We start from the raw sequence: 139,482 nt of genomic DNA, 5'->3' as shown, positions 1-139,482 counted from the left end.
ATAAGCTCTTAGAGTGAACTGTATACTAAATACCCAAGAAGTATCTGAACCACAACATATTTCTGTAAAATTTGCTGCCATTTGCAACAAAGTTTAACCAACTGAACTTAAAATATGGCTTCCTAAATCATACTTCAAATATAGCTTCCCAAATCATATTTCAAGTTACACTTGAAATAAACAGAACTGAAGGTTACTAAAAACACACATCCTAAGAACATTGCCAGAGTCTGTGCCACAGAGCCAGCGATTCAAAACCACTGATCACACCCAGCACCATCTTTACCACAAGCAAAGACATTCTACATCCGGCTTTCAGACCCATCACAAATCAAAAAGGAGCTTCCGGCTAGGACTGTGGCCTCGCGGTAGAGCGCTCGCCTAGCATGCATGAAGCCCTGGGTTCCATTCCTCAGCACCACAGACACAGAAAAGGCCGAAAGAGGCGCTGTGGCTCAAGTGGTAGAGTGCTATCTTTGAGCAAAAGAAGCTCAGGGACAGCGCCCAGGCCCTGAGTTCAAGCTCTAGGACTGGCAAAAAAAAAAGAAGCTCCCCCAGTGACCACATCCTGCACATGAGCAACAGGGAAGACCAAAGCAGACTTCTCTCGTCACCACTCCAGCTTCAGCTAGTATAACTGTAAGACCTATATATAACCAAAAGGAAAATCACTCCTTTCACAATGAGAAACACTTCAGAAACTAAAGAAAAATTAACTCAGAAGACAGGTTTTCCCATCAGCCCATGCGGCCGTCCCCACCTGGGTAAGAGCCTGCCCCCTGACCCTGACTCACCTCCACGTTGCCACCTTCGGCTTCAGGAAGGTGAGCCCAAGACGCTGCACAAGCTTCACGCCCAGCTTCCGCAGCCGGGTCTGGCTGCACTCGGGGAGTCTGCATCTGTCAAGGCACTGGAGCACAGTGCTGGCTGCAAACAAGAGCGTGTGACTCAGCAGAGACCAAACTCACCCCGTATCCAATACAACCAAGTCCACAGGCAGGTGATGGCTAAGAAATACTGAGCACCAGAGCCCTGACCTACAAAACCCCCTTTTTCCAGGGTTTCTATCAAAAGCAGGATGGTAGAACCCACTGAGTCACTCAGCACAATGCAGGAACGGTGACAATGACAGAAAAGGAGGCTGGGCCCAGGTGGGGAGTATGGTGGAAAGGTCTCACATAGGCAGCAGCCTGTCAGGACCCTGTGCTACACAGGCCAGTCAGACCTGGGAGTAGCCAAGGCCAAGAGAGCACAAGGACGGCATTCTATGGACAGCCATAAAGGCCCAGGACAGAAACATAGGCCTAGCTCTCAGAAATGGGCTTGAGGTAAAACAGACCGTACAAGGGAGAGGAGGACACAGAGAAGTCAGGATGGAACCAACAGAGCAGATGAGAGGACAGGGACCCGGTGGCAGGGGAAAAAGGAGGCGGAGCACAGAAGGAGGGAGGGAGGACTAGAGGTTAATGGGGATGGGAGGGGAGAGGAGGTGGCAGGAGGGGACGGGGAGACAGGGAGTAAAGTCAACGGGGAAGTGGCCGCTACAGGACCCCAGCAGGCCAGTGGCAACTGTGAACAAGACACAGCAATAAGGCGCTAAGAGCCTGGATCTCCAGTACAGAAACGTCAGCAATTTCCTGTATTTCAAATAACTAATAAAGTTTGCCAAAAGTCCCACTTACCAAGACACACAAAACAAAAAAACCTAAGGGCTATGAGAGCATCTAAATACACCAAATTAGATTCCTACACTACGGATCAATGTTCAGGGACCATATGCAGAACATACTGACATCATACCAGAAAACTGACATCACTAATTCACCTTACCATAAGGTAGACAGTCTTCACGTTTTCCATGCTTAAATATTTGAGCCTGAAAAAGAAGGTGAACATCAAAATGTTATAAATACAAATGTACAGTTTTTTTTTTGTTTTTTTTTTTTTTTTTTATTTATAAAGGTGCTCATATGTTATATACCATATATGTGATCAGCAGCATGGGGATATTTAGTAGTGGTTCAACCAGATGAGTGGGAGTTCTTTGTTTCTTAAGTCCTGTTAGTTTTGTCATATCACCTAACATTTTGGATTCATCATCCACTTATCAGGGAGTTTTAAAAAAAATAAACTATCACGCCAGGCACTGCTGGCTCACGCCTGTCATGCTAGCTACTCAGGACGCTGAGATCTGAGGATCGCCGTTCAAAGCCAGCCCGGGCAGAAAAGTCTGTGAAACTCTTATCTCCAATAAACCACTAGAAAACCAGAAGTGGTGCTATGGCTCAAGTGGTAGAGCGCTAGCCTTGAGCTGAAGAGCTGAGGGACAGCGCCCAGACCCAGAGTTCAAGCCCCACAACCAACAAAAAATAAACTATCACAACAGCTTATTGCATCCTATAGAATTTACTGTGAACACACATCTCCTAACAGCAAGAGGACTACTAGAGATTGGAGAAGGAACTTTCCCACAAGTCCCTTAGAACAAGGGTACAACTGATGGAGTCAAACCCTCTGAGGGAAATCTGCTCCAAACATGCAGTGTGTAGACTGAGCTAGGCATCAAGGAGGAAGCAAGAGAGCCTCAGAGAGGTCCGAGTTATCTGTGCAAAAGTAAAAATGCCAAGGACTAAACTACCCACACAACAAACAGCAAGGAGACAAAGGACTCCTTCCTCAAGAGCACTAGTCAACACGGAAGAACATCTGTCCCACCCTCACAAGCACAAGCAACAAGCACAGGCCGCAGTCTCTGACAGGGTCGCCCTCCCTGAAACCACAGCTGTTTGCGCATGTGCACCACTCACTGCTCTGCAAGAACCTGCTGGCTACCACCAAAGAGTGTCCCAGTCTCACTGGGACACTGGCTCTCACTGGGACAGTGACTCCAGTGGACACTGATTCTCACTGGGTAACTGCAACACTGGGTCTTGCTGGCACACTGGCTCTCACTGGGTCACTGGGTCTCACTGGACACCAATTCTTACTTTCTGAGTTCTCAGTTGGGAAATTTATTTCCAGTTTGATGCCTGGTAGACAAGCGTAATTCTGAGTCTCCAAAACACTTAACCAAAAATTCCTAAGACTTAGTTCATCTACAAAACAGCAAATACATTTTTCCTCTGGGGGACAGTAACTTGAAGCAGAAAAGTCCTTAAGAGCCAGGCGCTGGTGGTTCACGCCTATAATCCTAGCTACTCAGGAGGCTGCAATCTGAGGATCTCGGTTCAAAGCCAGCCCGGGCAGGGAAGTCTGTGAGACTTCTTTTTTTTTTTTTTTTTTTTTTTTTGTCGGTCGTGGGGCTTGAACTCTGGGCCTGGGCGCTATCCCTCAGCTCTTCAGCTCAAGGCAAGCGCTCTACCACTTGAGCTATAGCGCCACTTCCGGTTTTCTGGTGGTTTATTGGAGATAGGAGTCTCACGGTCTCTTCTGCCCGGGTTGGCTTTGAACCGCGATCCTCAGATCTCAGCCTCCTGAGTAGCTAGGATTACAGGCGTGAGCCACCAGCGCCCGGCTGTCTGTGAGACTCTTATCTCCAATAAACCACAAGAAAACCGGAAGTGGCGCTGTAGCTCAAGTGGTAGAGCACTCACCTTGAGCTGAAGAGCTGAGGGACAGTGCTCAGGCCCAGAGTTCAGGCCCCATGACTGACAAAAAGAAAAAAGAAAAAGAAAGAAACAAAGAAACGGAAGAAAGAAAGAAACAAAGAAAGAAAGGAAGGAAGGAAGGAAGGTCCTTAAGATTCCATTATCGAAATAATCATCAAAAAGCTGTGCTGGAGGCACAACTTAAATGGTAATTCACCAGCCAAGCAAGCTAGCTGAGCAAGTAAGCCTCAGTACAACACAAAAATAATTACTAAGCCGGGCGCCAGTGGCTCACGCCTGTAATCCTAGCTACTCAGGAGGCTGACATCTGAGGATCGAGGTTCAAAACCAGCCCGGACAGGAAAGTCCGTGAGACTCTTATCTCCAATAAACCACTCAGAAAACGGGAAGTGGCGCTGTGGCTCAAGCAGTAGAGTGTTCACCTTGAGTTGAAGAGCACAGGGACAGTGCCCAGGCCCAGAGTTCAAGCCCCATGACTGACAAAAAAAAAAAAAGATAGAGTGGAGAAAATTTTGAAAAACAATCTGGCCAGCTAAGAAAAAGTTTAAAGCTGTGAACAAGAAAGACACAGTGGGGGCTGGGAAGGTGGCTCAGTGGCAGAGTGCTTGCCTTGCATTCATGAAGCCCTGGGTTCAGTAACTCAGTACCACGTAAGCAGTAAAAGCCGGAAGTGGCGCTGTGGCTTAAGTGACAGAGCGCTAGCCTTGAGCTGAAGAGCTGAGGGACAGTGCCCAGGCCGAGTTCAGGCCCCACAACTTGTTTCCCCCCCCAAAAAAAGGACACAGTGGCTAAAGTAATTAGTGTCATTTATATACTTAGTGCCATTATACTTAGAGGAGGAGTCCAATGGTGTCATAAGTTCTTCAAAAAACTAACAAGCCACTTAATAAAATGAATGCTAGGAAGATGAAACATTCTAAGGGAGAGGGCAAAAGCCAAGGGAAGAAGACACTAATGGAGGAAGAAAGGGTGCGCAAACATAGTCATTATATTCATTGTACATTGTGTAAAAATGGAACTACATAGCTTGGGGGTAGGGATGAGATGGGGAAAGGCAAAGGAAAACAATGCAAGGGTGGCACTGATCTCATAATCTGACTTCTGGAATCAAAACCCCTTTATACAACTATAATTTAAAAATGTATTTTTGCCAGGCACCGGTGGCTCATGCCTATAATCCTAGCTACTCAGGAGGCTGAGATCTGAGGACTGTGGTTCAAAGCCAGCCAGGGCAGGAAAGTCTATGAGCCTCTTATCTCCAGCTAACCGCCAGAAAACCAGCATTGTGGCTCCAGTGGTAGAGGGAGCACTAGCCTTGAGGTGAGAAGCTCAAGAACAGTGCCCATGGAAGTGGCGCTGTGGCTCCAATGGTAGCACTCGCCTTGAGCTGAAGAGCTGAGGGACAGCGCCCAGGCCCAGAGTTCAAGCCCCACAACCAACAAAAAACAAAACAAAGCACAGTCTCTCACTTTGCCAGGCGCCAGTGGCTCGTGCCTGTAATCCTAGCTACTGAGGAGGCTGAGATCTGAGGATCACGGTTCAAAGCCAGCCCAGGCAAAAAAGTCCGTGAGACTCTTATCTCCAATTAACCCAGCCTTGAGCTGAATTGCTGAGGGACAGCACCTAAGTCCAGAGTTCAAGCCCCAGGACTGGGGGGAAAAAAGTATAAGCTTATTTGTAAGATTCTCCTTTGAGAGCCTTAGGGAGTATCCCGCTCACACAGGGCCACCTAGGGCAGCACTTTCCTAGGTTCAGCTACCTTGCACTCCAATGTAGCAATAGTCCAAGAGAGCCAAGCACTTGTAAAGATGATGGCAGAACTTAGATCATCCTAAGAGTTGTGGGGACATGGAAGCATTCAAATGAAGACCAGGAACCTAGGCGAAGTGTGGCAGTCAGGACCCCTACAGCCAGCCCGAGTCGGGCAATGTAAGAAGATGCAGTGAAGACCCCAGGATGCTGAAAAAGTCAGGACTGAGAAACACCTATCCAGGAAAAATGCAGGCAGAGAGGAACTAGTCTGAGAGAGGTCACGTGGGTTACAGAAGGCAAAACCACTGGGTGGAGCTTCCCAAGCCCTTGGCGATCAGAGCAGGCCAACTCATGTCCTGGATTCCAGATTTCATATGTGTCTTGCTTTGGTCTTATTCCTCCTTTTCTTCCCTTTGGGAATAGGAATATTTCATCTGTGTCTTGGTATATTAGAGGCAGGATCTCATAGCGAGGAGTTTTTCTTTAGAAGAGATTTTGAATTTGGACTTTTGAACAATGTTGGAACTGTTAAAATGTTAAAATGAGTGTATTTCCATTCTGAGATGCCCTTAAGCCTTTGGGACAGGAGGTAAACGCCGCAGCTGAATATGAAATGTCCCCCAGGCTCACATTTAATGAAATGTCCCCCAGGCTCACATTTACAACCTCTGGTCCTCAGCATTTGGTACATTTTGAGAACTGAGGCTTGGCTAGAGGGAATACGACAGTGGAGGTGGGTCCTTAGGCTTGGCTAGAGGGAATACGACAGTGGAGGTGGGTCCTTAGGCTTGGCTAGAGGGAATACGACAGTGGAGGTGGGTCCTTAGGAGTATCTTGTCCTTGGCCCTTTCCTGCCTCACTGTTTCTGAGAACGTAAACTGCTCTCCCGCCCCCCAAGATGGACCGAATGCTCTCATACTCTAAGCTAAAATATGTCTTCCTTCTTCAAGTTGTCTCTGTCAGGTATTTGGCCACAATGACATTAGATGTAACTATGTCAGAGGCCAAGTGCTCAAGGATCACTGCAAAGCTGGAGGTGGCAGGAGTGGTGTGAAGGGAGCTAAATCAGCAAGCATGGGGCTAGCAAACTAACAGAAGAGACTAACCAAAGCTGGGCGCCGGTGGCTCACACCTGTCATCCCAGCTACTCAGGAAGCTGAGATCTGAGGATCACGGTTCAAAGCCAGCCTGGGCAGAAAAGTCCGTGAGACTCTGATCTCCAATAAACCACTAGAAAACCAGAAGTGGCACTGTGGCTCAAGTGGTAGAGCGCTCGCCTTGAACTGAAGAGCCTAGGGACAGCGCCCAGGACCAGAGTTCAGGCCCCAGGACCAACAAAAAAAAAAAGCAGAAGAAACTGACCAGCATGACAAAGAGGCGGGTCATGGCGGGGAGGGGGGAGGGGAACACCCTCAAACCGGCACCATGTAGGCCCTCTCTGGAAGGAAGGTCACATTGGGAAAAACTAATCTTTTAATTGGGACAGAATAAAAAAATGTCACTTTAGCCAGGCACCAGTGGCTTACACCTGTAATCCTAGCTACTCAAGAAGCTGAGATCCGAGGATCTCAGTTCAAAGCCAACCTAGGCAGTAAAGTCACTGAGACTCTTATCTCCAGCAAACTACTAAAAAGAAGCCAGGGGCTGGGAAGGTGGCTCAGTGGTAGAGTGCTTGCCTTGCATGCATGAGGCCCTGGATTCCATTCCTCAGCACCACATAAGCAGAAAAAGCCAGAAGTGGCGCTGTGGCTCAAGTGGTAGGGCGCTAGCCTTGAGCTGAAGAGCTGAGGGACAGCGCCCAGACCCAAAGTTCAGGTCCCATGACCAACACAAAAATAAATAAATAAAAAATGACAAGAAGCCAGAAGTGGAACAAGTAATACAGCATTAGCCATGAACAGGGATACGGACAGCACCTAGGCCCTGAGTTAAAGCCTAGGATGAGCACCAAAAAAAGCCTTTCTAGAGGCTGGGAATATGGCAGACCCTGAATGCATGCCTAGTATACACAAAGATCCTGGTTTGAGCTCCAATACCTCCAAAAAGAAATTAAAAAAAAAAAAGGAGGTATGAACTAGTGACAGACTGTGTGACCTAGGTTCATCCCAAGAATTGTGAAATAAAATTTAAAACTAAGTAGAAAAGTGAGCAAACTTCCTCGTACTCAGCCCAACTGCTAGACAGAGGAGGCAGAACCAGCCAGCCTTGTAGCCACTCAGGCTACTACTGCCTCCCCTAGTCTGTGAAGACAGGACGATGGAAATGCCTACGTCACAGAGCCACTCTGATACCTGACACATGCCTCCTCTGCTTCCACTTTTAAATATATTCACCAGAGACCAGAACACAGAATCTCTCTCTCTCTCTCTCTCTCTCTCTCTCTCTCTCTCTCTCTCTCTCTCTCTCTCTCTCTCTCTCTCTCTCTCACTCTCTCTCTCTGGGTCATAAGGCTGAAACTCTGGGCCTGGGCGCTGTCCCTCAGCTCTTCAGCTCAAGGCTAGCGCTCTACCACTTAAGCCACAGTGCCATTTCCGGTTTCCTGGTGGTTAGCTGAAGATAGGAGTCTCGTGCACAGACTTTCCTGCCTGGGCTCGCTTTGAACCTCAATCCTCAGATCTCAGCCCCCTGAGTAGTTAGGGTAGGCCCCTGGCTTTTGTTTTTTTTGGGGGGGCGGGGATACTGGGGTTTTAACTCAGGACCTGACAGTCCCTGAGCTTCTTTTGCTCAAGGCTAGCATTCTACACCACTTGAGCCACAGTATCGGGGCTTCATGCATGCTAGACAAGCACTCTATCACTGAGCCACATTCCCAGCCCTACCAAGTCAACTTGGACATACTCTTTTTTTGTTCAAGAACTATGCTTCACTAGAGTTGGTCTATGTGAAATACAAATTAAAAGTTAACTTACTTTATATAAATTCAAACATAACCAATACATTTATTTTACAAGTGTTATCTATTTAAAGTGCAAATACCTCTTGAGCAGAAATACTGGGATATTCACATTAGGGTCAGAAAACACCAAAACCCACACAGTTCTCGAACCACTAGGATAAGGAAGTCCACATTATGAGTGAGGAGAAGCTAATTATTCTTGAAGAATGCAAGAGAAAAGGACACCCTGGCCACGGCTACCTCCTCCAGGTGCTAGATGTCCCACTGAGGTAAAGCTGGGACACAGGCTGTTGGAATGTCGGCCTGGGAGGCAGTGACAGGCACCCAGGCATCTTGAAAGGGGAAAAGATGGGTGTGATCATACAGGTGCTAAGCCAGGCCATGCTGGTAATGCCCACTTCCTGATTAGCAGGTTACTCTTGCAAATAGACAGTTCAAATGGCAACCACAAAGTTACCCTAATCAGCACATTTCCTAGCACTCCTGCAGAGTCCCGCCCCTACCCTAGCAGGTTTCCAGCTTCAGCCACGTAAGTGGCTCCCAAGCCCTTGCACCCTCAAGCCAGGATCTCTGGGTCACTGGCTCTCCAGATGTTACGCCAACAGGATCAGCTGCCACACCATGAGAAACAAGCCGGCTATGATCGAAGTCCCAGCTAGCCCTGCCTTGGAGGTGGCTACCACGTGACATTCCACCAGGACTCAGTATCAGAGGGGCACAGCCATTCCCATACCTGGCTCTCTAAGGACCTGCAGAATCCCAGGCACAGGTCATTCATGGCACAGGCTTTGGAGTGGGTTGTTCCATGAAAAGAAGAAAACCCTCCTAAGGAAGCAGGGGAAGCAATGGAATTTCACCTAGTAGACAAGCAATACTAGGACATCTTCTGGGACAAAAGCAAGACAATTAGGGCCAGCTTGATAAACACTACCCTGACAGCAATGTGGAAAACATAGGGAAGGAGATGAAAATTGAAAATAAAAGTTGTAGGAAAGCCAAGCACTGTGGCTCACACCTATATTCCAGTTTGAAGCCAGCCCAGACAGTAAAGTCCATGAGACTTTTATCTCCAATAAACCACTCAGAAAAACTACTCAGAAGTAGCACTGTGTCTCAAGTGGTAGAGCACTAGCCTTAAGAGAAAAAAAAGAAAAGAAAAAAAGCCCAGGGACAGTGCCCAGGCCCTGAGTTCAAGCCCCAGGACTGGCATCCAAAGACTAGGTGGGGAGGGCGAGACAACAGCACTCTAGTCTTCTAGTCTTATTCACTAAATAAAAGAATTTGAGCTGGGCACCAGGGGCTCATGCCTGTAATCCTAACTTTTTAAGAGGCTGAGATCTGAGGGTCATGTTCAAAGCCAGACTGAGCGGGAAAGTTCCTAAGACTCTTATTTCCAATTAACCACCAGAAATCTGGAAGTGGCACTGTGGCTCAAAGTAGTAGAGCACTAGCCTTGAGAAGAAAACATCAGAGACAGTGCCCAGGCTCTTGAGTTCAAGTCCCACAACCACCAAAAAAAAAAAAATCTAAATAAAAGATTATAATTCAGGTAGTGGCAAGTTGTCAGGAGAACATTTCTTAAAACTGGTCACTGGTGCCCTGGCACAGTACACTTGTAACAGTCTCCGCACTGTGGGGACACCAGCCCCTACAGACCTGCATGTGTGCGTGCATCATGTGTACGTGCATGTATCCGTGTACCCATGCATGCATGCATGCACGCGCCCGCCCTCCCCCACACATACACACTGGCAGCAGAGTCCAGCTGCCCACCACTGCCCAGAGTAAGGGAATCCAACACTGCATAGCTTCATGGTAGAGAACTGCTCTGGAAGTTTCCAGCTGCATCCCCAAGAGGACAGGGTGCACACTCTCAGCACAGTCATCCCTCGCTGTATCACAGTTCACTTATTGTGGCTTCATAAGGCACACTTTTTAAATATGCAAATAGTCCTCCCTCACCTATCGCAGGTGTTACATGCCAAAGACCCTCACTGGGGGTGCAAACATGCCAAGCAGCCATAAGTGAACCACAGTATAGTAAGGGAGGACTATCCAACACTGCTACCTCACAGATTCTCCCTGTTGCAGGGGTCTCTGGAACGTAACCCTGCTAGGTAAGGGATCACTGTATATTCTCAGTATACTCTCTGACATGCAGAGAAAGTCATAAAGTTAGTGATTCTCTATGAAGGAGCCAGGAGAAAAGAGGGGCAATCAATAGGACAAGGACTTTGTGTATTCCTGTCTTCTCACATAAAGTAAAGAATCGTCCCACACTCAGGAGGCTGAGGGGAGAATGGCAAGTTCCAGGCCCACCCAGGCTACAATGCAATGCAAGGACCACCCACCAATCCCTCAGTGCCTGTCAGTGCATGTGCCAGAGAGCAGTGAAACCCCAGACTAATCAAGCAGAAGATGCTCATCGTTAGGTTGTCTTAAGAATGCATAGCGAGGGGCTGGGGGTTTAGCCCAGCGGAAGGGCGCCCGCCTGGCGCGCGCAAGGCCCTGGGTTCGGTTCTCAGCCCTGGGGAAAAAAAAAAAAAAAAAAAGAATGCATAGTGAGCCATAAAATGGGAGGTGCACTGATTTTCATGGAAGCATTAAAGCAGGAACCAACCTAGCCACCTGCTGAAAAGCACAGGCTACACCAAAGCAATTACACCACCAACAGTTTAGAGAAAATCACCACTCAGGGGAAGCAACCACAAGGTCTGCTTCTGTTGTTCTAGAAACTAGCACAAGGCAAGATATAAACAAAAGAGTTTCTTAGTAATCACCCTAAACCACCACACCTTTAGATTGCTACCCGCCCAAGCTGGCTTTTCTGCGCTGTGCAAATCAGCTTCCCCTCCCCAGGGCATGCTCTCTAAACCTGGCAAATCATAGGCTGTCAGCCACTCAGGAGCAAGTTCACCCTGCTGCCAAGCAAGAGGTGCTGGTTTGAGGTTCCCTGAAGGCACTCCCAAACCCAGGCCAAGAAAAGCAACTCCACCCCAGGCCCCTGGAGAAAGGTCCCGCACTCCCGGCCCAGGAGTGACTCACTGGCAGTGCGAAGCCTCTTAGTCCACCTGTCCTCCCCTTGTAGGTAGGCACTGGCCACCCCTAGCGCAGACCCACAGAGGTTCTACAACAGCAGCTCATCCACGGAAAGCCCTGTTCTGGACTCTCAGAAAGACCTTACCATACCTATGCCAACCCACAGCAAGAACAAGACATAAGGCAAGCAAGGCTTGCCTGCGTGTCCCAGAGGAAAGCAGCAGTCCCACCCCACCAAGACAGGCTCAGCAACAGCACTCATCGGCATGGTACACACGAGGGACACGGTTACGCAGAAAAAAATCAACACCCACACGGCCAACTCCAGGCCAGCTCCACCCAAAACACAATGGGTTCTCGCCAGGCCAGGGAGCTCCTCGTGTTGGTGAGGCCAAAGCCTCACGCTGCCATCTCAGAATGAAGTACTGCACACAGGCCCTCATGCTTGCCTGCAAGGCCTCTCCCCACAGCACTATAGGAAAGAACTTCCTCTCACAACTGGGAGCCCAGGAGATCACAACTCGCAGCACATCTACTGGCTTGCAAAATTAAGCATCTGGAAGGGCCCACAACCCTAAGCTGAAGCTGGGCAGGGAGTGTGACAGCACAGGGGTGGAGACACCACGCTGCCCTCAGGACCACCTCAGGAAGTCGGAGCCAGAGACATCACCTACCAAGAGACAGAAGGAAAGGAATCTCCAGAAATGTGAAACTTAAGCCAGCGCTGGTGGCCTGTAATCCTAGCTACTCAGGAGACTAAGATCTGAGGATCAGTTCAAAGCCAGCCCACGCACAAATGTTCATAACTCTTATCTCCAATAAACCACTCAGGAAACCGGAAGTGGCGCTGTGGCTCAAACGGTTGAGAGCTAGCCTTGAGCTGAAGAACTGAGGGACAGCACCCAGGCCCAGAGTTCAAGACCCAAGACCAACCAAAACAACAAACACAAAACAAAAGAAGTGAAACTTAATTGCTGAAGTTATCAATGGCTGGGATAAGTGGGTAAATGATTAGAATCAGCAAAGTCTTGCCGGGTGCCAGTGGCTCACACCTGAAATCCCAGCTACTCAGGAGGTTGAGATCTAAGGACTGCAATTTGAAGTCAGCTCAGGCCGAGAAGTTGCCATGAGACTCACATCCAATTAACCACTCAAAACCAAGAAGTGGAGCTGTAGTTCAAAATGGTGGAGCACTAGCCTTGAGCAAAAGAGGTCAGGGATAGCATCCAGGCCCTGAGGTCAAGCCCACAACCAACAACAACAAAAATAATCAGTAAGATCCCACAATGAAAAATGTATTTTTCTTCCCCAGCTGGGGCTGAGACTCACTAATACTGTGCTTGCCTAGTTGCACAAGACCCTGGGTTTAATCCCCAGCACTGCAAAACTGAATGAATACATACATATATACAAATACACATATACATATGCTAGGTAAGGGCCCCAACTAGAATCGACTATTAACAGCAACAAAATCATATGAAATGAGGTCCAAGACCTGGAAGGAAAACCCACCAGCAGAAAAGACTCTGGGCAACAGGGCAAGGAGAGGGCCAGCCCCGGGGGCACAGCGTTCCAGCCCTTCTCAAGTGTACCGGTGTGATTAATACAGTTCAGTTTCAAATGATTTTTAGGTATAAATAACCATTTCCCAATCACCTGACGTATGCCCAGAACACTGGTGGTCTCTTCCCACCCACCAGGACCCTGAGCAGGGGTCGGAGACACACTCCGCTCAGAAATGGATCCTCTACCTGTGCCTGCAGAGCCAGGCACTGGGACATGGAGGGGAAAGCAGGCAGGCTGGCTCTGGCCCTGAAACCTGACTATGAGAACACACAGATACAAGCCCTGTGTGGAACTAGAGAAAGGAGGTACCCACAGCAAGAAAAAAGTGAGCGGGGAAGGGCTGAAGCCATGCAACACTACGATACACTGAGAAGCACCAGGGCTCCCAGAGACCCAACAACCATGTAGAACATGCCTCACGGAAACCCACAAGCCCTAGTCTGAATAGCCATACTTCTGCTGTGACATGAGACAGCAAAAGTAGCTGGGATGAGCCGGGCGCCGGCGGCCCACGCCTGTCATCCTAACTATTCAGGAGGCTGAGATCTGAGGATCGTGGTTCAAAGCCAGCCCGGGCAGGAACATCTGTGAGACTCTTGTCTCCAATAAACCACTAGAAAACCGGAAGTGGTGCTATGGCTCAAGCAGTAGAGTGCTTGCCTTGAGCTGAAGAGCACAGGGACAGCGCCCAAGCCCAGAGTTCAAGCCCCGTGACCGACAAAAAGAAAAAAAAGGTAGCTGGGATATAGGATATACCTGGCAGAACCTAGCATTCCACAGTGGAGCCCTGCACCACCTACCAGAAGGAACTGGTCAGACACATGGCTCAGCACACAGACCTGTAGCTCACAGACCTGTGAGAGGAGCTGACTTTCAGAACAAAGTATCAGCTACCCCAAGTTCTTCAAGAAAGAACAGAGAACAATTCCCAGGAGCCAGTTCCCAGGCAATTCTATGATACAGTGAGCAAGCAGCCAAAGGGCTGCCAATGAACCAACTACTGCTAAAGACCAGCTTCTCTGATGAGTGTACCAGTCACAGCTGTACAGGTGCTCACAGGTCCCTCAGCAGTGCTCCTGATGGACAGGAGCGTGAAGACAGTTGCCAGTCACAGAGCATCCCCATCCCCCTGGTATTTAGGTTGCCAGCCCCCTGGCCTTGCTCACAGGGGCAGGAAGAACCCCTGCCTGTCTTTCCTGAGCCAATGCCTCAGCATATTCTCTCTGTGGCTCTTTTCCACTCCTTGTCCCTGGATGGTCAGCCCAGGCAGGTCCAGGGAACCTGCCTGATGACCACAGACGAAGGAGCAGAGGGCCACCCTGGCAGACAAGTGCCATGGACCCAACAGGCGAGGAGGGCATGCAGCTGAGGGGTAGATCCACTGCTCCAGAGTGGGCCGGCTCCCTGTCCGGTCCAGAGAAGGGTTAGGCAGAGGGGACAGGCAAGGGCAGAGTGGAACAAGGAGCCAGGCTGCAGGAGACGGCCTGCAGGGGAGGAGGAAGACGACTCTGTGAGGCTGACAGGCTCTGGTCAGGACAGGGGACCTGAGAGCCAATCCACCAGACAGTGGCATACAAGCACCTCAGTCACACTGCTGGACCCAGGTACAGGTGGCTGAGAGGAACAATTATGGGAATTATCATGGGTTTGGAGGTGTCCTGGTGGACCCACCCAGTCCACAGAACACGGACAGAGATCAAGAAACAAAGGCCAAAGAAGAATTAGGGATGAGAGGTCAACAGCAAAGACAAAGGGGTGTGTGTAAGAGTGTGGGCAGCCACCCATCACACACCAATGAACCAGGATGGGCAAGGGAGAGGGAGGGCAGCGCAGGGCTGTGGCTCCTGGCCACGTGCAGAAGCCACGGAACAGGGCCAGTAGGGAACACTGGCCACCACAGCCAGCAGCGCCACCGCGTCCCACACCGGCAGGCAGGATGAGGAGGAGGAAGCCTGACCTGCCGGGCACCAGGGGCTCACACCTGTGATCCTAGCTACTCACGAGGCTGTGATCTGAGGACTAAGGTTCCAAGCCAGACCCCGCAGGAAAATCTGAGACTAATATCTCCAACTAATAGCCAAAAAAAAATAAAAAATGAAAGTGGCCAGGCACCAGTGGTTCACACCTGTGATCCAAACTCCAAACTACTCAAGAGGCTGAGATCTGAGGATTGCAGTTCGAAGCCAGACCAGGCAGGAAAAGTCTATAAGACACTTACCTCCAATTAATCACAGAAAAGGCCAGAAGTGGTGCTGTGGCTCAAGTGGTAGAATGCTAGCCTTGTGGAAAAGGAGCCCAGGGACAGTGCCTAAGCCCAGAGTTCAAGACCTAGGACTAGCCAAAAAAAAAAAGGGGGAAAAAGCCAGAAATGGAGCTATGGCTCAAAGTGGTAGAGCACTAGCCTTGGGCACAAAAAAGCTCAAGGACAGAGCCCAGGCCCTGAGTTCAAGACCCAGGACTAACACACATAAAAAATAATACAGTAGGGCTGGGAAGGTGGCTCAGTAGTAGAGCGCTTGCCTTGCATGCATGAGGCCCTGGGTTCCATTCCTCAGCATCACATTAGCAAAAAGAAAAAGAGCCGAAAGTGGCGCTGTGGCTCAAGTGGTAGAGCGCTAGCCTTGAGCTGAAGAGCTGAAGGACAGCGCCCAGACCCAGAGTTCAGGCCCACGACCGGACCCAAAAGAAAAAAAAAAATATACAGTAATTCAATTCATTCCAAGTATAGGACCCATGCTCCAGAGTGTGGCACCACACTCTCCTACAAGACTCACACCCACATAAAATGCTGTGACATGAAGTGCAATAGCTAGGTAACGTCTACTGAAAGCCATGAACAGTCTGAAAAGGTCTAACTCACGAACCCATGTCCTCTGAACCTGTATACAGGACAACCAGTAAGCAACACAAGGCCTGATGTTCCTGTCCTGTTTTCTCTGCCCCAAAGCCTGCCTGAGCACTGTGACTGAAAGTACAACCTGTCCTGGACTCATGAGCCCAGAGTGTCTTGATACAGCAGGGAGCAATCTCCCCAGGAGCCTACAAGAGAACGATGCTGGGCTTGGATGCTCTTTATCTGAAGAGGACTACAGGCTCTAATTGGCCTCCACATATCTCTGAGGCAAGAGACGTTTGTCACTTCTTTTCCAGATGGAGCAAGGCACCTCACCTGCACCTAGGTCACTGGGACAGATGAAATACAGGCACGGGCGAAGCACACCCAGAGTCCACGGCCAGGGCCCCCAGTAGCCAGCCTCCCTAAGGCAAGCAGATGAAGTGTACAACACTGACCACCAGTCCCTCCTCCCTGCCCAAACTAGGGACCCCAGTGTCCTTTAACCAACACACAAGAAACAAGGAAGCCTGTACCTATCTCCTGCAGGTAGCACACAGCAGACAGGTGGGCCTCTCCTGGTACAGGGGTAAGTGCTACCGGGGGATTTCTCAGGAGCAAACCTAGAGCCCTCTATATGCTCTACTACTGAGCTACATCTCTAGAAATGATTCTGTCTTTTAACAGACTAATGCGCTGGGAAGGTGGCTCAGTGCTAGAGCGCTTGCCTTCCATGCATGAGGCCCTGGGTTCGATTCCTCTGCACCACATAAGCAGAAAAAGCTGGAAGTGGTGCTGTGGCTTAAGTTGAGGAGTGCTAGCCTTGAGCTAAAGAGCTGAGGAACAGCGCCCAGGCCCAGAGTTCAGGCCCCACGACCAACCAATAAAAACAAAAACAAAACAACAACAAAAAAAAACAGACTAATCCTTTTCTCAATGACAAACAAATACATGAGCACATACATGAGCAACCCCACTATGAAGAGAGATGTGGTCCATTCAGGTAGCCTTCATTGCTAGCAGTCTGCCTTCAGAAGCCCAAGTGCCTGTCTCTTCCCACTCACCAGAGAGAACAAAGAAAAATCATGTTAGGACTGGGTATGTGGCTTAGTGGTAGAGCTTGCCTAGAATCCATGAATTCCTGAGTTCAATTCCTCAGTACCACATAAAACAGAAAAAACTGGAAGTGGTGCTGTGGCTCAAGTGTTAAGAGTGCTAGCCTTGAGCAAAAGAAGCTATGGGACAGTGCCGAGGCCTTGAGTTCAAGCCCCAGGTCTGGCAAATAGGAAGAAAGGGAAAAAAAGGAGGAGGAGGAGGAGGAGGAGGAAGAGGAGGAGGAGGAGGAGGAGGAGGAAGAGGAGGAGGAGGAGGAGGAGGAGGAGGAGGAAGAGGAGGAGGAGGAGGAGGAGGAGGAGGAGGAGGAAGAGGAGGAGGAGGAGGAGGAGGAGGAGGAGGAGGAGGAGGAGGAGGAGGAGGAGGAGGAGGAGGTAGAAGAGGAGGAGGAAGAGGAGGAGGAGGAGGAGGAGGAGGAGGAGGAGGAAGAGGAGGAGGAGGAGGAGGAGGAGGAGGAGGAAGAGGAGGAGGAGGAGGAGGAGGAGGAGGAGGAGGAGGAGGAGGAGGAGGAGGAGGAGGAGGTAGAAGAGGAAGAGGGAGGGAGGGAGGAAGGAAGGATCGATCGTATTAGGCTGGAATCATAGGAGCCATCAAGTGAGCAGAATGAGAAAACTCACTCAAACGACAATTTTTATTTTTAGTAATTGTTTTCCTTCCTTGAATCTCCTCAATTTGCATTTAAACCTAATGCCCAAAATGGGGCTGAACAAAAGGGTGTTGTACAAAACAAGGTAAAGAGCACCACGGGGACACCAGTAAGGTAGAGTTGCCAAGCACTTGTTTCCCTCCCAGAGGAGCCAAGAGGCCGGTGCTTCAAGGGAAATAAAACCAACCCTAGTTTCGATGGGACTTGTTCAGGGTTCACCTGTTTCGCCTAACCCACACTAATGAACAGGTGGATAAAAACGGAGCCAACTGCATCAAAGGAGACATGCAATCCTGAAGCACAATACACCTGCAAGTTTCATCATGCACAGGATACCCAACCCTCTGCCTTCAGGTCTAACAAGCCCATGGTGAAACCCGCTCCACCTCTGAGCACTCAGCACTTCCTCTTGCCCTGGAGCCTCCACCAGTCTCAACAGACCCTTCAACAGAGAAGGGGAAGCACATGCTGACTCTGGAAAGACTCAGGCTTTCTACAAGCAGCAGGACCTTCACCTTCAGAAGGTGCTGGACGGGATTTGCCCACACTAGGAGCCATAGGAGGTCGGCCGCCAAAGCTGTTGCTCCACAGCAGTTTCATTCATCTACTTCCCAGGATTTCAGCTGTCTGCGTCAGACAATTGCTCACCATAGCTCAGGGCAAATCTCTCCAGATAGAACCGAGGTGCTGTTGCTAAACTGCCTCAGTGTTCTGTCCCAAACCCGCTCCTCTGTCAACACAGGCCAGGCTGGGGGACAAGCCCCTGGAACTTTCTTATACCTCGGGAGAAAGGAAAAAAGAAAACTTCTCTCCTCTTGATGTGGAATTTGGAGATATGCAAATAAAAAGCACCCCCCCCCCACTATCTGACTGGTTTAACTCCACTATACTGTGAGCAAGGACAAACAGGAAGCTTGCCTGTTCTTGGGTGTCAGCACAATCTGTCTCTGTGCACCCCTCACAGGAGAAGGCAGAAACAGAAAACAGAGGACCAAAAAGGGGAAAAACAGCTGGGCACTGGACACTGCCCAAGCAAGAAGGTCCATGAGAGTCTTACCTCCAATTAAACACCCAAAAAAGCTGGAAGTAGAGCTGTGGCTAAGTGGTGGAGTGTCAGCCTGGGCTCAGAGACAGAGTCTAGGCCCTGAGTTCAAGCCCCAAGACTGGCACCAAAAAGGGGGGGGAGGGCGTCCCTGAAAAAGAAGCTGTGGGCAGAACTAGAAGGAAAGTGACCACCACAACCTCTACAAGCCAGGAAGGACTGCAAGGCTCGAGGACACATTCAAAAGCACCAGCTAGGATCATTTCAGTCCTCCAAGGTGACCTGAACACGGCAGGCCACAACAGTCTCGCCTGGGTGAGCAATGCGCTGACTGTGCCAGCCCAGAGGGGGGTAGAGCTGGGGGGAAAACTCCGAGGCCAGACTAACGCCTGTAGAAAACCCTAGAAGCCCCACAAGAAGGCCGAATGTGGTAGAACAGGCCTGAAATCTAAGCACCCAGGAGGGCGAGGTAGGTTGATGGTGAGTTTAAGGCCAGCAAAAGTCCACAGCAAGACCCTGCTAAAAAAACAAAATGTTGTCATGGCAAAGGTGGTCTAAAACAATGAATCACCTGAGGTCAACCAAGCCTGTCCCCACTCCCAGCCACCCCACCAGGCAGCAACCACATTCTGAAGAGCCACTGGGACCAACAGGCTCAGGTTACACTTTTGTCTTCTCCATTGTTCTCTTAAGACTTTTCAAGAAGACTCCTGCAAAACTTTAAGGACCCGCTTATCCCCATACCTTCAATTAAACACCACCCTTACCAGAATAACCCAAACCCTAAATGCACACTCCCTCAGGCCCACCTCAGTGGGCACCATGACCTCCACGGCAGCCGCCAGCCACCCCGTATCCCTCCCCTGGAGCAGCTCACTGAAAGTCACTACAAATTCCTCCTGAAGCACCCCACAGGCCACGGAACAAGAACCTTCCGGGTCACGGCTGTGCATTTGTACTTGAGAAGCCCCACATTTTATTGATGTGGCAGGTATGCAGCCATATTATTTTTAAAGACTTCAGAAACAAATATTGTTTTTGAAAACAGCCTTGGGCTGAGAATATGGCTTGGTGGTAGAGTGCTTGCCCAGCAGGCATGAGACCCTGGGTTCGAGTCCTCAGTAACACACACACACACACACACACACACACAGACAGACACACACACACACACACACACACACACACACACACACGCCTGTGTCAGTGACTCATGCTACTTAAGTGGCAGAAAAACGCCTAAGACTCCTTTCTTAAAAGGAGCTGGATACAATAGTGTACCTGTTTACGAAGGGAGAGACACTATCTCAAAAGGAACCAGCAAAAACCAGAGTAGAGGTATGACTGAAAGGTAGAAGTACGCACTAGCAAGAGCAAGGACCGGAATTCAAATTCCAATATTGGGGGGAACAGAGGGGACAACTATTGTAGGCATAATCCAGTAACAGAGGGCTTGCCTAGCACACAGGGCCCTGGTCTGATTCCCGGCACCAAGCAAAAAAAAAAAGAAAAAAGAAAGAAAGAAAGAAAAAGGAAAGTATGAACTGGGGGGAGTGGAAAAACTTAGCGCTACTATCTACTGTTTGAGCTTTAGTACCATAAAAACTAAAAAATAGATGAATACATCAATACTGTTAAATGCCCAAGGGAACTGAAAATACAAGCTTAAACCAAAACTTGTGCGTAAAAGCTTCTATCAGGGGCTGGGAAGGTGGCTCAGTGGTAGAGTGCTTGTCTGAGGCCCTGGGTTCAATTCTTCAGCACCACATAAGCAAAAAGAAAAAAAACTAGAAGTGGCGCGGTAGCTCAAGTGGTAGAGCGCTAGCCTTGAGCGAAGAGTTCAGGCCCCACGACTGGACCAAAAAAAAAAAAAAAAAAAAGCTCCTATCAATGTTAATCACAATAGCCAAAAGCACCCAGAAAATGAAATATTATCTGACCATAAACAGAAGCAGAGCACCGACACACGCCACATGGTGGGCCAACCCTAAGACCACTCAGTCAAAAAAGCCAGATAGGAGAGGCCACACCCTGCAGTCTCCAGGCATGAAATGTCTAGAACAGACAACTCCACGGACCAGCACGGGTAGTAGCCTCGGGGGCTGTGGAGAGCTTCATGGTACACGGGGTGATGGAGGGAGGAAACAAGGGTTGCAAAGCCTTGTAAACATGTAAAATGACTAAACTTTTCACATGAAGAGGCAAAATGTTCCTGGCATATAAATAAACATCTTCATGTGAATCACATCTTCATTTGTTTATTTCTTTACTTTTTATGAAGCTGGGGATGGATCCCAGCAGCTCCCTAACTCATAGTTTGCTCTTGTTTTTTGTTTGGTGCTAGGGATCAAACTCAAGGCCTTGCTGTGTTAAAAGGGACACAGAAAAAAGGAGGCATTTCCCACGTTTCTTTCTTACATGTTTGGAATGACAGTTCCCTGAGGACAAGAGTGATATGGGTTAAGAAGAAACTGCACTCAAACATTCCTCTCTCCGTGGCCCTGACACTCAAGGGCCTGATGGTGCTACCGGGATCCAGCAAGCCACGCTACCCAGAAGCCTGTCCACCCCGAGTGACCATTACAGCACTGGCCTGCTCTCCATCCAGCCCTCATGTGCCCTCTACCCCGCATCAGCCCACATCACCATCTGCATGGTGAGGCAGGTGGGCAGGCACAGACACCTGCATTCACACAGGCCCCACAAGGCCCTGCTCTCCTAAGTGAGCTGTCAGCATCCTCAGCCTCCGAGACAAGGACAAGAATAAATCTCAACCACTGCGATCAAAGAGGAGCAGGACCAGGTGCTAACTCTGCAGCCCACATCCCCAAAGACCCTGTCCACACTTTCCAAAAAGAAGGCTGGTTCTGGAGCCCAGGCCCCAGGAGGCCCTCTCCACTCTCAAGGATGCTAACCAGGGAGATTCCTAGCAACAGCTGCCCAGGCCACACCTCTTCTGTGGAATTCACACTAGATATTTTCTCCTCGTCAGCACTACAAGGCCACACAACAAACAAGCAAAGCAAAAGATCAGCAAGAGGCAGGGCATGAGGCGCCTTGTAGGTGCCAAGATCTGTGTTTAAACAATGATGCTAAAGGGCTGGGAAGGTGGCTCAGTGGTAGAGTGCTTGCCTTGCATGCCTGAGGCCCTGGGTTCCATTCCTCAGCACCACATAAGCAAAAAAAGTAAAAAGCCGGAAGTGGCACTGTGGCTCAAGTGGTAGAGCGCTAGCCTTGAGCTGAAGAGCTGAGGGACAGCGCCCAGGCCCACAGTTCAGGCCCCACGACCGGAATCAAAAAAAAAAAAAAAAAAACAATGATGCTAAAAAGACCGAAACCCACTCATCTGAGCAAAATCAGAGCTCAAACCCTAACTTCAAAGCCCTCCTTCACTAGGGCTGTAACAAAATTAAGCAGGAAGAAACTGAAGGCCTGCACCTCCATGGGCAACACCGCCCTCTGGTGGCAGTCTGAGAATCCATAGCTTTCATTTTTGCAGAAGTCTAGCTCAAGGTCACACAGCAGTGGGAAAAACTATACTGCCCCAAGAAGCAGATGATTCCCACCATGCTCCAGTCACTTCAGCAGAGAATTCCAAATCCCTACATTCTGGGTCCAGTGCAAGTGCTGATCCTGGCTTCCCCACACCCTGTCCCTGCACGTTACCACGTTACCAGAGCCTGCAGCGTCCCATCGGTGGCAATGATGCCATCAGCAGTCTGGAAGGAGTGGGCCAAGGTGCACAGGCTCCAGTCCAGGAAGCTAGCCATCTTCCTCTCTCTGACATCAGGACGTGTGATAAACCTGCCAAAGAGAACAAAATCACAAGCTCAACAAGCCTCTACCACCAAAAATGCATCATGTCCAACTGCCCACCCGCCCCGCCTGGGCCCTAGGCATGCTCTAAATTGTGCTGTCACTCTGTAGCAGGTGGGCAGCCCCTACGCAGGCTCCTTCACAGCTCCTCTTTCTCCAGAAGACCAAGTCCTGCCCACGGTCCCAGCAGCTAATTCTCCATCAGAATCTCTCAGACACACACAGGCCTCACTGCCCTGCCTCCTCCTATCTGGTCCCCAACTCATCTCCCATCCTCCTAGGTCACCACAGCTGAGAAGGGCCTATAAACTATCCCCCTCCACCTCAGGACACACCCCAGCAACCCGGCCCAGAACCAACGCTAGCCCAAAGACCTGTCTCAGGGCAACCACCACAAGCCCCTTTCCTTTCCCTCTCCCAGCCCTGTATCCTCCCACCCAACACTCATCCTCCAGCCCCTAAACCAGACCCCGGGCACTCCTCACTCTTCCAGCAGCCCCCATGCCAGTGCCCCCTCTGTGGCGCAGTGACTCAAGCCTGACTTTACCACTCGGAGAACAAAGCCCCATCTTTCCAAGGCTGATACTGAAACAGCAAGCCACAGAAGGACAGAAGGAAACAGCAGGAGAAAGTGCTGTGCCCCCACACCCAGCACAGGCACAGTGATAACCCAGAGGGGCCTACAATGGAGAGTTGGGCAAGAAGAGCCATCGCTATATGCAGTGGGAAACTGCTGTCCCCAGAAGCAACAAGAGCATGGCCCGGGGCGGGAAGGAGCTAAGAGGGTGCTAAGAACACAAAGAAGCAAGGTCAGTCAGGTAGCACAGGTGGCCAGGGCAGGCAAGCTGAGCCAGGCAGCAGGTCTGACCAGTGTCCTCACTACACTTCCAGGACACTCAACTAGAAGGGAGATGTGGAGATGCCGACACACTGACTGTGGTAATTCCTCTTCAATGGTGGGGTCATCTCCAGAGAAGCGTTCAACGTGGAGACTCCACATGCAATACACACTGGAGAGCTCCACGGTGCCCCATGCAGTGTGCGAGGACTGGAGCCACCAGTCCATGACGCTGGCTCTCCTCGAGCTCTAGCCATCTCCACTGGGACCTAAGCGTAAGTCACCCCTCCGCCGGTCCTCCTCCCCATCCTGTGTCTGACCTGATCAGCTGGCCTGCGCTAGAGCTGCCTCCATACTGGCTTGGTGACAAGTCGCCTCACGCATTACTGTGGTCTATTTCTTAGCAGAGCACAGTGAGCAGACATAGACAGCTGGCATTCCTCATCCCGTGAGCCCGCCTCCATCACATATGTGTATATGCATAGCCAAACAGGGTGGCAAATGCCTAGAATCCTAGAATTTGGAAGACTTAACACAAGAGGATCAAAATGACAAGCCAGGACCACACAGTGAGCTTGAGGTTAGCCTGGGCTACATAGCAAGACTCAGTTTCAAAACTGAATAAAGCCATATTTTTTCTACACAAATTTTGTAAGGCTGCATTGTATCTAAACATTTTAGCAACTATATAACACTATCAAAAGTTACAGGAAGCCGGTCGCCAGTGGCTCATGCCTATAATCCTAGCTACTCAGGAAGCTGAGATCTGAGGATCATGGTTCAAAGCCAGTCTGGGCAGGAAAGTCCCTGAGACTCTTGTCTCCAATAAACCACAAGAAAACCGGAAGTGGCGCTGTGGCTCAAGGGGTAGAGCGCTCGCCTTGAGCTGAAGAGTGCAAGGACAGTGCTCAAGCCCAGAGTTCAAGCCCCACAACCAACAAAAAGAAAAAAAGAAAGAAAAAAAAGAAACAAGTGCAGTTCCGAAGCCTCAGGCAGAACATGATATTCAAAGCAGGCGCCAGAGGGGGAAGCAGCATCAGAAGTGACCCCACACGGTAGGTAAACACCCTGCACGTCCCCCAACAAGACAACAAACGGACACAGGAGACAAGCAGAGACCACACTGGTAACACTCTAAGGCTCAGAAATTCCCACAGAGATCTGGCCTCTCCTGGATTTCCAGGTGGAAACCAACCCAATGAGCGAAACACTCATCTGGGCAGCAGCTGTCTCTTTTAACACTTTCTCATCTCGGCACTAGATGGCGTTGAAGCCTGTCTCAGCAATGACCAGCCCAAGGCTGGAAAAAATATGTTGTAGACTCCTCTCCTTGGAAGAGACTACATGTGGTAGCATACGCCTGGCATCCCAGCTATGGCAGGAAGATCAGGCAAAAAGGGAGATCCTACCTCAAAATAACAAGTGCAAATAGGGGCTGGAGTCATGGCTCAGCAGAAGTGCCTGCCAAGCAAGCTCAAGGCCCAGAGTTCAGTATTGCCAAAAAAAAAAAAAAAGAAGAGTAACAATTCACAATTCACAATGCACACATTATTTTATACAAATGATATGCTAAGGAAAAAAAAAGGAAAGAACTAGGAAAAATAAAAACAAAACTAGCCAGGCACAGGTGGGGCTCACGCCTGTCATCCTAGCTACTCAAGAGACTGAGATCTGAGGACCACAGTTCAAAGCCAGCCTGGGCAAAAAAGTTCATGAGACTCTTAGTGGTGCTATGGCACCAATAAGGCTAGCCTTGGGCACAAAGACGCTCAGGGATAGCACCAGGCCCTGAGTTCAAGCCCCAGGACAGGCAAAAAAGATAAGATACATACCACCTTTTACTTGACAAAGTTGGTAAACATTTATGAGGTCCCACTCAACTGGTAAATAAGGGAAACAGGGCCCTTCAGCTTATTCAATCTTTGTAATAATTGAATCTCAAACCCATATAATTCTTCACTCCACAAGTAGGAATTCATCCCAAGGAGCTTTATGTGGAATATTCAAGACAGTAGTGTTTATTCTTAATAGCCACACTATGGAAAGTGTAATCCTAACTACTCAGGAGGAGATCTGAGGACTGAGGTTCTAAGGTAGCACCAGCAGTAAAGTCCATGAGAATCTTATCTCCAATTAACCACCAGAAAACAGGAAGTGGTCGGGTGCAGGTGGCTCACACCTGTAATCCTAGCTACCCAGGAGGCTGAGATCTGAGGATCACGGTTCAAAGCCAGCCCAGGCAGGAAAGTCCGTGAGACTGTGATCTCCAATAAACCAGTAGAAAACCGGAAGTATTGCTGTGGCTCAAGCCCCATGACTGACAAAAAATAAAAAAGTAAATAAATGGACTTGTTTAAAAAAATATTTTACAAATAATTGATACCAATTTAAAAAATAATTTTAGCCAGGCACTGAAGAGCTGAGGGACTGCGCCCAGACCCAGAGTTCAAGGTATACAACTGGAAAAATAAAATAATAATAATAATTTTAAAAGAAGAATGCTAATCTTACTAACCAATTGAGAAAGGTAGCCATCTTTGTATGCTACCCACAGAGCACTGATATCCGATGCCACATCAGAAGATGGAGCTGAGTTCTAGGCCCACAGGAGTGCAGCCATCTGACCCCCAGTCAGGTGACCGATGCAGGCAGCTATAGGCAGGGTATGGGAGCACATGTGGGTCTCATGCTCCAAACACAGGCTTCCTGTTACACTTGAATCTGACATGTTCCCAAACTCCTGCGTTCGTCTGTGTGTGTGCAGGCGCATTCAGGCTAGACCTGAGGGGGACTCACGTGCTCACTTGGTTTTTTCACCCTAGACTGTCACTGTACCACTACAGCCATAGCTCCACTTTCAGCTTTTCTTTTTTGGCTCGATCATAGGGCCTGAACTCTGGGCCTGGGCGCTGTCCCTGAGCTTCTTTTGGCTCAAGACTAGTGCTCTACCACTTGAGCCACAGCGCCACTTCCAGCTTTTTATGTGGTGCTGAGGAATCAAACCCAGGGCCTCATGCATGCGAGGCAAGCACTATACCACTAAGCCACCTTCCCAGCCCCACTTCTAGCCTTTTTTTTAGTCAGTCATAGGGCTTGAACTCTGGGCTTGGGCACTGTCCCTATGCTCTTCAGCTCAAGGCCAGTGCTCTACTGCTTGGGCCACAGCACCACTTCCAGTTTTCTAGTGGTTTATTGGATAAGAGTCTCACAGACTTTCCTGCCCAGGCTGGCTTTGAACCGTGATCCTCAGATCTCAGCCTCCTGAGAGTAACTAGAATTACAGGCGTGAGCCACCAGGGCCCAGCTCACATCCAGCTTTTTGATGGTTAGTTGCAAAGAAGAGTTTCCCAGAGTTTTCTGCCCTGACTGGCTTCAAACTATAATCTTCAGATCTCAGACTTCTGAGTAGCTAGGATTATAGTTGTAAGCCAAAAGTGGCCAGCTTACATGCTAAATTAAGGCTGAGTTGTCAGCTGACAGGCTTGTGGGAAGTGACTGGTTCTGGTTTTACAATCAGATGGCATTGTTGGCGGCAGTGCAGGGCCTCGTGGAGGCAGGTCATTCATTGGGTGTTCCCTGGGAAAGTTATGTCTTGTTCTTGGCCCTTCCTGTTCCCATTTCCTGGCCACCATGAGGTAAGCCGCTCGGCTCAAGCTTTCCTGTCCACCCTGTGGTTCTGCCTCATCACCAGTCCCAAAACAATGGAACCAACCACGTGAAGCCTCTGAAACAGCAAACCAAAATAAACTTCTCCTCTTCTAAGCCGATTTTACCTTCAAGTGCTTTGCCACAATGACAAGAAGTGACTACCACACCTTTACAATGACAGCAAACCTGTAATTTTCTGGTTCATAATAAAGCAGAGAGCAGCCTCCACTGGTAGGTTTCTTTTTCTTTTTCTTGGTGGTGGTGGTGGTGGTGGTGGTGGGGCTTAAACTCAGGGCCTGGGTGCTGACCCTGAGCCTCTGTGCTCAACGCAGTTCTCCACCACAACGCCACTTCCAGTTTTTGAGTGAGATGAGTCTCAGGGGAACTTTTCTGCCCAGGCTGGCTTCGAATCTCCATCCTCAGATCTCAGCCTCCTAAGTAGCTAAGATTACAGGCCTGAGCCACCGGTGCCCATCAGCCAGTGAGTTTCTACCTCCCAGGTGAGGGGCCCAGAAGAAGCAGCCTCATCCGTTCCAGGCATCAAAGTGCACCTGGCTCTCACATCTCAGGCCCGTCCTCACGGCTGGACCATGCATTCCAGAGCACATGACTTCCGACTGCTCTAAAAAAGCAAGCATCTCTTACCCTTGCAGAGATGGTCATAGAAAGACACAGCTGTACCCAAGCTGTTCTCACCTCAGGCAAGGTGCCAACTATTTTCCCGGTCAGAACAACCACAAACCATTATGACTTTCACCAACACAGCAGCAGAAAAAACTGTCAAAGCTTCTAACTCATTTCATCATGCAAGTATTTAAAACAATAGCATTGTTGTGACTGGGAAGGTGGCTCAGTGGTAGAGTGCTTATCTTGTATGCATGAGGCCCTGGGTTCGATTCCTCACAACCACGTAAGCAGAAAAAGCTGGAAGTGGTGCTGTGGCTCTAGTGGTAGAATGCTAGCCTTGAGCTGAAGAGCTGAGGGACAGCGCCCAGGCCCAGAGTTCAGACCCCACGACCGAAAAAAAAAAAAAAAATAGCATTCCCAATTTAACAAAACGGGTGTTTCACAAAACACGCATCTTTGTCACCTTTTAGAATCTCCCAGGCAGGCTGTGTTGACCAGCATCTTCCCCTCTCCACGCTTTCACATTTTCCCCTGTACAGGAAGGCCTGGTTTCCCTTTTTTCCCCTTTATTTTTCAATGCTGCAATAAGACTGAGGGCCTTGTACATATTAGGTGACTGTGCCACTGCCAAGCTACATCTCACTGTGTGTGTGTGTGAGAGACTGAGACTGAGAGACAGACAGACAGACAGACACTGGGCCTCAAACTCAGCATCGACACTTTATGTTCAGCGGCAGGCACCCGACCATCTGAGTCATACCTGTAACCCCTACACCCCCTTCCTGGGGCTTGAACTAAGGGCCTGACTGTTGTACCACAGTCTGTTTTTTCCTTAACACTAGTGGTCTACCCCTCGGCCACAACTTGACTTCAGGCTTTTGGCTGTGAGACTTTCCTGACCAGGGTTACTTCAAACTATAATCCTTAGATCCTTACATCTCAGCCTCTGAAATCTGAGTAAGTACGCTTACTAGTCCCTGGCTTTGACGATATTTGACAGAACCTGGGTGCATTCATGATCTCCACAGACCACAGCATGAACTACTTCTAAAGGAACTTGCAAACTGCCACCACTCCTCTGTGAAGGCCAAATCACACCATGGAGAACCCTGGCTGCTCCTGATCTAGATCAACCCTTCTGTCCGAAAGCCTTTTGGGTGACTCCACAAGCCCCAAACCAGCACTGGGGATGATCACTTCAAGCTGAAGTGTCTTTTGTGTCCAACTAGCCCTGCATGCTCCTCCAGAAACGGTAAAAGGATCTGAGGAGCAAAAACCTCTTGGACCTTTATCTGAGAATTAGCAGATATACCCAAAACACAAAATATGACAGGCCTTCTTGAACACCAATCACATATCAGCCAACAGCCCAGGGCAGCCAGCAGGACTTACTTAGAAACAAGGACAGCAGCTGCGTCTCGTGCCTTGTCGCTGACAACCAAGTAGGACTGCAAGAATTCAACAGGTTAAACTCGACAGGTCAATTCAGCATTCTTGCTTCTCATTATTTTCTAGGTTTCCTACAACATGCAGTATTCATGCAAAGCTGACAACTGAGTATAAAATGAATCCTTATTTTCTATCATTGTCCCTAAAGCTTCTTATAGATCACTGTTATACTTGACAGAATATTGCAATATCTACAAAGAAAAAAGACCTGCTAATTCATTCTTAACTCTACATGAATTATCGTAATTTCAAATAAAGTGAAATTTTACATCACTGAAAATAATATGGAAATGAAATACATAAATACCCACAGTTTACCTAATTGAGCTCTAATTTCAAGACAACATAGGCATGAGAGAGGACACAATTAGCAGCTAATTATCTGTGCAGTCATATTTACCTCTGCAATTTGCAGAATACGGTCCATTATGGGCATTCGTGTTTCCCCCGGTTGAGTAAGAAGGTTCCCGTCAAGACGTGAAAAATCAAAAGGAATCAGGCAGGTCACAGAGAGCCACAGTAACAGCATATATCGGGTTTCCCATGTCTAAGAAGTTAAATCAGTTAAAATGATTTCCATACAAAAGAGCTTACTAAAGCACTCACTAAGTAGCTCATGACTATAATCTTAGCTACTCTGGAGGTGGAGATCATTAATACTGTGGTTTGAGGGCAGCCTAGGCAAAAAAAGATTTTAAGACCCTATCTCAACCAATAGCTGGGCTCAGAGGTGTATGACCCGTTATGCAGAGGCCAAAATCACAAAGATCACAGTTCTAGACCAACTCGGGCAAAAAAAATTAACAAACTCCATCTCAACAGAAAAGACTGGGCATGACCAGGCACTAGTAAACTAAACTAATTAGTACTAATCTAGCTAGTACTCCATACTAAATAAACAAACTACATTTGGTAGTCCTGTTTAAAACAAAAGGTAAAACTCTCTGTGGGCACCAGTAACTTTCACCTATAATCCTAGTTACTCAGGAGGGTACTGAGGATCTAGTTCAAAGCCAGCCTGAGCAAGAAAGTCCATGAGACTCTTCAATAAACTATCAAAAACCTGGAAGTAGAGCGGTGGTAGAGTACTAGCCTTGAGCAAAAAGCCTCAAGGACAGCACTCTGGCTCTGAGTTCAAGCCCCAGGACTGGCACACACATGCATACACAAACACGCACAGGCATGCACACACGCGCACACACACACACACATGGCAGAGTGGCATGAACCTGTCATCTTTGCTATGGTCAGAAGCATAAATTAGGAGGACCAAGCTCCACACCAGCTCATTTGGGGAAAAAAAAAAAAAAAGAGCTATTCAAGTGGCTGAGTGCCTACCTAGCAAGCCTGAGGCTCCCAAGTTTAAAAGCAAACAGAGCTAGGGATGATAGTACAGACATGTAACTCCAATACTCCAGATGCTAAAGCAAGGAAGCATGAGTTCAAGGCCAGCTGGGCTACAAAGCAAAATCCTCTGAAGGGAAAAAAAAAAGAAGCCAGGCACCAGTGGCTCATGCCTGTAATTCTAGCTGCTCAGGAGGCTGAGACCTAAGGGACCCAGTTCAAAGCCAGCCCTGGAGGCAAAATCCGCGAAACTCTTATCTGCAATAAACCACCAGAAAACCATAAGTGGCACTGCGGCTCAAGTGGTAGCACGCTGGCCTTGAAGCTGAAGAGCTGAGGGACAGTGCCCAGGCCCAAAGGTCAAGCCCCATGACAAGAAAGAAAAAAAGGGGGGGGGGGGTTACAAAGCACCAAGATAAAACAGGAAGAGGCTAGAGAACAGAGCGGCCTGCAAGGAGCAGAACCAGAAGGATTTGGGGTGACACTCACCTCATGATCTTTAGGGTTCTGATCTGTGAACATATCTAACACAGACTGTACATCAGCTACTTCATGAGGAAATAAACGAAGAAATATTTTATATCCTCGAACCTACCAAATAAAATTAAAATTTGTATTAGGATGGGCGCCAGTGGCTCATATCTATAATCCTAGCTAAAGGAAGAGGAAAGAGAAGAGGAAAAAGAAAGAAGAACAAAGAAGGGAGAAGGGAGAAGGGTAATAAAGAAGAAAGGAAAGTGGGAAGGGGAGGAGAGAGGAAGGAATAAGAAGGGGGACAGAAAAGGGAAAAGAAAATACAGGGGAGTAAAATTATCTCTTTCCTCTCACCAACGAGATCCACCCAAGGATCAGAAAGAATTCTGTCACATTACTGTAATACAACTTGGTAAAGACCAAAGAAACAAGAAACTATCTTTCTTCCTGTTTATTCATTAAATATGGTTTGCTCCAAAATGACTGATAAACTTTATTGTGCTCATCAGAAATACAGACAGGCTGCAGCGAAGCCAAAACTTCTTCTACCTTGTTTGTAGACTATCCTCTGGACCCAGGAACCTCAGAGGTGTTCCTGTTCACACTTCTGAAGAACACCCGGTTTCTTTCGTCAGACAAGAACTTGTTCTTGGTACGCTAAATGGTGTACCCCAAGCACTACAAATCCCCCCACTGCCCAGTACACAACATCATCTGAGGCCTACCGAGAAGGCAGACAGAGCACCAACCTGAGACCTGAAGCTGCATGCAGTGCAGCTGATTTCTAGAAACTCATCTGCATGCTAAAGTGGGAGAAGCACCAAGCTTTTCTCCTTTTTCCTTGAGAAAACCTTTAGGTTCTATCTGAAGGAGTCTCCCCTCCCCATCCCCCAACTCCAGCACTAACTCCTCAATAAATGTTCAAAAGAGAGAATAAAACCTATAATGTCTGAGAACCATACTTCCTAAGAATTAACATTTTAGAGGGTAACTTCTGGGCCAAGACGTAAAGAAAGTGTCTGTCACTGTATAACTGCTACACAAATGTTACCTTGGTGATGATGTAAAGAAACTTAAACGCCAGGTGTTTGAGGGAAGTTGGAGAAGTCTTATCTTGTACTATGTCCAACAGCAAGTTCATCATCCACTCTACAGAAAAAGAGATCAAACATTGGCTATAAAGTTAAGCATCAATATAGTGAAACAAAATACCAAAATAAAGAAGGTTTTATTGAGAGCATATGAATGGGCCAACTTAGTAAGCCTGTATAACCAAGTACCAATAGCACAAAAGGTCAAAAGATGCTCCCTTTGGTATTTCTAAAGGGTCTGCACCTCATACAACATTCATTCCCATTTCGAAAATGGAAAAAATAAAAATTGATGTATTTTATACAACACATCTGGCTTGAATGTGTGTGTTAAAAGGAAAAAAAACAAAGAATGGAGAGAGGAGTCACAGAGGGCTCAGAAATGTCTCCTACCCTGGTTTAGAACCGAGCACAAAGAAAGGGGTCATGTAGGGTCATGAGTGTCTGTCCAAAGGGAGGCCACAGTCAGCGATCCCCTGCTGAAAGAGGTGCCATGTTCAGAGTTCAGTGCAGGGAGAGCAGTCACACAGCATGAGCCCAGTATGGGAGGAAGGGTCATTCTACTATCTACTATCCACAAAGCCAGGTTTAGAGCACAGCACCCAGAAGGGGGTCCGCTCTGGCAGTTCTGAGTTCTGCTGGCTGAACTCAGCCACCACAAACTAAGAGGAGCAGAAAGGGGTTCAAAACTAGTGCTCACGCCTATAATCCTAGTTACTTAGGAGGCTGAGAGCTGAGCATCACGGTTCAAATCCAGCCCAGGCAAGGAAGGTCCATAAGACTCTTATCTCCTATTAACCACCAGAAAACCGAAGTGGCGCTGTGGCTCAAGTGGTAGAGCGCTAGCCTTGAGCTGAAGAGCTGAGGGACAGCGCCCAGGCCCAGAGTTCAGGCCCCACAACCGGACCAAAAAAAAAAACAAAGCCTAGAAAGTTTAGACCCAATCAGCCCGTTACTCACCTGCCTGTCAAACTTCAGCATCCTCTAAAAATTGTCATATAACCTGGTGATATGGCCAGTATAATGCACAAAAGACACTCAAAATTACTAAACAAGTACTATCTAAAAGTACTGCAACCCCAAAAGAGGGTACCCCCACAAAAAATGTTGTTTTGATACACCAAGCAATCACCATCGTAAGAAAACCTGCCGCTGGGTGCCAGTGGCTCACGCCTGTCATCCTAGCCACTCAGGAGGCTGAGATCTGAGGATCATGGTTCAAAGCCAGCCTGGGCAGGAAACTCCATGAAACTCTTATCTCCAATTAACCAACAGAAAACCGGAAGTGGCGCTGTGGCTCAAGTGGTAGAGTGCTAACCTTGAGCTGAAGAGCTGAGGGACAGTGTTCAGGCCCAGAGTTCAAGCCCCGTGACTGACAAAAAAAAAGAAAGAAAAAAGAAAACCTACCAATTTTCTGACAGTTGATTTCAGAACAAGTACCACTACAGAGATTAGAAAACATCTAATAACAAAAAGACTGATTCATTATGAACTCTCAACAATCCTGTAAAAACATACAATTACAGGGCTGAGAAGGTAGCTCAGTGGTAGAGCGATTGCCTTGCATGCATGAGGCCCTGGGTTCAATTCCTCAGCACCACATAAGCAAAAAGAAAAAAGCCAGAAGTGGCGCTGTGGCTCAAGTGGTAGAGCGCTAGCCTTGAGCTGAAGAGCTGAGGGACAGCGCCCAGGCCCAGAGTTCAGGTCCCATGACCGGACCCAAAAAAAAAACAAAAAAACAAACAAACAAAAACCATACAATTACAGAGTTTCAAAATAGCACCTCAGAGTACTGAAAGAGTGTGATTCCAGAGGTGGGAACAAAAACAGATCAGTAAGACTGTCATAAACAGCACTATCAACCCCCTTACTCAAGCAACAACAGCTATAGGTCACAGAGTTCAACCCCCAGGACTGCCAGGAGTAGTCAAAAAAGTAAAAGGTTGCTGGGCGCCGGCGCTCACGCCTGTCATCCTAGCTTCTCAGGAGGCTGAGATCTGAGGATTGCGACTCAAAGTCAGCCTGGGCAGGGACGTCCGTGAGACTCTTCTCTAATTAACAACCAAATGCTAGAAGTGGAGCTGTGGCTCAAGTGGTAGAGCCTTAAGCAGAAGCAGCTCAGTTCAAGCCCCACAACTGACAAAAATAAGTAATTACAATTATATATATGTATATATATCATAAAGCAGTAAAACAAAAATGACTACAAAAAGGAACATCTAAAGATACTAATGAAACAGAAGTCTCAAAACGCGGTTAATATATTTTAGAATTGAACACAAATTTAAAATATATTTCAAACAGCAGGAGCCACAATATCCAATGCAGAAAAAATTAAAGTCTAAGCATACTACCAAAGGGAAATACAAAAGGTAACACAGCCAGTTTTGACAATCCAAATATTGTTGAAACATCACAGGTAGCACATGCTGTTCCTTACACTGAAAGGCAAAAGCAAGGCAATGTGGGACCAGCAGCTGTGACCATCATTCCCATCTTCTAAAGAATCCATTTCCCAGAAGATGATGAGCTGTAAAAATTGCTCAGCACTGTGGGTAGCACACAGTGAGCATCCCATTCTGTGCTCCATTACAGAGAGGTCCCGGCAATAAAGGCAGTGAAACAGCCCCTTCGCCTCTTGAACAGTGACTATGTCTGTCCCATGAGGACTACCAGGAACCCAAGATCCACTAGACGAGGCCTGGGGCACCTGCTGCCTTGCACCCTCCACCCAGACAGACATCGGTCAGTCAGTCACTCCCTACAACCAGCCCTTCCCAAGACCCCATCTTCTGTGTGGCGAAGCATAAAGAGTCTGCAAGGGAACCGAACCCCTCAGAGCATGCAGCCACACAGTAGGGTCTAGAGAAGGCCAAGGAATCATGCAGCATTCCGCACCAGCAGTCAAGAGTATACCTTCAGGCAATCAAATAATAGACTCTAAAGAATACCAAGGCAGGACTGGGAGGGTGGCTCAGTGGTAGAGCGCTTGCCTTGCATGCCTGAGGCCCTGGGTTCGATTCCTCAGCAACACATAAGCAGGAAAAAAAAAAAAGCTGGAAGTGGTGCTGTGGCTCAAGTGATAGAGCCCTCGCCTTGAGCTGAAGGGCTGAGGGACAGCACCCAGGCCCAGAGTTCAGGCCCCACAACTGGACCCAAAAAAAAATTTTTTTAATAAATAAATAAATAAAATAAAAAAATACCAAGGCAAGGATCAGAGTTCTGAGAAAGTAAACACAGTTACTTAAGTAAACTCAAAAAATTTTGTATGTGAAAAACAAGGCATTACAAACAGGAAAAAGAAAAAGCTAAGGACCCTTGGGGTCACCCCAGACATCTAACATCTAACTCACCAGTAAGAGAAGACAGAAGTAGAGCAATGATCAAAATCGCAGCAGAAGCAAAGGCCCCTGTGCTGAAGGATGAAGTCTTCAGCCCAAAGTTGCCCAACTGAAATCCAACATGAAAAGACAGGCCTAGAGAAAGTAGCATCCTCATGCAGTCTCAGTGCTAGAGTCACAAGAGTCAGCAATGTGGATGGAGAAGAGTATCCACCAAGTTGGAAAATGAGCTTGTTCTGCCTCAAGTGAGTTCAGAAGGCTCACCTGCACATCCTGTCACCACAGACAGAGACACTCAGCAGCCATGCCTGGTGACGCACACTTACAATGCCAGCTACTTAGAAAGCAGAGGAAAGAGGATCAAAGGTTCAAGGTCAGACCAAGCAAAATACAAGCAAGACAAAACAAGCTAGGACCAGGCACTGGTGGCTCACGCCTGTCATCCTAGCTACTCAGGAGGCTGAGATCTGAGAATCGCGGTTCAAAGCCAGCCCGGGCAGGAAAGTCCGTTGAGACTCTTATCTCCAATTAAATGCAAAAAAAAGAAGTGGAGCTGTGGCTCAGACATCAGCCTTGAGCAAAAAAGCTCATTCAAGCTAAAGCCCTAAATTCAAGCCCCAGTACCACCAGCGCACATGTGCGCACAAACATGCACACATGCACACACGTGTGCACACACACACACCCTAAGTGCCAGCTTTGAGGAAAACATACAAGACAGGCATAGTGGCACATGACTGTGGTCCCAGATACTTGGAAGGTAGAAGCAGGAAGATCATAGTCCAAGACCAGCCAGGGCAAAAGGCTGAGAGAATCTATCTAAAAAGAAGAAAACCTAAAAAGCTGGGCATTAGTGGCCCATGCCTGTAATCCTAGCTACTTAAAAGGCTGAAACCTGAGGATGGACGTTCAGAGCCCCATACTCTGAAAGACACGCAGGCTGACTATCTTACAAGTGGGAAGATACCAAAGATGCCAAAGAACTATGCTTGCTGCCCCTCACTTTACAGGTCAGGACACACAGGTATGTAACACGCTGTAAGGCAAGTGTGCTGCCCCACATTGGAACGGTGAGCCCACGAAGAATGCATGTGACCCCTCATCTTACAGGTGGAAACACACAGGTATACATATACACCTTGCAAGGCATGCATGCTGCACCCCACTGTAAAGGTGACGGCACAGGTGCTGCATACCTTCTCCCAGGTAGACGCAGAGGTCTGAAAGCCTGTGAGGCACGTTGTGCTATCCCTCATTCCACAGGTGAGACCACCAAGCACAAAGGAAGCGACCCATCCCAAGCAGAGTAGCTCAATGCATGAGTACTGGAGCTAAGGAGTGACCCTACCTCCCCATCCCAAGCCCAATGTCAAAGGCCTATGTTAAGAAAATAAAAAACAGGGGCTGGGAAGGTGGCTCAGTGGTAGAGTGCTTGCCTTGCATGCATGAGGCCCTGGGTTCAATTCCTTAGTACCACATAAGCAGAAAAAGCCAGAAGTGGCGCTGTGGCTCAAGTGGTAGAGTTCTCGCCAGGCCAAGAGTTCAGGGCCCACGACTGACAAAAAAACAAAAACAAAAAAAATTTTTTTTTTAAGGAAAAGAAAAAATAATAATTTTAAAAAAAGAAGCCTGTGGGTTTTTTTGTTTTTGTTTTGTTGGTGGTGGTCAGGGGACTTGAACTCTGGGCCTGGGTGCTGTCCCTCAGCTCTTCAGCTCAAGGCAAGCACTCTACCACTTGAGCCACAACACCACTTCCAGTTTTCTGGTGGTTTATTGGAGATAAAGAGTTTCAAGGACTTTCCTGCCCGGGCTGGCTTTGAACCACGATCCTCAGATCTCAGCCTCCTGAGTAGCTAGGATGACAGGCGTGAGCCACCAGCACCCACTGTTCTGTTCTGTTTTTTTTTTTTTTGTCGGTCATGGGGCTTGAACTCTGGGCTTGGGCGCTGTCCCTGCACTCTTCAGCTCAAGGCCAGCATTCTAGCACTTGAGCCACAGCACCACTTCCAGTTTTCTAGTGGTTTATTGGGAGATAAGAGTCTCATGGACTTTTCTACCCAGGCTGGCTTTGAACAGTGATCCTCAGATCTCAGCCTCCTCAGTAGCTAGGATTACAGGCGTGAGCTACTGGCACTCGGGTTGTTGTTTTCTTTTGTTTGTGGGCGCTGTCCTTGCGCTCTTCAGCTCAAGGTAAGTGCTCTACTGCTTGAGCCACAGAGCCACTTCCGGTTTTCTAGTGATTCATTGGAGGTAAGAGTCTCATGGACTTTTCCTACCTGGGCTTTGAACCGAGATTTTCAGATCTCAGCCTCCTGAGTAGCTAGATTACAGGCCTGAGCCACCGGTGCCGGCTCCTCTGAGCTTTTTGATTCCTCCTCTGAGTTTTTTGATTCCTCCTCTGAGCTTTTTGATTCGAGGCTAGCATTCTACCACTTGAACCCAGCTCCACTTCCGGGCTTTTGGGTAGTTAATTGGATATTGCAATGCTCAGATATCAGCCGAGAGTAGCTAAGAATACAGGTGTAAGCCACAGATATCCTGCTTGTATCTTTTTCTTATTTTGGTGCCAGTACTGGGGTTTGAACTCAGGGCTGTCCATGAGCTCTTTTTTTTTTTTTGGTCAGTTGAGGGGCCTGAACTCTGGGCCTGGGCGCTGTCTTTCAGCTCTTCAGCTGTAGACTAGCGCTCTACCACTTGAGCCTCAGCCCCACTTCCAGCTTTTTCTTCTTATGTGGTGCTGAGGAATCGAACCCAGGGCCTCATGCATGCAAGACAAACACTCTACCACTGAGCCACCTTCCCAGCCCCTGTCCATGAGCTCTTTTGCTCAAGGCAAGTGCTCTACCACTTGAGCTCCATTTCTAGCCTTTTGGTAGTTAATGAGAGATAAGAGTCTGATGAGCAGGGGCACCAGTGGCTCACACCTATAATCCTAACTACTCAGGAGGCTGAGATCTGAGGACCACTGTTCAAAGCCAAGCCAGCCTGGGGGAAGGAAAGTCCCTGAGACTCTAATCTCCAAAAAAACCACTAGAAAACAGGAAGTAGTGCTGTCGCTCAAGCACAGCACTTGCCTTGAGCTGAAGAGTTGAGGGATAGCACCCAAGCCCAGAGTTCAAGACCCAGGACCAACGACAACAACAAAAAAAAAGTCTCATGGACCTTCCTGCCCAGAGACCTGAAATCCTCAGATCTTAGCCCCCAGAATAGCTAGGATTTCAGGCATGAGCCACCAGCGCCTGGCTCTGCTGTGTAGATGCTGTGTAGTGCTTGAGAGGCTGAGGAAGGAGGACAGCAGGCTCAAGGTCAGCCTGGGCTGACCTTGACAGAAAGACCCTGTCTCAACAATGAAATGAGAAAGAAAACAATGTAATCACATGAAATAAAGGAAGCAGTGAAGTCAAGTCCCAATATCTCCATCTATGAAAGAAAGAAGATAGAACTTCCTCAGGTGCTGGGAGGGCAGAACGAGCCCGTGTGACAATCACCAGAAAGACAACCTGTACCTGGCCATAACAGATCTAAGGGGGCTGAAAAGGTGGCTCAGTGGTAGAGCGCTTGCCTCGCATGCATGAGGCCGAGTTCAATTCCTCAGCACCACATAAGCAGAAAAAGTTAGAAGTGGTGCTGTGATCTAGCCTTGAGCTGAAGAGCTGAGGGGACAGCGCCCAGGCCCAGAATTCAAGTCCCACAACTGAAAAAAAGAAAAAGGAAAAGGGGGTGGGGGGAGAGGCTGGTAGAGCGCTTGCCTTGCATGTATGAGGAACTTGATTCCTCAGCACCACATAAATAGAAAAAAAAAAAAGCCAAAACTGGCACTGGCTTAAGTGGTAGAGCGCTAGCCTTGAGGAAGAGCTGAGGGACAGCGCCCAGGCACAGAGTTTAGACCCCACCATTGACCAAAAAAAAAAAAAAAAAAAAAAAAAAGTTCCTTAAATGGCAGCAAAGGAAATGCCTATTAGATATATCTGCTAACAGCCTTGAGTATATCTGAACCCCAGCCACTGTCACAGAACCACAGAATGAACTCGCCAGCAATTAAGGCACAGCACTGAGGACACTTCATCTTGACACTTGGCTAGCAATGGACAATGAGAACCAGGATCATGCACAAGGTCTTTGCCATCTGTAAGGGAACCATCAAAGTTACCAGCTTCAGTGCTTACCAAGGTGTGGGTCCAACAGGTGAGGCTGCTCTTGGTACTTATCCATAATCACTAAAAGGAAAATAACATGAAAATGAACTATCAGTCAGCCAGGAATCCATGTGAGCCTTAGAAACCCTACAGTTGTCCCCCAGCATCTTCCGAGGGCAGCTCCCTGTCTTCCCAGCCCTCGGGCTGCCAGGAGCATGCCCGCTGGCAGGTACCCCAAGGCCGCTGGGGAAGCGGACTCACCCTGCTCCAAGCCTTCAGGGGACACGCGGCTAGATCTCTTGCTCCTCACTTACTCTGTACACTCTCCTGGGAGCTCGGAACCCTCCCTTCTCACTCTTCCTTTTACTAACTCCACAGGTTCCTCCCTTCTCACTCTTCCTTTTACTAACTCCACAGGTTCCTCCCTTCTCACTCTTCCTTTTACTAACTCCACAGGTTCCTCCCTTCTCACTCTTCCTTTTACTAACTCCACAGGTTCCTCCCTTCTCACTCTTCCTTTTACTAACTCCACAGGTTCCTCCCTTCTCACTCTTCCTTTTACTAACTCCACAGGTTCCTCTCCTTGTTTGATGACCCTCACCCCTGCAACTCAAATCCGCAACACACATCACCATCACCACGTTCTGTTTCTCATTCTGGAGCTTGAGCTCAGGGCTTCAAGCTCACCCAGTCCAGCATTTTGCTGACTAATTAGAAATAATAAAAGTCTGGTAGTTTAGTCTGCCTCAGCCGGCTTTGAACCTTGATCCTCACAGCCTCCTGAGTAGCTAAGATTACAGGGTTGAGCCACAGGCACTCTCCTGCTACCTGCTCTCTACCCCTACCGGCAGCTTCTATCCAACTCCCTCTTTGCCTGTGCAGTACTCACCTGCCATACCTCTAATGTCTAACCAACACTGACTGCCTCCCAGGAACAGGAAAACAGACTTTCACTGTTCCCTGGATATTCACTGTACCTCAGAACAATTCTGGAATGAGATATTGTTGCCACAAACCCAAATTTACAACTGAAGAAACCAAGACTCAGTCATCAAGTAAATAGCCCTGTGAAATGGGTTCAAAACCAAGGCCTGCAACACCAAAGCCTACATGCTTTCCCCGAAGCCCGCCACTCTGAACCTTCCAAAATCAGTCGTTCCAACCAAGCAAAATTACAGAGATTTCTTAAGCTATACAGTTTCACAAAAATGGCCATAATTAATTATCAAAAACCTTTGGGAATCATCCATCATAAATGACTGCAAAGGTCTAAATGTAGAGGACACGCTGGGACGGCCCACTCTCTGGTCCTGCCTACAGCCCTGCTCCTCACTGACTTCCCAGAGTCCGGATAGAGTCCCCAAGGGCCCTACTCCTGGGCCCAACACCAACTGCTCCCTTCCCCCTCTGCAGGCTGCTTCTGTGGCTGTGGAAGTGGTGTGTGTTCTCTATGCCTGTGTTTTCCTCATGTCCACACACAGCAGTCCATACACACACACGGCAGCCCACATGCAGCCATACACAGAGCACTGCACACACACGTAGGCGGACACACAACAGTCCACACACAGCCATCCATACACACAGCAGTACACACACGAAGTGCACACACACCAGTCTACACACAGCAGTCCACACACATGGCAATGTGTGCACAGAGTCCACACACACAAGGCAGTCCGCACACACACGCACACACACAGGACAATGCACATACTCACAGGGGTCTACACACAGTGGTACAGTGGTACATACATGATGCACACATTCATGGCAGTACACACATACTGGTGCACACACATACAGCAGTACATACAAAAACACAGTGGTCCACACATACGAAGGGTGGTCCTCACACATTCTCAGTGGTATACACAAGGCAATGCACACTCGAGGCAACCCACACACAGCAATGTGCACACAGCGACCCAAATACACTCATGGCAGTCCACTCATACATGTACACTATGTACACACAGAGGTCCAAACACATGTAGGATGGAGGTTGGTCATCACAGTACTCCACACACACACAGTGCTATGCACAGTAGTACACACACGCAGGGTGCTCACACATGCAGGGTGCTCACACACGCAGGGTCCTCACACGCAGGGTGCTCACACACGCAGGGCGCTCACACGCAGGGCGCTCACACGCAGGGTCCTCACACACGCAGGGTCCTCACACACGCAGGGTGCTCACACACGCAGGGCGCTCACACGCAGGGCGCTCACACGCAGGGCGCTCACACGCAGGGTCCTCACACACGCAGGGTCCTCACACGCAGGGTGCTCACACACGCAGGGCACTCACACGCAGGGCGCTCACATGCAGGGTGCTCACACACGCAGGGTCCTCACACACGCAGGGTACTCACACGCAGGGTCCTCACACACACAGGGTGTTCACACACGCAGGGCGCTCACACGCAGGGCACTCACACGCAGGGTCCTCACACACGCAGGGTCCTCACACACGCAGGGCGCTCACACGCAGGGCGCTCACACGCAGGGCGCTCACACGCAGGGTGCTCACACACGCAGGGTCCTCACACACGCAGGGCGCTCACACGCAGGGCGCTCACACGCAGGTTGTTCACACACGCAGGGTCCTCACACACGCAGGGCGCTCACACGCAGGGCGCTCACACACGCAGGGCCCTCACACACGCAGGGTCCTCACACACACAGGGTCCTCACACACGCAGGGCGCTCACACACGCAGGTTGTTCACACACGCAGGGTCCTCACACACGCAGGTTGTTCACACACGCAGGGTCCTCACACACGCAGGATGCTCACACACACAGGGTGCTCACACACGCAGGGCGCTCACACACAGGGCGCTCACACACGCAGGGTCCTCACACACGCAGGTTGTTCACACACGCAGGGTCCTCACACACGCAGGGTGCTCACACACGCAGAGCGCTCACACACGCAGGGTGCTCACACACGCAGGGCGCTCACACACGCAGGGCGCTCACACACGCAGGGCGCTCACACGCAGGGCGCTCACACGCAGGGTCCTCACACACGCAGGTTGTTCACACACGCAAGGTCCTCACACACGCAGGGTCCTCACACACGCAGGTTGTTCACACACGCAAGGTCCTCACACACGCAGGGCCCTCACACACGCAGGGTCCTCACACACGCAGGGTGCTCACACGCAGGGTCCTCACACACTCAGGGTGCTCACACACGCAGGGTCCTCACACACACAGGGTGCTCACACACGCAGGGTCCTCACACACGCAAGGTGCTCACACACGCAGGGCGCTCACACGCAGGGTCCTCACACGCAGGGTGTTCACACACGCAGGGTCCTCACACACGCAGGGTCCTCACACACGCAGGGCGCTCACACACGCAGGGCGCTCACACACGCAGGGTGCTCACACACGCAGGGCGCTCACACACGCAGGGCACTCACACACGCGGGGCACTCACACACGCAGGGTCCTCACACACGCAGGGTGCTCACACACGCAGGGTGTTCACACGCAGGGTGCTCACACGCAGGGCGCTCACACACGCAGGGTGCTCACACAAGCAGGGCGCTCACACGCAGGGTGTTCACACACGCAGGGTGTTCACACACGCAGGGTCCTCACACACGCAGGGTGCTCACATGCAGGGTGCTCACACACGCAGGGTGTTCACACACGCAGGGTCCTCACACACGCAGGGTCCTCACACACGCAGGGTGCTCACACACGCAGGGTGCTCACACACACAGGGTGCTCACACACGCAGGGTGTTCACACACGCAGGGTCCTCACACACACAGGGTGCTCACACGCAGGGTGCTCACACACGCAGGGCGCTCACACAAGCAGGGCGCTCACATACGCAGGGTGTTCACACACGCAGGGTCCTCACACACGCAGGGCGCTCACACACGCAGGGTCCTCACACACGCAGGGTGCTCACACGCAGGGCCCTCACACGCAGGGTCCTCACACACGCAGGGTGCTCACACACACAGGGTGTTCACACACGCAGGGTCCTCACACACGCAGGGTGCTCACGCAGGGCGCTCACACACGCAGGGTGCTCACACACGCAGGGTCCTCACACACGCAAGGCATTCATGCAAGGTGCTCACACACGCAGGGCGCTCACACGCAGGGTGCTCACGCGCAGGGCGCTCACACACGCAGGGCGCTCACACACGCAGGGTGCTCACACACGCAGGGCGCTCACACACGCAGGGCGCTCACACACGCAGGGCGCTCACGCGCAGGGCGCTCACACACGCAGGGCGCTCACACACGCAGGGCGCTCACACACTCAGGGTGCTCACACACGCAGGGTCCTCACACACGCAGGGCGCTCACACACGCAGGGTCCTCACACACGCAGGGTGCTCACACACGCAGGGCGCTCACACGCAGGGTCCTCACACGCAGGGTGTTCACACACGCAGGGTCCTCACACACGCAGGGTCCTCACACACGCAGGGCGCTCACACACGCAGGGCGCTCACACACGCAGGGCGCTCACACGCAGGGCGCTCACACACGCAGGGCGCTCACACACGCAGGGCGCTCACACACAGGGCGCTCACACACACACGCGGCGGTCCCAAGACCCTGGGCACAGGAGGTAACCCGGCCTTCCACAGTCCCGCCGCCCTGCATCCCCAGCAGCCCGCCCCGCAGCCCGCCCCGCAGCCCGCCCATCCCTGCATCCTGTCCCCCGCAGCCTGCCCCGCCCGCAGCCCGCCCCGCCCGGCCCCGCCGCCGCCCCGCCCGGCCCCGCCGCCCCGCAGCCCGCCCCGCCCCACCGCCGCCCCGCAGCCCGCCCCGCCGCCGCCCGCACCGCGGAACTGCTGCTGCGCCACCTCCCGCAGCACGAGCTCGCCGTGCAGCTCCCGCAGGCGGCCCAGCAGCGCGCGGACCTCCCCGCTCTCGCCGAAGGCTTCCAGGGAGGCGCCGCGGCCGGGCGCGTCCTCCTCCTCCTCCGCCGCCGCCGCCGCCGCCTCCGCGGCGCCCGGGGTCGGCGCCTCGCCGAGGGCCATTGCGGAGCGCGGGCCGCTCGGGGAGGCCGGCGCCGGCGAGCTCCGCGCCGCGGCTGCAGAGAAGCGCGCCAGCCGCTGCCGGCCCCGCCCCGCGACCTCCGACCCCGCTGCAGGGCGTGCCGAGCGCCCGGAGAGCACGCGCGGAGCGGCGAAGCGACGCAGCGCGCTCAGAACGCATGCGCACGCCTTCCCGCGGCCCGGGGAAAGCGGAGCCGCCTCCTGGCAGGCCCCACCCGGAACCCGCGGAGCCAGGGCCGACGCGAGCGCGCAGGCGCCGGCCGCGCGGGGTGATGAGGCAGGCGGGCGGGACGGGGGGGTGGGGGCGTGGCTGTGAGGTGAGGGGCGAGGCGGAGGGCGGGGCCGCGAGGTGAGGCGCGGGTGGGCGTGGCTGGGTGGGCGTGGCTGGGTGGGCGGGGTCGGAGCGGCGGGGGCGGGGCCCGCCGGGTCTCGGCGCGCCGGCAGCCGGGCGGAGCCGCTCTGACCGCCGGGGCTGAGCTCGGGAAGTCGGGGCGGGAAGCTGGGCCGGGCCTTTCAGCGCTGACAGTCCTGAACGCCCAAAAGGCCGGAAACGGTGGGGGGAGGCTGGCCTTGAGCACAAAAGCTCCGGGACCGCGCCCGGCGTTCGCGCCCAGGACCCGCACCGGAAATGGCAACGCCAGTGGTAGTAATGGGGTGTAGGCGCCCCGCCCCGGACGCCCCGCCCCCGAGCGCCCCGCCCCCGGACGCCCCGCCCTCCCGTGGTCGGCCCGGACGCCCCGCCCCCGGACGCCCCGCCCTCCCGCGGTCGGCGCGGCGCACACTCGGCTGCGGTCCGAGCCCGCGCGGGCTCACTTTATTATTAGGAGGGGAAGGGGCGCGCCCCCCGCCCCGCCCGCCGCGTCCCCCTCCCCCAGCCCCCCGCCCCCCGCCCCGCCCGCCCCCCGCCCGCCGCGTCCCGCGCGGCCCCGCTACCCCAGCAGCTCCCGCATGGCGCCCAGGGCCGCGGCCCGGTACGCGCGCCCGAAGTGGTTCCAGTGGTTGAGGTAGTTGAAGAGCCGGTAGAGCCGCAGCCGCCCCTCGAAGCCCGGGGCCCGGGGCACCTTGCGGTGGTAGGCGGCGAAGAAGGACGCGGGGAAGCCCCCGAAGGCGGACGCGGTGGCCAGGTCGAGCTCGGAGTGGCCGTAGAAGGACGCGGGGTCGTAGAGCAGCGGCCCCGCGCCGTCCTCCGCCGCGTTCCCCGCCCACAGGTCTCCGTGCAGCAGCGCGGGCTCCACCGCCAGCCCGCGGAACAGGTCCGGGACCCGCACCTGCCGGGCGCGGGCCGTGGGCGCGGGCCGGACGACGCTCGAGTCGCCGGGGCCACGCGGCCCGGAGCCGCGGCTCCCCGCAGGCCGAGCCCCGGAGCCGCGGCTCCCCGCAGGCCGAGCCCCGGAGCCGCGGTTCCCCGCAGGCCGAGCCCCGGAGCCGCGGTTCCCCGCAGGCCGAGCCCCGGAGCCGCGGTTCCCCGCAGGCCGAGGCCCCCGAGCCCCGGAGCCGCGGTTCCCCGCAGGCCGAGCCCCGGAGCCGCGGCTCCCCGCAGGCCGAGCCCCGGAGCCGCGGTTCCCCGCAGGCCGAGCCCCGGAGCCGCGGCTCCCCGCAGGCCGAGCCCCGGAGCCGCGGTTCCCCGCAGGCCGAGCCCCCCGAGCCCCGGAGCCGCGGCTCCCCGCAGGCCGAGCCCCGGAGCCGCGGTTCCCCGCAGGCCGAGCCCCGGAGCCGCGGCTCCCCGCAGGCCGAGCCCCGGAGCCGCGGCTCCCCGCAGGCCGAGCCCCCCCGGAGCCGCGGTTCCCCGCAGGCCGAGCCCCGGAGCCGCGGTTCCCCGCAGGCCGAGCCCCGGAGCCGCGGCTCCCCGCAGGCCGAGCCCCGGAGCCGCGGTTCCCCGCAGGCCGAGCCCCGGAGCCGCGGTTCCCCGCAGGCCGAGCCCCGGAGCCGCGGCTCCCCGCAGGCCGAGCCCCGGAGCCGCGGCTCCCCGCAGGCCGAGCTCCCCGAGCCCCGGAGCCGCGGTTCCCCGCAGGCCGAGCCCCGGAGCCGCGGTTCCCCGCAGGCCGAGCTCCCCGAGCCCCGGAGCCGCGGCTCCCCGCAGGCCGAGCCCCCCGGAGCCGCGGCTCCCCGCAGGCCGAGCTCCCCGAGCCCCGGAGCCGCGGCTCCCCGCAGGCCGAGCCCCCCGGAGCCGCGGTTCCCCGCAGGCCGAGCCCCGGAGCCGCGGTTCCCCGCAGGCCGAGCCCCGGAGCCGCGGCTCCCCGCAGGCCGAGGCCAGGTTGCTTTCTGCTGGCTGCCGCGCTGTGGAGCTCGGCCTCCCTGACACGCTCACCGGACTGACACACGCGGCCCGTGTGTCTGGCCCTGTCCGAGGGTCATTTTGAAAGCTAGGTGGCGGGACCCGCGTGAGACCCAAGTACTCACCCCACAGTACCTGAGAGGGACTGGGACTGGCGGGGCAAAGGGGGACACGGACTCCCCATCATGGGACCAACAGCAGTGAGGACCACCGCTCGGTGGCCAGAGACCCGGGCACATGAGGAAAGCAAGTCTCAGGCTGAATGCCCGGAGACCTGAGCGGGAAACGCGCCCTCAGGAGCCAAGGTCACCTCCACTTCAGCGCAGTCTCCCCTGACGGCTCTTGGGGGACTGTGCTCACCTGTAGCCTGGACCAGAGCTCTCGAGCCTCTCTGTCACCATAGTCTTTCTCAATGAGGTCCAGTTGCGCTTGCAGCCGGTGCTGCGTGAAAAAGCTGGGCCAGTCATCCTGCCAGTCATTCACCTGAAAAACAAGAGGCCAGTACTGCAACTCAGAGCAACAGGGCAGTTACACCTAGAATCTGCCCAAGCACCAGAGCAGTCATTAAAAGAATATAGCAAGTAGGTGTGCGCTGGTGGCTCACGCTGTCATCCCAGCTACTCAGGAGGCTGAGATCTGAGGATCACAGTTCAAAACCAACCAGGCAGGAAAGTCCATGAGACTTATCTCCAATAAACCACCAGAAAACCAGAAGTGGCGCTGTAGCTCAAGAGATAGAGCGCTCGCCTTGAGCTAAGAGCTGAGCAACAGTGCCCAGGCCCAGAGTTCAAGCCCCACGACCGACAAAGCGAAATGAGCAAAAGTTCTTGAGTTCAAGCTCTGATATGAAATTTTTAAAAATTCATCCAGAAGAAGGTAGGGCAAAGGAAACAAAGAACAGACAACAAATAAATAGTAAAGTGACAGACTCAAACCCCAATAGATCAATAAACACACCCATAATGAAATACAACAGGCATTAACAGATGGCTAAAGCAAAAACCAACAGTAAGTTGCATGCAGATGTGTATTTCATATGCAAAAAAAAAAGGGCTGGGAAGGTGGCTCAGTGGTATGGTAGAGTGCTTGCCTTGCATGCATGTGGCCCTGGGTTCGATTCCTCAGCACCACATAAGCAGATAAAGCCAGAAGTGGTACTGTGGCTCAGTGGTAGAGCACTAATCTTGAGCAAAAAAGCTCAAGGACAGTACCCAGACCCTGAGTTTAAGCCCCAAGACCAGCACGCACGTGAAACATATTAATGAATTAAAAAGGAAAATCAATATGCTAAGACCTGGTTTTATAAGATTAGTAAAACTGAGAAACTTCTAGTCAGACTGATCAGATGAAAAAGAAGACAAGAACAAAAGAAGACAAGACATGCTGGTGGCTCACACCTGTCATCCTAGCTACTCAGGAAGCTGAGATCTGAGAATCTCAGTTTAAAGCCAGCCTGGGCAGGAAAGTCTGTGAGACTCGTATTTCCAGTTAACCTCCACAAAACCAGAAATCGTTCTGTGGCTCAAAGTGCTAGCCATGAGATAAAGAGCTCAGGAACCGCGCCCAGGCCCTGAGTTCAAGCCCTACAACTGAATAATAATACTTCGAAAGGTCCTGGAAGATGAGCTGTCCTCCCCTGTTCCATTCTCTCAGATGCACACAGCACATGACATTTGCACCACTGTTCTGTCTGCCTGAAATACTGGAACTGGGGTACTAGAACACTACTCCCCAGATACCACCATTCCCCTCCCCCTCCCAGCTCCACCAGGGAGCCTCTCCACACAGATGTCACAGCCTACCCTCTGCCTTCACAAGTCAGGCGGTTGATCTGATGCCTGGGGACACACAAGGGGTCAGGTAGCAGCCCTGGGCCTCCGGAAGGGGATGTCTTCACCCAGGCACTCACCTGAGGGATGAAGCCGCAGAAGGTGACGGTGTGGAAGCCGAACTTGCTCACATATTGGGGCTCAGCACCCTCAGCTCTGTGGCCTGTAAACAGAGGTCCTAGCCTCAGGGAGCTGATCGTCCTTTTCTGAAGTCTCCATTTTCTTTTCCAGTTTTCTACAGAGCGGTTCCTGACAGCCTGGCTGTACATGCTAGAACGTGGGTAGTTAGTTGGAGAGCACATTACGCATGCGGGTGAGTAGCCAGCATACAGACTTGCTCGGACTCTGCAGTCCACTGAACAAACCGCAAGGCTGGGCATGGAAGGGGCTACATACCAATTCTACTGACTTACCAGCTTCGTAAGAACTCTTGTTTAATAATCCTATCTTTCATAATGCAGGATAAAGTGTGATGACATTCGACCCAACCTATTACCACAATACCTGTGGCTCACGACCATAATCCCAGCTTCTCAGGGAGGCTGTGATCTGAGGATCACAGTCCAATGCCAGCCTGGCAGGAAAGTTGTAAGCCTCTTATCTCTAATTAGCCACCAAAGAAAGCTAGAAGTGGGGCTGTGGTTCCAGTGTTAGGGCAGTGTTAGGCCCAGACCCTGAGTTCAAGCCCCAGGACTAGCACAAGGGAAAAAAAGGCGGGGCGCCACGGGCACTGGTCTAGGGTAGTCAGCGTGGCATAGAAAGGGTGACAGGAACAGACGGCACGCACCCACGGTGTTCTCCCTCTGCTGCAGCTTCTCCCTGAGCTTCTGGTTAAAAAGGTGTAAATCTGCTATCTGGTCCCCAAGTTTTGATGCCTGGCTAAAGAAAGAAGAAATATAGCCAATTAAAATAGCAAGTGGTAGTCCCAGCCAGTGTGTTTCATTCTGAAGTGTTTTATTTTTTTTTTTTTTTGCAGGATCTACAAATAATTTTATTGAAATTGAACAAATAACAACAGTCTTCCTATGCTGGGGGTCACCCACCCCAAGCCATTTCCCATTCTGAAGTGTTTTAAAAGCCACTCTCTACTACAAAAGTAAAAAGTGAGTGCTAAGTATGACCCATCCTTCCCCCCAAAAGTAGCATGAAGTCAGGAAAGGGAGCCGGGCATGAGAACTACTGCAGCCATCCAACGGGCACAGAAGAAATGCCAGGCACAGAGCTTCCAAGAGTGAGTGAAGTGAAGCCTTAGCTGCCACTTCTGCAGGAACAAACAAAGTAAAGGGAAAGTACTGCAATGACAGCTACCTGCTAAGACTCAAGCAGTCAGCACTCCTTGCTTATGGAATTATGAGGGACTGGAAGCCTTGAGCTTGCATTTCCAATATTTTGCACATGGATATGTAGGACCCTCATAATTAGAAAAGGAAATTAAGACCGTAGCTAATAGACCAGCCTGGTTCAGCCCTAATTGAGCTGGCATTTTGTACACTCGGAAGTACAAAGCAAGGGCTGGGACATAGCTCAGTGGCAAAGTGCTTGCTTAGCCAGGGCAGCATCCTGGGGTTTGACCCCAGTACCAAAAAAAAAAAAAAAAAAAAGACAAAAAAGAAGTACAGTTAAAAAAAAAAAAACCCAGGACTGGGAAGGTGGCTCAGTGGTAAAGCGCTTGCCTTGCATGCGTGGGGCCCTGGGTTCGAGTCCTCAGCACCACATAAGCAGAAAAACACAGAAGTGTCACTGTGGCTCAAGTGATAGAGCGCTAGCCTTGAGCTGAAGAGCTGAGGGACAGCGCCCAGGCCCAGAGTTCAGGCCCCAACAACCACAAAAGTACAAAGCAAGGAATAAGCTCTGTTTGTTTAATATAGCCTTATCACAGCCAAACTACTCTTTCCTTTAAAAAAAATACAGCAGAAATAAAAATAAACACCCTTATCTCCACTTAGCAGGAACTCTGAGCCACGCTCCTGGCTCAGGTGGCCCTGAGACCCTTGTCTTCAGTTAACCAGAACTGAACGAAGGCTGAGCACCAGCCCTGAGCAAAAAACTTGAGAGCTAGGCTGGGCAGGGCGGCTTGCACCTGGCTTCTCAACAGTTCTGGAGGCTGAGATCTGAGGATCATAGTTGAAAGCTAGCTTGGGCAGGAAAGCCCTTGGGACTCTTATCTCCAATAACAAAAACAGAAGCGGTGCTGTGGCTCAAGTGGTAGAGCACTAGACTTGAGCAAAAACGCTCAGGGACAGCACCCAGGCCCTGAGTTCAAGCCCAAGGACTGGCACGTGTGCACACACACACACACACACACGAAATCTGGTAATTGTGCTGAGTTATGCAGGCAGTGCATCTGAAGCTGCTCCTGTCTGTTTCTCTGTGTGTCTGTCTGTCTGTCTCTGTTCTCTGTGGTCTCTCTCTTGCACCTGTGTCTCTGCAGCCAGGTTTCCCTGTCTTTTTCTGGCTGCATGTATGTGTCTGTGTGTGTGTGCGCACGCGCGCATGTGTGCGTGCATGCATGGGGGGGTCCCGCTCTCCCACACTCACCTGCCCAACCTCTTCATCTTCAAATACTCCATGACAAAGGCTGCCCCACCTCCCGGCAGGTCGATCACCTTCCTGGGCTGTGGTACCCGCACCAGGCCTGTGCTGTGGAGGGCCTCCAGGCTTGCCCTCTCCCCCTCAAACATCTTCCGGGCCTGTGGCCAAGCAGTTCGATGAGCCTTGCCGGCAGAGTCTGCAAGCTCCAACTCCAGCAGAAGCCTCTGCCTGCCGGGCTGCGCCGCTCATGGCCCTTGACATAAGGTAGCTACAAGAATCACAACCCCAGAGCTCTTCCGTTACTGAAAGCGCAAACGGCACTACCACTCAGGTGGTGAAAGGAAAGAAGCCCCTTCCTGAGGCTAAGCCGGAGGGTTGAGGGGTCTGGCCTGCAGAGAGGAGGGCGGCGGGTTCCTGGGGCCTGGGATGCAGGGAGGCAGGGTGGGCTGCGGCTGGGCCGTCCTCCAGGGCCTCCAGGCAGCCACAGGCACCACCACGGCTGGGCCTGAGGCACTGAAGGAGACACATCCAGCTCACCCCAGGCCCTATTGTTTCTAGAACATCACCCTAAACATCCCAGTGTTACATCAGACGAATTCTTCCCTGCTGTTTGCCATGCAGTGAAAAATAGGCACTTTTTAAACAGAGTACTAGAGCTGCAACACGACCTTCGCACCCCACACGCGTGCCCATGCACACACACTGGGGAGTGAACTCGGGCCTGTGTGCGCACGCAAGCCCTCTACCACCGAGCGCCACCCTCACACACACGTGTGCACACACACTGGGGAGTGAACTCGGGCCTGTGTGTGTGAGCGAGCCCTCTACCACCGAGCGCCACCCTCATACACACACATGTGTGCACACACACTGGGGAGTGAACTCGGCTTGTATGCGCACACAAGCCCTCTACCAGCGAGTGCCACCCTCACACACATACATGTGCACACACACTGGGGAGTGAACTCAGCCTGTGTGTGTGAGCAAGCCCTCTACCACCGAGCGCCACCCTCACACACACACGTGTGCACACACACTGGGGAGTGAACTCGGGCCTGTGTGTGTGAGCGAGCCCTCTACCACCGAGCGCCACCCTCACACACACACGTGTGCACACACACTGGGGAGTGAACTCGGCCTGTGTGCACATGCAGGCCCTCTACCAGCGAGTGCCACCCTCACACACACACACACGTGTGCACACACGCGGGACTGAACTCAGCCTGTGTGTGTGAGCACTGAGTGCACCCTCAACCCAAGCCTCCCCGCAAGACTCCGTGTGTGTAAAGCGCAGGTGGAAGAAGGCCAAGCTCGGAGCGGAGTCAGAGCACTGTCTGCGGCCAGGGAGGGGGGAAAGGGCTCCACCCCACCCGCCGCCCTCCCTCCCCGCGCCGCCCCTCCTCCCTCCCCCCCTCCCCGCACCTGCGGCCTGCGGTTGACCTTGACGAACACGGGCCCCGCGTCAGTGTCGTAGGCCTGACCCTCGCTGATCTCCCCGGGCCCGGGGCTCCCGAAGGCCCGCAGCCGGGCGGTGCGCAGCTCGGCGCGCAGCAGCTGCTCCATGGGCCGGGCGGGGACCGAGAAGCGGGGACCGGGCGGCGGGGACCGAGAAGCAGGGACCGAGCGGCCGGCGGACGGACTGCGCAGCCTGGGGGGACGGGGACGGCCGGGCTCGCGGAGCCTGCGCGGGAGGTGGAGGGGGGGAGGTGGATCGGGGCGGGGATCAGTGCGGTGGGGGGGGAGGCGGATCGGGGCGGGGATCAGTTGGGGGGGAGGCGGATCGGGGCGGGGATCAGTTGGGGGGGAGTGCGGGGAGTGCGGAGGGGGGCAGTACGGGGGCGGGGCGGGCCGGCGCACCCCAATGTGGAGCTTGGTGGGTGCAGGGGGGCTGTGCGGGGGGCGGGGCGGCCCCGCCCGCGCGGGCTTGGGATCTGGGGGCTGAGATAACGCGAGGGCGGGCGGCCCAGACAGCGCGCCCTGCACAGCCCTGCACCCACCGAGCTCACCAGTGCACGCCTCCGAGCACACACCCGTGCACACACCGTGCACGCCTCCTCCGAGCACACACCCGTGCACGCCTCCGAGCACACACCCGTGCACACACCCGCGCACACCGCCCTGCACACGCCCGTGCACGCCTCTGAGCACATCTCCGTGCACACACCCGCCGGCGCACGCCGCCCACCCGCGCACACAAGAGTGTGTGCATGCTCTGGTGCACACCGGCCTGTCTACCTGAAGTGGTGTAATGCGGCTTGGGCAGCGGGAGGAGGCCGTCCCCAGCGCCCCCGTGGGAGGAGGCCGTCCCCAGCGCCCCCGTGGGAGGAGGCCGTCCCCAGCGTCCCCAGCGCCCCCCGTGGGAGGAGGCCGTCCCCAGCGCCCCCCCCCCCCGTGGGAGGAGGCCGTCCCCAGCACCCCCAGCGCCCCCGTGGGAGGAGGCCGTCCCCAGCGTCCCCCCCCGTGGGAGGAGGCCGTCCCCAGCGCCCCCCCCGTGGGAGGAGGCCGTCCCCAGCGCCCCCGTGGGAGGAGGCCGTCCCCAGCGCCCCCCCCCGTGGGAGGAGGCCGTCCCCAGCGTCCCCAGCGTCCCCGTGGGAGGAGGCCGTCCCCAGCGTCCCCAGCGTCCCCCCCCCGTGGGAGGAGGCCGTCCCCAGCGCCCCCCCCCCGTGGGAGGAGGCCGTCCCCAGCACCCCCGTGGGAGGAGGCCGTCCCCAGTCCCCCCGTGGGAGGAGGCCGTCCCCAGCGCCCCCCCCCGTGGGAGGAGGCCGTCCCCAGCGTCCCCAGCGCCCCCCGTGGGAGGAGGCCGTCCCCAGCGCCCCCAGGCCCCCCATCGCAGCTGTCTCTCCAGCCAGCTTGAGCTGTCACTCGGGGCAGGCCCACCGGAGCCCGGAAGGTGACAGAGGTGAGAGAAAAGCTTTGTGCGCAGGCAGGCGCTCCTGCTGGTGATCAAGTCCCCCAACACAAGGCCACAGTGAGAGCCCCTATCTGAAAAACAAACTACAAGCACAAAGGACTGGAAGCAAGGCTCGCGAGGTCGGGGATTTGCCTAGCAAAACAGGCCCTGAGCTCAATTCCTAGCACCACATACAGACAGAAAACATCTTTCCGATTCAGTCTCCATCCCAGGCGGAGCCAGGCCTGCGCTCTCAGGACACAGGCCGGTGCTTGGCCACGCCAGCCCGGAGCAGGGCCTCCACATGGCCGGGGCTAGGAAGGGGACCTGCGGCTCTGTTCCTCCTTAGACACCCACCAGAAACATCCTCTCTGTGAAGCAGACACCCACTGCAAAGCCGAGGTCTAGTGGTCAGATGGACATTTCTGTGAGGTTTTAATGCGGTGCTCGCCTCCTGCAGGGACAGCCGCCGGCCTAGGGGAGGTGTGGGCACTGGGCACTGGCTATCCCTGTGGAGTGTCAGCCTGCCCTAACTCAAAACTGGCCCAGGGCTGAGTTCCTGGCAGGAGGGACGGACCTGGGCAAGCAGGAGATACCCCTGTGGCCCAGGCATCCCCAAGAATGAAAGTCAGGTTTCCAGAGCAAGCAAACAGCCAGGGTTCAGGAGAACCAGCAGACACAAAAGGCTTTTCTGACCTGGCTTGAAGCCAAGCACTACTATTTTCATCTCCTCTAACGGGGCGATTCTCCAAAGCCGTGCCAAGGAAGGGACCTGTTGGGAGAGGGGGTAAGGCTGATACAGAAGCCAGAGAGGATGGCTGTCTGTGAAGAGGGCACCTGTCACCTGCCACTCTCCTCTTCCAGGCCTGGCCTGCCTTTACACCTTGCTATACAGTGCTCAGGACAGGCGACTCCGGTCCCTGGCGCCTGACTGACAGTTGGTTTGTCAGGGATTCCGCAGCTCCATTGCTCACCAGCTCATTTTGCTGCTGACACAGTTGAGACAGAGGCTGCTAGCTGGTGACACGAGCTAGCAGCTGGCTGAGCTATTCAGGGTCAAAGCCTGATTCCATAGCACCCTTGAATTTTTCTTCATCGTTTATGACCATCTGTGATTGATTACACAGGAAGGTACAGAGCCTGGCAGGCCCTTGGGTTTCAGTAGGAGAGGCATGAATTGAAGAATAGGAAAGCCTTTATTTTGGAGCTAACAAGAACTGTTTAAGATTCAGGGTCAGGGCAGTTATGTGATAATTTATTAAAATAGCAAGGTGAATTTTATGTTGTATGAATTGTAACATTATTTGTGTCCAATGTGTGCCTGTCTGAGGCTTGAATTTGAATTCAGCCAGATTGCTTTCCCTGAGCATTATTTTTTTTTTTTGGTCCACCGTGGGGCTTGAACTCTGGGCCTGGGTGCTGTCCCTCAGCTCTTCAGCTCAAGGCTAGCACTTTACCACGTGAGCCACAGCTCCACTTCCAGTTTTCTGAGTGGTTCATTGGAGATAAGAGTCTCTTGGACTTTCCTGCCTGGGCTGGCTTTGAACCGCAATCCTCATATCTCATCCTCCTGAATAGCTAGGATTACAAGCATGAGCCACCGGTGCCTAGCTTGAGCTTTTGTGCTCAAGGGTCAAGGCTACCACTTGAGTCACAGCTCTAGTTTCAGCTTTGTGTGTGTATATATATGGTTAATTGGACAAAGGAGTCTCAGCTCAGGCTGGGAATGTGGCTTAGTGGTAGAATGCTTGCCTAGCGGCATGAAGCCCTGGGTTCGATTCCTCAGTACAACATAAACGGAAAAAGCCAGAAGTGGCACTGTGGCTCAAGTGGTAAAGTGCTAGCATTGAGCAAAAGCAGCTAAGAGACAGTGCCCAGACCCTGAGATCAAGCCCCAGGATTGGCAAAAAAAAAAAGTCTCAGACCGGGCCTTGGTGGCTTATGCCTATAATCCTAGCTACTCAGGAGGCTGAGATCTGAGGACTGTGGTTCAAAGCCAGCCCGGGCAGGACAGGAAAGTCTGTGAGACTCTTTTTTTGTGTGTGTCTGGTCGTGGGGCCTGAACTCTGGGCCTGGGCGCTGTCCCTCAGCTTTTCAGCTCAAGGCTAGTGCTCTACCACTTGAGCCACAGCGCCACTTCTGGCTTTTTTGCTTATGTGGTGCTGGGAATCGAACCCAGGGCCTCAGGCATGCAAGGCAAGCGCTCTACCACTGAGCCAACTTCCCAGCCCCAGTCTGTGAGACTCTTATCTCCAATAAACCACCTAAAAACTAGAAGTGGCGTTGTGGCTCAAGCGGTAGAGCACTCGCCTTGAGCTGAAGAGGTGAGGGACAGTGCTCAAGCCCAGAGTTCAAGCCCCATGACCAACTAAAAAAAGTCTGAGCTCAGGATGACTTCAAACCATGATTCTCAGAACTCAGCCTCCTGAGTAGCTAGTATTATAGGTGTGAGCCACCAGCACCCAGTCCTAAGTTCAAGCCCCAGAACTGGCACAAAGGGGGAGGGGGTTAGGGATGTAGAAATGCCTAGCATAGGTGAAGCCCTAGGTTCAACCCCCAGTACAAAAGAAAGACAAAAAAATTATGCCTCCAAATAAAACCTTCCTTGGGGCTGGGAAGGTGGCTCAGTGGTAGAGCGCTTGCCTCACATGCATGAGGCCCTGGGTTCAATTCCTCAGTACCACAAAAGCAGGAGAAAAAATAACCTACTTTTTGCAGCTCAGCCAGTCTAGAACATCATATGCTGCCATGTTGAGAGGCGTGTCCGCAGGCAACATGGACAGGTCTTCATGGAATGGAGCCACACACAGGTCTCAAAGTTAACACATTTACTTTATTATTTATTTTGTCAGTCGTGGGGCCTGAACTCTGGGTCTGGGCGCTGTCCCTCAGCTCTTCAGCTCAAGGCTAGCGCTCTACCACTTGAGCTACAGCACCACTTCCAGCTTTTTCTGCTTATGTGGTGCTGAGGAATTGAACCCAGGGCCTCATGCATGCAAGGCAAGCACTCTACCACTGAGCCACCTTCCCAGCCTAAACTTAAAGAATTTAGTGAGCCGGGCGCTGGTGGCTCACGCCTGCAATCCTAGCTACTCAGGAGGCTGAGATCTGAGGATCGCGGTTCAAAGCCAGCCCGAGCAGGAGAGACCGTGAGACTCCTATCTCCAATAAACCACAGGAAAACCGGAAGTGGCGCTGTAGCTCAAGTGGTAGAGCGCTCGCCTTGAGCTGAAGAGCTGAGGGACAGCGCCCAGGCCCAGAGTTCAAGCCCCACGACCGACAAAAAAAAAAAAAAAAGAATTTAGTGAGCTGGGTGTAAATGGCTCAAACTTATTTCAGATAATCCTAGCTAATTAGGAGGCTGAGTTCTGAAGATCAAGTTCAAGGTCAGTCTGTGCAGAAACAAATCTAAGAGACTTAATTCCAATTTTTAAAAAAAGCTATAACTGGAAACATGGATCAAGTGGTAGAGAGCTAGCCACAAACAAAAAAGTTGATAGTGTCAGGCCTTGAGTACCAGCCCCAGTGATGATACAAATACACACACAAACCTAGAGGAATGGCTCAAATGCTAGTGCTTACTTAACAGGACCATACCTTGGAGTTCAACACCCCATACTGCAAAAAGAAAATACTTTTAAGTAATTGCAATAAATGACAAAGTTTAAAAAGCTGGCAAGCTCTACAGCTGCATGCCAGTAGCTCACACCTGAAATCCTAGCCACTCGAAGCCAGCCCGGAAAGAAGTCCATCTCCAATTATCTCAAAGTGGTAGAGCACTAGCCTTGAGAAAAAAAAAAATCTCAAGACAGCGCTCAGACCCTGAGTTCAAGCCCCATGACGGACGAAATAAAACCTACCTCAGTATGTGTTCATCAGCTAAGGGCTGTGTCAGTGTGGACGGTGCTCTGTTCATCATCTGAGGGCTGTGTCAGTGTGGATGGTGCTCTGTTCATCAGCTGAGGGCTGTGTCAGTGTGGATGGTGCTCTGTTCATCAGCTGAGGGCTGTGTCAGTGTGGACGGTGCTCTGTTCATCAGCTGAGGGCTGTGTCAGTGTTGACAGGGCTGTTCATCAGCTGAGGGCTGTGTCAGTGTGGACGGTGCTCTGTTCATCAGCTGAGGGCTGTGTCAGTGTGGATGGTGCTCTATTCATCAGCTGAGGGCTGTGTCAGTGTGGATGGTGCTCTGTTCATCAGCTGAGGGCTGTGTCAGTGTGGACGGTGCTCTGTTCATCAGCTGAGGGCTATGTCAGGGTTGACAGGGCTGTTCATCAGCTAAGGGCTGTGTCGGTGTGGACGGTGCTCTGTTCATCAGCTGAGGGCTGTGTCAGTGTTGACAGGGCTGTTCATCAGCTGAGGGCTGTGTCAGTGTGGACGGTGCTCTCATTACACTCACTGAGGTCATCTCCTGAGCCTCAGTTCAGCCACCCTGTTGGGTGTTTTCCTTGTTATCAATGAGAACCACTTTGGCCTCCACTCTGATCCACATACTGCTGTGCTGACAGATACATGGTTATCCATTTCCCCAGGGTCAGAGCACGAAAGCTAAAACCTTGGTTACATGGTCCAGGCATGACTAGGTCTGAACTCGATTCCTAACTTCTTCCATGTCTTCTCTCTCCTCCAACTAAAGCTGCTCAGTAGCATTAGTCTGACTTCTGCTGAGGGGCCTGATCTGTCATACATAAACAAGAAAAAAGTCCAGGAACTGCTGGCTCATGCCTGTAATCCTAGCTACTCAGGAGGCTGAGATCTGAGGATCACAGTTCAAAGACAGCCAAGGCAGGAAAGTCCATGAGACTCTTATCTCCAATGAGCCACCAGAAAACAGCCCCCAAGCTAAGTTCAGGCCCCCACAACTGACAAAAACCACAAACAAAAACCAAGTTGTATCTATGTACTATGTATCTACGTACTACAGAATTTCTGAGTAAACAGCTAAAATGTTTAGTGAGGGGCTGGGAAAGTGGCTCAGTGGTAGAGTGCTTGCCTTGCATGCATGAGGCCCTGGGTTTGATTCCTCAGCACCACAAAATAGAAAAAGCTGGGAGTGGCGCTGTGGCTCAAGTGGTAGAGCACTGGCCTTGAGCTGAAGAGCTGAGGGACAGACCCCAGGCCCAGAGTTCAGGCCCCACAACCAAACAAAAAATAAATATAAATAAGTAATAAAATGTTGAATTGCTAAATGGGAAGCATAGGTATATTTATCAATGAAATCACTGAGAGTTTAATAAAGTTTTTGGACAAAGTGATTTAGTAGCAGCAAGGTCACTCATGAAATTTCTTATTCTTTTAATACTAAAGGATAGAAAACAAAACTATTTCCATGCTCATTTTGTAGTTTTAAAGGAATGCCTGACAATTTATTAAGCTTTAGTGAGCATGCAAGTTGGGGCAATACAGAAATAACGCAAGGCTCTTATTCATCCGATTTACCCAAAGGCTTGCAGCGCGGTCAGTTTCCCACCCTGCCTGCAGAAGCCTGAGGAAGTGATGGACAGACAAGGAATGTGCTTGACTGTGGAGCTGACCATTACTCACAACTTCTAGTAAGACAGTTCCACATGGACTTGTCTTAATGCTTTATGAAGCTCCAGAGCCACCCAGAGATGACGCTGGACTGAGGGGCAGGAAGTGGGTGGGTCCTGGCTACTTTCCTGTACACTGGACGCCCACACCGTCACTCGGCTCTCTACCTTTGAAGCAGAGCATGGACAGTGTGGCCTTAAGCAGCCAAGAACCTAACAAGGTGAACCACATCAGGGCCTTGTGGCCTTTCTTCAGATTCACACGCTTTCTGGTCCTGCCCAGACTGGTCCCAGTGTGGAGGACCTGGCTCTGAGGCGCGGCACACTCGAGACCCCTCGTCCAGAGGAAAGGCAGCTCATTTGATGAGATTCCGCATGATGTTTAGGGAGGACCCTCTATACCCCGATCCAAAATGGTTCCAGTGGTTCAGGTAGTGAAAGAGCTGATACAACTTCAGGCGCTTCTCAAATCCAGGGGCCTTGGGAATTTTGCTGTGATAGGCAGAGTAGAAGGAGCCACTGAAGCCACCGAACATGCCAGCTATAGCCAGCTCATATTCTGAGTGGCCGTAGAAAGAAGCTGGGTCAAAAATGATGGGCCCAGAAGAATCTTCTGCTACATTCCCTCCCCAGAGGTCTCCATGAAGCAAGGCCGGCGTGATCTCCAGATCACGGAACAGGTCAGGGATCTTCAGCTGCAGGGAGAAGGCAGAGACTTAGCAAAGCCACGGATGCACGCAGAGATGGAGATGTTCTAAGCACGGCTCAGACACGCCTAGCTTAGGAGGGGTTAGGGGACACTGACAGCACCCCGTTTCCTGTTCAGAGCCAGGCTCAGAGGAGCGGTCAGCCTTGGTACCTCGTTACACTGAGCCACGTGAGGCGTGTACTGGACTGGGCCGCAGCAGGAGCGCACCTCACCTGCAGAGCAGACCAGAGCTCCAGGGCCTCCCGGTCCCCAGACCCCTTCTCCACCATATCCAGCTGGGGCTGAATGCGCTGCCGAGCATAGAACACAACCCAGTCCTTCTGCCAGTCATTCACCTGCACAAGTGACAACAAAGGACAGAGTTCATCAGGAAAAGCTAGCTCCAAGGAAGCTCGAATCCCTGCAAGCCTCCCAAAGTGGAAAGATGCCAGGAGCAGAGAGGTGAGGAGGGCCAGGCACCCGGGCTTCAGGCCGGCTGAGGTCAGGACCCCTCCCAGGAGCAGTGGGAGGCAGAGCCCAGGCAGGATCTGCTCTGGGGCCAAGACTGAGAGTGTAAGGTCCGCTCCTGGATGGCCAGCAGACTCCACCCTCCTCGCAGCAAAGTCTCCACCCAGTACCTGCGTTACCTAGGCAACTGGGATACCTGGAAGAGGTCACATCTGCATCCGCTGAGGTCACATCTGAATTTGATGTGGCCACACCTTTCCCCGCCCATACCCTACATAAGGCCTAACCCAGGCCCAGACGCTCTCTTGCTCTTGCTCTTGCTGCTCTTTTCTTGCTCTCTCTGTTCTATTCTAGCTCACTCTCTGTTCTTTTCTTGCTCTCTCTTTCCCAGCCACGTGGAGTGCCAACCTTGCCTGGTCCCAGCAGGTCTACCCCTTACCTGAATACCACGTGAGTGCTACTGTTCTTACCCCTCTCTCTGCTCTTTTCTCTCTCTTTCCTCTCTTCCCAGCTCTCTCTCATTCCCAGGCCTTTCCCAGCCACGTGGAGTGCCAACCTTGCCTGGTCTACTGAATAAACCTACCCCTTATCTGAATACCACGTGCGTGCTGGTGCGGTTCTTACTCGCCTACCTCTTTTTAAAAACCTAACAGAGAGCACCGGCACATTTCCTCTCAATTATCCTCCTTCTGGGACACAGTAACAGAGCTGACAGACTGCCCTACCCGTGGCTCAGGTCTACCTCATGGCCCTGTCCAGAGAAGAATCTTGAGAAGAGCCATACAGAACCTTGTTCCAGAAGATCCCTAGAAAGGCTGCCCAGAGCATGAGCACTGACCATGCACAGGGAAGGCAAGAGCAGAGATGCCCACAGAACAGGTCTGCCCCGCCTACTCCGGTGGAGTCTGCTTAGCATGGGAAACCTGCTTTCAGACCTGAGAATGGGGCTTCACAGAGACCTAGCTCTGAGTATTGGGACTTCACCAAAGTCTACCTCAGAGAATGGGGCTTCAAAGAGACCTAGCTCTGAGAATGGGACTTCACCGAAGTCTACCTCAGAGAATGCGGCTTCAAAGAGGCCTACCTCCTGGAAAGGCTGGCAAGCCCCTGGGAAAGATGGGTTTCTGTCCCTGCTTTTCTTTTCTTCACTGTATAGGAGTGCCTATTAATCTTTTACTGTTCCTGCTGCTCATTGTACTTACTCATTCTCAACGTTCCCTTATTCAAGGCTCTTTCTTAAGAGTGTTGATGACTCCAACATCTGATGAGTGTCTTAAAAATATGACTAACTCACCAGAGTTAAGTGCTACCCTGAAAGCCCCTCTTATGGAGGCTAGTAGACAAGTCGTAAGTAAATATAAAAGTATTGGGGATTTCACGATGTCACTTCAGCAGAAGGAATTGTAAGAGATTTACAAGAAGCTGTAGGCGTGGCTAGAACAGAAAGAATGTATGGGGGCCGGGAAGGTGGCTCAGTGGTAGAGCGCTTGCCTTGCATGCATGAAGCCCTGGGTTCCATTCCTCAGCACCACATAAGCAAAAAGAAAAAAGCCAGAAGTGGTGCTGTGGCTCAAGTGGTAGAGCGCTAGCCTTGAGCTGAAGAGCTGAGGGACAGCGCCCAGGCCCAGAGTTCAGGCCCCACGACCGGACCCAAAAAAAAAATAAAATTAAATTAAAAAAAAAAAAAAGAATGTATGGCAATTGCTGGGAGAACTACTTAGAAAGAACTTCCTGTTACTCTCTTTCATTTACTAAGAGACTTGCTATATCTAGGCCACCTAGGTGCTTACAATTAAAGAAGGAACAAGAAAGATCCTAATGGGACAGTTAAGGCCTCTATAGAAAAAAGTAGTGGCTAATTGGTGATAAACATTGAAACCCATTGTATTCCTTAGAGATAAGCCGGAAACAAGTGCCTATCAGGCGACCAGCTGGTGACCACCCAAGAATGAAGCCCTGCAGCAAGATTGTGTAACCTTTTGCCCTTTCTCATGGAGACTTTTGCTATAAAAGCTTGTTATCCTCTGCATTGAATCGCACTCAGCATCCACTCCTCTTGTGTGTGAGCTGTCTGTCTGCCATCTCCCCACCTATTCCAGTTCCTCCACTAGGTGTCCTCCGTTGTCCGACAGAGCCGGTCCACGGCACAGGACGTGACCCCAGAGGACGCACGACCCCACACACAAGCGTGTGTGTGCACACGGGCAGTGCTGCTGACGTGCCCGGAAGCGGACAGGACCAGAAGGCACTACTTAGGACCCAAAGCAGGTTTACAGATAACCCCCTATGACATGTGCCTGCCAGGAACCCCTAGAACTTTCCTCAATTCCTCAGCAACCCCGCCCAAGGAGCCACCTCTGCCTACCCTCTGAAAGCACTGTCCCACCCACCCCACAGCAAGCAGAACTCCCATCAAAGCCAACCTTAAAACCGTAATAAGCCTGCTTGGTGTTGGTGGCTCACGCCTGTCATCCTAGCTACCTAGGAGGCTGAGATCTAAGGATCGCGGTTCAAAGCCAGCCCGGGCAGGAGAGACCGTGAGACTCCTATCTCCAATAAAACCACCAGAAAACCGGAAGTGGTGCTGTGGCTCAAGTGGTAGAGCTCTAGCCTTGAGCAAAAAAGCTCAGGGACAGTGCCCAGACCCTGGCATGAAAAAACCCCAAACCATCCCAGAAACAATCTTGCATCACTGCTGAAATGGTCTGCCAGAGGGACTAGGCCAGGACTCCATACTAAAACACTCAGGTGTTCAAGTTCTTATATACAGTGGTATCTAGAATTTGCATAGAACTCATTAATCATCTCTGGTTATGATACTTAATAATATAGCTTATTAAGCACCTGCTATACTGCACTGTTTAAGAATAATGACAAGGGCTGGGAAGGTGGCTCAGTGGTAGAGTGCTTGCTTTGCATTCATGAGGCCCTGGGTTTGATTCCTCAGCACCACATAAGCAGAAAAAGCCAGAAATGGCGCTGTGGCTCAAGTGGTAGAGCTGAAGAGCTGAGAGACAGTGCCCAGGCCTAGAGTTCAAGACCCACGACCAAAAAAAAAAAAAAACAAAAAGCTACGACATACAGTATTGCACAGGAATAGGAAAGGGTACTTTCTTTCTCACCTGAGGAAGATAGCCACAGCATGTCACCACATCAAACCCAAACTGGTCCACAAAGAGTTGGTCCACCTGCTCTCCTCCTTTCCCTGCCATACAAAAAGAAAAGGGAAAGATCACAGTTAGTTTCCTTGTGCCAGGAGACCCTGGGCTCCCATTCATGGAGCACAGAGATGCACCAAAGCCTGACCTCAGCTGGGAGGTGGAGAGGACACCTTATGTCCTACCCAGAGACAAAAAAAGGCCTTGGTCTCCACTAACTCTCTGGTTACTCAGAACAGAAACTCCTTGGGCAGACTTAACAACCAAAGACGCCAGCTCTCAGAGCAGACAACAGTGTACTGAGGAGAAAAAAAAAGAAAAGATGACTTTTCTTTAGAGAAGAAAAAACAATCGACCCTCTTAATCCATCAAGAAAGAACAGTTCTTGGTAGTGACATGGCCTACAAAGTGGATATTAGCTTGGAAATGGTTTCAATCCTATGTAGTTGCTCAAACTCAGACAATCCCAGCACTAGACTCCATGCAGTCTGGAAGTGTGCTGGGGCCTCTCAGTCTGCCCTCACAGGGACAGGGCCCGGCAGCCTCACGGGCCAGCATCAGCAGCTCAGTCCAGCAGAGTCAGCACAGAGAGACCTGTGGATTACCAACTGTCAGAGATGAAAACAGTGGAAAATTCCCACAGTATAACAACACACTAAACTCTAGCTAGGTCAGACTTGAGGGCTGACTTTGCAAATCTCAGGAATGGAACTAGAGGTGTGGCTCAAGTGGTAGAACGCCAGCTGTGAGCAAACCCAGTCTCAAGAATGACACGTACTTAGAATACACAGTGCTTAAAAGGACTCACTTTGTACAGAAAGCCAGAAAACCTCCAGTCTCTCTGCAGAGAGAGAGGGAAAAGCAAGGGTAATACTATGAAAGTTCCAAGTCCAACAGTGACTTCCTGTCTTCCAAGTACAGTTAACACATCAGCCACATCCATGGTGCTCACTGAACTGCTCTAGGATATTCTGGCATCATTACAGATCTGACTATCAGATCACCAAACACGTGGCTGTGTGTCCTCCTCCAGGGGGTCTCCTACAATCCATCCAGCCCTTACCCACAGTGCTAGCCTCCTTCAGGAGTCTCTCTCCACGCTTCTTGTTCTCGAGGTGTAGATCTGCAAGCTGGGTTCCAAGTTTAGCAGCATGACTATAAAACCAAAACACAACAGATGACACCCAAAAGGCAGAGCCACTTCTATACGAAAGGGCTCAAGGAACACAAAGCTTGTGAACATTTTAAGGACAGTCCGTTTTTAATCAAGAGGGGATGAAGGGCGCAGATGATCTGACACACCTTTCTCCAGCCTTAACTGAATTTGCACCCCACCCTCCCTCACCGTGTTTGGAGATCCCTCTCTTCTGCCTTTGGCTATCAGTGAATCACACTGCCCGTTCTGCAGAACCGTTATATATGGAGTCTCAGTGACATTCTTCAAAAGCCCAACTGAGTGCTGATGGCTCATACCTACAATCTCAGTGTCCCGAGAGCAAGAATCATGGTTCAGACCCAACACAGGCAGGAAAGTCTTTGAGACTCATCTCTAATTAACCACCAGAAAGCAGAAGTGGAGCTGTGGCTCAAGTAGTACAGCACTAGCCTTGAGCAAAAAAAAAAATTCAGGGGCAGTGCCCAGGCCCTGAGTTCAAGCCCCAGGACCAGTACACACACAAAAATAATAATAATTGTGCTCCCAAGTACAAGCTTCAGGAACAAAGGAGCCACAGGAACCACACAGAGGAAAAAGTCTTTGCCCTTAACCAGAGGAGATTCGTCAAAACACACCTGCTCAGAGACCGCATGTCCAAATGCTCCATCACCAGCACACTCCCTCCTCCCGGGGCATCCAGAACTCGGATGGGCCTGGGCACCTTCACGGTGCCTGTCTTCAGAATGGCGGCCAAGCTTGCCATCTCCCCTTCAAACATTCTTCTGGCCTGTCAGAAAGGTGCCAGAGGCCGGGGCTGGGGCTGGGCCTGGGCCGGGGCCTGGAGTCCGTCCTCCCCTCCACAGGGCAGTCAGAAAGGTGCCAGAGGCCGGGGCTGGGCCTGGGGCCCGTCCTCCCCTCCACAGGGCAGTCAGAAAGGTGCCAGAGGCCGGGGCTGGGCCTGGGCCGGGGCCTGGGGCCCGTCCTCCCCTCCAGGATAACCGAAGGGGCGGGCCCTTTCTATCCCGCCAGGCGCTGTCTCCCGCAAGGCGGCCAGCGGGAAGGCTCCTCTCGGGGTAGTCAGGGAACCGCACCCAACTGCCCGCGAAGGCCGCCTGCGCGCACCGCGGTCCAGGGTCCTGATCTCGGGCCCTGACCCCGGGCCTGACCCCGACCCCGACCCCAAGCCTGACCCCCGGGCCCTGACCCCGGCCCTGACCCCAAGCCTGATCCTGGGCCCTGACCCCTGCCCAGCCCTGACCCCAAGCTTGACCCCGGGCCCTGACCCCGACCCCAGGCCTGACCCCGACCCCGACCCCAAGCCTGATCCCCCGGCCCTGACCCCAAGCCTGATCCCGGGCCCTGACCCCTGCCCAGCCCTGACTCCGACCCCAGGCCTGACCCCGGCCCTGACCCCAAGCCTGATCCCGGGCCCTGACCCCTGCCCAGCCCTGACCCCAAGCTTGACCCCGGGCCCTGACCCCGACCCCAGGCCTGACCCCGACCCCGACCCCAGCCCTGACCTGAGCGGAGCTGGCCCCGGCCCCGCCCCTACCTCGGCCTTGGAGTTCATCTTCACGAACACCCGTCCTCGGTCGGTGTCGTAACTCTGGCCCTGGTTGATGCACCCGCCTCCCGAGTGCCCCGTGGCCCTGACCGAGCCGCAGCCCAGCTCCCGCCGCAGCAGCTCCTCCATGTTCCCGCGGGGCCGCGCGCCGCCTCGCACGGGCGGCAGACGCGGCTGGGCGGGGCCGACGCAGGCTCGGACGGAGATTGGGCGGTGATCGGGAAGGGGCGTGACCTTGCTGCGGAGATCACCGCGGGGATTGGGCGAGGGGCGCCCCGCCCGCCGCGGGCCCGCTCGGGGATTGGGTGGCGTGTGGGGCGGGGAGAAGGGCGGGGCGCGAGCTGGAGGCCCGGAGCTCAGCCCCCGCCCTCCCCCGTTCCCGTCCCCCTCCCCCCTCCGCCCTCCCTCTTCTCTCCCCCCACTGATCACCGGCCCCGCGGCGGCCCACCCGAGCTGCTCTGCAGGCTGAGACCTGGGGATCACAGTCCGAAGCCAGCCGGGGCAGGAAACTCCGTGAGACTCTCATCTCCAAAGCGGTGGTTCAAGTGGTAGAGCGCTCGCTTCAGCAGAGCTGGGGACAGCGCCCAGGCCCTGAGTGTGCACACGCGCGCACACACGCACACGCGCACACACACGCACATACACACACGCACATACGCACACGCACATACACACACACACACGCACATACGCACACGCACATACACATACGCACACATACGCAATGCACGCACACGCACATACGCACACGCACATACACATACACACACGCACATACGCACACGCACATGCACATACACACACGCGCGCACACACATATGCACACACATACGCAATGCACGCACACGCACACGCGCACACACACGCACATACACATACGCACACACACACGCACGCACATACGCACACACATACGCACACACACACGCACATACACACACGCGCACACACACATACGCACACACACATACGCACATGCGCACACACACGCACACCCGGACGGGGAGAAGGATGAAGGGTATTTATAGACATACAACCACCCGAAGATGATAGAGTACCAACTTCAGAAAGGCAGGCAAGCGCTGATATGCGTCACTGAAACTCAGTCAGCCCAGAGGTTTGTTCTGTACCGGTGGTGAGGCTTGAACTCGGGCCGCTCCCTTAGCATGTCTGGTTCCTGGGTGAAACTCCACCACCGGAGCCACTCCTAAACATGAGTTGTGCTGGCTCATCAAGAGCCTTGGACTTGTCTGCTCCAGCTCGCTCAGAGCCTCGCCCAGGTCACAGCCTTTTGCACATAATACTCTACCTGTGTTGCTTGACTTCTTACAAGTAACAAGTTCCACTTCAGAAACTTCCTGGGGAAGAGAAGGCAGCTGCTGCCCTTCTGGGAGACGGTGGGATCAGGAGTCTACCCCAGCCAAATTTTCAGTACTCCAAGTGTGCAAAACATAACCATAATGCTCCTCAGGCCAGTATTTGGGGTAAATATCCCGTAGTTAGGCTCCATGAGTTCCCTCCAGTTGTCTGTGTTCTGGCTGAAAATCTCAGAGGCCTTGACTAAGGTTTGAGCTGGCAGGTTTGAGCTACGTGGGGCCATGAAGATTCGATGCCCTGATCATGTGTTGGGTTTCGGTCCCCACCAGAAAGCACACGCCCTTTCCCCTGCCTGATGGAGGATGAACGCAGCACTGTTAAGTGCTCCTTAAATGGCCTGGTGTCTACACTTCTTCCTTTGTAATCCCAGCTGACTCCTCACTGCACTTGTGGCTACTCCAGCCCCAGGGATAGTGGGGCAAAACAATCCTAGAGAATGACCATTCATTCCTGTTCTGGCTTCTGAACAACAGCGCCATGTCCCCATCACATCCACCCAGTCCCAGCATCCTGCTTGCTTCCTGCTGTTCAAGCGTGGTCCTCAGATCTCAGCCTCCTGAGTAGTTAGGATTACAGGTGTGAGCCACTGTCGCCTGGCTTCAGTGATCTTGATCACTGAGAGGAACACACACTCACATTTCTGCTGTCCTGGTGTTTGTCATCCCAGTAGCTGGCACCCAGCACCGGGCCTTCCTTCCCCGAGGAGCTGAGAGAAGTGAGCACCCTGCCTTGGTCCAGGGGAAGACAGCACAAAGGGGTGGAGACCATCATTAGGGGCAGCCTGGTCTGCCCCGCCTACTCCGGTGGAGTCTGCTTAGCATGGGAAACCAGCTTTCAGACCTGAGAATGGGGCTTCACAGAGACCTAGCTCTGAGTATTGGGACTTCACCAAAGTCTACCTCAGAGAATGGGGCTTCAAAGAGACCTAGCTCTGAGAATGGGACTTCACCGAAGTCTACCTCAGAGAATGCGGCTTCAAAGAGGCCTACCTCCTGGAAAGGCTGGCAAGCCCCTGGGAAAGATGTGTTTCTGTCCCTGCTTTTCTTTTCTTCACTGTATAGGAGTGCCTATTAATCTTTTACTGTTTCTGCTGCTCATTGTACTTACTTATGCTCAACGTTCCCTTATTCAAAGCTCTTTCTTAAGAGTGTTGACGACTCCAACATCTGATGAGTGTCTTAAAAATATGACTAACTCACCAGAGTTAAGTGCTACCCTGAAAGCCCCTCTTATGGAGGCTAGTAGACAAGTCATAAGTAAATATAAAAGTATTGGGGGTTTCACGATGTCACATCAGCAGAAGGAATTGTTTGTAAGAGATTTACAAGAAGCTGTAGGGGCGGCTAGAACAGAAAGAATGTATGGCAATTGCTGAGATAACTACTTAGGAGAAAGAACTTCCTGTTACTCTCTTTCATTTACTAAGAGACGTGCTAGATCTAGGCCTCCGTGGTGCTTACTATTAAAGAAGGAACAGGAAAGATCTTATGGGACAGTTAAGGCCTCTATAGAAATAAGAATGGTTAGTGACAAACATCGAAACCCATTATATTTCTTAGAGATAAGCGGGGAAACAAGTGCCTATCAGGCGACCAGCTGGTGACCACCCAAGAATGAAGCCCTGCAGCAAGATTGTGTAACCTTTTGCCCTTTCTCATGGAGACTTTTGCTATAAAAGCTTGTTATCCTCTGCATTAAATCGCACTCAGCATCCACTCCTCTTGTGTGTGAGTTGTCTGTTTGCCATCTCCCCACCTATTCCAGTTCCTCCTCTAGGTGTCCTCCATTGTCCCGACAGAACCGCCCCGTGGCACTGGTCACCTACCACAAGTCTGCTTTGGAGAGTAGCACCTATAGGATGCAAAGGAGACCCTAGACAGGATCATTGATTGGAAAAAGTTCCACCTTAGTGCTAAGGACTTCAGGCCACCAACTCTGAACCTGATGCCCAGAAGCATCCATTTCCTAGTAAAATCCTGCTCTCAAATGGAAGGGAAAGGAGGGGGTGGCCCAGAAAGACAAGAGAGCTGTCTGGGAACAGCTCTGAGAACCCCAAAATCATACAATCTGTGGGCTCAGGAATGCAAACAACATGGTCTAGTAAGACAGCCGTTAAGGTTCACAGGATGGAGAATATTGAGGCTAGCAAAAAATAAAACCTCAACTCTTAAAGGGCTGTGAAAAGTCACTGCAGGCAGTAAGTCAGGTTCACTCCGGGAGTGTCAAGTGCTCTGGACAGGCTCTGTGTGTGGGAGCGAGTCCTGCCCTTGGGCGGTTACCTGGGAGAACCGGGGCTTCAGCCAGCTTTCTGAGGGGGCACACTGCGTGTGAAGCATAGGGCCTGCGTGTGAATCACAGGGCCTGGTCTGTGCAAGCAAGGGTGTTCCGGTGGCATGTGTGTGCCTCACAGGGCATCTGAGAAGAGCGGAGTGAGGCTGTGCAATCAGGCAAGCTGCTGAGCCCTTTAGAGAGGAACATGGCTACATGGGAATGGGGAGGTCACAATTCAGTGGACAGAAATAGGGCCAACTTATGAGGGTCAGGTGAGGCTGAACAGCAGGTGCAGATCAACTGAGGCAGTGAAGAGTCTGTGGACAGATGGAGGCGCCCTGCACACTCAGTCCGGCTCTGCCTCACTTAAGCTGCTGGCAGCCAGGTCCCCACCACAGTGGCTCAGACGGCCCCAAGGGCCAAGCCCCAGGCCTCAGGCCCTCCAAGGTAAAGCCAGCACACAGAGTAGTGGCGGGAGCCCCTACCCTGTGCTCCTTGAGGTCTGCCACTGCACAGAGGGAGCTGGCACTTCCGTGAGGGACAGCGTGAGAGGAGGTGGGCCCCACAGTCCAGGCAGAGGCACGGGGCGGGCATTGAGAAGGGATGTGAATTCCTCAGTCCTCTATGCACAGCCCCCCTGAGGCTTGCACACCTCTGCTAGCCTTGGTAAAGCACAACTACCGTCGTCAGAAAAAGAGCCTGGAGAGACACAGGGTGACTCAGATGAAGCTTTCAGTGTAGTCCTTGGATAATGTGTGTTGTGTGTGTGCACATGTGCGTGCATCTGCACATGTTTGGTCATGGGGCCTGAACCCTGGGCCTGGGCACTGTCCCTCAGATCTTTAGTTCAAGGCTAGTGCTCTATCATTGAGCCACTTTACCAGCCTTTGGTAGTTAATTGAAGATAAGAGTCTCATGGACTTACCTACCAGAGCTGTCTTCAAACCATGATCCTCAGATCTCAGCCTCACAATCCTCAGATCTCAGACTCTTGAGTAGGTAGGAATAATGCAAGAACCTTTTTACAGAAAATAATTTTTTCTTTTGTCGGTCATAGGGTTTGAAATCCTGGCCTGGGCGCTGTCCCTGCACTCTTCAGCTCAAGGGTAGCGCTCTACCACTTGAGCCACAGCGTCACTTCCCGCTTTTTCTGCTTATGTGGTGCTGAGGAATGGAACCCAGGGCCTCAGGCATGCGAGGCAAGCGCTCTACCACTGCGCCACCTGCCCAGCCCCGACGCTGTCCATTCTTAAATTCTACGTGTATTTCACATCAGAGGGGTAATGATTCCAACTTTGGAAGAAAACTCAGGTGAAAAACATCTGCCATCAGAACTTGAGGGAGCTGTGGGCCGGCGCGGGGCCGGGGCGCGGGGAGAACGAGCGGCCGGCGCGGGGCCGGGGCGCGGGGAGAACGAGCGGCCGGCGCGGGGCCGGGGCGCGGGGAGAACGAGCGGCCGGCGCGGGGCCGGGGCGCGGGGAGAACGAGCGGCCGGCGCGGGGCCGGGGCGCGGGGAGAACGAGCGGCCGGCGCGGGGCCGGGGCGCGGGGAGAACGAGCGGCCGGCGCGGGGCCGGGGCGCGGGGAGAACGAGCGGCCGGCGCGGGGCCGGGGCGCGGCCTCCACTCTCCGCGTGCGCGCGCCACCCGCCCCGCCCCGCTCGAGTACCCGCCCCTCCCCGCCCCTCCCCGCCCCTCCCCGCCCCGCCGGTCCGCCTCGGCCCGCTCGAGTGCCCGGCGCTCGGCGCTCGGCTGCCTGCCCTGCGGCGCGCACACGTCCGCACGCACGTACGTCCGCTCGCGCGGCACGCCCCTCGCCCCTGGCTTCCGGCGCGGCGCGGACGCCGCGGCCCGCACGGACCCCGGCCCGAGCGGCATGCGGCGCTGAGGAGCGACGGACCCGCGCAGCGGCCCCCGCGCGGCGCCATGAACCTCCTGCCCTGCAACCCGCACGGCAACGGGCTGCTGTACGCGGGCTTCAACCAGGACCACGGTGAGGCCCGGCCGCGCCCGCCGCTCTCCGCAGGCCCCGCCGCCCCCGCCGGGCCTCCGCCGGGCCTCCGCCGCCCCCGCCGGGCCTCCGCCGCCCCCGCCGGGCCTCCGCCGCCCCCGCCGGGCCTCCGCTCCCGCCGCCCCCGCCGGGCCTCCGCCGGGCCTCCGCCGCCCCCGCCGGGCCTCCGCCGCCCCCGCCGGGCCTCCGCCCCCGCCGCCCCCGCCGGGCCTCCGCTCCCGCCGCCCCCGCCGGGCCTCCGCTCCCGCCGGGCCTCCGCTCCCGCCGGGCCTCCGCTCCCGCCGCCCCCGCCGGGCCTCCGCTCCCGCCGGGCCTCCGCCCCCGCCGCCCCGGCCGGGCCTCCGCTCCCGCCGGGCCTCCGCCCCCGCCGGGCCTCCGCTCCCGCCGGGCCTCCGCCCCCGCCGGGCCTCCGCCCCCGCCGCCCCCGCCGGGCCTCCGCTCCCGCCGGGCCTCCGCTCCGGCCCCGGCCGCCGCTCTCCCTCCTCGGAGGCGGGGGCCCCGGCAGGAAACGGAATAATGGCGCTTGTGCGGGCCGCGCCCGGCCCTCCGCGGCTCGGCGTCTCGAGCAGCGACCTGGGTGCGGCCGCGGCCGGGCTCCGGGCGGGGTCTCTCCGGCCGCCGGCTGCGCCCCGGGGCTCGGGCGTCGCCCCCACCGCCCGGCCGGCCGGCCCTCCCGCGGAGGGGCTGGGACGGGAAAACGCGCCTCAGACGCAGCGCGCCGCGCCGGGCAAGGCTGGGGGGCCCGTGCGCAGCTCCGGGACGGCCGCGAGCAGCAGAGGCGAAGCCTTCGCCGGACTGCGGGCAGACTCGCTGGGGTCGGAGGTCTCGGGGTGCGCAGGGAGACTCAAGGGTGCTCAGCGGAGGTCGGAGGTCTCGGGGTGCGCAGGGAGACTCAAGGGTGCTCAGCGGAGGTCGGAGGTCTTGGGGTGCGCAGGGAGACTCAAGGGTGCTCAGCGGAGGTCAGAGGTCTCGGGGTGCGCAGGGAGACTCAAGGGTGCTCAGCGGAGGTCGGAGGTCTAGGATTGGGCAGGGAGACTCAAGGGTGCTCAGCGGAGGTCAGAGGTCTAGGATTGGGCAGGGAGACTCAAGGGTGCTCAGCAGAGGTCAGAGGTCTTGGGATGCGCGGGAGACTCAAGGGTGCTCAGCGGAGGTCGGAGGTCTTGGGGTGCGCAGGGAGACTCAAGGGTGCTCAGCGGAGGTCGGAGGTCTTGGATTGGGCAGGGAGACTCAAGGGTGCTCAGCGGAGGTCAGAGGTCTCGGGGTGCGCAGGGAGACTCAAGGGTGCTCAGCGGAGGTCAGAGGTCTTGGGATGCGCGGGAGACTCAAGGGTGCTCAGCGGAGGTCAGAGGTCTCGGGGTGCGCAGGGAGACTCAAGGGTGCTCAGCGGAGGTCAGAGGTCTTGGATTGGGCAGGGAGACTCAAGGGTGCTCAGCGGAGGTCAGAGGTCTAGGATTGGGCAGGGAGACTCAAGGGTGCTCAGCGGAGGTCAGAGGTCTTGGGATGCGCAGGGAGACTCGTGCTTTTTCTGGCCTGGTCCCACTGCACGGTCCTCCAAGGAGCATATTGCCCGGGAGCAGGTTGGCATGCTCAAAGAGGGAAACCATGGGATGCATCAGTGATAATGGCGTGTGGACCTCGGAATGCAGTCCAGGTCGGCTGTGCCCTGCTGGCCTGGCCTTGCCCTTCCTAGTGCTGAAATCATAGGTGATTCTCACTGCTGGGAAAAATCAAAATAAATGGTCAGAGTTGGGACTTGTGCAGGAAGGTGAATTTCTGGTATTGGTAGTGTTTGAAATCAAGGTCGTCGGCAGTATCCGAACACTCAGTTGTCATTAACAGAAGATGAGTGAATTGTTTTTCAGTAGACATCGATAAAGCCTTTCATAAACTTAAAGATACTCAATTTCTTTTTTTTTTTTTTTTTTTTGGTCGGTTGTGGGTCTTGAACTCTGGGCCTGGGCGCTGTCCCTCTGCTCTTCAGCTCAAGGTGAGCACTCTACCACTTGAACCTCAGAGCCACTTCCAGTTTTCTGGTGGTTTATTGAAGATGAGTCCCACAGACTTTCCTACCTGGGCTGGCTTTGAACTGTGATTCTCAGATCTCAGCCTCTTTTTTTTTGGCTAGTCGTGGGGCCTGAACTCTGGGCCTGGGCGCTGTCCCTCAGCTCTTCAACGCAAGGTGAGCACTCTACCACTTGGGCCACAGTGCCACTTCCAGCTTTTTCTGCTTATGTGGTGCTGAGGAATTGAACCCCGGGCCTCATGCGTACAAGGCAAGCACTCTACCACTGAGCCACCTTCCCAGCCCAGATCTCAGCCTCTTGAGTAACTAGGATTACAGGCGTGGGCCACTGGCGCCCAACCACACAATTTTTTTTTTTTTTTTTTTTTTTTTGTCGGTCGTGGGGCTTGAACTCTGGGCCTGGGCGCTGTCCCTCAGCTCTTCAGCTCAAGGCGAGCGCTCTACCACTTGAGCCACAGCGCCACTTCCGGTTTTCTGGTGGTTTATTGGAGATAGGAGTCTCACGGTCTCTCCTGCCCGGGCTGGCTTTGAACCGCGATCCTCAGATCTCAGCCTCCTGAGTAGCTAGGATTACAGGCGTGAGCCACCAGCGCCCAGCTTTTTTTTTTTTTTAATATAGTCTGATGACCATTTTATTTATTTTTTGGAGGTGCAGGGTTTAATTTTATTTTATTGTGTTTATTTATTTTGTCGATCATGGGGCCTGAACTCTGGGCCTGGGCGCTGTCCCTCAGCTCTTCAGCTCAAGGATAGCATTGTACCACTTGAGCCACAGCGCCACTTCCAGCTTTGTCTGCTGAGGAATCGAACCCAGAGCCTCATTCATGCAAGGCAAGCACTCTACCACTGAGCCACCTTCCCAGCCCCGATAAGTGCATTTCTATATAATGTCCTTTCCACTGAGATGGGATGCAGAAATGTTCTGGTTTGGACTGGCTGGAGCTGCCGGGAGCCAGCTCTGAGGCTGGTGGTGGTCTGCAGCCCAGTGCCCTTGCCAGGCACGCTTCAATGAGGTGCATACCGCCGCAGCCTTTGGGCCCAGGGTTTCTGGGGGGAAAGTTTTTGTTTTGTTTTTGTTTTTTTTTGGTCAGTCGTGGGGCTTGAACTCTGGGCCTGGGCGCTGTCCCTCAGCTCTTCAGCTCAAGGCAAACACTCTACCACTTAAGCCACAGTGCCACTTCCAGTTTTTTGGTGGTATTTGAAGAGTCTCATGGACTTTCCTGCCTGGGCTGGCTTTGAACCGTGATCCTAAGATCTCAGCCTCCTGAATGGCTAGGATGACAGGCATGAGCCACCAGCATCCTGCAGAAAAAAAGTTTTTGTTGGGATGGCAAGAGTAAAAGCATACACCCCTGAGTGTGCTTTTTCCCCTCCAGCCCTCAGTTTTGTGTTTTAACTCCTATGGAAGTATACTTGTGAGTTCAGGTTGATGCAGTTTTCCAAACTGCACCTACCTCTTGCCAACACCAGCTTCAGGTGCTCGGACACCTGAGCACCTTGGTGCCTGTCTCGAGTCTGACCTCACCATAGGCTAGTGTTGCCTGCTTTGTATTTTTGTGCTTATTTCTGGCTTGGGCTGTTTTTTGGTGCTAAGGGCGGAGGGCGTGCTGGGCAAGCACTCTGCTACTGTTTTGGCTTGCGTCTTTATGTGTTTCCCCCCATCTCACTGAGTGTGGTTGTAGACACTGCTCCTTTGAGATCCATGGGTGGTATTTTTGTTTCCCGTGTGTGGTAGTACTGCTTGATTACCCTGGAGCACCTGGTGATGAGCATGAGTTTGAAATTCTTCAGGATTAACAGCTGCCATACACAGTGCAGCTCCTTCTGCATGCCCTCCATAGCAGCCCCCAGTTCCCAGGTCTCCCCTCCATAGCACCAGCGCTCAGTTCCCAGGTCTCCCCTCCATACTAGCAGCAGCGCCCAGTTCCCGGGTCTCCACCTGGGATAGCTGCCGTGGTCCTCGCTGTGGCTGATGTATAGTAGGCTCATTGTGCTATTACTACAGATTTGATTGTTCACGATCCTGTGTTACTGACAATATCTTGTACGGCCTCTATTTTTGTTTGTTGTTGAGCTGTTTGTTGCCTTTTGCTTGTGGGTTTATGGGTGTTATATATACTTTTAAATCTTTGGCTAGATATGCAGACATAAAACTTGAGGAAAATGTAATAGTTAAAAGAGAATACGGGCCAGGCGCTGGTGGCTCACACCTGTCATCCTAGCTACTCAGGAGGCTGAGATCTGAGGATTGCCGTTGTAAGCCAGCCCGGGTAGGAAAGTCCGTGAGACTCTTATCTCCAGTGCACCACCAGAAAACTGGAAGTGGCGCTGTGGCTCAGGCCGTAGAGTGCTCACCTTGGGCTGAAGAGCGCAGGGACAGCGCCCAGGCCCAGAGTTCAGGTCCCAGGACTGACAAAAAAACCAAAAACAAAAAGACTAGTCTCCATACATGAAGACAGCTGCCAGTGGTGTTTGGGTCTTCGGATGTCTGTCTTATGTGACTTGAACAAGCTGGACACACAGACTGATCAGCCTCCAAAACAGGAGAGGTGGGGCAAAGCCAGCAGGGTGCATCCACCCTAATGTCTGCTTCACAGTTGTTGTGAGGAACCAAATTTGCATCATGGGAAGGTAAAACTCCATCTCAAAAATGCCAGGCTGGAGGCAAGGCTCAAGGGTCCCGTGGCAGAGCACCAGCCATGAACAAGCAAAAACTGAATGAGAGTGTGAGATCCTGAGTTCAAATGCTGGTACTGACAAGGAGGAAGGAAGGGAGCAGGGAGGGAAGAGAGGGTTGAGGGAGCAGAGATTTGATAGTGTGTGTGTGCCGGTCTTGGGGCTTGAATTCAGGTCTGAGCCCTGTCCCTGAGCTTTCCTGTTGTAGGCTAATACTCTATCGCTTGAACTGGACTTTTAGCAGTTAATTGGAGATGAAGAATCTCACAAGGTTTCTTGCCTGGACTGGCTTTGAACTGTAATCCTCAGACCTCAGCCTTTGGAGTAGCTAAGATTACAGGTGTGAGCCACCAGCAACCAGCTGAATTTTTTATTTTTGTTCTGTTTTCATGTGAACAATAACTGGACGTGGTATTTAAAGGGGCTTAATGAGGTGGGCGCTGTGGCTTATGCCTGTAACCCTCCTCAGGAGGCTGAGATCTGAGGATCATGGCTCAGAGCATCCTGAGCAGAAAGTCCACAAGACTCTCATCTCCAGTAAACTACTCAGAAAAAGCCAGAGATGGTGCTGTGGCTCAAATGATAGAGCTACAGCTTTGAGTGTAAAGAGGCTCAGAGATGGCACCCAGGCCCTGAGCAGCCCCAGGACTGGGGTGGGGGTGAGTGGGGGGGGGAAGGGGGTAGGGATTAGTGAGGGTGGAAAGTGTGACCAAATGGTAGAGTCCTGTTGATCAAACTTGAGGCCCTGAGTTCAAACCCCAGTACCCCCAAGAAAGAAAAAAAGCGTTAGTAAAAGAGAAAATACAAATAAGGAAGGTTAGTCTTGTGTCACTCAGGTCACAGAGACCAACACCACATTAGTTTGAAACTTGGGTGTTTTCTCAGTTCTTAGCAGTACCTTATTGGACCGCTAATAGCCTGAGTGTGAACTGGAGGCAGTGACAGGTACGAGTGCCCTGGGTCACACTTACCACATGACCACCTGTGTGTGTGAGGCGTGAGGTCTTGGGAGCCTCATCCCTTTCCCACCTTCCCCATCCCAGGGTTCTAGGATGGCCCTCTCTCCCAGCACCTCGTCTGTCCCCTGGGCTGGCCTGTTCCATGGGCCACAGTCACCTGCTTTTTGCCTGTCCTCCATCAGGCATGTATTTTCTTCCTTTTTTTTTTTTTTTTTGGTCAGTCGTGAGGCTTGAACCCTGGGCCTGGGCGCTATCTCTCAGCTCTTCAGCTCAAGGCGAGCGCTCTACTACTTAGGTACAGCACCACTTCCGGTTTTCTGGTGGTTTATTGGAGATAGGAGTCTCACAGTCTTTCCTGCCCGGGCTGGCTTTGAACTTCGATCCTCAGATCTCAGCCTCCTGAGGAGTTGGGATGACTGGCGTGAGCCGCCAGTGCCCGGCGCGGCATGTATTTTCTTGTTGAATGGCCTGGTGCGGTACCTGCTGCGAACTCCTGGGTTTTCGGGGAGTGCCCAGTGGCAGTGGCTCTGAGGAGCTCAGACCCTTTCACTGGAGTTCAGTGGCAGGGGGAAATCAGCCTGCATGCCGAGCAGTCAGAACTTGCCAAATAGCATGTCTGAAGCAAAGTAGCTGGAGTGCAGTGGCATCCTGTCTGCAAAGGGCTTGTAGTCTGTGTTGGTTTCTTTGGACCTTGCTTTTGCCCAGTAACTTGTCTCTCTCCATACTCTGTGAATTAGGGTGCTTTGCGTGTGGGATGGAGAATGGATTCCGAGTCTATAACACCGATCCACTCAAGGAGAAAGAGAAACAAGGTAAGCAGTGATGGCCATTTTCTGCATCTCACCATCCAGTCCCAGAGTCTATAGCTGGCCAGGAGGTGGCTCTATGCCTGTAACCCTCCTCAGGAGGCTGAGATCTGAGGATCATGGCTCAAAAACAAAGCATCCCAGGCAGAAAAGTCCACAAGATTCTCATGGTGAACTGGACTAGGGCTCCACCTGCCAGCTCTGTGCTGAGGGACAAGAGTGTCTGGTGTCTCTCCAGTCTTCTCCCAAATCTTCACTCCTTGCCAGTTCTTTTTTTCTTTTTTTTTGTCGGTCATGGGGCTTAAACTCTGGGCCTGGGCGCTGTCCCTCAGCTCTTCAGCTCAAGGCTAGCGCTCTACCACTTGAGCCACAGCGCCACTTCTGGCCTTTTCTGTTTATGTGGTGCTGAGGACTCGAACCCAGGGCCTCATGCGTGCAAGGCATGCACTCTACCACTGAGCCACCTTTCCAGCCCCATGAAATAAAATTTTAAAGCTGGAATGTGTACACTGGTAAATAAAATAATTCTATTACTTTATCAAGGAATAGATGAGCATTTAGAGGGGTGCTAGAATTCTAAAGTGCAAGATTGTTTGGTTTGTCTTTTTCTTACATGTTTGGTAGTTCTTGTCTCTTTCTGCTGGGGTGGTCATGCGCTGCTGCTGAGTGAACAGATCTCAGATAAATGAGCAATATCCTTTTGTCTCTGTAGATTGAGTTGTTAAGTCTCTAGGTCTAGAGTGGTTTGTCTGTAAGAAGCAGGTGTCGGGGAGTGCCTAGTGTGCCGCTAAGCAGGCCTACAGCAGAGACTTTGAGAAGCCCAGACTGTACAGCACTTCATGATAGAGGAGATGGCCTAACCTGGTGCCAGCCCAGACTGTACAGCACTTCATGATAGAGGAGACGGCCTAACCTGGCGCCAGCCCAGGCTGTACAGCACTTCATGATAGAGGAGACGGCCTAACCTGGCGCCAGCCCAGGCTGTACAGCACTTCATGATAGAGGAGACGGCCTAACCTGGCGCCAGCCAGCTCTGCCCTTACCTGGTTGCTGTGTGATCCTGGGAAGGCTCCCCACATTCTCTGGGCCTCAACTTTTGTGTAAACTGAAGACGATAAGCAATGCTTCTTGTATAAAGTTGCTCTAAAAATGAGTAGGTTGAACAGGTGCTCGCGACTCACTCCTGTAATCCTAGCAGCTTAGGAAGCTGAGATCTCAGGATGGAGGCTCACACCAGCTTGAGAAAAGTCTCTTATCTCCAGTTAGCTACTAGAAAACTAGAAGTGGCGTTGTGGCTCAAAATGGTAGAAGGTAAGCCTTGAGTAAAAAGCTCAGGGACAGTGCCCAAGCCCTGAATCCAAGCCCCACAACAGAACAAGAAAAAAAGGAGGGGGGTGGGTTGGAAGGAATAAAACATATAAATAGTGCTTGTCACTTGCACACAAGCTTACGTGTGCACCAGCTTTATCACGACACTGTTCACAGTTCCATCTTTACAGCCATCCCTGTGGACATTGTCATGGTCACAGTCTCACCATTACAGCCATCCCCATGCACACCAGCACAGTCACTCTGATCATTACACCCATCCCCATGCACACCAACCAGCACAGATCACAGTCTGATCATTACAGCCATGCCCAGGCACACCACAGATCACAGTCTGATCATTACAGCCATCCCCGTGCACACCAGCACAGTCAGATCATTACAGCCATCCCCCCATGCACACCAGCACAGATCACAGACTGATCATTACAGCCATCCCCCCATACACACCAGCACAGATCACAGACTGATCATTACAGCCATCCCCCCATACACACCAGCACAGATCACAGACTGATCATTACAGCCATCCCCCCATACACACCAGCACAGATCACAGACTGATCATTACAGCCATTCCTGTGCACACCAGTACTGGTCAACAGTTACACTGCTACTGCCATCCCCGATGCACACCTGCACGGGTCATAGTCCACTGTTACACATTACCTATGCACAGGGATTGCAGTTTGTGATCCAGCATATACCTCAAAACTGTAGAGCACTATAGGTTTTTTAAACTGTTTTGTCTTGTTCTTATAGTCTTGTGATAAGAGTTAGCTTAACATTTAAGCACTGGTGGCTCACACCTGCAATCCTAGCTACTCAGGAGGCTAAGATCTGAGAATCATGGTTCAAAGTCAGCTCATGCAGGAAAGTCTGTGAGACTCTCACCTCCAGTTAACCACCAGAATTCCAGAAGTGATGCTGTGGCTCAAGTGGTAGAGCTGAGGGACAGCGCCCAGGCCCTGCATTGACGCCTCGTACTGGCACCAACAAAGAAGAGTGGTGTGCTAGGAGCGATTGAACAGGATGCATTGCATGCACACATGGCTGTGCAACACCAAATGCCGTCCTAAAACTATCTGAAGACAATAGCTTAGACGTTTTAAAGGGTGGGGTGCTTAATGTTACAGGTCTTCATATTGACACGCTTTCTTAAACGCATTTCAGAGTTTCTGGAAGGAGGAGTCGGCCATGTGGAGATGTTGTTTCGCTGCAACTATTTAGCTTTAGTTGGTGGTGGGAAAAAGCCGAAATACCCTCCCAACAAAGGTAAGGTAGTGCTGCCCTTCCAGCCTGGCCACGTGAAGGCGAGTTCTGAGCTTACCCGCACATTCTCTGCAGTGGCCCCAGGCCATGTGGGAGCCTCCGGTCACCTTGGGGCGGAGGATGAGGGGAAAGGAGCGTCTGACTGAATGGATGTGGAGCGTTGAACATCTTCTCTTGGTAAAGGAGATGTCACAGACTAAAGCTTCATGGGAAGACATGGCAGCGTGCAGGCTCTGGGTGTGAGCACTGTGTGTGTGTGTATGCGTGCATGCATGCATGAGCGTTGTAGCTGAGATGGGTGGAGAGCTGCCAGGCAGCTCCCTTGCCTGCAAAGTATCTTAAGCTAGCACTTACCTGAACGAGGAAGAGACCGAGTGAGGTAGAGCACACAGAAAATGTCACCCCTACTTGGGAAGGAAGGGAGTAGTGGGGCAGGTCTCAAGTTCCAGGAGAGAGAGGCGTTGTGTGTGCACTAGGGAAGCGTCAGTATAAAAGCAGTGCGTATCCAGAAGCAACACATGGGTGTGAGGAGCTGGGGGCATCTGAGCGGCAGTGCCGCTGGCGGCCCTGAGGACTGGCTGGGCAGCCAGCGTTGGCAGGTTCCAGGGTGGGTTGGTAGGGGGAGAGGAGCGGAAGGGAAGGAAGGAAGGGAGTAGAAAGGGAAGTATTTCACTGTGTGTCCCCTGGGTCACACACCCGGGCCCCGGGCTGAATTCTCAGTGGAGTTTGTGGGCTGGCCCCTGACAGGCACCTCTGGGAGAGGAGCGGAAGGGAAGGAAGGAAGGGAGTAGAAAGGGAAGTATTTCACCGTGTGTCCCCTGGGTCACACACCCGGGCCCCGGGCTGAATTCTCAGTGGAGTTGGTGGGCTGGCCCCTGACAGGCACCTCTGTTTTTGTTGTAGTCTCCACCAGGAGCGGTGAATGGGAGGGGATTGTGTTTCTGCTTGGCCTGTAGGTAGTTGTTCAGCCTCCTAGGTGCATGTTTGTCTGTGCCGGTAGCGTAAAGCTGTGTAGCGAGACCGGCCAGGTGCCCTGGGAGGGCAGGACACAGGCCTGGCCTGTCAGCAGAGAGAGGGCCCGGCGGGGCCTGTGGGAATGCTTGGGAGGCACAATCCTGCTGCTGATTGACTCTGACCACCAAGGAGGAGAGGGAGATTGTGAGCAGCAGGTGGCAAGCCCCTGTCTACACGCAGGGGAGCTGTTTTCCACTATTGAGTCTCGCTTACCTGTAAAATCTCTCACAAAACTTAAGTTTTCTCATGGTGACAGTGGTGGCAGTTCCTACCAGTGTAGTTTCATCTACAGGGGATGCAAGTAGGATGCCAGTGGAGGCAGAAGTGGAAAACAAAAACTGAAAAAGTACAACACGACATTGAGAATGAATGGCGCGTAGGCTTGCTGGCTGCCAGCTAAGAGAGTAGTTGTGAGGATTGGAGGAGCACCAGCCAGTGAGTGAAAGCAAGCATCTAGTACCGAGTTCTAATTCCAGTTTCAAGCCAGAAAGTCGTTCTGCAGAAAATATAATTGGATATGGGTGAGAAAGGACTGGGCAAGAAGATAAGATTTAAGGGCTGGGAAGGTGGCTCAGTGGTAGAGCGCTTGCCTTGCATGCCTGAGGCCCTGGGTTCAATTCCTCAGCACCACATAAGCAAAAAGAAAAAAGCCAGAAGTGGCGCTGTGGCTCAAGTGGTAGAGCGCTAGCCTTGAGCTGAAGAGCTGAGGGACAGCGCCCAGGCCCCACAACTGGGCTCCCCCTTCCCCCCAAAAAAAGATAAGATTTAAGACAAACATGAAAAGTCAAAAACAAATAAAAACAACAATAAAGATAAACTCTGCTGGGCACTGATGGCTCACGCCTGTAATCCTAGCTACTCAGGAGGCTGAGATCTGGCCCTGGCAGTAAAGTCTTTGAGACTCTTAACCTCCCAATAAACTCATAAGAAAAAGCTAGAAGTGGAACCGTGGCTCCAAGTGGTAGAGTGCTGTCCTTGAGCACAAAGAGGCCCCAAGTTCAAGCCCCACCACCAGCAAAAAAGATAAACTTGTAGCTATGCGCTGGTGGCTAACGCCTGTAATCTTAGCTACTCAGGAGGCTGAGATCTGAGGATCACGGTTCAAAGCCAGCCCAGGCAGGAAAGTCTGTGAGACTCTTATCTCCAATAAACCACCAGAAAACTGGAAGTGGCGCTGTGGCTCAAGTGGTAGAGTGCTTGCCTGGAGCTGAAGAGCTGAGGGACAGCGCCCAGGCCCAGAGTTTAAGCCCCGTGACCGACAAAAAAAAGCAAAGTAAGATAAAAAAGATAAACTTGTTAGTGTGAGCTTTTGTGTCCATATAAATGTATAGATAAGTGTGTGTGTGTGTGTGTACACATATACACACAGGGGTGTAAGAGGCTGTGTACCTGGAGGTCTGGCCGACCTGTGTGGAGACCTCTGATCTGCCCTGCAGTTAACCCAATGCATGGAGTAGGGATGCAGGCATGCGTGCTCCAGGGTGGGGGGCACGCCTCAGGCCCCGGGCTCCCTTGGTGCTCCGCCCCACAGTGTGACTGACCCGGTCAGGGACCACACGGCCTCCCAGCGTCCACACTTCCGGTGTTATACCTGCCTCTGATTTCACCAACACTCACCTTCCACGCTGGAGTAGATCTAGCTGGTCTAGAACTTGCCTTCTGCCTGTTTTAGCCTCCTGGGGACTGGGCCCTGCTCCACTGTGCATGGCCCTTTAAATAGAGCTATTGTCTCTAGTTCTGGCTCATTTAGTGTTGCAGTCCGTCTTGTTTTTGACTCAGAGTAGAAGGGGAGAGGGGACTATTTGCTTGAGCTAACCAGGCAAAGATGGGCTAGCAGATTAAGTATGCACAGGTCCGTGTGTAAGGCAGGTTGGTGGCCTGAGACCTTGGCCGGTTTGTATGTGCTGAGTGGGGAGGAAAAGGGAGACTAGGAGCAGCCGCCTGAGGGAGGGGATAACCACGGGCGCGCCGTGGTCCGGGCCGCCCCCACGGCGGCTGCCGGGGCGTGAGTGTGCTCCTCTGCGTTTCAGTGATGATCTGGGACGACCTGAAGAAGAAGACTGTCATCGAGATCGAGTTCTCCACGGAGGTCAAGGCGGTCAAGCTGCGGAGAGACAGGTGGGTCGGCTCTGGTGGGGAAGGAGCGGTGTGGGGATGACCTGTCCACACGGGAGCCTGGGGACCTCTGCTGCCCTGGGGTCACTGTCCACACGGGAGCCTGGGGACCTCTGCTGCCCTGGGGTCACTGTCCACACGGGAGCCTGGGGACCTCTGCTGCCCTGGGGTCACTGTCCACACGGGAGCCTGGGGACCTCTGCTGCCCTGGGGTCACTGTCCACACGGGAGCCTGGGGACCTCTGCTGCCCTGGGGTCACTGTCCACACGGGAGCCTGGGGACCTCTGCTGCCCTGGGGTCACTGTCCACACGGGAGCCTGGGGACCTCTGCTGCCCTGGGGTCACTGTCCACACGGGAGCCTGGGGACCTCTGCTGCCCTGGGGTCACTGTCCACACGGGAGCCTGGGGACCTCTGCTGCCCTGGGGTCACTGTCCACACGGGAGCCTGGGGACCTCTGCTGCCCGGGGCCTGCCCGAGGAGCACCGCCTCACCCGCCCCCAGCCCGCGTGGAGAACCCGAGCTGGAGGAGGTGGACGGGCTGGGAGTGGTGGCCTCAGTGTCTCCAAGCGTGACAACCAGGTCACAAAACGTGCCTTTCCCGTTTGAAGAGGAACCGACCACATTTTTCTTTTCAGAATCGTGGTGGTGTTGGACTCTATGATTAAGGTGTTCACGTTCACGCACAACCCCCATCAGCTGCATGTCTTTGAGACCTGCTACAACCCTAAAGGTGAGGACTGGAGGGGGAGCTCTGGGTGCGGGTCCTGTCCCTGGGTGTGGGGGCAGCCACGGCCCGGCCACTGTGGTGCGCGGGCCCTCGCCCGGCCCGGCCCGGCCACTGTGGTGCGCGGGCCCTCGCCCGGCCCGGCCCGGCCACTGTGGTGCGCGGGCCCTCGCCCGGCCCGGCCACTGTGGTGCGTGGGGCCCTCGCCCGGCCCGGCCCGGCCACTGTGGTGCGCGGGCCCTCGCCCGGCCCGGCCCGGCCACTGTGGTGCGCGGGCCCTCGCCCGGCTGCTGTGGTGCGCGGGGCCCTCGCCCGGCCCGGCCACTGTGGTGCGCTGGCCCTTGCCCGGCCCGGCCGCTGTGGTGCGCAGGGCCCTCGCCCGGCCCGGCCCTCCCGCAGCCTTGCCCTCCCGCAGCCTTGCCCTCCCGCAGCCTTGCCCTCCCGCAGCCTTGCCCTCCCGCAGCCTTGCCCTCCCGCAGGGTAGGTTCTCCTGCACACACCACAGGTGCCTACAGTTCCTTCTCTTTCCTAACTTGCTTGTTCATTACCATCACACCTCTTTCCCCCACCGCTACGGGGCAGGGGCTGAGGAGCGTGAGGGTCAAGTTTTGGCTTCTTTCAGTCTTAGTTTTTGTGCCTGGCTTTGTCCGCTGTCGGCTGAGGATTAGCTCTGACTTCATTCACACAGTGAGCTAGGTGCACAGCCAGAGACAAGGCCGGGGGGAGTCTTAGTGACGTGCACCTGTGCCCTTAATTTCTAAGTATTTGAGGGGTTTTTATGCTGTTGGCTGTGGAGTAGTTTACTTTTGAGCGTTGACTGCAGTCCCAGCAGCAGTAAATTGGCAATTACAAGGGAAGAGTCCCCGATACCATTTCCTATCATACCATTTCCCGTCAGCGTGTCTTTGACTTGGGGGTTCTGGGTTGCGGCTGCCACTCTGCTTGTGGACTGGAGGACAGAGAGTATGTTTGGGTTGTGAGGCTCGGAAGCCTTGCCGTTGTCAGCTCTGGTGAATTTGTCTCCCCAGGCCTCTGCGTCCTGTGTCCCAACAGTAACAACTCCCTCCTGGCCTTCCCGGGCACCCACACGGGCCACGTGCAGCTCGTGGACCTGGCCAGTACGGAGAAGCCGCCCGTGGACATCCCCGCACACGAGGGCGTGCTCAGCTGTATTGCTCTCAGCCTGCAGGGCACCAGGATCGCAACGGCGTCTGACAAGGTGAGACCCGCCGTCGGAGCTGGCCGCCCCAGGCCGCTCCCATCCGCAGACCAGGCTTGCTTACCCACGTCCTCCAGCACTAAGACACCCTGGTGTGGGGTTTCTGTGAATCCAGTAGTGGAGGCCGGGGCCAGGAGGATTGCAAGTTCATAACCAGCCTGGGAGCCTGGGTGATATAGTGAGACCCTATCTCAAAATACGATAAAAATGGGCTGGGAAGGTGGCTCAGTGGTAGAGCGCTTGCCTTGCATGCTCGAGGCCCTGGGTTCCATTCCTCAGCACCACATAAGCAGAAAAAAAAAAAAGCCCGAAATGGTGCTGTGGTTCAAGTGGTAGAGCGCTAGCCTTGAGCTGAAGAGCTGAGGGACAGCACCCAGGCCCAGAGTTCAAGCCCACGACCGGACCCTCCCCCCAAAAAAAAAAAAAAAAAAAGAGAGAAAATAAGATAAAAACAAACACAAGAAGAAAGAAGCCCTGCAGTTCACACCCAGGTCCTCCCTGCGGTTTCTTGGCAGAAGCCTCTAAGCCACTCAGAACTGCGTGCTGGGTCTCAGTGTGTGCTGCTGCACTGCGTAGCAGCGCTCCTGGGTGAATTTCCACCATCTTACATTTAAAATACGGCACTATTTTCCTGCAGGTTGCATGATATGAAAAAGTTGCTTTTAAAAAGGTTTACCTATGACTTTTTTTACTTTCATTAGCCTGATTTCATACATTTCCAAAGACAGTTTATGCTTTTTACTTTAATTTTTTTAAGATTGCAAGCCTAGTATCAGTAGAAAGCCACACACTTTAGTGGGGTGATCGCACACGTGAGCGTGTCTGCCGCCCTGGCTCTGGGCCGGTGCTGGGGCCGTGGCTGTGGTGTGAACCGCACTTTAGCCCCTCCACTGGACACGGCTGTGTCTGGAGGCTGCTTTTGTCTCTAGGATTGCGTGTGCCCTCATCGTAACTCAGGTGAGATTTCCTAGACTGGAGAAACGGGGCACCAGCCTTGGCCTGAGGTTGTTCGGGACTTGGCCAGGGTGCCAGCTGCTGGGGTCTCCTGAGCCGTCCTGGCCCCTGCCTTGTGCTCTGGGTGGCTGCGTCGGCAGACCCAGGGACATGTGGGAGGTTGGGAGGTTGGGCAGGTGGGTTTGTGAATGCATGAATATTTCAGGAACGGTGACATGTCAGTTGTTGATAATGAAACACTTCGCTGTTTTTCAAAGGGGACCCTTATAAGAATATTTGATACTTCATCAGGGCACTTAATCCAGGAGCTACGAAGAGGATCTCAAGCAGCTAATATCTACTGGTAAGGAGGCCAGTGACTGCCCTGGAGAGCAGCCCGTGAGAGGCTCACGTGGCAGCAGGCAGGTCTTGATTGTTACTGACTCCACCTTTAATTATGGAGGACACACTCAAATACACAACGTGGCCGCTCTGCGCCCTGAGACTGCGCAGCGTCCTCACCTCCTGCATCTGACTCTTCCTGGGTTGTAACGCAGATTTTGGATCTCCCCTGTTGATGGTTGCATCCCAGGAGGCCCTCGGGGCAGGCCGCCCCTGGGGGTCTGCAGGGTCCTGGGGTGCAGCGTGCTCGCCTGTTCTCTGCTCTGCCGGCGCTAGCCTGAGCCTCTCAGTGGACGTGGGGTCTCCAGCCCCCCCCCCAGGTGGCACCTGGGGTGTCTGGAGACAGCTGAGACTGTGCTTTGCTTCTTGGCCTTTTCCTTCTTTTTGTACCATGGATATCAAAGAGCAGGTCCTTAAAACTGAGTTCTTAGTCAGGCACCGGTGGCTCAGGCCTGTAATCCTAGCTCAGATCTGAGGATTGTGGTTCAAAGCCTGCCCTGGCAGGAAAGTTCATGAGAGTCTTATCTCCAATAAACCACCAGAAAACCGGAAGTGGCGCTGTGGCTCAAGTGGTAGAGTGCCAGCCTTGAGCTGAAGAGCTGAGGGACAGCGCCCAGGCCCAGAGTTCAAGACCCATCAGTGACAGAAAAACCCAAAACCTGTGTTGTTGAAGCTGGAGTGCTGAGGGCTCCGCAGCAGCCGGGCAGGGCGCGTCGGGTCTCGGCGTGGGCCTGGGTGCGGGCCTGAGTCTCTGTTTCCTTGGCAGCATCAACTTCAATCAGGACGCGTCGCTCATCTGCGTGTCCAGTGACCACGGCACCGTGCACATCTTCGCAGCCGAAGACCCAAAAAGGAATAAGCAGTCGAGGTAAGAGTCAGGAATGCTGCGGGCTGGCGGCGCTGCTGCTCGCGTGGACACCTCGCACCTGTGCTTTGTTTGGGTTCGGAAGCAAGTGTGACGGTGCTGTAGAGGAGGCTGCTGGCCCAGCACCGACTGACAGCAACCCTTGCTGTCCACGCTGGTCTCCCCATGCTGACGCTGTCTGTCAGGTGCTGTGAGCCTGGTGCTCTGTGCTAATGCTGTCAGGTGCTGTGGAGCACCACAGCAGTTCTTTCTGGAATGCTGGTGGAGAGACATTTCCTGGAACTGGGCACACTAACCACAATCTCATTTAAAAACATTTCTAAGGACTTCCAGGTTTTATGTAAGTAATAAAAACTTTTTCAGCTGGGCGCCAGTGGCTCACACCTGTAATCCTAACTTCTCAGGAGGCTGAGATCTGAGGATTGTGGTTCAAAGCCAGCCCGGGCAGGAAAGTCCATGAGACTCTTCCCTCCAATAAACGATCAGAAAAACCAAAGTGGCGCTGTGGCTCAAGTGGTAGAGTGCTCGCCTTGAGCTGAAGAGCTGAGAGACAGCGCCCAGGCCCAGAGTTCAGGCCCCACGGCCGACAAAAAGAAAAAAAATTTTAAATAGAACTAAAAGCATCAAGTTTAAAGCCTGGGTGTTTGCGGTGGTTTCTGAGTTTAAGCGTCTGTCTGACTTTGTAAGCCCCACCTCTCTCGTGTCCCCACAGCCTGGCGTCAGCCAGCTTCCTTCCCAAGTACTTCAGCTCCAAGTGGAGTTTCTCCAAGTTCCAGGTCCCCTCCGGCTCTCCGTGCATCTGTGCCTTTGGAACGGAGCCCAACGCAGTCATTGGTGAGTGGTCCCCTGGGGGGAGGCGGGAGGGGGGCGAGCTTCTGCCCTGCCGCCTTCCCAGAAGCCCTCCCTTACTGGACCGGCGTGCGTCGGGCTGCTCTGTGCTCAGGTCCTGGAGGCCGTTTGCTTGCATAGCGTGGGGAGACCTGGGTGCTCTTGACTTGGTGGAAGAGGGCCGTGGTGACATGCTCTCCCCTCTGTGCCAGCGATCTGCGCCGATGGCAGCTACTACAAGTTCCTGTTCAGCCCCAAGGGCGAGTGTGCGCGGGATGTCTGTGCACAGTTCCTGGAGATGACGGACGACAGGCTGTGATGCCCCGTGGCCGCGGCCGCGCTCCGGGTGCCCACGGACTCCTGGGACCGCGTCCTGAGGCCGTGCGTGGCTGTCCTTCCAGAGCCGGGCTTACGGCTCTCACATTAAAGAGGGTCATCGTCCCAGCGCCGCAGACGCTGCCCTGTCGTTCAGCTCTGGCACTGGCGTTCGTGGTCCCGCTGCTCCCTCATGCCTGCCCAGAGCAGCCGTGATGGCAGAAGCTTGTGTCTGCAGCAGTCCCATCTTTGCCCCCGAGCCCGCGGTGATGTGCAGGTGGGCACGTCAGCCGATGCAGCCTGGGCCTGCCTGCTGCACAGAGACGCAGCCGGCCGTTGCGAGCACCAGCACCATGGCCCCTGGGCCCAGCGTGGCGCCCCACGAGCCCTGGTCCTCGACCGACCCGGCTGGCTCTCCTGGTTAGACTGGGGTTCAAAGGGAGTTTTCCGGTACAGACGGGACAGGTCGGAGAAGGCGGTGGGTAGTTTGGGGGCCTGCCCTGCAGTGCCCACTGCTGTCTGCCTGTCACTGGGAACGGTGGCAGCCGCTGCCCACTCCCAAGCCCCCTCCCCCTGGCATCTGGAGGAAAACTGTACACTACCCTGGAACAGGAGACATGGCGGCACTGGTGTGGGTACAGGACCTGCGTGGTGGTGCCACCGAGCTGTGCATTAATTGTCTTGAGTCCTTTCCAGGAAGCCCGGGTTTAGTTTTGAGTTCATGTTGCAGACATTTAAACTCCACCCGACGTCGAGTTCCCGTCCTGCCGGTGTCTTCACTGTGATGTAATCAGCTTTGTGTGTGGATTCCATGTCAAGTATGCATGTTGCCTCCATGTGTATTTAATCATGAAACTTAATTTTTGCACACTTATTTGTACTGTTCTTTTCAATAAAAGTGACTAATTTTGTTGTACTCTGTACCAGAGGCAAGCAGAGCCGGGCCTGGGAAGCCAGGTGCCCCCTTTCCTGCTGAGGGGCCGGGATGTGGGTCCAGGGCGTCCGGCCTGTGCCCGGCCTTGCGTGCTCTTGGCTGGACTGGCCTGAGAGCGAGGGGAAGGCTGTGGGAGAGCAGGGCTCAGACAGAACTGCTCACTGTTTGGGATGGGCAGGGAGCAAGGCCCTGCACAACTCTACACATTTTTACGGTTTCTAGTTTGCAGTTTTCCTGACCATCGTCTAGTGTATCAAGTTACAGCCCTGCCCTCAGGTGCAAAGCTGTTGAGCCGCCCTGTGCCCAGGCTGCAGGGGCTCTGCCACAGGCAGTGTGGAGCTGCCCGGAGGAGGCCGCCTGACACTGGCTTGGCCGTGAGACCTGTACACGGCTTGCAAATGTGCTGGGCTGACCTGAAGACAAAGGCTGGCTGTGGGCCGCCTGCCCTCCCCACTGCGAAGACCCCTGCTCCCACTCCTTCTCCCCCTCCCTAGGGCCGCCTCTTTCCTGAAGAGCCCTCCCGCCCCTTCCCCAGCCTTGCATCTGATAGGCAGGTGCTCTACCTCTTGAGCCACGCCTCCACCCTTTTTGTCTACTTTTCACATAGAGTTGGGCCGGCCTGAGTTACAGCCCTTCTTTGTTTGCATTCCACTGTGCCCAACTTTTTATTGATTGAGATGGAGGCCTTTTGAACTGTTAGCCTTAATCCAATCCTGGGTCCTCCCAAGTAGCTAGGATTAAGCAGAAGCCCAGCTGTTGTCCTCCGTCAGTGCCCTTTCCAAACCTTTTCAGGCTGCGACACTTTGTGCCCCTCTGGCCTTTCCCAGATGCTGGTCACTGCTTTTGGGTGCGCCGCCAGGCAGGCCAGGATGCCCTGGTCACGTGGCTGTGGCCACCGGGGGTGTGATGGGTGGCAGCCGCTGTGTAGACACCATGGTTGGAGGTGTCAGCTGCCCATCTGCACTGCAGTGTGGACTCTGTCACGCAGCACAGGGCCACAGCTTCCTGCTCACCGACACTGTTCTTGTGCTACCTTTTGCTGGAAGGCCGAGGCACTGATTCCATTTCAAGGATCTTACATCTAATTTTTTTGTTGTTGTTCGTTGTGGGGCCTGAACTCTGGGCCTGGGCGCTGTCCCTGAGGTTTTGCTCAAGGCTAGTGCTCTACCACTTGAGCCACAGCGCCACTTCTGGCCTTTTCTGCTTATGTGGTGCTGAGGACTCGAACCCAGGGCCTCGTGCACACAAGGCAAGCACTCTTACCTTCCCAGCCCTCACACCTGATTCTTGAGCATTGGCAAAGCTTTCTGTGTTCTTTTAAAGGGCACAGACCTGAAATGAAGGCTCCACGCTGGGAGGGGGGTGATGGGTGGGAGCAGGGTGTGTGGACAGGTGTGGGGCTGAACTCAGGGCCTGGGCGCTGTCCCTGAGGTTTTGCTCAAGGTTAGCGCTCTACCACTTTGAGCCACAGGACCACTTCTGGTTTCCTGGTGGTTTGTTGGAGCTAGTTGTCTCATAGGACTTTTCCTGCCTGTGCTGGCTTTGAACTGTGATCCTCAGATCTCAGTCTCCTAAGTAGCTAGGATGACAGGCAGGCGCCACGGCACCTGGCTGAAGTGTTCAAGCACCGTATTCACAAACTGGTCTGTTGAATAGCTACTCCTCTGTATATCTAAAAGGTTAAAGCATGTATAATAGCAATGAAAAATGTCCTTTGAGACAGGATCTCACAATGTAGCTTTAGCTGGCTTTGAACTTAACAGTCCTGCCTGGATTGTATCACAGATATGTGCCACTCTGTGCTACCATGTCTGGCCCCTAAATCGCTTTTATACCAACTTCCTTTGCTGGGAGCCAGTGGCATACATATTTAACACTTTACTATTGCTACCAAGTGCCTTTAAGTCCTGGAACTTCTGGGTCACTTCAAGAACACGTGCCTTGCGTCATGAGCACAGGTATAAGGAACGTTTCTCTGGTACTTCAACTTTGGAACAAAGCCGCAGTGGACTCTGGTCTGTTCTCCCCATGGAAGACAGGGATTCTGGCTATTCTCATACTGCACACCTTTGTGGTACGTGCTGGTTACAGCCCTCTCCTGAAGGCTTTACCCAGCCTGTTTCAGAGCTGGACAGCCCTGCTGCAAGTAGCGCTCGGTCAGCTTCACCTGGTGGCTTGGTAACCTGGGGGCTGCTACAGCTTCGGGTATCTCTAGCCCCCAGGAACGCTTCGCCGTTGGCTAACAAGAGCCCAGGTTTTCCAGCTTGGGGCCAGAGTTGAAGGGAAAAAAACTGGGTGCCACAATGGCCTGGCCCATGCCTTGGGAGCTGCTTCCCCAGGGCACCACCAATGTAAGGAAGTGCTTCTGGAAGGCCACATTCACCCCATCTCCAGGAGGCCCACCTGTGGGCAGTGGTACAGCGCCCACCGCCCTGGGCAGTGTCGTAGGGCAGGACAGTAGCTTCAGTCTGTCAACAGATGCTTGTAACCAGAGTGGCCCCGGGGCTTCTGCAGGTCGGTGACCAAAGGTACACGCGCGCGCGCGTGCACACACACACACACACACACACGCACACACACACACAACCTTAAATCCTGGCTGTGTTCTGTGGACATGAATGCAGCAAGATGGCTGGTGCCACAGAAACCCACTGGGAGCTAGCTCTCAGTGTGGTGACATCTAAGCAATCGTATGCTGTGGTTTCTCTCCCGAAGCTGCCCCCTGCACTCACCATGCTGCTGTCTGTAGAGGCTGTGGACAGGGAGGGCTTCCCCCTCCCCACCAGCAGAACTCTGGGTGCCGAGATCTTTTTCCAGTGCCCTCAGCTCATCTTCGAGGACGGCCCCCTGCCTTGTCCATCCTACTTGAATCCAGTGAACGCCAAGGGGGAAGTGGGGAGTTCCTGGTGCCAACTTCGCTCCTTCGCTCCGCAGGCCCATGCTGGCCTGGCCTCGTGCACAGCAAACAGGACATGGGCCGTTTGAACCTCAACACCCAAGTACCGCTTCGGAAGCTGTTCCGTCTGTAGTGTTTTGACCCTTTGGCTGGATCAAGTATACAGAAGAAATTTCTGCGTCACTGGGCGGGCAGAGGTACCCGCTGCTGCCCCAGTCCAGCAAGCCAGACTCCGGGTAAGGCTCTGCGTGCTCAGACGGGCACAGGCCAAGAAGAAAAGCAGAAGTTCACCAAAATGACAATACTCTATTCCATTAAAACGAATAAAAAATACTTTATTACATTTCAGGAACTTGGTACTTTAAAAAAATTCCAATCTTTGCACACAGGCCACCATCTGTCCCTCGCCACGCCCCACAGAAAGCCCCGCGTGCTGGTGGCCACAGCCTCGGCCCGAGCCTGGCGCATGGAGGCGCCGGCCGAGGCTGTGGGGTGGGCTACGGCCCGCTGCCCCGTCAGCCACCCGCTTTGTGTCCTGGGGACCCAGGCGGCGCTTCCCTTTGTGCTGGTGCTTGGGGCTGGCTGCTGATTAAGGTTCTGGCTCTGGAAGGAGCTCAGGACCACCTTGAGCGTGACCCGCTGACGCTGGGCTGCCCACCTGCCCACGACAAGAGCGAGACCCATCTGGGACAGGACCGACTCCGAGTTCACACACAGGGCCTGAAAACCCAGAGACCGCCTGGGCACAGAGCTGGCTTCCTGTCCTCTGGCCCAGCACTGAGGGGACAGGTGTGGACGCCGGAGAGCGCCACCGGGATCCCGGCAGCCGTCCTCGCCTCTCACGCCGAGCGTTAGTTAACAGACAACTCCAGAGCCCCAGTCTGCCGTTAGTGGCTGGCGGCCATGCTACGCAGGAAAGCGCTACCTGCGTCCTGGGGCAGCCCATCCTCGCCAGTGTTCGTGGAGACCGGCAGACGCGCACGGCACACAGGACTCGTAAGGACTAAACGCACCCCAAGGTGCTGGGATGTGCGGGAAGCAGACCGCAGCCCATGCCCGCCAGGGGCTCTGGTCTGAAGGCAGACTTCAGCGGACACAGGGTCTCACTCATGATTTCTCACTTTATTTGTCAAGTGACTGAGTTATAAAATCCATCTAGTGTGCAGTAATTCATAATTTTAATACGCATCATCTGCAGTAACAAGACAGCTCCATACCGTGACGCGACACGCAATACTAGAACAGACTTGTATTTGGTCTTTATGTAAATAATGTTTTAAAATTGCCTAAATATACCATTCTGAGCCATTTCATTCCACCAGGAAAATACAGGGTTTCTTCCCCCTCTCTTTAAAAAAAATTAAATACCAAAATAACTACATTTAAATAAATAATGTTATGATGATGACAAAGAACAAGGCTACTGCCTCTGTCTGCCCTGCCCGCCCAGCTAGACTGTCCCGCCCGTCTCCTTCCCTCTGGGTCTCATGACTTAAGGAGAGAAGGGAGCCTCCGTGGAGGCAGGTTCGAAGGGCAGGGCGCCCCGGGACCAGAGCCCAGCCTGGAGGGTGCTCACAGGAGCCGCAGGCCCTGCGTCCCGGCCACACACAGCATGGGCTCCTGACTTGTCAGACGAGGTGGAGATCGAGATCTGTGATCTTGGTTTGAAAGGGTACATACTCGATCTGTTTTGGAAGGAAGGCAGGAAGGAAGGAAGGAAGGAAGGAAGGAAAGGTCTGTTGTTTTGGGCATACACAACACTTAAGAGACTGCTTTACTTAAGAGTAGGAAATGATACCAGGGACAGAGTCAACGCGCAGGAACGGACAAGGAGACGGCGAGGAGGCGGGCGGCAGGGCGGGGTGTGTCCTGGTCACCCGCACGTGCTGCCCCCCGTTCTGACATGGGGAGGGACTCATCAGGAACGTGCAGGTGTCCCGGAGGAGCACAGAACAGACAGAGCAGACCATCCCACCAGCTGAAAACAAATCACAGAAACAAACAGAATGGCGTCGCTGTTGTCCCCAAATTAACCCACGTGAAAGGTTCTGTGATTCCAAAATTTCCAGAGTAGAAATGGAGTGGTGTGAAATGTCAAAGACCCCCATTACTGTGTAAAGAAAGTACACCTCAAAATTCTAATTCCACGTGAACAACAAAACACTGTCTTGTCTCCGGGAGGGGGGTGGCTGGCTCTGGCCCATCCCTTGGAGAGCCCAGTCTGCAAGATCCGCTCACTCAGGCGCTGGCCGGCCCCCATCCCACGGGAGGCTCGGGCCCCAAGGCCGGTCCTTGTTGCGCGTCCTGAAAAGCTGAGCTCACAAGCGGCGGCCCAGCGAGTGCTCCGCGGGAACACCGGCTCAAGCCAGGGACCGCTGTGCACTGACTCCCGTGCGACTTGGTCTATGGAAGGGAGTTTTAAGGCCACCTGGGTTTGTGTTTTCAGTGCTGGAAGTGAAGTCCAACCGCAGGGCCCTTTGCACGGGCGGCGCCGCTCTCTCCTTTTGGCACCAGAGTTGACGTCCGCGTGAGCAGCGCTCAGTGCTAGTTCTGGAGCCCCTTCTCCCGCACGGCCACTGGAGGGGCGTCGACGCTCAGGGCGATGACGATGCGCTCCCCGTCCTCGGCCTTGATCCGCTTCAGCTCCGGCTGCTGCTCTGCCTCGTCGCCGTTTTGGCGCTTGGTGGGCAGGGAGGCCGACGCGGAGGCGTGGGTGGCCAGCATGTGCAGGGGGCTGGCGGCTGCGGAGGAGAGGCAGCAGGTCAGAGCCCCACACAGGACCAACTCGGCCCCAGAGCCAGGCCCGGGAACACGGCTTCCTGACCGGCACACACCCACCCTCAGAGCCACGAGCCAGCTCAGTGCCGGGGGGCAGGGTGCCCGGCCGCAGCAGAATGGAGCTCCCAGGAGCACCACTCCTGTGGTGCCTGCTCGCTGTGACTGTGACCTGAACACAAGACCCAGGACAGGGGCTGGGAAGGTGGCTCAGCGGTAGAGCGCTCGCCCTGCATGCCTGAGGCCCTGGGTTCCATTCCTCAGCACCACATAAGCAAAAAGAAAAAAGCCCGAAATGGTGCTGTGGTTCACGTGGTAGAGCGCTAGCCTTGAGCTGAAGAGCTGAGGGACAGCGCCCAGGCCCAGAGTTCAGGCCCCACAACCTGACCCCCACCCCCCAAAAAAAAAGACCCAGGACAGCGGTCACCAAGTCCTGCAGGCCGATGTCAGCACGGCAACACACACGCACACACACACGTGCATGCACACGTGCACACACACACACACACAGAGCTAAGGAGGAAGCCAGGTCCAAGGTGGCAGGCGCTGGGCTGAGGCAGGTGCAGGATGCCGGCGGGGCACAGTGAAGGACACGCAAAGGCCTACCACAAGTGAGTGCCCACACCTGCCCTGTGAAGGGGGCCCCGGGCCCACGGAGACCAGCAGTGCCCGATTCCCCTCGGGAAACGAGGAAGGGTGAGTGCAGGCCCTGGCTCATCAGTGTGGTGGGAGTGATGAGGCGCAGCCTTGCAGGCGCACGCCCTGGCAGCGGGCACGGGCACGGGTGTGCACGCCCTGGCAGCGGGCACGGGCACGGGTGTGCACGCCCTGGCAGCGGGCATGGGCACGGGTGTGCACGCCCTGGCAGCGGGCACGGGCACGGGTGTGCACGCCCTGGCAGCGGGCACGGGTGTGCATGCCCTGGCAGCGGGCATGGGCACGGGTGTGCACGCCCTGGCAGCGGGCATGGGCACGGGTGTGCACGCCCTGGCAGCGGGCATGGGCACGTGTGCACGCTCTGGCAGCGGGCACGGACACGGGTGTGCATGCCCTGGCAGCGGGCACGGACACGGGTGTGCACGCCCTGGCAGCGGGCATGGGCACGGGTGTGCACGCCCTGGCAGTGGGCATGGGCACGGGTGTGCACGCCCTGGCAGCGGGCATGGGCACGTGTGCACGCTCTGGCAGCGGGCATGGACATGGGTGTGCACGCTCTGGCAGCGGGCATGGGCACGGGTATGCACGCCCTGGCAGCGGGCATGGGCACGGGTGTGCACGCCCTGGCAGCAGGCACAGGCACAGGCACGGGTGTGCACGCCCTGGCAGCAGGCACAGGCACAGGCACGGGTGTGCACTCCCTGGCAGTGGGCACGGACGCCCTGGCAGCGGGCATGGACGCCCTGGCAGCGGGCGTGGGGCGGGGGGGAAGGAGGGGAGCCATGTTGCTCGTCAGCAGGGTGTGCCCGGCTGGAAAGCAGGCCGCCCGCCGGGCCGGAGGCTACATGTGTCCGGCCGCGGAGGTAGCCAGTGGGCTGCAGTCAGAGCTGGCCTGGCCGGCCCTCGGGGGGCCGTGCAGAGGCCGCCACCCTCCCAGGCTCCTTTCTGACACCCAGCAGCCAGGGGCGCCCAGGTAAAGACAAGTTGCAAACTCCCCAAAATGTAGCACAAGGGGAAGAGCCTGTAGGCTCATCTGGCAGATTTTAAACAGCTGCAAGAAACAGCAGAGATCAGCGCTGCCACGCAGAGGGCGGAGGTGGAGACGGCGGGCGTGGCCCTGTGGGCTGTGGCTGCCGGGCCCCTGCAGCGCAAGACCTCATCTCACAACAGACTGACCGGCGAAAACATGAGGGATGGAATACCTAACCAGAAACTAGTCCAAGACCGGCTGGCTGGCCGTGGCGAGTCTACCCAGGTCCACGTGTTGGCGTCGGTTCTTCTGCAGAACTGGAGAACAGAGCAGAGGCTCCGCGCCCCACGCTCAGCACACCGTTCGAGCACGGCCGCTAGTCCTCCACATCTCCCCCAAAGAGGAAGGAACACTCCCGGCTGGTTCTATGAGGCCACTGTCAAGCAAGCCCACAGCCAGCCGGACTGAGAAAACACAGACCAAAGCCTCAAGGACACACGCAAGTCACCGTCACAGCACACTGAGCAGCCTATCTGCGTGACCGGCGGCCCTGCCCAGAAGGTGCGCGTACCTGGCCCTGGTGAAGGACCCCACCACAGCTACCTAAAGGGAAGACAATCCAGCCATCATCCGAGTTGGCCAAAGTCAGCACCTTCCATGAATGGAGGGAATGGACCGGGTGCCACCCAGAGGCGTGTGCCCCGAGACAGGGCCCCTCAGCACTCCCCGCTGTACCCGAGTCCGAGTCCTAGCTAGAGAAAGGAGACATGGCAGGGCAGGCAACGAAATGCAGGTAGACACAGTGGCACGCGCTGAAACCCGGCCGCTGGGGGCATGCCCGCCAGCACCGCCAGCGCCGCTCCACCCTGCGGGCTCACAGCCAGCCAGGACTTCCTCTTTATTTTTTGCTGGACCTGGGGCTTGAACTGTCCCTTGGCCTCTCTGTGCTCAAGGTCTAGCGCTCTACCACTTGAGCCACTGCACCGCTTCTGGCTTTTTCTGAGTCGTTTATTGGCATTAAGAGTCATGGACTTTCCTGCCTGGGCTGGCTTCAAAATGTGATCCTCAGATCTCAGCCTCCTGAGTGACTAGGATGGCAGGTGTGAGCCACAGGGACCTGGAGAGGATTTAACCACGGCTGGGTGCCTGGTGTAAGCAAGGCGGCCCAGTATCCCACACCGCTTCCTGCCTGAACTTGAAAGGGCTTTCAGAGCAGCATTCTCTACTTCCACCGTCTTCTCTTCAAAGTTAGAAAACTTGCAAACATGAACAGCCGTCCTATGTGAAGAGCAGGGCCATCAGACAAAGGGCCGTTCACCTCTTCTCTTTCCAGACGGTGTGTGCTAGTCTAAGGGGAGCCCCGGCCGTCCAAGATGCGTGCTAGTCTAACCGGAGCTCTGGCTGCCAACTCTCTTCCAGTCCCTCAGCCTGCAACTTAGAAACACAAAGCCATCCACACCTGTAATCCCAGCTACTCAGGAGGCTGAGATCTGAGGATCACAATTTGATACCAGCCTAGGCAGAAAAACCTGTGAGACACTTATCTCTGATTAACCCCAAAAGCCCAAGGTGGAGCTGTGTGACTCACGTGGTAGAGCACTAGTGTCGAACACGAGGCTCAGGGACACGCGCCCACCCCCCCCCCGGGGCCAGGAGCAGGTCTGGCCGGGGCGCTCAGCGAGGCGGAGTCCTTACCGCTGTTCACCTGGCTGTGCACGGCGGGGGGGACGGGCACCACGTGGGTCCCGTTCTGCGTGACCGTCTTGATCGGGAGCTGGTGCTGGCCCAGAGGCGCTTGCTGCACGATGGTGACCGTCTGCACCGGGGGGCCTGGCGACGCCTGGAGGATCCGGCCAGTGGCGCCCAGCGCTGTGTGGCCAACTGCGGGAACAGGCTCTACCTTCACTGAAACCCAAGAGAGACAGCGCCACTAGGGTTAGAGGAAAGCCGATAGACCCCACACCGTAAAACAACAAGACCATCACGCGAGCCGCGGGCAAACGGCTCCCGCCTGCCGTCCTAGAGACTGAGGACCGTGGCGTGGGGCCAGCCGGGCCGGGAAAGCCCTGGGACTCACCGCCAGCCAAGTGCCAGACAACCGGAAGTGGCGCTGCGGCTCCGAGTCATAGAGCCCGAGCCTCGGACAAAAAACCTCGGGGACAGCGCCCAGGCCCTGAGTTCAAGCCCCACAACCGACAACAAAAAGTACTGCCTGGTGTTCAGACTGGCTGTAGAATGTCTCAGACCAGTCGACACAGAAGACTGGAGATAAAGACTGGAGTCCTAGAATGTGCAGCGCCGGGACGGTCCCATCCCCAGCAACGAAGCAAGAGAGAGAGTACCCTAAAAAGACCCCCCCCCCACACACACAGAGCAGGGCCTGGCGGCAGCCGCCGCCTCCACCCCACCTCCGCCTCGCTCACCTCTGACCTCTCTGTGGTCGCCATTCTCTTGCGGCTCTGCCTTCGGAGGGGCCAGGACTGCCGCCTGGGCGACCACGGCCTGGCCGGCGACGGTGTAGGTGTTTGCCGGGGCCAGCGCGGCCACGCTGGCGACCGACACGGCTGGTATCTGGTGGACGAGGTGGACGGTTTGCACCACAGGCGGCTGCGAGGCGGAGGTGGTCACTGGGGCGGCGACGGCGTAGGCGACGGGCTTCATGGCCGGGGGCAGCTGCCGCTGGACGGTGATTAAGACGGGCTGACTGGAGAGGGGTGAGCCTGGCAGGAGAGGCGGGGAAGGAAGGGCTGAGGCGAGGCGTCCCCCTTCCTTCCCCACACCAAACCTGACCAGGGGGCCGGCCGGGAACCTCAGGACGGGGCCCTGTTTTGCCTTATGGTGACGAATACTAAGAGAAAGGTTAGTATCTCAAGCTATTAATTCCTACACCTCATCTCTATGAACACAGCGCCCTCCCAGGGCTCCCTCCTCACGAGATGTCCCCGCACGCAGCCATCTGTGGCTGTCCCAACACCCCGTCCTTGGTGGCTTGAGGCTTTGACTAAAGAAACAGAGACATCAGCCCAGCGGGCCGGGAGGGAGCAAAGGGGCGGGGGATGGGGGGGAGGGGGATGGGACACCGACCAAGACACCCTGTGCGCGTCCACAGACAGGGCGACTGGAAACGCTTTGTAAAACTACTAAAGACAACCATGACAGGAGCGGTAGTCATCATGATGCCTCTGCCCTCTGGCTGTAGGACGGCAGCAACACAGGCTCCCAGCAAGGCGCGGGAGGCCTGGGGAGGGCACCAGAGTTCCAAGGAACCACCGACGCTCAGTGACACTGGCCTGGGACACAGTCATCTCACACACACACACACACACACACAGTCATCACACACACACACACTTCCAAGGAACCACCGACGCTCAGTGACACCAGACTATCACAGTCATCACACACACACACACACACACACACACACACACACACACACACACACACACACACTTCCAAGGAACCACCGACGCTCAGTGACACCAGACTATCTGGCCTGGGACACATTCATCACACACACACACACACTCTCTCTCTCTCTCTCTCCTTCTCACACTCTCTTTTGGCTCCCTTAGCTTTTTGTTGTTGTTAGTCTTGGAGCCTGGGGGCTGTCCCTGAGCTCTTCTGCTCAAGGCCAGCGCTCTACCACTTAGAGCCACAGTGCCACTTGGAGATAAAGAGTCTCACTGGGACTTTTCTACCCAGACTGGCTTCAAACTGCGATCCTCAGCTCTCAGCCTCCTGAGTAGCTGGGATTCCAGGCGTGAGCCACTGGCACCCAGCTATACAAATCCTTAATAACAATAAAATTATATTTTAAAATCCTCTGGAAATGGACTTAGCAAAAAATCATGTCAAGTGAGGAAAGCCAAGCTCAGACAGACTCATGGTTTCTTTCATACACGGGAACTAGATGTAAAACCCATGAGGACATGATAAATTATACAGAGATCAAAGGAGGACACTCTTTGGAGAGAAACATAAAAGCCCAAGGGTCTATGGCATCTGATGATGCACAATAATACCTTAATACTTATCAAGATGAACTCCAGGAAATGGAGACAAGATATTTTTCTTTTGCTATTTGTTTTCTTTTACTGTTGTCTCATTTGTTCATCTACATGTCTTTGGGAAGGTGAAGGGAGCACAAAAATGGAGAGACAAAGGGAGGGTGAGCAAATGCACAGTGGTACTCACTAGACACTGGAAGAGGAGCTGTGCAACTGTGGGTGGAAATGGGAGGGAAAGATGGGGGGAGGGGGACACAGCTCTGCCCAGCTTCATGCGGCTCAACAAACAGTCTCCAGGAGAGGGCTGGGAAGGTGGCTCAGTGGTAGAGCGCCTGCCTTGCATGCCTGAGGCCCTGGGTTCGAACTTAGTTTTGGACATCTTCCCTGAGCTTTTTTTGCTCAAGGCTAGCAGTTCTACTAGTTTCTCGTGGTTAATTGGGGAAGAGCGCCTCATGGACTTTCCTGCCTAGGCTGGTTTCAAACCGTGACCCTCGGGTCTCAGCCTCCTGAGTAGCTAGGATGACAGGTGTGAGCCACTGGCTTTGTCTACTAGGGCTTTGTAAATAAACTGCAAAGGTCTGTCTATTCATTAAATGGACTCCTTCTTTGCGGTTATGAAATAGCACATTTGTGTTCCTACTGGTTCTCCAAAGTCTCGGGCAGATCCCTTGGCACCGTGCACCACGCAGCAGGTGTGGGATGGGGCTGTGCACCGGGGCCTCAGCCCCAGCCCCAGGCTCGCTGCCTCTCCCGCTGCGTCTTACCTGGTGCGCTCTGAGCGAACCGTGCCTCCTGGATGACTGCGAGTTTGGGCTGTGTGCCACTGGGCTCAGGCTCCACGGGGGCCGGCGAGCCTTCCCTGGACAGGCTCTCGGGGGTCTGGGCGCCACTGGAATGAGCAGACAGCACTCCTGCGTGGTTGGGGGAGGCCGGTGCACTCCTGGGCCACCAAAAGAAGACAGTGGGTTTTACAGTGATGAACTCGCCCCAGCAAGTGTCAAGTGTCCCTTGTCCTGGGCCCACAGCTGGAGCGTCCCGGATATGACCAGTCGGCCCGTGGGCTGGGCCTCACACTCAGCCCCAGGCCTGCAGGAATCTGCAGAGCGCGAGCTGGCAGGGGCCTGGGGTCAATGCCAAGCCCAGGTCTTCTTTTGGGAAAAGCAGAGTATCGGTGATACAGTTTTTTAGAAATCAGGCACATTAAAAACGATCTTGAGTTTAAGCAGCGAAAGGAAGCCCTGAAGAACGGCTCATGTGCCACCTCAGCAGTCAAGGGCTACAGTAAAGGGATCGGCAGGCACGAGGTAGCCCACGACATCACTTTCCATATCGCCAACATTCACCAAAAGGTACTGAGGTCCTTGGTTTCTGGTGGGAACCGGTGCTCACCGGCCACGGGGCCTGCTTACCGAGAGGACAGTGGCCCCAGAGGGGTTCTGAAGCAGGGCACGCCCCGGGGCCGCCGCTTCCGGAAGGCCTGCTCCACCAGCTTGCTCTCCGAGGCAGGGTCTATCCTCCAGAAGGAGCCCTTGCCCGGCTCTTCCTGGGATCGCGGCACTTTGATGAAGTAGCGATTCAGGGACAGATTGTGGCGGATGGAATTCTATGGGACATAAAATACATAGAATTCATGTAAGGCTTGGCTGAGAAATCAAAATGTGCCCATTTTAGTGCTCTGAAAAGCAGAAACCTCAGTGTCTGCAGGACTGAGCCCGGTGCTCCTTGGTGAACACTGGGTTTTACGCCTTCAGCCGGCAGCCAGCTAGAGTGAATCCCACAGCAGGTAGGCTCGTGCGTGCGTGCGTACGTGTGTGTGTGTGTGTGTGTGTGAGAGAGAGAGAGAGAGAGAGAGAGAGAGAGAGAGAGAGAGGAAGTAATGAATCTGCACAACACAGAAAATGTCATTTCCAACCTCCATCTCCTTTCTCAACCAGAAAACAAGGTGCCTATGATGGGCTGCCCTCATCAACCTTGCCAGCTGGAGACCGAGACCCAGCTGCCCAGAACCCCACCCTGGAGAGGAAAGGGGCAGTGGTGCACACCTGTATGCCCAGCACTGAGTGACGGGGCAAGAGGCCAGGCCAGACTGACTACACAGCAGGACCCAGAGCCAGCACAAAGAGAGCGAGCAGCGAGATGAAGTAGACAGCAAAGGCTAAGAACTGTGGCCGGTGCCAGTGATAGATGCTCTGGTCTGTTTGCAAAGTACATTTATTTAGTTTCTTATTTGATCCTCACGGCTCTAAAATGTGAAGCAGAGAGTCAACTTTAACTCCCACTCCACTTGGAACGTCCACTCCAGGTTTTCCAGGCTAGGCCATACACTATCACTTACTTATTTTGCAGTACTAGAGTTTGATCTGGGGTTTCTGCTTCATCTCTTTCTTGCTGAAGTAACTCAGGATCTCGTGAGCCTGAACCTCCATCCTCCTGTTTGCACACGTGCCACCATGCCCAGTGGTTGGCTGAGTGGCATCTCACAAAGTTCTTGCCTGGACTGGCCTCAGTGATCCTGTTGGCCAGGTCCTGAATAGCAGCCTACAGGCAATGAGCCACCGATAGCCAGCTGTAACCGGCCTTCATGTAGAGCTGCCAGCTATGTCCTGAAATCCTGAACTGTCAAAGGCAGCAAGGAAGTCAAATGCAGAGTCAGACTGCTTTACAGAGCAGCCTGGGCTGTCCCAGTGCCGACAAGCCACGGCTGGGGGCTGGGGGCTGGGGGCGGGGGGCCTCTGTGGCCGGTGGACCTGAGTTACATCATGGGGACCCAGAGGATGGGCCTGGCTGCTGTCCAACCTGGGGACTTATTTATCAACAAGAATATCCATTGCGACTTGAGACGCTCCAATAACCAATCATACATAAACGTGTCTGCTCTTGGTCCCCAAAGGTAGAGAAGATGCACTTTGGCCACACAGATTATTCAGGTGTGGAGGGAAAGGGAGATTCAAAACTACAAAGTCCTCTAGAACCCAAAGCTTGATGTTCCACATGAGACCACAATGGAGGCCACACGTGCCCACAAAAGTCAGGCTGCAGTCAGAGCCCAGCATGCTAAAAAACCAAACTCTACACTATTGCTTGGCTCCAGTGGCTCACACCTGTGATCCCAGATACTCAGGAGGCTGAGATCTGTGGGCTGGGGTTCAGAGCCAGCCGGGCAGCGAAGTCCATGAGACCCTTACCTCCAATTAACCAGCAAAAAGCTGGAAATGGAGCCGTGGCTCAAGAGCCTAGACTTAAGCAAAGAAGCTAAGAATGGTACCCAGGTCCCAGGTTTAAACCTCAGGATCAGCACACACATGCACGCATGTGTATAAGCTGTATATGAGAAACATTAAGAAATATCAGCCAGCGTTGGTGGCTCACGCCTGTAATCCTAGCTACTCAGCAGGCTGAGATCTGAGGATCTCGGTTCAAAGCCAGCCCGGGCAGGAAACCCCGTGAGACTTATCTCCAATAAACTACTAGAAAACCGGAAGTGGCGCTGTGGCTCAAGCGCTAGAGCGCTCGCCTTGAGCTGAAGAGCTCAGGGACAGCGCCCAGGCCCAGAGTTCAAGCCCCATGACCGACCAAAAAAAAAAAAAAATTGATTTAGTCCAAAGTGATGTGCAGATACTCCACAGAGTTTTATGTCCTTTGAAAGCATTATGAACAGTACAAATGGAATGTTTCAATTGGGCTATTATTTTAATAATGCTAACCTTTGTCTTACTTTCTGATTCACTTTATACAAACATACAACAGAACAATCACATAGCATTTGACTTTGAGAAGGAAATGTGAAATCATCAGATTTTTAAACTGCTTGTCAAAATACTAAACCATAGGTCACTGATTTAACTTTCCTGGCTGTCTTTCCTATAAAACTAACAGCCAATTACTAGTTAATATATGCTTTGAAAATAGGAATATATTGTCAAAGTTGAGTGAACATCTTTTTAACCTTTGCTTTAAATATAAATGTCAAACTCAGTAGAATTGCATTTTGAATACTAATAATACCAAACCATCATCAGGCTTTATGTAGTGTTTCTGAATCATGGCTGCAAATCAGCTACTGTAGAGCGTTGTATATTCTTGTTCTCTTCTGATAAAAACTTTCTCTAAATATATATTTTCCTTCCTTCTGGAAATACTATTTGTTCTCTAGTATCCTAATAACTTACACAATAAAAATACTGGTCTCCAGGGCTAGGAATGTGGCTTAGTGGTAGAGTGCTTGCCTAGCATGCATGAAGCCCTGGGTCCAATTCCTCAGTACCACAGACACAGAAAAGGTCTGAAGTGGTGCTGTGGATAGAGCTGCTAGCCCCAAGCAAAAGAAGCTCAGGGACAGTGCCAGGCCCTGAGTTCAAGCCCCAGGACTGGCAAAAAATTAAAATTAGATTAAAAAATTAAAAATACTGGTCTCCAGTCAAACGCTGGTGGCTCACACCTGTAATCCTAGCTGTTCAAGAGGCTGAGATCTGAGGATGGTGGTCAGAGCCAGCCAGAACAGGAAAGTCTGAGATTTTTTTCTTGTCGGTTGTGGGGCTTGAACTCAGGGCATGGATACTGTCCCTGAGCTCTTCTCCTCAAGGTTAGCGCTCTATCTACCACTGTGAGTTCATAGCTCCACTTCTGGTTTTCGGTAGTTTATTGGAGAAAAGAGTCTCGTGGACTTTCCTGCCAGGGCAGGCTTTGAACTTGCAATCCTCAGACTTCAGCCTCCTGAGTAGCTAGGATTACAGGCATGAGCCACCAGTGCCAGCTCACGAGACTCTCATCTCCAGTTAATCACCACAAAACTGGGAAGTGGTAGAGTACTAGTCTTCAGCAAAAAAGCTCAGAGGCAGCGCCCAGGCCCTGAGTTCAAGCCCTACAACTGACCAAATTTATCAAGTTATTTATCTAATTTATCAGATTTATCTAATTATCAGGTGTCTACTCTTGAACTATGATAATAGGTTTTTTCAAATATCAATTTGACTCAAAGATTAAAGTACTTTAAAATGTCAAATATAGGGGCTGGAAAGGTGGCTCAGTGGTAGAGCACTTGCCTTGCATGCATGAGGCCCTGGGTTCCATTCCTCAGTACCACTTAAGCAAAAAAAGAAAAAAGCCGGAAGTGGCGCCATGGCTCAAGTGGTAGAGCGCTAGCCTTGAGCTGAAGGACAGTGCTCAGGCCCAGAGTTCAGGCTCCACGACTGGACCAAAAAAAAAAAAAAAAAAAGAAAAAAGAAAAGAAAAAGTCAAATATAGTAGCTGAAATGGACTAAAAAAAGAAAGTAAAATGGGGCTGGGGAGGTGGCTCAGTGGTAGAGCGCTTGCCTTGCATGCATGAGGCCCTGGGTTCGATTCCTCAGCACCACATAAGCAAAAGGGAAAAAAGCCAGAAGTGGTGCTGTGGCTCAAGTGGTAGAGTGCTCGCCTTGAGCTGAAGAGCTCAGGGACAGCGCCCAGGCCCAGAGTTCAGGTCCCACAACCAGCAAAAAAAAAAAAAAAAAAAGAAAGTAAAATGTCAAATGTAGACTTGGCTCCTTTCCCCAAGGTATCTTATTATGTATGGCTAAATACTCCAAAGTCAGAAAATTGATGCTTTCTGAAACCGCAGGAAGAAGTCCACCTGCCGGCCTCCCCACAGCTGCCTGGCCCCAGGCTGGGGGAGGGGGAGGTCCCCCCCCTCAGGGCTCCAGAGCCCATAGAGAAACTGGCTGGCCCACATGCTCCCTGGAAGAGAAAGGGGGCGCCTCTGGGTGGGAGTGTCACTTCTGTGCATGAGCTTTTCACTTCTCTAGCAGCTGATGTCTGTCTGTCTGAAAATGCAGCAAAAAAAGAAGAAAGAGATATCCCATCTTTATACATAATTGCTCAGACCAGCTCATTTAACTAGGAACTTCCCCTGCAAATTAACCCAAACATTATCCCATGAGCAGACCCTGTGAAATTCTTAGATTAAGAACTAGTCTTACAACTTTGGTGGGGGGGGAGGGAGAGGGGAGGAGGAGGATTGGGTGGGGGGGTGGGGCGGGGGGGGGGGAGGGGGAAGGATGGGAAGGGGAAACAAAGGAGACTACAAAGCTTGATAAGAAATGCACTCATTATCTTGCACATGTAATTGTAACCCTTCTGTACAGTATTTTCACACAAAAAAAAAAAAGAGAAGGAAGGAAGGAAAGAAAGAAAGAAAGAAAGAAAGAAAGAAAGAAAGAAAGAAAGAAAGAAAGAAAGAAAGAGTGAGTCATGGATGGGCTGGGGATGTGGTCTAGAGCCCTGTTCGATTCCTCAGCACCACATACACAGAAAAAGCCAGAAGTGGCGCTGTGGTTCAAGTGGTAGAGCACCAGCCTTGAGCACAGACAGGCTCAGGGACAGTGCCCAGGTCCTGAATTCAAGCCCAGGACTGGCAAAAAAAAAAAAAAAAAGAAAAGAAAAAGAGCAATAGTCATGGTCCCTCAGAGCTGGAAACGAGGGGGAGTGGGGGAATTACTGGCCTGCACCTCTGTGGGTCCAGCTGGGCCTGCACTGGCGCACCCCACGGGGCATCCATGGGCCACTGTGCGGGGGAGAACACAGCCCACTTCCTTGGTGCACTGCTCTGTTGAGAGCGCTTGCTTTACTTTCAAAAGAAAGTAAAACAAAGTCTCCAGCGATGAGGACTATGGTTTGAGGCCAGTCAGGGCCTCTGAACAACAAGCTAAAGGTGGTGGTGTGTATACATCATCCCGGGGCATGGGATGCAGAGTATAAAGATGGTGGTCTGAGAACAGTTCTGGCCAAATCATGAGGCCCTGTCTGTTGCTGGGGTGGGGGGTAGGGGCAGCCACGTGCCGTCCAGCACGCACGAAGCCTTGCGATCAAAGCGCAGCACTGCACTGCACAGGACATCGTGCACAACTTTAACCTCAGAATTTAGAAAGCAAAGGCAGAAGGATGATCAAAGGTTGGAAGCAAGTCTGGCCCTACAGAGTAAGGTCTTGTTTCTGTCTCTGTCACACACATGCACACAGAAATGTGAGCATGTGCACCCATACTGCAAAATGGGTTTCTGATGTAGTCCGGGGAAGTGAAGTCAGAGTATGGTTTGATGCAGACTCTGGTGTCAGCGCTGTAGGAAGGAGGGAAGATCCTACGAGGAGCCTGCCACAAATGCAGGAAAGGGCTCGGCACAGAGGCTCTCACTCCACACCGGGGCCAGGAGGGCAGCTCAGGTCAGGAGATGCTGCCACCCTACAGACCTGGAGCTACACACGTGGGCCACCTGCTCAACAGAACAGCGCTGGATCTGCAGCACGTGGGTAACCCCTGCCTTAGGTGCGCTGTGAAGTTACCTGTAGCAGCCTGTGGGAAACCTGCAGGCACTGAGGACCAGGTCCCGGATCACTGTGGCCCAGGTTTCCTGCCCGGCGACTACAATCCCAAGAGGCTCTGGCTCAGGCCCCAAGAGACTGAGGCCACCGCCGGCCTCATCCTTCACCTCAGCAATAAAACCCTGTACTGCTCAGGAAAACACATGGAAACACAATCAGACACATGAAAGTCTACTTGAGCTCCTCAGAAATTCTCATTTTCATCCGGGTGCTGGTGGCTCACGCCTGTCAGGAGGCTGAGGTCTGAGGATTCCAGTTCGAAGCCTGCCTGGACAGACAAACCTAGGGGTCTTACCACCAATCAACTGGCAAGAAGCCAGAAGTGGAGCTTCTGCTCAGGCCTCATCATGCTCATTCTACCACCCTGGGACATGCGCCACCTCTGGAGAGGGTGGGCTCCCAACTTAAACTGCCCACACCACGTTTTGCATGCCATGTTTTGTATGCGCATCAGCCAAATGAAGATGTCTTGAAAACAGGGTACAGACAACTCTGGTACAGAGTTTGAAAAGTGCCTTTGCAAAACATCAAAGCTTCTGTATTTCATGAAGTAGAAGAGGAAGGCAAACAAACAGAGAAGAAAAGAGGCCCCGGAGTGCTCACGTGTCCTGCATTAGACGCATGGAGTGGGCTGCACGGGTGCCGCGTGGCCGTCCCCCTCCCCCGCTCCTGGGCTCTGCGAGGCAGGGCTCCACAGGCCGCAGGCCTCTGCCGCAGCACAGCCGCCTCCACTCACTCGGCTTGCGTTAGCAAAGCCAACAGCCTCATCACCAGACGCTGAGCAGCGTCGGCAAGACCCAGAAGCACTGACTTACCTGCCAGCCCTTGTCCGCCGTCCTGTAATAGGGGTAGTTCTTAGTGATGTGTGTATAGATTCCATTGAGAGTGAGCTGTTTATCAGGAGCCATGGTAATTGCTTGGACTATCAACTGTGCATAGGAGTAAGGTGGCTTTGAATCATCCTGTATTAAAACAAATAGTTAGCATAGTCATGTTTGATATATTCTCTAAAAACGTGTTTTATTACAAAGTAATATAATTTTGAAAACTTGGAAGAATGGGGGAAAAAGATAAAAAGATGGACGGATGAAGGGTGAATAACTTTAAAATACAGTGTAATTTTTTTTAAATAAAATGCCATTAGAGATTATGTAAGAAAACCCAAACAGCCCAACAGTACGACGTGAACCGCGGCCTAGCTGCCACAGCATCGCAACTCTTCTGCGGGCAGCAGAGGAGTGCCGGGCCCCAGACGGAGCACCGGTCACTGTGCTCAAGTGCCAAAATTTTGCCTTCTTTTCCAACACATTTCTTAAAAGATTTGACACAGGCCAGGCACTGGTGGCTCACACCTGTCATCCTAGCTACTCAGAGGAAGCTGAGATCTGAGGATTGCAGTTCAAAACCAGCCCAGGCAGGAAAGTTTTGTACAACTCTCTCTCTCTCTCTTTTTTTTGCCAGTCATGGGGCCTGAACTCTGGGCCTGGCAGTCGTGGGGCCTGAACTCTGGGCCTGGCAGTCATGGGGCCTGAACTCTGGGCCTGGCAGTCGTGGGGCCTGAACTCTGGGCCTGGCAGTCATGGGGCCTGAACTCTGGGCCTGGCAGTCGTGGGGCCTGAACTCCGGGCCTGGGCGCTGTCTCTCAGCTCTTCAGCTCAAGGCTAGCGCTCTACCCCTGGAGCCACAGTGCCACTTCTGGCTTTTTCTGCTTATGTGGTGCTGAGGAATCGAACCTCATGCATTCAAGGCAAGCACTCTACCACTGAGCCACCTTCCCAGCCCTGTACAACTCTTATCTCCAATAAACTACCAGAAAACTGGAAGTGGAGCTGTGGCTCAAGTGGTAGAGTATTCTCCTTGAGCTGAAGAGCTGAGGGACAGTGCCCAGGCCCAGAGTTCAAGTCCCATGGCTGATGGGGGGAAAAAAAAATCGACACAGGGCAGGGTGCCGTTGGCTCACACCTGTAATCTGTGCTACTCGGGAGGCTGAGATTTGAGGATCACAATTCAAAGCCAGTCTGGGTAGAAAACTCCACAAGACTCTCATCTCCAATAAACTACTTGGGAAAAGCCAGAAGTGGCGTTGTGGCTAAGTGGTAGAGTGCTAGCCTTAAGCAGAAGAGGCTCAGGGACAGCGCCCAGCCCTGACCGTTAAGCCCCGGGACCGTTAAAAAAAAAAAGCCTATCATCTCAGCCGTGTGGAAAGCATAAATAGGAGGCTCTCAGTCTAGGGCAATCCAGGAAGAATGAGACTCATGCGGAAAGTGACTAAGCTGATGGGGACGGGAGAGAACACCTGTGGCAGCGCGGGAGGAGTGACACTGACCCGCAAGAAAGGCCCTGACCTGTAACTGCAGCCCTCCGCATCTCTAACACAAACACGTAGAGAAAGGGGGCGCAGGAGTCTAGCTCAAGAGAGAGAGCAGCTGATGAGAGAGAGCAAGCACAATGTTAAGTTCAAATCTCAGTACCACTAAAAGCTGAAGTCAAAAAAGAATGGATTTACGAAATCCCAACAAGAATTCCCCAGCAAATCCACCAGGAGGCCACGTGCTGATACAGGAGGATGCGACCCTTTCCAAGGCTCTGGCTCATCATCGCACGCACGCGCGCGCACACACACACCACGGCCACTGAAGACGACAGAACGTTTACCTTTGGACTGTCTCCACCTGAAGCTTCCTTTTCATTTTCTGGCTGTGAGCTGTCAGCTATTAAATTGAGGTCAGATGGTATCACACGGCCCATTTTGTACCCTGAAGACCCTGCTCCCCGGGGGCTGGATGGGCAGGAGTTCGCAGCACTGGGGAAGAAGAAAAGGTCACTCCTTTAGTCTACCGTGAAACATACATTGTACCATGACTTTTTTTATTTTGGGTACCAGTCCTGAGGCTTGAACTCAGGGCCTAGGGTACTGTCACTGAGCTTTGTTGTTCAAATCTGGTGCTTAAGCCACAGCTCCACTTACAGCTTTTGGGTAGTGAACTGAAGAGTTCAAGCCCCATGATGGACCAAAAAAAAAAAAAAAAAAAAGTAAAGCCAGGCGCTGGTGGCTCACACCCAAATCCTAGCTTCTCAGGAGGCTGAGTTCTGAGGATTGAGGTTCAAAGCCAGCTTGGGCAGTTAAGACCATGAGACTCTTATTTCAAATAAACTCAGAAAAGAAGTGGCACTGAGGCTCAAGTGCTACGTAGAGTGCAAGCCTTGAGCACAAAGAGGCTAAGGGACAGTGTCTAGGCCCTGAGTTAAAGCCCCAGGACAGGGAAAAAAGAAAGGAGGAGGAGGAGGAGAAGAAAGAGAAGGAGAAGGAGAAGGAGGAGAAGGAGAAGGAGAAGAAGGAGGAGGAGGAGAAGGAGGAGAAGCAGAAGAAGGAAAAGGAGGAGGAAGAGGAGGAGGAGGAGGAGGAGGAGGAGGAGGAGGAGGAGGAAGAGGAGGAGGAGGAGGAGGAGGAGGAGGAAGAGGAGGAGGAAGGAGAAGAAAGAAAGAAAGAGAAAGAGAGAAAGAAGGAAGGAAGGAAGAAGGAGGAGGAGGAAGAGTAAAAGCTATAGGGCTGAGTTCAGAACTTGTCTGTCAAGTGTGAGGCCCTGGGCTCATACCTGATATAACCAGGAACTCCTCATACATGATCAACATAACCACTTATCAGGAACCCCAGCCCACAGCCTGGTTGCCTTTTGACTGTTTCCATTGCCTCATTTTAATGTGCACAAAATTTAATCAGCCTTTTTCCTTTTGTTGTTTGATGGCTTGGTGCCAACCCAAGAAATCACTGTCAAGTCAATGTATGAAGCTTCTGCCTGTGTCTATTCTAAGTTTTGGGTGTTCCAAGTAGGTTATGGCGCATTTGAACTATAGGAGACAAGAACCATCTTTATACCCTCTTGCACAAGATTGACCTATGTTGCCAGCAAGGCCTACTTAAAACAGGGTTCTTCCCCCACTGAACGATCCTGACATCACGTCCGAAGCCGCTTGTTCATGTAAGAGGGCTACTTCTGGGCTCTGTTATATCCCACCAGCCACTGCCGTGCTTGCTCTTGCTTTCTAGTAAACTTTGAGGTCTTTACGCAGATGCAACGTATTTCAACAGAACTCACTTTCCACCATCCTCTTTTCTTCTTCCCCTGCCTCATTCCTCCAAACAGTCCATAATTAGAATCAAGGTGCATGAGTGTGTGTGCGTGCATGCGAGTGCACACACAGGTGTATTTTGCGTGTCTTTATGAAGGCTAGGTTCTGCAAATGAGTGAAAACATGTTGTATTTGGCTCTGAGCTTGGCTGATGTCACTCAATATAATGACGCACAGGTTTATCCACTCTCCTGAAAATGACATGGATTTCATCCTTCTCTATGGCTAAGCAATATTCCATGGTTTACAAGTACCGTATGCTCCTTCTCCACCCATCGGCTGCTGGGCATCTCAGCTGACTCCACTGCGTGGCACAGGGTACGCTGTTATGCAGCAGTACCTCTTGGATGCTGGTTTAGACTCCTCCGGAAGAATGTCTGGTGGTAGAGTCCTCAGGCAGGTCCGGTTCTTCTGGTTGGGGAACCGCCACACCAAGGTCCAGCGCCTGTACCAGTTTACACCTTTCCCTTCACATCCTCACCAGCATTTGCTGACGTTCTTGGAGATCATGGTTCTGAGTGAGGCCAGGTGAGACAGACTCGTGGTGAGCTCTTGGCGGGCTGGTCTCTCCGTGGTGTTCTGACCTCTCTCCGCCTTTCTGTGGTTGAGGCTGTCTTCTTTTTTCTCTCTCCAGCATCCAATCCCTTCTCTCTTGCGTCATCTTCTCAGCCGTGGGGTAAGAAGGCAGCAGTCTTTAATCTGCCACCTTTCCCTATTTCTCAAGCTTTGTTTCTGGACCTTCTGAGACAGGATCTCACTACACAGCCCAGGCTGGCTGTGCACACACACTCCTGACCCCGCTTCCTAAGTGCTAGGGTTACAGGTGTGCACCCACCTAGCTTTGTTCTTTAAGAACAAAGCTGTTCTGACTACTGGGAGTTCATGAGATTCCAAATACACTGGAATTTTGATGGGGGTTACACTAAGTCTACAGAGCGCTTCTACTTCGAGACAGGACGAGGTGGAGGAGTGTTTGCTTATGTCTTTTTAATGTCCAAGAAGCTTCTCCATTTTTTTGTTTGTTTGTTTTGTTGGTTGTGGGGCTTGAACTCTGGGCCTGGACGCTGTCCCTCAGCTCTTCAGCTTGAGCCACAGCACCACTCCCAGCTTCTCCATTTTTTTCCTCCCTAATTGTCTGCTCTTCCTTTCTTTTGGTCCTGGGATGGGGCCAAACCTAGAGCCTTGTATATGCTAAGCAAGTGTTCTACCAAGCAGATCCTGGGTTTTTTAGAGAAGATTGTGCTAGGTAGCTCAGGCTGGCCTCCATTTCCCCGTCCTCTTTCTTCTGCTTTCTTGCGTGATGGAATTACAAGTACAAACTACCATGCGCAGCCTCAGAAGGCCTATTCCGCTTTGTTTTTTTTTGGTGGTATGAAGGAGAGACAGTCTTGGGATTTGAACTCAGTGCTTTAGAGCTCTATCACTCGGCTCCCATTTCTGGTGCTTTTGCTTGCGTGATTTTGGGAACAGGATCTCACATTTTTGCTAGGCCACTCTGGAGGTGGCCCTCCTACTACATTTCCTACATCACTAGGATGACTGCTACGTTTGGCTAGTGCTTGAGCTGGCCTCAAACTTTAATCTTTCTAGGTAGCAAGGATAGGAGCCGTTGCTCCAGCTTCAGAAGCGCTCCCAACCTCCACCTTCTTGTGCTGGTACTGAGGCTTGAACTCAGGACCTGACACTCTTCTATTTCAGCTACACTTCCTTTTCCAGCTTTTTGCTGGTTAAGTGGAGATAAGCGTTCCATGAGGGCTGGGAATATAGTTTAGTGGTAGAGTGCTTGCCTAGCATGCATAAAGTCCTAGGTTCAACTCCTCAGTAATGCATAAACAGAAAAAGCCAGAAGTGGCGCTGTGGCGCAAGTGGTAGAGTACTAGCCTAAGCAAAAAGTAGCTCAGGGACAGCGCCCAGGCCCTGAGTTCAAGCTCCAGGACTGGCAAAAAAAAAAAAGTTTCATGAGCATTTCTGTCTGGGGTTGGCTTTGATCTCAACCTCCTGATTATATAAGACTACAGTGTGACCACCAGCACCAAGCTTTGCCAAAAAAGAGCACAAGGCCCTGAGCACACATGCACGCATACACATATATTTACACATATAAAACACACACATGCACAGTAATACAACTCTGGACTGTTTGGAAGAATGAAGGGTAAGGGAGAAAGGGCCAAAAAAATATGGGGGGGCAGATAAATAATCAAAATACATAACAGGCTGGGTGCCAATGATTCATGCCTGTAATTGTAGCTACTCAGGAGGCTGAAAACTGATAATCACAGTCTGACGCTAGCCTGGGCAAACAGTCTGTGAGATTCTTTTTTTTTTTTTTTTGGGTCCGGTCGTGGGGCCTGAACTCTGGGCCTGGGCGCTGTCCCTCAGCTCTTCAGCTCAAGGCTAGTGCTCTACCACTTGAGCCACAGCGCCACTTCCAGCTTTTTTCTTTTTGCTTATGTGGTGCTGAGGAATCGAACCCAGGGCCTCAAGCATGCAAGGCAAGCACTCTACCACTGAGCCACCTTCCCAGCCCTAAAAACTGGATTCCTGTCACCTCACATTAAAATCAACTCCAAATGGATCAAAGACTCCAATCTTCCAACTACTACAGAAAGAGGAGAAACATTAGAACTTATTGGCACAGGCAGGAACTTTCTGAATAAGAGCTCCAGTGGCTTAGCAAATTCAAGAGATTTGACAAATGGGACTGCATCAGCAAGGGACACGGTTACTAAAAAGAGAACCTATAAATTGGGAGTTTTTTTTTTTTGTCGGCTGTGGGGCTTGAACTCTGGGCCTGGGCGCTGTCCCTCAGCTCTTCAGCTCAAGGCGAGCGCTCTACCACTTGAGCTACAGCGCCACTTCCGGTTTTCTGGTGGTTTATTGGAGATAGGAGTCTCACGGTCTCTACTGCCCGGGCTGGCTTTGAACCGGGATCCTCAGATCTCAGCCTCCTGAGTAGCTAGGATTACAGGCGTGAGCCACCAGTGCCTGGCTTTTTGTTTTTTTTTTGTAAACCACCTATACATCTGACAAGGGCCTAATATCCAGAATATTACAAGGAGCTCAAGAAACTAACCCTCCCTCCAAATTAATACACAATTTAGAAGTGGGCAAAGGAACTAAATAGAGACTTCTAAGAAGAAGTAAGAATAACCCAATAAACATCGCTGGCCATAAGGGAAACGCAAATCCAGACAAAATGGAAGTAGGGTGCCAGTGGCTCACACCTGTAATCTATCTACTCGGGAGGCTGAGGTCCAAGGATCTTAGTTTAAGGGCATTCTGGAGGGGAAAGCCAAGGAGACTCCTATCTCCCATGAACTGCCTAAAAGCCAGAGTAGAACTGTGGCTCAAGTGGTAGAGCACTAGGCTTGAGCATGAATGAACGAACACACACACACACACACACACACACACACACACACACACACACACACACACACACTTCCAAGGAACCACCGACGCTCAGTGACACCAGACTATCTGGCCTGGGACACATTCATCACACACACACACTTCCAAGTAACCACCGACGCTCAGTGACACTGGCCTGGGACACATTCAACACACACACACACACACACACACACACACACACACACACACACACACACACACACACACACACACACACACACCACTGATTCCGTCTCATTCCAGTTAGACTGGCTAGCATGGAGAACTGGAACACCACCAAATGTTGGCGAGGATGTGGGGAAAAGGAAGCCTACTGCACTGCGGGTGGGAATGTGAACTACAACAACTGCTCTAGACAGCAGTTTGGAGGCTCCTCAGACACTAAGCCAAGACCCTCCCTATGGCATCGACCCTGAGCATCAGAAATCAGGAGATGGTAAGGACACTTGCACGCCTATGCTGCTCACGGCAGACGAGTTATGAACACAGCCCAGATGCCCTAAAACCAGCGAGTGGGTCAACAAAATGTGGTGCATATACACCAAGGGATTTTATCCATCCAGTAGAAATAATATTGTGTCACCTGCAGGGGATGGATGGGCCAAAAACAATCATGGTGACTGATGTAAGCTCAAGAGAGACAATCATGGTGACTGATGTAAGCTCAGAGAGGCAAAGAGCGTATGTTTTCTCTCATATGTGGAAGGTACATGTCAAAGACTACCATCCGTGGTAGTAACACACATACACACACAGGACTCCATGCATGTACCCACAAAAAGACTGGGAGACATAGGGGAGGAGGAGTCCACAACTAATGTGCAGCTCACTGAATGAATACCAGGAAGTAGAAACATCTTTTGGGGGAAGGGGGAAAGGGAGGGGGACGTGAGTGGGAAGGAAGGGTGGGCAAATGCAGTCATGATAGTCAACGTACATTATGTAACAACTCCAAGAGCTGGGACATAGCTCAGTGGCAAAGCACTTGCCTAGTAAGGTCAACCTCCTGGGTTCACTCCCCAGCGCCAGGAAGAGGAGACAGGAGGAAGGGTTACAGATCCCAGTGCGCAGTGTGCTATGAGGAAGCGCGGCCGGGAGGCAGCAGGCCGGCGGGGTCGGGTCCCCGGGGTCAGCGCTGCACCGGGCACAGGAGGCCTTGGAGGAGGGGTACTTCTGTCACCACTGAGACGCTCCTTCCTGGAAAGACTGTTCCAGGATGCCGCCGCCAGCCTGCAGGAGGGGCAAGCAGGCGGCCCTGTCGGACCTTCCTCCTGACAGACCAGCAACTTCAGCGCCGGCTGCTGCTCTTGCCAGTGCCAGAGCAGGGCCCACAGGAGCTGGGCACCCAGGTGCAGGGCCCAGCCAGCAGAGCACCCAGCCCAGGAGCGAACCCCTCCCCAGGGGCACCCCGCCGGAGGGGAGGTCCTGCAGCACCGAGGGCAGCCCTACCAGACGCACACAAGAAAGACAACGCTTCAAACTGGGGGAAAACAGTTACTCCCCCACCCCTGCAAAACAAAAAGCCAAAATGAAAACCCCAACACGTCTGCCGGGCCCTGGCGGCTCACGCCTGCAATCCCCGCTCAAAGCCAGCCCAGGCAGCAAAGTCCACGAGACCCCTATCTTCATGAACCACCTGAAAACTGGAAATAGCTGTGGCTCAAGAGCTGCAGGGTTGGGACAGCACTCAGGCCCTGAGTCAAGCCTCATGACAGACTTGAGAGTAGGGATGGGAGGGATGACACTTATCAAGATGTATTGTCAGCCGGGCACCAGTAACTCACGCCTGCAATCCTAGCTACTCAGGAGGCTGAGATGGGAGGATAGCGGTTCAAAGCCAGCCCGGGCATAAAAGTCCCCCTGAGACCTATCTCCAATGAACTGCCCCAAAACCAGAAGTGGAGCTTTGGTTCAAAGTGGTAGAGCGCTAGCCTTGAGCAAAAGAGCTCAGGAACAGCATCTACGCCGAGTTCAAGCCCCACACCCAACAGCAACTAAAAGAGATGTACTCATAACCCAGCTTGTAGAACTGAAAGTTCTTTGCACAACTACTTAATAAAAAATAAAAAATACATGGTAGTCTATCTACAAAGATAATATGAGGAACTTCACTGAGTAAGGGGAAAATGAACTAGAAAGCAACAGACAAGGTTAGCTTGATGAATGGTAATACCTGCACTTCTGAACTCAATGATGAAACTCCTTTATACACAATCAACAGAAACTACAACAAGGAGAAAAAGAATCAAAGGGAAGTAAGACGGGATATCTTGTGGGGTAGAGACCAGAGTGGAGGGGCAAAGGGCACCAAGAAGAGCCCTCGCCGACACCAGCACAGACCCAGACAGCAGGGCCTACGACACGCCACCCAAAGATGCTCCCAGGTCACATCCCTCAAGAGCCAGCAGGGGCTGGGAAGGTGGCTCAGTGGTGGAGCGCTTGCCTTGCATGCCTGAGGCCCTGGGTTCCATTCCTCAGCACCACATAAGCAAAAAGAAAAAAAAAGCCGGAAGTGGTGCTGTGGCTCAAGTGGTAGAGCGCTAGTCTTGAGCTGAAGAGCTGAGGGACAGCGCCCAGGCCCAGAGTTCAGGCCCCACGACCGGACCCCCCCCCAAAAAAAAAGAGCCAGCAGAGCACGGCACCCCAAGCCGGCCTGCACTCGAGCCCCACCCACTCCTCCGTATTGCCCGCAGTGTGCTGCCAGAGGCAGGAGCCTGTGCCGGAGCCTGTTCTGAGCTTCCGGAGCAGCTCAGCACCTCGCAGGAAGTCTAAGTCTCTCTACGATCAACAGGAGTTGATCACTTCAGTGTGGCCAAATTTAAAGGACAAGTTTTCAGAATTCTTTATGAAACTGTAGTCAACACACTAAAACATGCAAATTCAAATCTCAAATGTTTCACTAGCACTACAAAACTAAGACTCTACTAAAAAGAATGTGTACGTAAAACCAAGAACACAGCCAGGCGGAGTGGCAAATCCTTGTAATCACAGTGCTCAAAGGCTGGGAAATTCAAGGACAGCCTAGCTACGTGGCACAGGACAAACAAAAACTTTCACAATATAGAAGCTGAAGGCAGTTTTTTTAGAAATTTGAGCGTCTCCGTCTGGGTCAGAAGCCCAGGACAGGGGCCGCCACCCTGGGAGCTCGGCTCAGCCGCTGTACCTGATGGTTCCCGTTGGGGAGGGGAGGGGGCTGATGAGGTGGGCCATGGTGTCTGGAATGTTGATGGTCAGGGGTGAGATGTGTGGCCGCACGGGCTTCACTGGAGACACGGGCGCCTCTTGCTTCTCCCTCTTCTCGCTGGACAGAGCTGTGAACGTGATCTTGATGTTTGTGCTCGGAAACCTGAATGTGCATCTGAAAAAGAAACACTGACGGTCAGCACCTGTCTGCTGTCCACCACACACACCCCATCCAAAACCTGCCATCCCAGAGCGCCCTCAGCCGTTTAGGGAGCAAAACCACAAGGGACAGGAGCAGTGCCCAAGTCTGTCATGCCTGGGAGGTGGAAATGGGCAAACGGTGGTCTGAAAACAGCCTATGCATAAAAATCTGCAAGACGATCTCACTCAATGGCTGCAAGGGGTAGATCATCCTAAGCTATGGAGAAAACAGTGACTGGGCTGTGTCACCAGCTGTCACCCCACTGACTAAAGCAAGCACAAGCAGAAGGGTGGAAGTCCAGGCTGGCTAATACAAAGTCAGACCCTATATTGAAGAAAACTAGTGCAGAAGGGACTGGCAGAGTGCCTAAAGTGGTAGAGCACCCGCTCAGCCAGTGCAGGCTGAGTGCAAACTCTAGCACCGTAGTGCCCGTACAAAAAGAAAAGAAAAGGAATAAGTAACAGACGCACTCTTACACAAAACCACTGGTCAGACCAGCCAAGTAGAAAAGTTAAGTACAGGACTCAACAACTCAACTGCCACTTAATCTCTGACTCCTTTGGTGAACAGGCAGGTATGTGCTAGGCTGGGGACCAGGGCTGCGTCCAACGGCACAGTGCGTGTGCGCGGGCGAGGCCGCGAGCCCACCACAGCACCACCCCCTTCAAAAAGGAGGACTGTGTGAGCAGGTGTGCGCCCATGTGCCTGTGTGTGTTACTAAACCGTAAATGACCTGAACACTATTGGAGTGCATCCCATAGAAGTAGGATTGTAATAAAGGAAAAACACCCAGTCAGGCAGCCAGGCCCCACCCCGGCGGGCCTGCCCGCTCTGAGACCCCTCCCACCCTGTCCCCCACCCCGGCGGGCCTGCCCGCTCTGAGACCCCTCCCACCCTGTCCCCCACCCCGGCGGGCGTGCCCGCTCTGAGACCCCTCCCACCCTGTCCCCCACCCCGGCGGGCCTGCCCGCTCTGAGACCCCGCCCACCCTGTCCCCTCCCACCCTGTCCCCGCCCTGGCGGGCCTGCCCGCTCTGAGACCCCGCCCACCCTGTCCCCACCCCGGCGGGCCTGCCCGCTCTGAGACCCCGCCCACCCTGTCCCCACCCCGGCGGGCCTGCCCGCTCTGAGACCCCGCCCACCCTGTCCCCCACCCCGGCGGGCCTGCCGGCTCTGAGACCCCTCCCACCCTGTCCCCTCCCACCCTGTCCCCGCCCCGGCTGGCCTGCCCGCTGAGACCCCGCCCACCCTGTCCCCACCCCCTTTTTGGTCTGCACATGGGCCTGGCGCTGTCCCTCAGCTCTTCAGCTCAAGGCTAGCGCTCTACCACTTGAGCCACAGCACCACTTCTGGCTTTTTTCTTTTTGCTTATGTGGTGCTGAGGACTCGAACCCAGGGCCTCAAGCCTGCAAGGCAAGCGCTCTACCACTGAGCCACCTTCCCAGACCCTACACATTTTCTTTGAGTGTCATATCCGTCATGATCACACTGAACCCTCACTCTGCAAGCCGCGTCGCTCTCAGCACTCTACCGCTGTAGGCTCCACTCCTCAGCACAGCTTTTTATCCTTACCCACCCTTCCCACACCGGAAGATGAACCCCTCTCCCCACAAAGAGCAGACACACCACGGAGCTGGGAAGAAACACAGATGCAGGTGCAACACCCCCAAGAAAGTTTGCACAGAGACACTTAGCAGCCTCAAAAACAAGGCACCGTCCAAATACTCAGGACAGCCAGTGCACGCACAAAGACCACACGGAAGCCGTGCGGCTGTGACCTCAGCCCAAGGCACACGAAGAGGAAGCCTCCACACTCCTCAAGCCCGGCTGCGATACGCTCCTGTCACCTGCACTGTGACACGCTCCTGCCACCTGCACTGTGACACGCTCCTGTCACCCACCTGCACTGTGACACGCTCCTGTCACCCACCTGCACTGTGACACGCTCCTGTCACCCACCTGCACTGTGACACGCTCCTGCCACCTGCACTGTGACACGCTCCTGCCACCTGCACTGTGACACGCTCCTGCCACCTGCACTGTGACACGCTCCTGTCACCTGCACTGTGACACGCTCCTGTCACCTGCACTGTGACACGCTCCTGCCACCTGCACTGTCACACGCTCCTGCCACCTGCACTGTCACACGCTCCTGCCACCTGCACTGTCACACGCTCCTGTCACCTGCACTGTGACACGCTCCTGTCACCTGCACTGTGACACGCTCCTGTCACCTGCACTGTGACACGCTCCTGTCACCTGCACTGTGACACGCTCCTGTCACCTGCACTGTGACACGCTCCTGTCACCTGCACTGTGACACGCTCCTGTCACCTGCACTGTGACACGCTCCTGTCACCTGCACTGTGACACGCTCCTGTCACCTGCACTGTCACACGCTCCTGCCACCTGCACTGTGACACGCTCCTGTCACCTGCACTGTGACACGCTCCTGTCACCTGCACTGTCACACGCTCCTGTCACCTGCACTGTGACACGCTCCTGTCACCTGTACTGTGATACGCTCCTGTCACCTGCACTGTCACACGCTCCTGTCACCTGCACTGTGATACGCTCCTGTCACCTGCACTGTCACACGCTCCTGTCACCTGCACTGTCACACGCTCCTGTCACCTGCACTGTGATACGCTCCTGTCACCTGCACTGTGACACGCTCCTGTCACCTGCACTGTGACACGCTCCTGTCACCTGCACTGTGACACGCTCCTGTCACCTGTACTGTGACACGCTCCTGCCACCTGCACTGTGACACGCTCCTGTCACCTGCACTGACACGCTCCTGCCACCTGCACTGTCATACGCTCCTGTCACCTGCACTGTCACACGCTCCTGTCACCTGCACTGTGATACGCTCCTGTCACCTGCACTGTGACACGCTCCTGTCACCTGCACTGTCACACGCTCCTGTCACCTGCACTGTCACACGCTCCTGTCACCTGCACTGTGACACGCTCCTGTCACCTGCACTGTGACACGCTCCTGTCACCTGCACTGTCACATGCTCCTGTCACCTGTACTGTGATACGCTCCTGTCACCTGCACTGTCACACGCTCCTGTCACCTGCACTGTCATACGCTCCTGTCACCTGCACTGTGACACGCTCCTGTCACCTGCACTGTCATACGCTCCTGTCACCTGCACTGTGACACGCTCCTGTCACCTGCACTGTGACACGCTCCAGTCTCACCTGCACTGTCAATTGTCTTTGGGTTCTTTTTTGAGGTACCAGCCTTGGCACCTGAACTCGGGGCCTGGGCACTGGCCCTGAGCTTCTTCTTGCTCAAGGCGAGTGCTCTACACTCGAACCACACAGCTCCACTCTGGCTTTTCTGGTAGTTAACTGAAGACTAGAGCCTCACAGATATTCCCTCCAACGCTGGCTTCAAGCCACAGTCCTCAGGTCTCCATTGCAGGCATGAGCCACTAGCATCTGGCTACACATTTCTCTTTTTCTTTTTCTAGGTCCAAGTCTAGGACTTCAACTTGGTACCTACAGCCACTTCCACTCATTAGCTAGGACTCTGCCAAGGGAGCCCCACCGCTAACCCCTCCATCCTGTTTTGTTAAAGTGACTACGTTTGAACTACGGGCCGTGTACCTGGCAAAGTAGGCACAAGGTGAACCATGACCCCAGTCTTTCTACCATATCACAGTTCACAAGAATGTCACAGCCAGTGCATCCCGTGTTACATGCACCTGGGTCTGCACGCAGAGCACACAGCCCTGTGAGATGTCCAGGGTGACACACCTATGTAGCCACAGCCCTCGGGAGGCTGAGGCACGAGCACCAACACACACCCTGTGCCTCATCACAGGGTTGTTTTACAATATTCCAGAATAGTGTGGCCGTTAGAAGACGGTCAGCAAAGCTCAGGGCGGTGTGGGTCACCGGGAAAGCCCTTGTATGGCATGGTCAAGACCCTAGGTTCAAACCCCAGCACTTAAAAAAAAAAAAGAGGAAAGAAGAAACTAGAAGGATCATCATTTGCTGGGCACAGGTGGCTCACAACTATAATAACCCTAGCTACCAGGAGGCTGAGACCTGAGGAGCGTGGTTCAAAGCCAGCCTGGGCAGAAAAGGTCATGAGATTTCAATTAATCACCAGAAAACCAGAAGTCGAGCTGCGGTAGAGCGCTAGCCTTGAGCAAAAGAAGCTGTAGGCCTTGAGTTCAATCCCCACAGCTATCAAGAAAAAGCTTGAAGCCAAAGTAATAACCTTCAGATACTTATAACAGAAGACTGTACCCAGTCTGTATAGACTGCCTTGGGTAAAGATGGAAAGACCTCGTGGAAACTAGGACATTTTAAAGTAACAATTTACCCAGAAACATTTAAACTGCCAGTCAAACCTAGTTCTCAGAGGAGACCCGGGAAAGCTCAGAGGCCTTCCCCTTAGGTTGACCCTTGACCAAGGGCAAACCGACCAGGACCTGAAGAAGGGTCCAGGCCCAGGCCCAGAGCCAACTTGCCAAGACTGGGAGAACCCTTGGCTTTCAAGGAAATCTGTCCAAATGAGACACAAGCAGAGGAACAGAACTTCAGTGATTGCACAGCCAAAGGCCAGGACCCACAGGTCACCTACAGCTTTCCACAGACACAAACAGCAAACTGATGGGAGGACAGACACTAATCCAGATGCAAGATACTCACAAACTGACTAAACTCCTCTGTACTATTTACACCTAAAAAAGAAAACCCCCCAAAACAAACAAAACAAAAATAAACAGCAAACTTTGGGAATAGAATAGAGAATCTGACATCCAGTACCTAAAGTCAACTATCCAGTTTCCAAGACAATAACAACAAAACTGAGGTTTGGAAGGGGTTCAAAAAAACCCATCTCAGCCGGGCGCTGTGGCTCATGCCTGTAATCCTAGCTACCCAGGAGGCTGAGATCTGAGGATCATGGTTCAAAGCCAGCCTGGGCAGGAAAGTCCATGAGACTCTTGTCTCCAATTAACCACTAGAAAACCAGAAGTGGCGCTGTGGCTCAAGCGGTAGAGCACTTGCTTTGAGCTCAAGAGCTGAGGGACAGCGCCCAGGCCCAGAGTTCAAGCCCTGCAACCGACTAAAAAAACCCAAAAAACAAAACAAAAAAAAAACCCATCTCAAACCACGAAAAGATGGGTGTGGTGATACAAGCCTGTCCTTCCAGCTAAGCAGAACTGGAGTCCAAGTACAGTCAGGCAAACGTGGAAAAGTAACAGAAGCAAAAAAGGCCGGGTATCTGCAATTCAGGGCCGGGGTGCTATCCCTGGGTCAACATAACAGGGCTGGGAATGTGGCTCAGTGCTGAGTGTTTGCCTAGCATGCATGAAGCCCTGGGTTCGAGTCCTTAGCACCACATAAGCAGAAAAAGCCGGAAGTGGCACTGTGGCTCAAGTGGTAGAGCGCTGGCCTTGAGCTGAAGAGCTGAGGGACAGCGCCCAGGCCCAGAGTTCAGGCCCCACAACACACACACACACACACACACACACACACACACACTCTCTCTCTCTCTCTCTCTCTCTCTCTCTCTCTCTCTCTCTCTCACACACACACACACAAATCAACCTAACAGAAAGAAAAAGAGACTATAAGCTATTAGACTAAAGCTACCCCACATACCAACAACAAAATGGTCTTATCAGTGATTAAATGGATCAAAACTCTCCAATCAAAATACTTGAGATGAGAGGTGGGTAATCCTAGCACTCAGGAATCTGCGGCAAGAAGATGAGAGTTCAAGAGTTCAAGGGCAGCCTGGACCCCACAGGGAGTTGCTGTCTCAAAAGAAATGTACAAGTTAGTATTTGTTAAACAACTCTCCTTTGGCAGGCAAAGGCAGCCTAGGCGGCAGCCCAGTGAAGAAGCCTCCCTATGTGCACAGAAGAGGGCCCTGTGGTTGGAATGAAGCTGTGGGGGGGGGGGGGGGGGAGGGAGGGGCACAGCCTCCCTTCACAGCAGGGCCACTACACAAACCCAGCCTGTCACTACCGGCTTACACAGCTCACCTTCACCTGGTCCACACGCAGAGGTCTATGGAGACACCAAAGCCCCAGTCCACTGCAACTGATGTCACAGACAGAGCCGAGAGAATTTAGGGGGCTGGCATCTGCTGAGCGCCAGAACAGGGAACCAGCCCTCCCGGTGTTCTCCCCCACAAAGTGCAATGGAGCAGCCTCAGCAGTGAAGCGGGGGGGGGGGGGGGGGGTATGCAGTGCCCAGGATGTGCCCCCCCCGCCGCCACAATCCACACCCGGGGCCAGCTGCCGCACTGGGCTCAAATACAGAACCCTTCATTCAGCAAACAGAAGTCATCAGTCAGTTACCAGTCCAAGAACACTAAGGCTGATTTTAAAAATCATTTAGGCTGGCGTAGAGCTTGGTGGTAGAGTACATGTTTACCATGAACAGAGCCCCAAACTCAGTCTCCAGAACCAAAAATAAATGAGCAAAAATTTATTTAAGCTGGGCACCAGTGGCTCATGCCTGTAATTACTGTAATGCCTGTAGTTACTCAGAAGGCTGAGATCTGAAGATCAGAGTTCAAAGCCATCCAGGGCAGGACAGTCTGTGGGATTCTTATCTTCAATTAAAGACCAAAGAATAACTAGAAGCAGAGAAGCAGAGCTATGGCACAGGTGGTAGAATGCTAGCCTTGAACAAAAGAGCTCAAGGACAGCACATAGGCCCTGATTTCAAACCTCAGATCCTGCACAAAAATAAATAAGCATCATAGTTCAAAGCCAGACCGGGCAAGAAAGTCTGTGAGATTCTACACGAAAAACTACCAAAAGGGATGGGAATGTGGCTTAGTGGTAGAGTCCTTGCCTAGCATGCATGAAGCCATGGGTTCCATTCCTCAATACCACACAAACAAAAAAAAAGCCAGAAGTGGCGCTGTGGCTCAAGTGGTGGAGTGGTAGCCTTGAGCAAAAGAAGCTCAGAGACAGTGCCCGGGCCCTGAGTTCAAGCCCCAGAATTGGGAAGGAAAAAAAAAGAGCCAGGCACTGGTGGCTCACTCCTGTAGCTAGGAGATGTGTGAATCGCAGTTCAGAGCCAACTTGGGCAGGAAAGTCCGTGAGACTCTTATCTCCTATTAATCACTAGAAAACTGGAAATGGCCCTGTGGCTCAAGAGTAGAGCGCTAGCCTTGAGCTGAAGAGCTGAGGGACAGAGCCCAGACTTCAAGCCCCATGACCGACTTAAAAAAAAAAGAGGGGCTGGGAAGGTAGCTCAGTGGTAGAGCACTTGCCTTGCATGCTCGAGGCCCTGGGTTCGATTCCTCAGCACCACATAAGGAAAAAATAAAAAGCCGGAAGTGGTGCTGTGGCTCAAGTGGTAGAGCGCTAGCCTTGAGCTGAAGAGCTGAGGGACAGCACCCAGGCCCAGAGATCAGGCCCCACGACCAGAACAAAAAAAAAAAAAAAAAGAGCTCAGGGACAGTGCTCAGGCCCTAAGTTCAAGCCCCGGATGTTTAGCTACTGGCAAATCCACAGATGATATAAAGAACAAACTATTAAGTGAGATGGGTGTGGTGAGGCATGTCTGCAGTCTCAGTGCTGGGGAGGCAGAAGGACTGAAACCCCAGGTCTTGAAGGGAGAGGAAAAAGAACTCATGCAGTTTACACACGTGTGATGAATAAGTAAATCTGTATTAATATGAACATGCACACTGAGAAACAACTTGTGAGAAAGGAAAAGATAAAAGATCAATAGAAAAAAAATCAATAGAAAGGCCAGGCGTCAGGGGCTCACGCTGTCATCCTAGCTACTCAGGAGGCTGAGATCTGAGGATCCCGGTTCAAAGCCAGCTGCAGCAATCAAGTCAGTGAAACTCTTTAATAAACCACCAGAAAACCGGAAGTGGCGCTGTAGCTCAAGTGGTAGAGCGCTCGCCTTGAGCTGAAGAGCTGAGGGACAGGGCCAAGGCCCAGAGTTCAAGCCCCACGACCGACAAAAAAAAAAAAAAAAAAAAAAGATCAATAGAAAGGAGTTGTATTTGAAGGGAGCTACTACTTACTTTTTGGCAGTAAGTTTGGTTTGATCGCAGTGACTTGGGCTTGCTAGGTAGGTGCTCTACCACTCAAGCCTCCTCTCTAGCTGGGAGCCACTGTCAGCTAGTTTAAGGGCATTGTAAGAAGAGAGAGGAAGGGGAAGTGGACAAATGGCTCAACACCAAGTCACTGGAACCAAGTGGTCAAATCAGTGCAGCCAGAACGAGACCTGGCCTGGCTCCAACAACGTGCCAGCTCAGGAGACCCCCCCCCCCCCCCCCCCAGCTCATGAACGCGGACAGCAGGGGCTGGCCTGGAACTTCAAGACAGGAGCCTGGGTCTGTACACACGCTCTTCATGTGTACAGGCACTAAGCGTGTTATGTATGATACAGGAAGAGCTGCCAGCCCAGGCAGGGCAGTCCTGAGAGTCACCTCCAGCTAACCACCAAAAAGCCGCAAGTGGAGCAGCGGTAGAACACCAACTTTGAGCATAAAACTCAGGGACAGAGGACAGGACCTGAGTTCAAACTCCAGGACCCGTACACACATGTACATGTACACACATACACACACACACTCACTCCGCATGGCAGTCATTAAAGGCAGTTAATTTATACAAAGCGTACTGACTTTCAGCTCTCCTCTGCTGCTCTTGGTGAATGGAGCCAGGCTCAAAGGCGCGGCCGGCCCCCATCTCTGCCTTTTCCAACAGCAGCTCTGTGCCCCTCCACCCAGGCCTGCGTGTACTCTTCAGGCCGGGAAGGCCTAGCTGTGTCTCTGGCGGTTCCTTCATCCACACCAGCCTGCTGACTGAAAGGTATGCCATGCCTCCTAACCCTAACTTCCCTCCTTCTCCTTCCATGTCCCAGCTCCCTGGAACTCAAACCTCTACTTCTCTCCCTCCCCACCCCATCGCCCCCTCCCACTCCTGATCCTAGAGACAGTCAAAGCCTACCCACAAAGCCGTGATCCTTTCCAAAGCGCTTCCTTCCAGCTCTCTGTACTGGTATTCTCTGGGAACTGGGCTTCTGACCAACCCCATCAGAGTAGATCTAGAAAACTCCAGAAGGGTCTGGGAATGTGGCTTAGTGGTAGAGTGCTTGCCTAGCATGCCTGAAGCCCTGGGTTCAATTCATCAGTACCACATGAACAGAAAAAGCCAGAAATGGCACTGTGGCTTAAACGGTAGAGTACTAGCCTTGAGCAAAAGCTCAGGGACAGCACCCAGACCCTGAGTTCAAGCCCAGGACAGATTAAAAAAGAAAAAACTCCAGAAGCTACAAGCTGGCTATCTAGAGCCTCTGCAGTCCTCTCTAACTCTCCGAGCAAGTCTATGTGAGGCCAGCAAACACAGCCCACAGGTGAAGGCAGGCTTTTCCCTCAGGAGGCAAGCAGTCATGTTTCCAACTAAACATAACTTGTGCACAGTAGCGTGTGTCTGCCATCTTGTCACTCAGGAGGCTGAGACAAGAAGATTAAGGTTTGAAGCAGCCTGGGCAGAAAAGTTTGTAAGACTCTATCTCCGGTTAACTGGCAAAATGGCTAGGTATGGCTGAAGTGGCAGAGCATCAACCGTGAGCAAGAATGCAGCAAGAACACAAGGCCAAGCTTCAGCCCAAGAGCAGAGTCCGGACCCCACTTCTGGACTGTTTGTCTAAGTATCAGGAGTGGTGGCACACACTGGAAGTCCCAGTGCTTGGGAAACTAAAGGAGACAGGTCACAGGTCAAAGGCCTGCCTGGGCTTCCCAGTGAGATCCTGCCTCAAAACGAATTTTGTTTAACAGTAAATTCAACTTCTTCTAATATTTGCCTATTGAATACTCTAGGATCTTAGTGATTAAAACGAACAAATTCACTTGATATTTTCAAAGTACCAATAACTGCTAAAGAATTGCATATTTTTACTCATACATTGTACACTCACTGAGTTTTCTAACAAAGGGAACTGCAAACCCAAACACTCTTGTCCAGTGACTTCCTAAAACCTTTCGCTGTCTGGGGCCAGATCTGTCTTTGGACAGGCAGTCAGTGAGAGGCTGGGCCACAGCCTTTCCATCTCCAGCCCGCCCCAAGCTCTCTTCTAGTCAGGATTCTTTCCCATGTGCCAAGCTGCTGGCCAAGTCACCGGTGCATCGCCCTCCTCCAGCTCTGTCTGAAGAGCCAGCCTCCCCCCCCTCCACCTAGGATCCACCTGAGCCTCCCGTGGGTCAGGGGCTCTGGTGGGAACCTTCTACAGGGTCCTACAAACCTGGCTGAATGAAGGACTTGCAGAATCAGCTTCTGGAAAACTCCATGCCCTGCAAACGCCCCGATGTACACTGACCCTCACAAATGTCCCACAGTGGGCTTGGGGCTCACCAGCCCTGGCAGAAAGGAACCTGTACTCACTGTAATCCAGGTCACTTAAGACGTTCACCACAAGCAAGGTCGGGGCATTTCTTTCCCCCAAATTAGTTCAGTATTAATACCACTTCAATGAAATGGTGAGCCACACTTCCCCCCCCCAGCCCCCACCCCACCCCCGTACTACAGCGTAAAACTAGTCTCTAAATACCCAGCAGGGCCTACTGAGGGTTGTGGGGTTTTTTGGTAGGTCATAGGGCTTGAGCTCAGGGCCTGTCCCTGAGCTTTTGCTCAAGGCTAGCACTCTGCCACTTTGAGCTACAGCTCCACTTCTGATAGATCACAGACTTTCCTACCCAGGCTAGCTTTGAGTCCATGATCCTCAGATCTCAGCCTTCTGAGATTACAGGCGTGAGCCACTGGTACCTGGATGGCCTTTTCTTTTTGAAACAGGGTTGCTAACTTCACCCAGGCTCAATCCTCCTGCCTCCACTCCTCAAAGAGCTGTGATTACAGGGTGCAATACCATAAAAATCCTAGCATTCAGGAGGCTTAAGCATGAGGATCACTGAATTCAAGGGCAGCCTAGACTACTCAGGTAAGACCCTGTCTCAAACTAACACCCCCAAACCACCTAAACTACTGTATGTTTCTAAATTCTCTTTTAGTTTTTAATACAAGCAACAAGATAGTTGTTGTTACTGGAATAAAATCAGTGCTTCAAATAAGAGCTCACCTATGGATTGTCTTAACTGTACAGGGACTTCAACTCAACAGAGAAATCTGAAACAAACACTGAAGATATTTCAGCCAGGCACAATGGTTTCATACCTTAAATCCTAGCTATTAGGAAGCAGAGATCAGGAAGATCATGGTTCAACCCAACACAAAAAGCTAGCAAGATCCAAACAAGCTGGGCATGGTGGGGCACATCTACTGTGCCTGCTCTGTGGAAGACAGTCTCAGCTTTATGACAAGAACTGGAGACACTGTCCAAAAAGTACACAGCTGAGGACAAAAAAGGGTAAGGGCATGGCTAGAGAGGTAGAGCGCCTGCTGATCAAGCCTAAGAACCTGAACTCAAACCCCAGCAGATAAATAAATTCATGTACACACCTGTAATCCTAGCACTCAGAGAAGGCTGACGCAGAAGGATCCTGAGTTTGAGGCCAGTTTGAGCTACAAAGTGAGATCTGTCTCAACAGACACACACATAGGAAAAAAAAAAAAAAAAAAAAAAGGAGACTTAGCCCCTGCAGAATTATTTGTTACACAGGCGATTACATTTCTTAATTTGACTTCTCTAACTTTAAAAAATAAAGTATCAACCTAAACATTAAACTTAAGTTCAACAAAGGCTTTTTTTTTTGGGGGGGAGGGGTTAGGGACAATCAGTCATGGGGCTTGAACTCTGGGCTTGGGCGCTGTCCCTCAGCTCTTCAGTTCAAGGCTAGCGCTCTACCACTTGAACCACAGCGCCACTTCTGGTTTTCTGGTGGTTTACTGGAGATAAGAGTCTTAAGGACTTCCCTGCCTGGGCTGGCTTTGAACCGTGATCCTCAGATCTCAGCCTCCTGAGTAGCTAGGATGACAGGCTTGAGCCACCAGCACCTGGTTCAACAAAGTCTTTTGAAACCATTTCTACACTGAATGGTATTTTACTCCTTAACCTGTATGTACTATCATCCTAAAATAAAAATCTATAAATGAAGAAAAAATGGTGCTAAGACCCTTTATTTCACAGGGTACAGAAGCTAAACCTTCCTCTTGTTAACAGATGCTCACACTCCCTGCAGAGGTAAAGTGGGGCCGCTGCACTAAGTTTGAATTCTGCTCCCTCACCCAACGAGCACTTCATTTCCATCTTAGCATGTAGGCACATGCAGTGTTCAACCCAAATGGGTTGTCTTGTTTTGTTGTTTTCGTTTTGTCCTTACTATGGACACAAACTGGCCTGGAATTCAGAATCCTCCCTCTTCTGTCTTGCTAACAAATATCCTGGCTGAAGAGTAGTAAAATAACTATCTTTAAATAGCCCCTAAATCCTCAGAATAAATAATTTCCTTGGTTATAAACTCAACTTTGTTTTCTTGTCCGTTACAGGGCTTCAACTCTCAGGGCCCAGGCACTGTTCCTGAACCTCCGTACTCAACGCTAGCGCTCTACCCCTGGAGCCACAGCACCACTGCCGGTGTTTGAGACCAGAGTCTCACAGGGATATTTCCTCCGCGGCCGGCTTTGAACCGCCATCCTCAGCTCTCAGCTTCTTGAGTAGCTAGGATGGCAGGCAGGTGAGCCACCAGCGCCTGGCTTGCTGAACTCCTCTGCTCTACCACTTTGAGCCACAGCCCCTTCCGGTTTTTGAGTGGCTCACTGGAGTCAGAGCCTTGGGAGAGCCGGGCGCTGGCGGCGCACGCCTGACATCCCAGCTCCTCAGCAGGTGAGATCTGAGGACCAGGTTCAAAGCCAGCCCGGACAGCAAAGTCCGTGAGACTCTGGTCTCCAATAAACCAGCAGAACACGGGAAGTGGCGCTGTGGTAGAGTGCTCGTCTAGAGCTGAAAGACAGAGCCGGCTGAGTTCAAGCCCCACGACCCGCGACCGCGAGGACAACCACCGCAAACTCTTGTGAGGACGTTCCTGCCCGGGCCGGCTTTGAACCGCGATCCTCAGAGCGCAGCCTCCCGAGCAGCAGATGACAGCGTGAGCACCGGGCCCGAGCCGCCGGGCATTTGCAAACACAAACAACCGCGTTCGAAGGCGGTGAGCGGGGCCGGGGCCGGGGGCCGGGGGCCGGGGCCGGGGGCCGGGGGCCGGGGCCGGGGCCGGGGGCCGGGGGCCGGGGCCGGGGCCGGGCGGGCTCCGGGCCGGGGCCGCGGCGGCCGGGGCCCCGCAGCGCGCTGGGAACCGCGCGGCACGCGGACAAAGCTGCTCTCGGAACCATCGAGAAGCGCGCTCGGAGGGCGAGCGGGCCTTTCCCGGGGAGGCTCGGACACCGCTTCCCGGCGCAGTGAAGGCGGCCATTTCCGAACCCAGAGGCCTTCCGGAGAGAAGTTGCGGGAGAACTTCGGGGCCCCGCACGGGCCGCGCCAGGCCGGGGGCGGGGCGCGGGCCCGGGCGGCGCGGGGCCCCGGCCCGAGGCGAGGCGGCGCGGCCCGCCCGGCCCCCGGCCCCGGCCCCGGCCCCCGGCCCCGACCCCGACCCCCGGCCCCACTCACACGCGCGGCAGCTGCAGCGGCGGCGCCCCGCGCCGCTGGAAGACGCCGTCCACGAAGACGCCGTTCTTGCCCAGGCAGCGCAGGTAGAAGTCGCCGCCCGCGTCCGGCCGCGGCTGCGCGGGCTCCGGGGCCGCCGCGCCGGGGCCGCCGCCCGGCGGCGTGAAGATCTCCAGGTGGCGCCGCGAGATGAAGCTCGAGTGCCCCATGCTCACGTCCACCGAGCCCTGCGACGAGTTGCGCCCGATGGTCACCGAGCGCTTCTTCATGAGGTACTCGAACTCGCGGCCCTCGAGCCGCGCCACGGCCCAGCCGCCCGGCGGGCTCCCGCCGCCCCCGGCCCCGCCGCCCGCGGGGGGCGCGCCCGCGCCCGAGAGCGCCGCCGCGGCCGCCATCGCCTGCGAGGCCCGGCCGATCCGCGCGGGCGCCCTGGCGGGCCGAGGCCCGGGCGCGGTCGTGGGCCGCGCTAGGCGAGCACGGGCGCCGAGGCCGCCGGCCGGCGAGGAGAGCGGCGAGGGCGGGCGCTCGCGCGGCCGCGCGCCGGGCCGCCTGACGGACGCGCGCGCCGGCCAATGGGCGCGCTGCACGCGGTGGGGCTACCGCGGCCGGCCAATGGCGGGCCGCGCTGCCGAGCGCCGGCACGTCCGCCGGCGTTGCGCGACGCAGGCCGGGCCCGGCGGCGCGGAAAACCCGCGGCGGAGCGCGGCTCCCTCGCGGGGCCGGGGCGCACGAGGCGCGGGCGGGGGCCAAGGTCACGGCGGGCGCGGGCGGCTTCCCCCGCGCCGGCCTCCGCAGGCCGCCTTCCCCCGCGGCCGGGGCGAGCGGGGCAGCCGCGGGCCTGGCGCCCGGGGGCTGCGTGTTCACCGCCCGCGGCCCCCGCCCGCCGGGCCTCCGGTGGGAGAAGCCCGGGGCGGCCCGGGTCCCACGTCCGCGGCGCACCTGCTCGGCCCCGGAGCGGGCAGCGGGCGCCGGGGCCCAGCGGAGGCCCGCGAGCGAGGCCCGCGAGCCGAGGCCCGGCCCGGCCAGGACGGTGCCCGCCGCGCTCCCGCTGCGGGACGGCGCGGGCCGCTCCCCGGGACGCGGGCCGCTCCCTGGCTTGTTCCGTGGGCCGCTCGCACTGGGAGCCTCCCGAAGGCGGGCCGAGGAGGGCCGGACCGCCCGCCCAGCCGGCCGTCGGAAATGCAGCCGCGGCTCCAGTGTGGAGGGCCGGCCTCGGCAGGACGGCGCGGGGACAGCACCGGGCTGCCCTCATCCGTGCCCACGGAGGTGCGGAGCACCGCGGGAGCACCCAGCACAGCCCAGGAGCACCCAGCACAGCCCTCACGCCAGGTACCCACAGACACCCAGCATACGCCCAGGAACACCCAGCACAGCCCAGGAGCACCCAGCACAGCCCAGGAGCACCCAGCACAGCCCAGGAACACCCAGCACAGCCCAGGAGCACCCAGCACAGCCCAGGAACACCCAGCACAGCCCAGGAACACCCAGCACAGCCCAGGAACACCCAGCACAGCCCTCACGCCAGGTACCCACAGACTCCCAGCATATGCCCAGGAACACCCAGCACAGCCCAGGAACACCCAGCACAGCCCTCATGCCAGGTACCCACAGACACCCAGCATACGCCCAGGAGCACCCAGCACAGCCCTCACGCCAGGTACAGAGCACCCCAGGAACACCTCTAACACAAGGCTCCATGGCAGGTATGGAGCGCCCCACAGAAGCCAGCACAAGCCGTCAAAGGAAAGGACCGTGAGAAATGCTTCTCAGCTGCTGTGGAGACAGGACAAGAGTGGGTTTCCTGAGTCAGCTCTCTGGCGCTGTGCACGTGGAAGAAGGCTAGGGCTCTGTCGTAGGGTTCGTAAGTTTCACTGTGAGAAATGTCTTGACTTGTTTGGAGTTGTGTGCTGGTAACATACACAAGGTGACTACTTTTCACATGCTGTCATCAAAATTGAGTGACCACCATATGCAAGAAAATCAGACCTAGCCGGGCGCCATGGTCACTTCTATAATCCTACTCAGGAGGCTGAGATCTGAGGATCAGTTCAAAGCCAGCCCAGGCAGGAAAGTCTGTGAGACTCTTATCTCCAATTTAACCACCAGAATAAAAATGGAAATGGCACTGTGGGTCAAGTGGTAGAGCACTAGCCTTGAGCTGAAGAGCTGAGGGACAGCGCCCACACCCGGAGTTCAAGCCTCCCAACCCCCCAAAAAAGAAAAAGAAAGACCTGCACATCTGAAGAAAATGATTGTGATTTTTTTTCTAGTGTGTTTTTATTTTTTGTTGGTTGCAGGGCTTGAACTCAGGGCATGACTCTGTCCCTCAGCTCTTCAGCTCAAGGCGAGCGCTCTACCACTTGAGCTACATCGCCACTTCCGGTTTTCTGGTGGTTTATTGGAAATAGGAGTCTCATGGTCTCTCCTGCCCAGGCTGGCTTTGAACCGCCATCCTCAGATCTCAGCCTCCGGAGTAGCTAGGATTACAGGCGTGAGCCACCAGCACCCATCACCCTCAACTCTTGCTCAAAGCTAGTGCTCTACCATTTTGAGCCATGAGATTGTGATCTTAATCTCAACACTCTTATTACCAATTCACTGGACAAAGCCAGACCCTGGGCAGGTCAGGTGTAGTGTGAGCAAGGACTTGGTTTGATCCCAGTGCTGCATAAAAATAGAGAATATATTTCAGTGGTAGAGTGTGTTGCTAGCCTAGAAGACACCATGGGTCCATTTCTAGTACCGTATAAACAAGTGAGCAAGCAAACCTCCGTTCAGTTTAAATCCAATGTAAAGAGAGATACATTCACAGAAGGCATTGCTAAATGCAGGAAATAGAAAGGTGAGAAAACAGGTCCTGCTTCTAACAAATGAGTAAAAAGACAGATGCCACGTTTTTAAGTAGTGGCAGAGACTTCTTGTGATGGAGAACAAGTTACAGATATGCAAGGAAAGATTCCCCAGAGAAACTGCAGCAGAGCAAGAGCTGAGGATCTGGTGTGGGCTCTGCCCTGTGGATGTGGACAGAGGGGAGCACAGGAATGTTGAGGTCGAGGCTAGTTTACACAGGTTAGCACACAGGTCCTTCTGGTCCTGTCTCCCTGGAAAGAGCCTAGAAATGACAGCAGCCTAGTAACTGAACATACCACACCCAGACTTGTGCTAAGAAAACCAGGGCTCCTTGGAGAAATGTTAGGAACCTGCTGACTGTATTCCCAAATGGCTGCACTATTCCACATTTCCATGAGCCATGAAGAGGAGGGTCCATGCCAGAGCTGGTCTCTACCACAGCTCCTCGTGTGTGTGTGTGTGTGTGTGTGTGTGTGTTGGCATCTCCTGTTTTCCTAACAGTGATACTGGACTCTTTTTGTCAGTCATGGGGCTTGAACTCTGGGCCTGAGCACTGAACTGCAATCCTCAGATCTCAGCCTGCTGAGTAGCTAGGATTACAGGCGTGAGCCACCAACGCCCGGCTGGACATCTTTTATAATAACCAATCAAAGCAAAGATTTCTGTCATTGGTGTTTTCAGAGTCAAAGACATGCTCCTGTCAGATGCCGAGGACGAAGGCAGGTACCAGGGAGCCGGGCCTCCACTGAGTGTAGGGCGGGCTCCCTGTGGCCTGTGCTGTGCCCACAGGACCAAGTCCACGGTCTGCTCAGCCTCTGTCCCCCAGCCTCAAGGCTATCCCTCCTTTGTAACGTGACACTGACTTACACAAGGCAGCTCCCAGGTCACCCATATGGTCAGAGTTCCTTCCCCCTTCCTCCCCCCCCCCCCCCCGACTGCCGAGTGCTGGGACCAGGGTACTGGGCTAGGGCTGGATGCATGGCGTAGGTAGATTGCTGGAGAGCTCTGAGGACTGGCCACAGATTCCCAAACAGGACTGTCTCCCTCCCTGCCTCCTAGTGCAGTGCTGGAATCCAGCTGGGGTCTGGCGCTCCATCTGCTGCTTAGGTGCTTGGCTCACCAGAGGATGCCGCATCGGTCCTGCCTGCCTCTAGCGGGGGTGACAGAAGTCACAGAGTGTAGACCACACCTGGAGGTGTTCTGAGATGCAGTCAATTCAGGAAAAAGGAGAGGCCCACCCTGCAGTTACTGCATGGCCTGACTCCCACCGCCCCACCCTGACAGTCATCTTGGTAAACGCTGCTGCATTTTTCTTGGCAGTGGTGGGATCCTAGCCCCCTGTGCTTGCAACGAGCCAGGGTGGATGTGGTGAGGAACTGGGAACAGGTATCAGGGACGCGCCCGACTCAGACTTTACTATAGGGACCTTCTCTGAAGTTGTGGGGAGTCTCCCCTAAGGCACTCCCTGGTGCAGTCCTCAGTCTTGGTCTTTGGAGCTGTACGCACAGACGTGGAGATGCCCTGCTCAGAGGCTCCCCTGGCCCACACAAGATCCATTTTGGATCCCTGGGAGCAAGGTTCAGGCATCCCAGCCTGGTGTTCTCGGCTGGTGTGACAGCTGCAGACATCACTGATGGCAGGCTTTGCTCCGTCCAGGCCCGGGCCCAGCCTCAGCATTCCCCTGAGGCCACCTGCAAGCGCCAGGTGCTGCGGTCAGGGAGTACAGGTGGGCCAGTCGGGGTGCTCACTCAGTTGCTGTCCAGCCTCAGGACACCGATGTGCTGGTGCGGAGGATCTGTGGCTCACCACTCACAGCTTCCCCGAGAGCTGCTCATAGGAGTACTTAGAGGGGCTGGGACAGCTCGCGGCAGAGCACAGGCTGAGCGTGCTCAAGACCCTGGATCCCATACCTGGCAGGCAAGAAAAAAACTTCATGCCCACCAGGAAGAAGCGGTGGAGCACATGCATAGCACAGGCAAAACCCTGGGCTCTGTTCTCAGCACTGCAAAACATTTAAAAAGGGTACTTTAGTCATGATTGCCCCCAACCAGGCTTCCTCACATTTTCATCTGATGGAAGAAATGTTGGTTTGTTCCTTCCTGAAATCCAGCCACCACAGAGAAGGGACGGGGGCTATGCAGGTTGTATTGTTAGTTTTTTTTGTTTTGGGTGGTCTTGGACGCAGGAGGCTGAGATCTGGGGATCATGGTTCAAAGCCAGCCTGGGCAGGAAAGTCCGTGAGACTCTAACCACCAGAAAACCAGAAGTGGTGCTGTCAAAGTAATAGAGTGCTAGCCTAGAACAATAGAGCTCAGGGATAGCAGCCAGGCCCTGAGTTTAATCCCCCCCCCCCCCCCCGAAAAGTCTCACGGACTTTCCTGCTCCCGTTGGCTTTGTACCGAAATTCTCCCAAGTAGCTAGGATTACAGGCATGAGCCACCAGCGCCTGACTTCCATGACTGTTTTTCAGCAGCAGAAAGAATTTGGGGATTTTTTTTTTCTTGGTATGTTTATTTTTTGAGTCTACATAGCCCAGCCTGGCCTCAAACTTGTGATCTTCCAGCCTCAGCTTCCCAAGTCCTGGGATTATGGTTGTGTACCACCATGCTCAGTTTATGATTTTCTCTGAAAGTTGAGGGACAGGGTGTGTGGCCCAGGCAGTAGAGTACTTGCTTAGAAAGGTCAGGCCCTTGAGTTCAAACTCCAGTATCCCTGCAAAAAACCTGGGGGAGAGCAGCAGCCTCAGTCTTGACAGCCGTCTTCACTGGCTAGCCAACATGGCTGCCTGATGGAAACGCAGTGGCTGTAGACACCAGACATCCCAGAGTAAGTGTTGTGGGACCAGGACTATTTCCTGAGATGATGGCTTCTGCCCAGGAAACGCAGCCGCAGGCTCCTCAGAACCGGGTCTGAGCGTGAGTCAGGCGCACTTTGCCCAGCTGTAGTCCTTTTGCTCTCCTGGGGGGGGGGTGTGTGTGCAGTCATCCCCACCCACATGCCTGTTACCAGG

At 53.5% G+C, this 139,482-nt stretch overlaps 5 protein-coding genes across 6 annotated transcripts in view; 1 reads left to right on the top strand and 4 right to left on the bottom strand.

Moving 5' to 3' along the window:
- The window catches only part of Tbcd (tubulin folding cofactor D), a gene marked incomplete at its 3' end in the record, with an annotated part of 126,673 nt that extends 82,372 nt beyond the window's left edge, over positions 1-44,301 (bottom strand). Inside the window, exons 1-9 of the mRNA XM_070031580.1 lie at positions 44,090-44,301; positions 39,293-39,343; positions 31,746-31,843; positions 30,710-30,811; positions 29,277-29,423; positions 28,820-28,875; positions 22,173-22,302; positions 1,831-1,876; positions 795-927 (exon numbers count right to left, since the gene is read on the bottom strand). Coding sequence (XP_069887681.1) covers positions 795-927; positions 1,831-1,876; positions 22,173-22,302; positions 28,820-28,875; positions 29,277-29,423; positions 30,710-30,811; positions 31,746-31,843; positions 39,293-39,343; positions 44,090-44,288 — 962 coding nt within the window. The remainder of the gene's footprint in view (positions 1-794; positions 928-1,830; positions 1,877-22,172; positions 22,303-28,819; positions 28,876-29,276; positions 29,424-30,709; positions 30,812-31,745; positions 31,844-39,292; positions 39,344-44,089) is intronic.
- Positions 44,302-45,235: 934 nt separating this feature from the next.
- Positions 45,236-52,598, bottom strand: Fn3k (fructosamine 3 kinase). Its single transcript, XM_070031731.1, has 6 exons — positions 52,365-52,598; positions 50,949-51,100; positions 49,198-49,289; positions 48,491-48,573; positions 46,942-47,064; positions 45,236-45,574 (listed from the first exon to the last, which is right to left on the bottom strand). The coding sequence occupies exons 1-6, from the start codon at positions 52,503-52,505 to the stop codon at positions 45,236-45,238; spliced, it is 930 nt and encodes a 309-aa protein (XP_069887832.1). The 5' UTR covers positions 52,506-52,598.
- A 6,437-nt stretch (positions 52,599-59,035) lies between these two features.
- Fn3krp (fructosamine 3 kinase related protein) lies at positions 59,036-66,556 on the bottom strand. Its single transcript, XM_070031729.1, has 6 exons — positions 66,383-66,556; positions 65,466-65,617; positions 64,738-64,829; positions 63,639-63,721; positions 60,282-60,404; positions 59,036-60,055 (listed from the first exon to the last, which is right to left on the bottom strand). Exons 1-6 carry the CDS (start codon positions 66,521-66,523, stop codon positions 59,717-59,719), a joined length of 930 nt encoding a protein of 309 aa, XP_069887830.1. The 5' UTR covers positions 66,524-66,556; the 3' UTR covers positions 59,036-59,716.
- Positions 66,557-71,868: 5,312 nt separating this feature from the next.
- Positions 71,869-90,457, top strand: Wdr45b (WD repeat domain 45B). Its single transcript, XM_070031728.1, has 10 exons — positions 71,869-72,033; positions 78,447-78,521; positions 81,018-81,119; positions 84,161-84,248; positions 84,884-84,978; positions 86,001-86,191; positions 87,403-87,488; positions 88,293-88,394; positions 89,104-89,225; positions 89,432-90,457. The coding sequence occupies exons 1-10, from the start codon at positions 71,967-71,969 to the stop codon at positions 89,536-89,538; spliced, it is 1,035 nt and encodes a 344-aa protein (XP_069887829.1). The 5' UTR covers positions 71,869-71,966; the 3' UTR covers positions 89,539-90,457.
- Positions 90,458-93,673: 3,216 nt separating this feature from the next.
- On the bottom strand, positions 93,674-134,155 carry Foxk2 (forkhead box K2). 2 transcript variants are annotated; one of them, XM_070031725.1, is made up of 9 exons: positions 133,626-134,155; positions 119,840-120,034; positions 111,784-111,931; positions 109,944-110,090; positions 103,186-103,379; positions 102,541-102,716; positions 100,190-100,486; positions 99,462-99,671; positions 93,674-96,105 (listed from the first exon to the last, which is right to left on the bottom strand). In XM_070031725.1, exons 1-9 carry the CDS (start codon positions 134,015-134,017, stop codon positions 95,909-95,911), a joined length of 1,956 nt encoding a protein of 651 aa, XP_069887826.1. In that variant the 5' UTR covers positions 134,018-134,155; the 3' UTR covers positions 93,674-95,908. The 2 variants fall into 2 exon arrangements, with proteins under 2 accessions (XP_069887826.1, XP_069887828.1); XM_070031727.1 differs by lacking the exon at positions 93,674-96,105 and adding an exon at positions 98,792-99,194.
- Between the last annotated feature and the right edge of the window lie 5,327 nt (positions 134,156-139,482).

This window comes from Dipodomys merriami, unplaced genomic scaffold (genome assembly GCF_024711535.1).
Source record: "Dipodomys merriami isolate MVZ:Mamm:240054 unplaced genomic scaffold, mDipMer1.0.p SCAF_202, whole genome shotgun sequence".
Taxonomy (NCBI): domain Eukaryota; kingdom Metazoa; phylum Chordata; class Mammalia; order Rodentia; family Heteromyidae; genus Dipodomys; species Dipodomys merriami.
Note: the sequence above shows the minus strand (reverse complement) of the source record. Positions and strands in the feature narration are given on the sequence as shown.

What these genes read in the sequence shown, in the direction of transcription:
- Wdr45b (XM_070031728.1), top strand. Translation starts at nt 71,967, where the DNA reads ATGAACCTCCTGCCCTGCAACCCGCACGGCAACGGGCTGCTGTACGCG. An exon ending in GGGCTTCAACCAGGACCACG is followed by an intron (nt 72,034 to 78,446) that starts GTGAGGCCCGGC and finishes TCTGTGAATTAG; the next exon opens with GGTGCTTTGCGTGTGGGATG. An exon ending in AAAAGGAATAAGCAGTCGAG is followed by an intron (nt 88,395 to 89,103) that starts GTAAGAGTCAGG and finishes GTGTCCCCACAG; the next exon opens with CCTGGCGTCAGCCAGCTTCC.
- Fn3k (XM_070031731.1), bottom strand. Translation starts at nt 52,505, where the DNA reads ATGGAGCAGCTGCTGCGCGCCGAGCTGCGCACCGCCCGGCTGCGGGCC. An exon ending in AGGTCAACCGCAGGCCGCAG is followed by an intron (nt 51,101 to 52,364) that starts GTGCGGGGAGGG and finishes GCTTGGCCACAG; the next exon opens with GCCCGGAAGATGTTTGAGGG. An exon ending in GCAGAGGGAGAACACCGTGG is followed by an intron (nt 48,574 to 49,197) that starts GTGCGTGCCGTC and finishes CTCTGTTTACAG; the next exon opens with GCCACAGAGCTGAGGGTGCT.
- Fn3krp (XM_070031729.1), bottom strand. Translation starts at nt 66,523, where the DNA reads ATGGAGGAGCTGCTGCGGCGGGAGCTGGGCTGCGGCTCGGTCAGGGCC. An exon ending in AGATGAACTCCAAGGCCGAG is followed by an intron (nt 65,618 to 66,382) that starts GTAGGGGCGGGG and finishes CCTTTCTGACAG; the next exon opens with GCCAGAAGAATGTTTGAAGG. An exon ending in AGCTCTGGTCTGCTCTGCAG is followed by an intron (nt 60,056 to 60,281) that starts GTGAGGTGCGCT and finishes TTCTCCCTGCAG; the next exon opens with CTGAAGATCCCTGACCTGTT.
- Foxk2 (XM_070031725.1), bottom strand. Translation starts at nt 134,017, where the DNA reads ATGGCGGCCGCGGCGGCGCTCTCGGGCGCGGGCGCGCCCCCCGCGGGC. An exon ending in CGGCGGACAAGGGCTGGCAG is followed by an intron (nt 103,380 to 109,943) that starts GTAAGTCAGTGC and finishes TATGTCCCATAG; the next exon opens with AATTCCATCCGCCACAATCT. An exon ending in GTTCGCTCAGAGCGCACCAG is followed by an intron (nt 100,487 to 102,540) that starts GTAAGACGCAGC and finishes CTCTCCTGCCAG; the next exon opens with GCTCACCCCTCTCCAGTCAG.